General features: G+C 39.1%; 1 protein-coding gene across 1 annotated transcript; it reads right to left on the bottom strand.

Annotated features, from left to right (window-relative positions):
• Window positions 1-15,224: 15,224 nt before the first annotated feature.
• Window positions 15,225-58,481, bottom strand: ANKRD50 (ankyrin repeat domain containing 50). The gene is made up of 5 exons (XM_074867269.1): window positions 58,332-58,481; window positions 55,981-57,259; window positions 32,572-32,801; window positions 20,550-24,097; window positions 15,225-18,223 (listed from the first exon to the last, which is right to left on the bottom strand). The coding sequence occupies exons 2-4, from the start codon at window positions 56,457-56,459 to the stop codon at window positions 20,553-20,555; spliced, it is 4,254 nt and encodes a 1,417-aa protein (XP_074723370.1). The 5' UTR covers window positions 56,460-57,259; window positions 58,332-58,481; the 3' UTR covers window positions 15,225-18,223; window positions 20,550-20,552.
• Between the last annotated feature and the right edge of the window lie 85,698 nt (window positions 58,482-144,179).

Consider the following 144,179-nt stretch of genomic DNA (forward strand, 5'->3'; position numbering starts at 1 on the left):
ATGTAACTCCTTATTCATGCATCCTGAGATAATACACCAATTACTTGATCTCCGTGTGCAGTTAGCTCCAAACAGATTACTGAGATTATAAGAATGGATAATTATGTTTATTTTAGAGGAACAAAGACATTATTTTCCATTATTATAAATCAATTAAGCAGAGTTCACCATAACATTTTCCTAGAAATAGATATTACCTTTCTTTTCCTCACCACTGATTTTAAACGGTTGTTCTAATCATGCATCAACCTAAAGTTAACTTCAATGAACCTAGTCTAGACATACAGTACTGTAAAGAAAATTTGGTTATACTTGGGGATTATAACACTGATGAGCTTTCCTGGCAATCTGAGATGATCTCCCCATGTACCTTTGTCCCTGGATGAGGCATCAGCCATTATACTCTCTGCCAGTTGGACACGCCAGCTTCCAGGCTTACATATTTTTATGACCATGAATCTGACTCCCGTCAGTTTGACTAAGGATACGAAATGCTCAAGGACATATGATCTAATATATTTTGGGAAAGTACACATGCTTCAGTTTGTTTATGCTGAGCAGAAAGCTCTGAAACTTTATACCGAGCAGATAAGACACCCATGCTCAATTTTTATATCTATAGGGTCCTTGGAATTATTAAATCAAGAGAAAAATATGCAAGAGGAGGAAATGAGTTTCCTCCTCCACACTCTTTGGTCCTGTCTCACTTGCTTCTGAAACCTCACCACTGCTTTCCATAAAGCCAAGATGTATCTGTGCTTCTTTACTTCTCCATAATAGTTGCCAGCCAGATGGAAGTTAGGGAGCAGAGCAACAAGACACTGGAATACGCTTGTTCATACTTCCGAGTGATTTGGACAAAAAAGCAAGCTAAAAGGAGGCAAAAACCTACACTGTGGAAAACCTGGCACACTGGAGATTTAGGAAGTCCATATGGTGACATGACAATTAAAGTTGGGTGCAGATTAAACTTTTGGTCTTTGAAGACTTTGGGATCAACATCTGAAAGCTACACTGACTCAGAAATCTAGAGGAGGAAACTGCATCAGATCAGCTAAAAAATTCTGACTGCTCGTCTTAAGCTCTAGATTTTTATGCTTTTCTTCTACTTCTGTTTTTACTGTAAGTTTTACATTAAAAAATTCAAGTAACAAAATGACAAAAGAAAATGCTTCAATGATTTCAAACTTTGCAGAAAATTAAAATGAGAGAACTCACTGAATCTGTGCTTTCCGCTGAACAGTTTCAATTTAGATGAATTGCCACTTTCAAGAGAATCACATAAACAAACCCAATTTTCCCTGGGTTTTCCAGGAACCCCAGTGTTTTCAGCAACAAAACCTGTCTGAGGTATGCAGCTTTCCAAGACTTTCTGACTGTACTTGAATCAAGATAGAATTTGAGGAACTAATCAGTTTTATCCAGAGGCATCTTCTACTTGTCAGCGTAACACTCTGTTACCTTAACGTAGTCTGTTGCTAGTCATATTACTATAAAATAGACAAGGAGGACAATGACACTCATCTTTGCTGGTCCCAAATGCCTCCTCAGAGCAGTTAAAAAAGAAGTATTTTCTAGTTTGGAGGTAAAGATAGAGTGAAGAAAGAGCTCTGCAGTGAGATTGGTACTGCATTTTGCAGTCTGCACTGCAGAAGCGAGGATGGATTTGTGCTGAGGAGTGTGCCAGTGACTGCACTGGACACTCACAGTGCTAATGGGGAACATGTTCCACATGCTGGCGACAAATGAGACACGTGGGACGCAGCTGTCCCAGAGGGGGAAAAGGATTCTGGGGCAGGAGTTAGCAGGGCTTATTGACAGGGCTTTAAACTAGATATGAGGGGGGGACGGGGAGATGACTGGGCCTGTTAGGAATAAGCTCAAGGGAAGCATGCCAAAGCTTGAAGGATGGTGGACTGGTGAGGGCTCTCCCTCTGCCACTTCATTTGAGAGAAGGGAAAGATGTTTAGGAACCATGGAAGCACCTGAGAAGGGTCTGGTAGGGAATGGGGCCCACACTCACAAAAAGGTGTTGGATTCATTAGCTCATCTCAAGTGCAGCTATACCAATGCACACAGTATGAGCAACAAACAGGGGGAGCTTGAAGCTATGATGCAGCACAAGAACTATGACATAGTAGCTATACAGAAACGTGGTGGGACGTCTCACATGACTGGAGTGCTGCAATCGATGGCTACAAGCTCTTCAGGAGGGATAGACAGGGAAGGAGAGGTGGTGGAGTGGCCCTGTATGTAAGAGAATGTTATGACAGCTCAGAAATCAAGTATAGTGATAACGGGGTTGAGAGTGTGTGGATCAGGCTAAGGGCCAATAAAGCAGATCTTGCTGTGGGAGTCTGCTATAGACCTCCCAACCAAAGCAGTGAGGTGGATGAAGCTTTCTATAAACAGTTGGGAGAAATCTCGTGGTCACTTGCCGTTGTTCTTGTGGGGGACTTTAACCTCCCGGGTATCTGCTGGGACCACAGCACAGAAGAGAGGGAACATTCCTGGAATGTGTGGAGGATAACTTCCTCACACAGCTGGTGAGTGAGCCAACCAGGGAAGGTGCCCTCCTGGACCTGCTTCTGGTGAACAGGGAAGAGCTTGTGGGTGAGGTAAAGGTTGGAGGCCATCTGGGGTGCAGTGATCATGAGATGATTGAGTTTTCGATCCTTGGAGAAACAAAGAGGGGGGTTAGTAAAACTGCCACCTTAGACTTTCGGAGGGCAAACTTTGATCTGTTCAAAAGACTGATTAACAAAATCCTTTGGGAGGCTGCCTTGAAGGATATGAGAGTCCAGGAAGGCTGGACATACTTCAAGAGAGAAGTCTTAAAGGCACAGGAGCAGGCTGTTCCCGTCTGCTGAAAAACAAGCAGGCAGGGAAGGAGACCAGCCTGGCTAAACAGGGACCTTTGGCTGGATCTCAAGAACAAAAGGAGAATCTATTGCCTTTGGAAGAGGGGCCAGGTCTCTCATGAAGACTATAAAGATGTAGTGAAGTTATGCAGGGAGAACATTAGGAGAGCCAAAGCGCAGCTAGAGCTCAACTTGGCTACAGCTGTTAAGGATAATAAAAAATGTTTCTATAAATTCATTAACAGCAAAAGGAGGATTAGGGAAAATCTCCCTCCATTACTGGATGCAGAGGGAAACATGGTAACTAAGGATGAGGAAAAGGCTGAGGTGCTCAACGCCTACTTTGCCTCAGTCTTTAGCAGTGGAACTGGCTGTTCCCTGGACACCCAGCCTCATGAGATGGGAGATGGGGAGGGGAAGCAGACTGAGGTCAGCACAGTTGAAGAGGAGGTGGTCAGAGACCTGCTACACCACTTGGATGCACACAAGTCTGTGGGACTGGATGGGTTACACCCAGGGGTGCTGAAAGAATTGGCAGATGTGCTCGCCAAGCCTCTTTCCATGATTTACCTGAAGTAATGGCTAACTGGGGAGGTCCCATTGGACTGGAGGGTGGCAAATGTGACACCCATCTACAAGAAAGGCAGAAAGGACGATCCAGGAAACTATAGACCTGTCAGTCTGACCCCAGTGCCAGGGAAGGTCATGGAGCAGATCATCTCGAGTGCCATTAAAAGTCATATAATGGACAACCAGGGGATCAGGCCGAGTCAGCATGGGTTTATAAAAGGCAGGTCCTGCCTGACAAACCTGATCTCCTTCTATGACAAGATGACCTGACTACTGGACGAGGGAAAAGCTGTCAATATTTTCCACCTGGATTTTCGAAAAGCATTCGACACAGTTCCCCATAGGATTCTCGTAGAAAAACTGGCTGCCCATGGCCTGGATGAGCGAACGATCTGCTGGGTCAAGCACTGGCTGGATGGACAGTCCCAGAGAGTGGTGGTTAATGGAGCTAAATCCAGCTGGCGGCTGGTCACAAGTGGTGTTCCTCAGGGCTCTGTGCTGGGACCATTTCTGTTCAACATCTTTCGTCGGGGTCACCATTAGCCGGGGTCCTTATTTCTCCGTGCGGGAACAGAAACGATGCAACACCAATGTGATGATCAGGTCGTCCATCTTTTTTATTATATATATATTATCCTATTCTATTCCTTTTCTGGTTACATTTATACTCTACCAAGTTCCGTACACGCACTCATCTATCTTCTAATAGGCTACAGGTCATCTACACGCGCTGTTCACGCGCCTCTACAAGCATTTGCATTGGTTAATTGCAATTAGCACGTAAAGCCCAAAACTTGCCAAAACTCCCTTATCTCATACCCTGTTTTGCTCAGACTTGTGTGCTTTTGCTGACCACAGGTGTTTCTCACTTATCTGCTATCTTGTGTGTTTTTGCCAGCCTTATTTTGCTGGCCTTGTCTTCGTCCTTGCATTCTTCTGTCTGCACTAACTTTCTCCCAGCGCGGCCCAGACTCCTACAATCTTTATTGATGATCTTGATGAGGACATAGAGTGTATCATCAGTAAGTTCACAGGTGACACCAAGTTAAGCGGGAGTGTCGATCTGCATGAAGATAGGGAGGCTCTACAGAGAGACTTGGATAGATTGGATCAGTGGGCCAATGTTAACAGGATGAGCTTCAACAAGGCCAAGTGCCAGGTCCTGCACTTGGGCCACAACAACCCCATGCATCGCTACAGGCTTGGGGAGGTGTGGCTGGAGAGCTGTCTGGAAGAGAAGGATCTGGGGGTTCTAATTGACAAGCAGCTGAACATGAGCCGGCAGTGTGCCCAGGTGGCCAAGAAAGCCAACGGCATCCTGGCTTGTATTAGAAATAGTGTGACCAGCAGAAGTAGGGAGGTGATGGTCCCCCTGTACTCTGCACTGGTGAAGCCACACCTGGAGTATTGTGTCCAGTTTTGGGCACCTCAATATGAGAGAGATATCGAGGTGCTGGAGCGAGTGCAGAGGAGGGCAACGAAGCTGGTGAAGGGCCTGGAGAACAAATCCTATGAGGAGAGATTGAGGGACCTGGGACTGTTCAGTTTGAAGAAGAGAAGGCTGAGGGGAGACCTCATCACTCTCTACATCTACCTGAAAGGACATTGTAGAGAGGTTGGTGCTGGTCTCTTCTCACAGGTGATTAGTGACAGAACAAGAGGGAATGGCTTTAAACTCCAACAGGGGAGGTTCAGACTGGACATTAGGAAAAAATTTTCATAGAAAGAGTGGTCAGACAGTGGAATAGGCTGCCCAGAGAGGTGGTGGGGTCACCATCCCTGGATGTGTTTAAGGGTCGTTTAGATGAGATGTTGGGGGATATGGTGTAGGGGAGAACTTTGTAGAGCAGGGCTGATGTTTGGACTCGATGATCCCAAGGGTCTTTTCCAACCTGAATGATTCTGTGATTCTATGATTCTATGTTCAGAAATGAGCTTGCACCACAACAAAGAAATTAATCACAATTTGTTGGCATGAGTCTGAAAACAATTTCTCTGGGTCTGTATTGACTGTATTATATTTGGCTTTGAGTCTCATCAGCATTTATAGTTCTCAAGATACTGCAATATAAACATTGTTTCATTGGGCCAAACTTCCATTAGATTTAAGGTCTGTGAAAAGAGAGCGTATATATCTTTGAAACAGAATCTGGGCTAAAGCAGTAGCAATTTGACAGAGCATTCTCCGATGCCATGTGGTTAAGAAAGCCTGCAAAGCCAGTGGAGCAAAACCAGCGTGAAAACGGGATGGAGCAAAGACTCGGGGGTTCACTCTGTAATCATGCCTTGGGATTGGGATACACCACAAATTTAGCACAGCGCCACAGCTGGGACTAACTAATGATTACAGTTTGAATATATTTAATCTCTTAGACACAAGCATCTTTTCTTCTCCTTAAACCCAGCTTAAGTACAGGATAGGCTGAACAGTATGAAAGGATAGCAGTGAGAGAGCCTGCAATCAGTTTTTCATCTGTCCCTTAGGATGAAAGAGGAATATGTGAGTCATTTTCTTGTACAATGGAGAACCCTGAATCCCACTGCATCTGGTTAATACCAAGGACCGTCCAAACAGTATTCCACTGTAATTTGTCACAGACTGAAATGCAATCATAAATGTTTCTCAGTGTATTTTTTCATGGGTTTTGAACTCAGCAATAAGATATTGTTCCTTCAGTGGAATTTCAGTTACAGAACTCCTATACTAATGCCCAAAAATAATTTCATCAATAAGTGGTAAAAGATTGTCATTATTTTTGCACCTAGAACAACAGAATACTGAAGCACAGTGACAGAGTCATTTATGTGGGCTCAAGTTTACTGTGTTTTGTGTCTTTTCAGACTCATGTTTTGAGTCTTTTTACACTAATGTTTCATAAGCTGCTATTGCAGCAATAAAAACAAAGCTAGGGAAAACATTCAGGAGTTACGCCTGCAATTTTACAAACTATACTGCATTGTTCTTTCTGAAATGCGTGCAATCTGGTGGGAGGAAAGGGGCTTGAAGTTTGCTTCTTTTTTTTTTTTTTTTTTTAAACCAACATGGAGATCCTTGCTGTGTGAAGCAGCTTTCCTTTTTAGTCAGCCTGTTCCACGTTTGTAAAGATCCTTCCCTCCCTGACAGCCGATGACTAGTTGATATAGTAACAGTTAGCTAAGCACTATTCAATCATGCTCTGTTTGGATTGCTTTAAAGTAAACTGAATCTCACTTTACAGTAAACTTGAGTCTGAACAGATATTTGGGGATTAAAGCGGTGTGTAAAATGAGCAGATACGTTGTTCTGGTTTCTCCTAAACAACCTAATGATAGAGGGGAAGTTCTGCCAAGATGCTGATAACTACCTACCTCGAAAAGAAAGTGGAGATGGGCACCATGCTAATCACAGTACACACCTCCCACCGGAAAATAATTTTACTGGTGAACCACAAAAACATGGGTGAAACTGAGACAAAAGACTCGGTGCAGTGGATCTTCACTCTACATCAAGCCGCCAGGGTCTGAAAGGGGCTCACCAGTGATGGGGCCACTCCAGGCACCCCATGCTGCTCCACCACCCCGAGATCAGTGTAGCCAGGTCTCACTGCTTAAACTCGGTCACATAAACTGGGCTAGCAGGCACGGAGCTGGCACAGATGTGACAGGGTGTGTTGGTCCAGGCAAGGAGCTGCATCAACAGGTCTCCACCGCTTCAAAGGCCAGCTTGGGAGCATCGCCCAGCACAACCGCCATCCAATGGCAGGCAGGCTGTTTCTCCATTTTCAGGAGAGGGAGTGCAAGGCAGTAACATTTAGAGAAACACCTGAGGTCCCACAGGCCTGCTAGCCCTGGCCCAGTGCTGGCATCATGCTACTGCCTCTCTACCCTCTCTGCAGCACTTGTGGGAGCTTCTTGGCTCTGGCGCAGGGACCCACAACAGATGTCCAGGCAAGGCAGCATGAAGGCACCCAAATGCCTTTGCTTGGCAGTGATACTGAGCTGGAGCAGAGAGGCCCTGGGGATGGGTCAAGACACGTGGGGTCTCTCCACTTGGCCCTCTCTCTGAGGATGTTGTGTGAGTTCAGAGGCAGCCCTGGCCTCAGCTGCCTCCTCCTGCCTGCTTGATGCCTGCATTAATTCACCCCATAGGACCAGCACAGGTCAGGAAAAGCCAGTGTTGCCTCAGGGCTAATAAATTTGCTGGCCTATATGTGGATGTTTTTGCACTGCATTCCCATGCACATGCTGCAGTATTAACGTTTGAGGAAGTGTACCTGGAGAGTCCCAGTCTTTTATTAATCTCAACAAACAGAGAATGAAGTGTATCATAAGATGGCTGCATTTCATATTTAGAAAGAGACTTTTGCTCTTTGAATAGCCCTGAATGATGTAGCTTATTCCCAGAGAGCCACCCTCCCTGCAGCCTGCAGGATGGGAGCTGGGTTGGGAGTTTCTTGCAGACCAACCGCCTATCTGGAAGGCTGCTTTGCTCCGTTGGCTGCCAGCACTGGGTGCAGCGACCACACTGCAGTTCCAGTCGTGCCGCACACGATAAGCTATTACTGGTCTTAATTGCACAACAGACTTAGGCAAACATCCCTGAAAGAGAAGAAACCCACTTAGATAGCCTTATGTAATTTCAAACTAATGAATGAGTGGATTAAAGTCCACATCCTAAGGGAGCGGTCACAAGCTGCTAGCCTACTTTCTACCTTAATGCTATGGCAGCACCCTGATATCCAATCAATGTCCTCAGGCTACCTGCTCCCAAACAGAGGATAGCCCAGACTACATTAGTCACAAGGTGTACACTCATTCGGTCACTGACTTGGTTTTGAACTCAGACCTTCTTCTGTTGGTCTCGGCAATCTCTTGGATAAATGAGCACTTGTCTCTTCTCACAAGGTAAAACTCCCATTTCTCCCATCCTGTGCTATATCCATCCTGAGTCAATGTTCCAGGACAATTTTACTAGTACGGCTCTTGCTATGCCACCTTTCTCTGAGTTTACATCCTCTCCTCTGCCATATTAAAAATAAGCTGCTTGTGTTTGTTTTTGAAGGCTTTGATTCCCACTCTCATCTCTCATTTATTATCAGAAGGTCAGCTCGCACTCTGGCCAGCCTGTGCTGCCCACCGCTGCTGCCCACCACGGAGCTGGATGTTCCAACAAAATATTCTGCACTTCCCCCTGGACTACCCAGGACAGTAATAAACATCCACGTAAAGACCAAGCCTTTCTGTTCCACATCCATTCTTAAAAATCTTTTGTGCCTTGAAGCATTCAAAATTCAAGAAAACTTCAGCAGTTAGGAAAAAAAAATTAAATACTGTTATCACTTCTGCTGCCTCATTGTTGCCTTGTCTAGGGGCTGCCTATGTGTTGCCCTAGGTTAGTACGTACCACTGTGGCAAGAGACAGCCTGTTGTTCTGTTTGTCCAGCTCCATGCTCAGCACCACTTTGCCCACTAATTAGGACGCCTAAATGAAGAACAAAGCAGGTTTAACTGAGTCTGTGGTTTTGCCATGTGAGGAACAGTGCCTGCAACCAAGAGGTCCTGCTGGAGTGGGAAAGCTGGAGGAGCCAAGGAATACTTTGACCATGGTGTTAGCTAAGTTGTGGAAACTTATTTCTAAAGGAGTAGATTAGGAGTGTGGGGAACATCAAGTCTAAACCAGCTTGACACTACTTGGCAACTTCTAGTCGTTGTCCACGTGATCTATGAAAATCATAGAGTAAAATGCAAACAGATTGAAAAGACAGACAGTCATTATTTCTGCAGGGTAAGAGCTTGATCCTGGGAATACAGCTTGGCAAACTGGGAGTTTAGGAAATACAGGAGTGAGTAAATCTAGATCGATTTTCCTTTTCACCCAGTTACTATTGTGCTGCCTGGTGGTCCTGAGAAGTGTTGATGGTAATACTCTCTTGCACCTGTGCTCCCCTTTGTGCATGCTTTAAATTTTGAAAACATTCATTTTTGAGAGTATGTATTCCTTATTACTGATATCTGATGGCTTTGACTCATAGTTGAAGAGACAGTGAATCAATATTCAAGTTTGTTCATGTTGTTAACAGGTAATAAACAATAACTATGATGTTTTTCACTCTTGGGATTGTCCTGTCTCTATGCAAAAAGACCTACTAGCTTCTCCACAAGGATCTAGGGGTAGTGCAATGTTTGTTCTTGCTTGTTTCAAAACAGGTTTTTAGCAGATGTGAGGAAGTTCGTCTCAAGTAGTATCTTTACTTTCCACATTGTATACTGTTAATATCAAGTGCTCCACATTTATTCCATACCAAACAAGATTTCTTTGACATATACAGCTCTGGTATAAATCTATTTAGGGATTAAAAGTTGTGTTCAGTAACTGATTGCTCAGTGGTCTTACCCTTAAAGAACAAATATTAAATACTTTTTAAAAATTACAATGTGCTTTTTCCATCTTAGCCACTTGTTCCTGGCTGATTTGGTTAATATTGACCAACATATAAAATACTAGACAAAGAAACAGTCTCTGGGTTTGGAAATCCTTGAACCACAAACTGCTGGAGAGCATTCAGAGGAAAAACATTAAAAATTTACCCTGTTCTTATGCTCTTCTCTTCACTCGGATATTGGTCATTGCTAATGAGATTGTTGGGCTGGATGAATTTCTGATGTGTCCTGAAATGGCTGTTCTTAAATTCATCATCCCATCTTGTCAAAGGGGAAAGACTTTCCCTTTACAAAAGCAGGTTTCATGTAAATGAGCTGGCAGTGTGAGTCAAAAGCATGGTAGTCTCATTTAGGTGCAGATTCTGCTACCTTTCCTTCAAGTGAAGGGAACTGCACTCTTGCAGTACTGCTATGGAACTTGGTGTAACTGCTTGAGGAGGCAGTCTCAACCCCATGTAAATAAGAATGTCACTAATTTTTTTTTCATTTATTTCACATGTTAAAAAAGTAATTAGCAAAATCATTACAAAGACAATTTCATCCAGTCCTCTTGTGGGAAATCTCAACAGAAGACAAGTAGACTGAATTAACTATGGTGTTACCAGGGCAAATGATGCAGCAGAGCCAGAGCAAAGGCACGTCTGCCTTGTCCCTGGTCAGCAATGAACACCTCCTGCAGAGAAATGAGGAGTCTTGCTCTTAATTATGCACCCACTAATAATCTCAAGGTTTGTTCTAATAATAAAGTTTTTTAGATGTGGCAATTACTGAATTGCGTTGTGAAGATTATATGAACCTCCTCCCCCCCTCCCCATTTTATTTCATGTAACCAAACCTTATATGTCAATGCTTCTTGCGCTTTATGCTCCTGCCTTTCAGAAAAGTATAACTGGAAAGATACATAGACAGCTTGGTCCTATCCAGCTTCTGAAAAATATCTATGCTTTGAATATTGTGCCTGTAAAAAGCTCTTGCCTCTCAATACCATGAATACCATCAAATGACGGCTTTCAGAAACAGACAGCCCCATTAATTTGTCAAAAGACTGACAGCTAACCAAGGCACAAGGGAGACATTAAATGTTACCAGAGATAGAAACATTCACGTCGCTTTATCTTCCACTCGATTCAGAGTATTACATTAGGAGAAAACTGGCACCAGAACGTGAAGGCTGGGATGTGTGCTCAATATTGCTTCTCACAAAGTTTGAAAAACTCTGGGGTCTTTCAATACTTGTCGATCAGGTTCCTGGATAAGCCTAATTTTTTTTTCCAAGAGGGGCTTTTGAAAGATCTGATTGTAGTAGCAAAAATGCATGTATCAGCTCTATGCACAGAGCTTAACGAGCTCTCCCACGTGCCATGGCACACGCCAGATGCAGTGAGGTAGTCCTCTGCCTGACTTAATACAAGTCTATGAGCTGAGAGGCCTCCAAATCGGAGCTGACTCATCTCCAACGTAGCTCAAACGGATGGCCAAAGAGCTCGAGCTGGCGGCACCCAGCTGTGTGGAGAGCCTCCAGTGAGTTATACTGCAAATGCAGAAAAGAGCAACTAAAAAAAGCAGGATATGAGTTAATGCCAGACAACAGGTTATTCAAGGCAGCAGAATTGCCTAGTGCTGGGAGAGACCCAGGGGCTTTTCCTGACTTGTTTTTGGCCCGTTAAGTGACTGACAGGCAAATATTTCTTTATCTCAATACTCCTCTTGTATTTTCTGTAAAGTGTTTTGGGATTTACCGGTAAAAAGTAACACCTTCTAGAAGAGTGATACAGAAAAACAGCAATGTAATTATTACATTATTATTATTAAAGCAATCTTGAGCACTGTAGCATTGAAATTTGGCCAGATATACTGCTGAATAAGTCTGGATTGTTTTGTACTTGGGGAAAATACAATGGTAAACTGAATAGCCAGTATAATGGAAGAAGACAGAATAAATTGTAATAAAGGTTCATTCTGCCTTTGTCATCTATGAATAAAGCTTTGAATCTTAAAGAATCTCCCTATGAGGTTGCTTAATGTTCGCCAAGACATAGCAAGTACACAACAGCTGTGCTCACAGCCTTAACACATAGTGGAAAGAAGAGAATTTTACTACTTACCTGATATTTTTTTTTTAAATCTTTCCCTTAGGAGATGCAGACTGAAAACAAGTTACATCAAAGAAGTTAAAGGGGAAACCCCCGCACCAAAATCCCAACACCTTATTCTGTTTTGTCCCTCAAACTCTCCTCTCTGCAATCTTAGTATTTTTAGAGTATCAACCTCACCAAGAAATCTGTAATGTCATTGGGAACTGGAAGGTTCCTGTGCTGGCAAGCTTCTTTAATAAAGGCACCAAGCATCTTGCAAAGGATTCTTTAAAAACTTCCTGCCCTCTCCAGCAGTTCCAAATAAAACAGACTTTCTCAATACAGATCTGGCAATATACATTATCATCATCACTCTAGCAGTAAAAAAAATGGAAAGTCTTTAACATGGTCAAATGAAATATTATGAATACCCACTTTAACTTATGCTGGTTTGGCCTTTCCATTAACCCCTCGCCTGTCAATCTGACCAACATTTTTCTGTATACTTTCTTCTCTTTTGGAAATACGAGCTTTGCATGCAGGAAAAAAATACGTATCAGCCTATGCACAGGTTCTGTTCCCCAGCGGGAAGTGTTTATGATTTGTCCTAGGTCTGTAATGAAGAAAACTTAATTAGAAATACAACCGTATCTATAAATCAAATCATAATCTAACTGCCAGGCTTTGACTGGAGAAACTGCAATAGGTGCCTGGGACAGCTTTCAAACTTTTTGCATTTTTATTTGCTCCCACACCAACTTGTGAATCAAAAACTTCTAGCCTTAAGCCCACTAACTTATTTAGCTGAAACTTTAGAGTTGTGGTTTTCAGGCTTTTTGATTTGCAAATGCCTAAGGCCCTGTTATGAATTCAAGTCATCTGATAATAGGTTTGCTCTTTTTGTTGGTTACCTTTTTATGAAGCCATTAAAATTAATTCATGAATCACAAGGGTTTTGCAGACCACAGTTGGAAAACCACTGTTTAAGGGGCAGCAGCTTGCCCACATTATGCAAGTAAGACTTCTCATCTTAACTCTGTGAGCTATCATTGTTTAAAAAACAAAATAAGATTTAGGAATAGTAAACAGACTGAGACAAATGTTTCTGGAACCCGGGCCATTTAACACAGACCAATGGCAAGTAAAACACAACCTCTGTAGCAGAGTAACATGGAATAAGAACAATTCTGAACACAGTTATAGATGTGGAAGCTGAAGATTTTAGTCCCCCCAAATAGGTTAGTCAACTGAGTTGCATATTGCTTCTTTGTAAAAACATTTTCTTCAGAAAGTTTCTCATAAAGAATTGATTCTTCCCCCTGAAACAGCAGGTGTGTTCTGAATACAGTCCTTCAGCAAAGATCGACTCTTATTTGAATGGCACATCTACCAGATACAGTCAGTGGCACTGGGTTGCCTGCCCTCTGGCTAGAGATCCAACGCCCTTCTGCCAGTGGGCTGTTAGGGATTCAGACAGAAAGCCTGAATTAGCACTTCAACCAAAAGAAAGCGTTAAACCAGAGATAACTGCTTGAAACCTTCCAGATTTGAAGACATGGCAATTACTTTTCTGATAAACTCTATCTGGCATAGCTGTTTCCTGCATCATCCCTCCTCATCTCATGGTTTTTCAAGGATACACAAGAACAATGGTGAAAGCTCCTGTAGCTCTGGCAGTCCCCTATGCAAATGCTGGAGCAAGCCCCAAAAGGCAACTATAGAACAGACTGGGGAGTCCAAAATGAACTAATGAGGCACAGAGATGAACAAAAAGTCCCAAACCAAACCACAAAATCCTTTACTGTGTTCTTCATCCATCAGAAATGGTTACAGGATGCAAAGTAAATTCCTGACGATGCAAGATTTTATCACAGGAGTCTGTTAGACGTTATTTTTCTCTAGCTTAAAATCTACCTGCAACTGTAGTTCTGTGACTTGGCTGGTCTAATGCAAACTTACAAGAATAAAAGTGAGAACAGTAGGTCTTCCTGGGACACCAGGAAATTAGATTTTCATTCTAAAGGTCAATTTGCTTATATTACCTACATATAAATTTGGAGACTTCTTTAATAAAATGATTTACCAAATAGATTTCATAGTGCCGTAGACTATTTCTGTGACTGTTTGTAGCATAAAATGATTAGGATTTAGATCAATGCCAAATTCTCATTGCTGTTTCTCAAAGGGCCTCCAACTGAAAAGCTTTATTTCACTGTGCCAACAAGTCCCAGCTTTCTTTTGGAAAATACATGTCATACACATGCCAAATTGTTTAAAGGTCTCACAGAAGATGTGAAGCATTATTCAACATGACTGTTTATATTCCACAGAATAAGAGATTAGAAACAGGTGTTGAATAATTTTATTTAAATATTGTTACAGTGATTATCTGAAGAAAATGTGTGTCTCTGGAACGTAATATCACTTACTCAAAGCTTAATTCAGTGAAAATGATTCTTTGCCTCAATGCAAAACAGCCACTGAACTAATGCATCTCGTACTTCACTATTTCAGACATAAAGAACTTAACAAAAGAGGGTCAGTAATTATTGTGAGAAATCACAGAAATATACAGAAAACAAGTCAACTGTTACTGCCAACTTTGTCAGTGTCCTAATCTTAGAAATCAGTCAATCCATCAGCACCAACAGCTGGAAGCAGTGTGAACCAGAATACATGGAGGTAAACCTGAACCATCATTTGCAGAAGGCACAGCCATACTCTTCATTCACACTCAACAACTCTCTGCAGAGAGATCACGATGGGTATATAATCTAAAGGAGAAGTTAGACAAGATCACAGGGCAAATGGGATTATTGCAATGACTGCAAAATTTCTCTCTCCTTCTTTTTTTAATAACAAGTTCAAGAAAAATGAGTAGTCACCATCAGTAAGTGATCTTTTGCTTAAACTGAAAATACTACAGAGAAACACCAATCAAAGAGATAATAAATACCATTTGAAGTGGTAAAGAACTTACAGCAACTGAAATATTGAATTTATTGGCTCTCCTGGTATATACGGTATATAATGCTTAATTTAAATAAAAGAACATGCAGTGAATTTTTTCCTGCAAATGGTCAGGGTTGACTCAGATTAATGTAAGAAAGGGCAGTTGAATGATAAGCAGGGTCACAGGAATTAACATCGGGGTCTGAGTTTTGCTAGCCTAGACTGCCTGCTAGACACATACATCATGTTTCATTAAGCACTACACAAATGTTAATCAAATTTAATAACCTTTTCCTGAGATGTCCCAGGAAACGAGGTAGTAAAATTAAAACAGTTAGATGTCTGCTGAAAAGCAAATATATTTATTATGCACTTTCATATACACAGGGATTTTCGCTTAATATAATACAAGGAATAAAATAAAAATTTTACAATGTGAAATTCATTCAATGTACATTAAAGGCTATTTACAACCCACTCCAGGAAAAACAGTCTATCTGCAAACCAAGTTAACTGAGGAGTTCAAATGGGGAATATTAAGCATAACAGACATTTGCATAGCAGAGTAACTGATGAGGGAAAATACCTTTTTATTTTTAAATAAATGGTAATGTTTTCAATACTGATCACAGAGAAGACAAAAATGCATCAATTGTGCCTTCGTATCTCTTAATGCATTTCTCTTCTGAAGAGTTTTTCCACATGCATACAGTATTGATAACTGTCCACAAAAAAGTCTTTTTCCCTAGCTCTCCCATCAACAATTTTAGACGTCTTGTGGAGATACCGCAGAAGGACCAGTGAAATTGGATGAAGAGAAACAGGATTCATGTTTTATTTGGGTTTTTTAGGTTGTGAGAACTGTTACATTGCAAGAAGAAACGTGCTGAGTCACAGCTACGCAACTCTATTCACCTCTGCTTGACTGTACAGATGTGAAAGAGCAGAACAGAGTGAACAACAGGGGGAACAGCAACTTTTCTTTGTACGCAAAACCCTCACAAATGATGATATTAAAAATCACACACAACAGCAATGTGGAACTACACAGACCTTCTGAAAAAGTAGGTATTTTAAAGCAATTCATGATCTGTTCCAAAGTGATATTCAAAATCTGTAAGAACTGTTATTCTGAAAACATTTTCAGCATGTCTACTTCCTGCTGATTTGGATATAAGGTTTCCCCAGCAATTTTTCGAATGTAAATATTATTCACACAAAACCCATCAGGCTATCTATAAGTTGTGGCCCCTTGTGAAACTGGCCATATTTTTACGTCCTCTGTCCACAAGGTGCAATTAATAACAACACAATAAAATTAAATAAATATAATCCCAATGACAGTCAAGGTCAGTAGAAAAATGTCGGCATTCAGGGATCCCTTTCTACAGAACAAAACATACATCTAATAACTAAGAAAAGTTGCATTCTTGCACAGTATTGCAAATGTACTGTACTTGAGGTTCGGAACAAGTTTGCTGAGAACATTTTGGTACTTTCTCTTTACTGAGCCACTAACCCTCTTAAGGCCATTCTGCCAGACTCCCGTTATGTTGATTTTATAATTGTCCCACAGGGACAAGAAATTCAATACATGAAACATTCAGAATAATCACTATTGCCGTGTGTCAACTTTTAACATCTACTTTTACTATGTGCTGAATGCCTGACTATAAGATTCTTTTTACATTTAGTAACAAGCAAATAAGAATGGAGGTGCAAGATATTAAAAAAAATGTTCTGATGGTTGTTAATCATACAAGACATGGAGCCCTTTAGTGCCTCAGAATATGCACTACATATGTATCCAGGGGCCATTTATTGAAGTTTAAGGATAGCCATACATCTAATTAATCCTCTATGAAAAATACCCTCAGCTTTCTATCATCTTATTTGTGGAATGATCAGAATTAAGAGTATGAAAAAGATGAAACCCAAGCCTTTAGAAGAAATACTCACATACAAAAATAGGCTTATTTTCTAAAGAGCAAGGCTGTGTAATGGTGAATAGTAGAATATAGCTTGCATCTGTAGGAGAAAATAACCCACTTGTTTCATTTTATCACTCACAGAGCTGTGCAAGTAAGATGTGCACATTCAAAGGAAAAATTCATACTGTTCATTTTCACCACAATGGCCTTGATTTTGCTCTCTTTCATATAAGTAAAATTCTTCTGCTGTAAGAGTGGGGAACCAGTTTTCCATTATCTGTAGATGGACAATCCAGACTGCTGATTAACCATGCTGCAGGTACAGAGATACTCATGCTGGCTCTACCTAATCCATCTGAAGCAGTAACTACATTCATACAAGTTTGTGCTTTAAAGAGTTATTGTCTCTGGACAGGGCTAACTCAGTAATCTCTGTACTCCCCAGACAACAGTATTACTAACCGTTTGCTTTTCCACTGTACTCTCACTGTATATTCTCTCAGCCTCATTAACGAAGCATCTGTATTTTCCATGGTTCGTTTTACTCACATTCTCAATACAGTCCTTTACCTTGGAAAAAAGAAAGAGCTGTTTCTAATGTATAAAGGTATACATGAAAGCAGGATCAGACCTTTTACTTTAGCACCTAAAACATACCCATATTCAGTTACCTCATTACCATAACAATAACGGAGGCTATTTAAGATCAAGTGTCCAAGAGCAGATTTGCCTATTGCTTTCAGTGGTCACAGTCTACCATCCAGATTTGGTGCTATAGTAGTACCAGATAGCCAATTTTGCCTCTTAAAAATCCCAAAGATACTGCAGATGGTTGTAGTCCAACTCCTTTACTACCGCTGAACAGCTATTACACAGACAGAACACACAAGTACAGTATTTATAAAATACTGTTACAAGACTTGTATTTCTGGAGAGAATTTTTTGAAGTACACAGGGAACTGACCATACATTACAACAATGCAAATGTGACAAAATGTTTGCTTATTTTCTTTAGCCACAGGAAAATAAATACAAAAAGCACTGCCTTTCCACAGTTCACTGTGGCACATGCACCTCTATCAAGCATTCTGGAATAGGAAATCAGAATTTCTTGTTCTTACCATTTTCAGCTGTTGTCAGGGAAATACAGCGTATATCTTTCTGCAATTAAAAAAGTGCTCATTCTGTGTATTAAATACAAAGTACACAAAATAAATTTTTGAAGCACAAAGGGTTATACTGAGAAGGCAGCCTGAAAATGTAGGCACGTTACAGTAATTAAGGTAACTGTACTGTAGTAATCACATTCTTGAATTTCTAGGTGGACTAAACAAGCATTGTATGCTTTCATCCCAGCCAGCTGATACATCATTCGGAGCAGAAGCGCTTCTGTTCATAGCATCATGGATTTGGCCTAGAAGTACAAAATAAAAACATTTAAGTTTTGAAATACTCCGTAATACGAACTGTGCTGTCAGAAAGAGAGCTATATAATTTCTAATTAAAGTTCAAAGCACACAACAACATTCCGATGACGAAAAGTATTTCCTGCCTAACCCAAATCCCATGTTTGATTCCCTGTGCTCTCTGCCATCCAAAGCAGCTACAAGGTCCCCACAGCAGGAGAACTTCCTCAACAGAGTTCAGAGGCAGCAGCCCAGGAAGGAAAGCTATTCCTCAGGTGCTCCAGGACAGTATTTCTGATGTGATTCTCCACAGGTGACTAATTTATTCACTGGTCAGGGAAATTACTGTTTTTGTGCTCGAGACTTGGCAGAACAGGAGGTAAATTATAGCCTGCGCCAAAGAACTCATAATCCACACAAAATTGTTTTAAACTTCCGTATTTAAAATGAAGCTATGAAAAATTGTTGGAGAAAAAGCAAAAGGAACCATTTAGTTATCCAACGCCTCCTATGCTTAAGCCACTTGCATAACGAAGTACTTCACAGAGAAAACCTCTGAATTTTCAATAAAGCACTATTTGTTCCAGATAAAGCAAAGCCCAATTTGAGTTTTAAAATTATATGTGGAATGTTCAAATTTTTTTTACATGCTTTATGTTTTAAAATCAACAGAGATGGAAAACTCATCAAAACTAGTCTTTTGATGACAGGTCAGGTCAAATCAATACATTCTAGGTCAGAACCATACAACTTACAATAAACTGTAACATGAAAACAAGCAAAGAACATCAGGCGCAGGTACGTAAGAGTTAGGAAATACAATTCTTAATTACACATTTTAGTAAGTTTTATGGAAGCAGAAAAAAAATTACAAATTTAAATCCTGTTTGGACATGATGTAGAACTGTGGGAATCTAAAGTCCTTTTGACTTTTACAAAGATTTAGGGCCCATTCTCCCTCACCTGCTTATTCCTCTCTATGCCTGCTCCTGTTGTCCTGCCTCTTCACTTTTGCCTGCCCCACAGCTCATCTGACCCTTTGCTAATACCTGCATTTTGCCAATGTGCAGGCTCTAGTACATAGCTTTTTGAAACACTGTATTGTTTCAAATATTTTAATTTAACCAAAACGTCAACCCCAAGGAAACAGAGTCCTGCATAATATTCTAATGCTCTGCAATTCACAAGAGACCTCAGCTACATCTAGAGAGATGCATTCCATTAAAGTGAAATCCATTTCCAGGACATTTCAGGAAAAACACTGCCTATGTGTTTTTGACAGCTGAAAACATCCCATTTGTGGATTCTGCACCACCTGCAATTGTCCTAGAAACCTGCAGTCTTTGATGACTTGCAGCAGAACTGAGTCAGCTAGCAAAAACATTCTTGTTCTAAGGAGCAGCAGTCTGATCTGTCAAAAATGCAGCATTCACACAAAAAATAATGTTTTCAAAAATAAGCAAATAAGCAGTAAGAGATATGCATACATTTCATAAAGATGGTGCTTCTTTGAAATTCAAATAGAATATATATTAATTATTAACACATTCTCAATACCCTAAAAAAGATGAACCTCATCAGAAAGAGGGAGAAAAATAGTTCTATTTTAGCTGACTCACTGACAATTCAGGTCTGAAGAAGCTATATAAAAATCCTTCTTCAGCTTAAAATTCAGTATGGGAGAGAAAGTGAGAAATCTAAATGAACTCCACTGACTAAGAACTACAGAATGGTCAGAAAATTGGTACCATAACATAGATTGCAATCTTGCTCTGAGGAATGCCATCTCTTTTATAGGAGGGTTACCTTGACAGTAACAGAAATATAAAATCAAAGCTTTACTGTGGTATTTTAACTTTTTAATTTGTAGATAATTATGCTACTGAGATTTCACATTTAAAATCCAAAGTCACGAAAGTGGTTGCCTGTAACTTACAAGAATCTTTAGAAGCTTCCTGAAAAGTATTTTTGTAAGTAATGAAATAATTACTGCATCTGAAAATACCACATATTAAAATTCCCAGCTGTCCTTATGTTTGAGAAGAAAATTCCAGATCAATGCTACATGAAACTTGCCGTTTTATTCAGTCACAGTGGGGTACGATTTAAGCAATCAGAATTCAACAGAAAATATGACAGTGATCCAATTCCTCTATGGCTGATGCTTTTAAATGACAGCAAAACAAATACTTGCCAGGTTAAGATTTTAACATTCATGGTTTTCATTAAGAAAGCAATTATGACGATAAACAACAATGAAACGTAATTCTAGCATATTTAAAGTGCCCATGATGAAATACACGTATTTGCTTCCTTTGTGACCGGATAGGTTACCTTTTATAACGGCGTTTCCTTCTTGTAGTTGAAACTTGGGTCACTACCTTCAATCTGAAGTTTTAAGGCTTGCTTAAGGCTGAGTTCTGTCTCTGCGGGAGGATAGCCTTCCAGAACTTCCTGATGCCCTCTATCCTGCACTGTTCGTGGGACAGAAACCCTACCGAGAAAAACCTGATTGCTCTGAAGATGGTAATTTGGATTCGTCATAATTCCATTTCTCTTCTTCTGTTCACCACTCTGTTGGTGAATCAGGAACTGTTGCTGAGAACGACCAACTTCTTGCTGAGCTGGCGGGATCAAAATTTTGCACTGCGGCTCCACCGGCATTGATTTAAGTGGCACACTTGTCCCAGATTTGGCAATAGGTACTCGTTTATCAAACTGAGTCATTTCATACTCTAGCACTTTTGGTTGGGAGGAACTACTTTGTTTTATCTTTTTTCCAGCTGACCCCGATTTGCTGGAGTTGTCCGTTTTCCCCCCTTTGTTAGCTTTAGTTGATTTCAAACTAGGTTTTACTTGGCTCCATTCAAATTCACTACTTGGTGAATTATGATTTTGACTTAGGGAGTGAGTTGTGGAAGAAGGAGAAACAATAGACTGCCTACTTCTGCTGCGTGGCAGGGAATGCTGCTGTATTTGCTCTGTGAATGACAGGCTGTGGAAACTATCAATGGGTACTGTCTGAGCAGTCGCAGTTGACGACGTGGTGCGGAGAGAAGAATTTTTGGAACTCTTCAGGGAATTATTTGATAAAGATGACTTCTGACGGTCAACCGTAGAATCAGGTGACTCTGAAGGAGAACTGAAGGCATGAGCAGGCCCATTAGATAAGCCACGCATATTAGGTTGCATATCTCCGCCAGTACTCCCTGAACTATTTGACTTCATTGTTAATGACTGCATTTTAGAGGAGACTGACTGTAAGGGTTTTTGCTCCATTGTGTGGACTGGAGATGGAGTGCAACCATTCAGAGTAGACGCACCGTATTTTTCCAGTAATTTAATAATCTGAGAGTGTCCATTTTTAGCTGCAACACGCATAGCAGTGCGCCCAAACTGGTCGGCATGATTTGGATCAGCACCATGCTCCAGTAATATCTGGACAACATCAATGTGCCCTTCTTGGGCTGCAATGCAGAGTCCAGTAGCACCTTGATTACATGTATGGTCAACCAGAGCTCCATGCTCAATGAGAAGCTGCACTACCTTCACGTGACCTTGCCATGCAGCAGACTGCAAAGCAGATCTCTTCTCATTATCTGCAGCATTCACATCAGCATGGTATGTTATCAGCACCTGTACCATCTCCAAATGGCCCTGCCAGCAGGAAACATGGAGTGCTGTTCTTCCTTCAGCATCGCTTGCTTCTACGTTTGCACCATTTTCTAAAAAATACTCAGCCATCGTAAGCTGGTTTTCTAATGCTAAGATATAAAGTGTTGGCCGGCCATCAGCATCTTTGTAGTTTATGTCTGCTCCATGGCTGAGCAGTAGTTCAACTATATCTCTGTGACCTTCTAAAGCAGCAACCCGGAGAGCATTTCTCCCATCATAGCCTCTCTGATCAATGTTGGATTTATTTTCCAGTAATATCTGCACACAATCATAGTGACCTTCTTGTGCAGCTAATATGAAAGGTATACGTCCATCATTATCTATTTCATTTGTTCTAGCACCTTGTTCTATAAGAGCTTCACATATCAACCTGTGACCTTCAAAAGCTGCCATATGCAAAGGTGTCCAGCCTGCATCATCTCTATGATTTTCATCTAGACCCCTGTCCAGCAGAGTCCGAACTACTTCAACATTGCCTTGTGCAGAGGCTATGCTCAGAACTGTTCTCCCTTCACTGTCAATGCTGTCAACAGCTGCACCCCAAAATAAGAGAGTATTTACAACTGAAGCGTGGCCCATGGAGGCTGCTGCCAGAAGTGGTGTACGACCATTGTTGTCTGTGTGATCAACATCAGCTCCTCCTTCTAGAAGTAGATCAACAACATCTACATGCCCTTCATAAGCAGCTACCAGCAGTGGAGTCATGCCGTCTTTATCACAATGGTCAACTTCAGCACCACGGTCAATTAGAAGGCTAACCACTGAGGCATGTCCCTTACTGGCTGGTACACAAAGCGCAGCGACAGACAGTGCAGTCCTTCCATCCACATCCTCATGGTTTACCTCTGCACCATGATCCAGCAGGTGCTCCACGATCTCTTTATGCCCCATGTATGCGGCTGCAATCAAAGCTGTTCTGCCCTCATTATCAGCCTTATTAACTTCAGCACCATGTTGAAGCAGATTCAGCACAATATCTTCATGTCCTCCCCAAGCTGCTGCTCTCAGTGCCGTTCGACTATCAGCATCTGCACAGTCCACTTTGACTCCAGCATAAAGGAGCGCAGACACCACCTCTGTGTGCCCACCCCATGCTGCGGATCGCAACGCCGTCCAGCCATCGTGATCAGTGTGATTAACGTTAGCCCCGCATCCGATCAAGCAATTGACAACCTTGGTATGTCCCTGCCGAGCAGCTAAGGTAAGTGCTGTTTGTCCATGAGTATCTTCTATCTCTAAATCTGCTCCCCTTGAAACCAGTAAGTTAACGACATCGAGATTGCCGCTGTACGCTGCATTGGCCAAGAGCGTTCTCCCATTGGAATCGCACTGGTTTACTGATGCTCCGTTGTCTAACAAGGTGCGAATGGAATCTTCTCTCTCCAGAGCCTGCCGAACAATGCAAGATGTGCGGTCATCTTCACTGTTGACGTGAGCACCAGCTTTTACCAGCAGCTGTAATACTTCTTGTTCTTTAGGAATTAAGGTTGACAGGGAGTCTTTGACAGGTGTGCCATTCCATATCATCCACAAAGCCAGCTCTGAAGTCTCTAACTGTAAATTTGAATTAATTAGATGCAATGCAAACTCTTGAGCTTCTAATGGTGTTAAATCCTTCGCTCGGCAAGTGTAACTCATTGCCAGCATTCTGTGTCCCTCTGCTGCATTACACAAGTATTTCTGTGTACAGTGCTTTACATCTAGCAACCATTCTGCAAAACTGTAATGAAACAAGATTTTTGTATTTCCAAGTCCATCTATAAGGACTTTTGACAGGACGTCCAATTTGCGTTGAAAGTCTTCCATTGTCAATGTCATATTTTTGGTCCACACTGCATGATACAATTCTGTCGTGGTTAATGGCCTACAGGCTGCAAGAATTACATTAAGAATAGGCTGGACTTTTGCAAATTGTTTTCTCACAAAAAGTCTCTGACAGAGCCAAAGGTATAGGCCATTTAACGTTCCTGGAATATCACGGATTTCTCGTAACATAATAAAATTCTCCACAACTCCATCTAGGACACGTTCCAGATACAAAAAGCAACCGCTGCTTTTGATGTGAAGCTGATTCAGCATTTCTGCAGTTTCTTTTGTGAGATGTTGTCTCAGTGCTTCTTCCTTATCTAAACGATGCAGAATATATTGTTGCACATCTTTCACAATATAAGCCTTTCGTAGATCATCCAGACTTATTTTTCGGAAACCTATTGAAAGGGAAGAAAATTATTATTATTTCTGATCTAGTTTCACTTAACTCAGTGTTAAAAAAAGTGTTTAAAAAAAAGGCAGACATGTCTGGGTAGGGAACACCCACAAATTAATAACAATAGCAGAGAACTTTGATAATAGCCACATTTTTATCATCATCTACTGTAAGAAGAAATACATGCATGAAAATTTTAAAAATCACTTTGAATCAGGCATTGTGTGCCTACATTAGACCATACCAAATACCTAAGCAAAACCACTAGAACGGCAACCAAAATAATATTAAGTATATTATATTATTAAAGGAATAATCCCTTCCCCAATGTGGTTAACAATGGAATTCCAAACAATTTTCAGCTATTTAGATTAAGACAACTATTACATTAATTATAGAAGGGGTTATTCACACCTGGTGCATATGCATGATGAAATGTACATAAATCACTAATTTGATCACCTTAGTTTCTTTTAAAAGCTTTTATGATATAGGAGAGAGATATACGCTCAAAAATAGTTTTAAATATCTTTACACCTCTGTGCACTGAAAATTACCTACTTTTTTCAAGTAAGGACTGAGTTTTAGACAAACACCCTGGTTCTTTGGTAGGTGACTCACACTATAAGGAAACAGGTTTTCTCACAGCCATATGATCTCATTGTTTTTCCCATCTGTTTACTCTTTAGAGGAAAAAGGGAAATTATTTCATAAATTATTTCATACATGCATACTGTGTATATCTCCTCCCTACACACGCACACGTATACCCCCCCCGCCCAAAGCAAAGACTGCTATTCTTAGCAGCATGTGCGCAGAAGTCCCTAGGGCAAGCGCAGTGGCCATAAGGCTCTCAAGAATGAGGCCGAATGAACGTATAGTTGCATGGACTACATGGCTATCTCTGTCATTTAAAATGTTTGCTTTGGTAGTGCCAAGTTAAGCATTTGATGAAGACCTACCTTCTTTGACTAATGACACTTTACCTTGTTTGAACATTACTTTTCCGGAAGCTATGGGAAAACCGCATACAATACTGTGTTTTAGGCCAGAACTGTACCTCACTTCTCCAGGGACAGGCTGTAATCTCTTCTTCCAGTGTAGCAGATTGCACATATTTCCTTACAGTCAGCTCAGCTAGTCATAAAAAATCCACAACTTTGCTTTTCAAACCAAAGCAGTTACTAACCTCCAAATTATCCTGAAGGAAAAGCAGCCATAGAGCAATGCATTCAATGCGATTTTGGTCCCGTCTCCACAGAACAAATAATTTTAAGCGAGACTCTGAAGAATGTTACTTTCAGATCTCTTTTTATTGTATTTAAACATTCTGTGAACCAACTGCTCAGTCTGTGAGCTTGTTCTGACTGATAACAGAGCTGTGTTTTTTGTTCCCAAATCTCTTCAGCAGAGGCTCTGAACGTCACATTAAGCTCACACTGTTAATTGTTTAGTCTACATAAGCACTGGACAAACACAACAGATCAGAAACGAGAGGCAAACAGTATTACTAAAATATTTCTGCTTCCCTGATTGATTATGGTAGCATTAGAAATCTAACAGGACTAAATCAATAGAATACTCAAAACAAAATCATGCTTCTCCCCAAAATAAAATCACTGGATAGGACACTTTGCAGTCACTTCTCAGACTAAGACTACACTAATAATATTGCCTACTTGAAGATTTTTTTAATGAGAAAGCCAGGAGGCAGAAAATTATTATTTTGGGGGGATCCTTCTCCATTCCACAGAGGCATTTTTTTTCTCTCACAAGAAACACAGAACCATCTTTATTCACCATAATTTGTCACAACTACAAGTAATGTCCAAACCTGACCTGCAGAATGGCATAATTCATCAATTTACTTGTATTTGATTAAAATATTCCATATGTAACTTTGTGAAGCCCTTAATTCTTGCACATAAGCCAAATAAGAAACTTTGCTGAGTAAGAACAGACAGTGCCCTGTGATTCTGCAGCTTCCGCTTCAAGTGAAATGCTATTTCTAAGTCATGATCCCTCAGAAGATACAGAAGTGAAAACAGAAGCATTAAAAACAGAGCATTGCTTGGTGCATGCGTTCACAGTCGTATGCATATGCAGATCTGTAATCGGATACAAGTGTCCCTTTGGTTGTCTCATGTGTGCAGGGAACAGCTGTTTTGCTCAATTCAGAGCAAATGCAACCACTGCATTCACTCACCTGTTCTTTGAACCTCTCTGCTTCTCCTAGCACAGATTTGTACCTCTCACTTGGCTGAAAGAGAATAGGTACAGAGCTCTGCAAACTCCTTCTCAGTGTGTTCAGTCATAAGTGACACTGCTCACAACACCCCCGGTCTCTCACATTAATCCCATGCCCACATCTTTCCTTCCAATATGTATCTGCATATGTAAGTTATTTTTATTTTTAAATGACTCAAGTGTTTTTTCAGTTTTTACAGTCTTTGATTTCATTTCCCCCGCAATGAGAAAACCCCTGATTGACTCACATGACAGCAATCCTGAGATTTCAGCTAATGTTCAGTGTTGCTTGACTAATGACTACACTTCACCTCCGTTGACTCCCAGCCTTTGCAGGAAAACTTGCAGACTGATAACTGTTTAAGCATCTCAGTCCCTGTATGTGTGCTTCAAAAGCAAAAGGCTTTTGCTTATCTTGCAATGTTCTTCGAATATCATTTTTTTTTTTGCTTCCCAAAAAGGGGTAGAAAGTGAACAAATAAAATTTAAAAAGGAAGGGTTTGTGTGTTTAGTTTGTGTTTTTTTTCCCTTTAAATGAGGCTGTATCATTACCTTGTTCCATATTAGGGTTAAAAATAGTATCCTACTCTGTACTTACCTGAGACATACCAAATGTCTAAGCACTTCAGCCAAGCAAATAAATTTCTGAAGACTTCAGAGCAATGAATATTCCAGAAGTCAGTAATTTAAACAATTTGACTGACTGCATGTTCACAGAAGCTAAATTGTTTCTTTTCTTTTGCAATATTTCCAAATATTCCTTGTTAATGAGATCCTATATAACATATCTGAAGACAAGTTTGTAAAGCAAGGAGCAGACTACACTCATACAGATCTCTACACATTTCAGGGATGATATGCTCTCTAGGGGGCTGGAATTAACAAACTGCCATTGTAACAGACTTTCGAACAGAAACAGGTTGTTAATTTTAACCACTGCACCATGCCATAGTATAATAAGCAAATAATTCAAGAAAGGCCTTATAGATAGAACTATTTTTTTTTTTTTTTAATCTCAAATTCTTGTTGCTAGCTTGAAGGAGGGAAACAAAGCCCTGGTTTTTTTTCCCAAACATCTATCTAAATGAGGTCATTTTACATTTCCAAACAAAGATCCTGCAAACTTGCTTTTCAACCATACCAGACACAATAAGTCACTTTCATGGACAAGAAGCACCAAAACATTAAGAGAAAGCTCATTTTGTTTCAGATGCATTCCCATGAACTACTTAAGCTCAGCAAAACAGGAGTGCAGTAGACAGAACTTGCAGTCCCACGACCCTGCTTTTTGCATTGTTAAAATTTTTCTTACGATCACTTTCAACCCAATGGGAGCTCCAATATGGATTTTCCTGATTTATTAAATTCCTGGCAGTTCTGTAAACAAATCAGTTCCAAATGTATTTCTTGGCAAGATCTAGGGTCATTCAAAGGAAAAAAAAAAAGTAGTATCTTGGATATATAAATACTTTTACAGTATGTCAACCTTTTCAAACTTTAATAATAAAAAATAAGCTATTAACTAGCAGGTTCCAGTAAATACTTAAAAATATCCTTCTACTTTCACATTTTTAAATACACTTACATAAGTAAATTACAAAAGTTTTAAATACATTTTAATATATTTAACTGAATTGTTAACTTTGAAGTAATCTGAATGATTAAAAACATGGCAATGTTTTGGCATTAATAATTTAAACTGCTGATCTAAGCATATATTAAATTAGGTATTTCTATGGCCATTTATGCACACCTGCTCAAAAAGAGTAACATATCCAGCAGAGTAAAATGCACCTGAAAACTCAAGCTGCACACTAAGCTTTTTGGTGCGTTTACAGTATACTATGCATTACAAATTTCACTGCATCTACCCCAGGATGCTAAGAGACACTGAGGCTGAAATCTGCTGCTCACACTGGTCCCTGTCACTGCAGAGAAGTTTATTTAGTTAGATTTACAGGTAATGGTTCATTTAAAACAATTTAGTCTTCCCTCTTTAATTACAAAGCATGTAAGTTCAGAACTCACACATGACTTTTTACTAGGAAATACAAAATTCCCTAGTATCATGTTTTCAAAGTGGTAATCAGAAGAAAGTGGTAATGAGAAGAAAACAGTAATTAAAAGCTCCCAGTTTATTTCCCAAGCCTTCTAAAGAACTTTTTTTTCCAAAACCCAAACCAAAACAAACTTTTCCAAAGCTTTACTATTATAGAAGTAAATTTTACAACTACATAAACATATAAAAATTATCTTTTATAGTGAAAATCTGACTCCTATAAAGACTTTAAAGTAACATGAAACCACCCAAATAAATTCCAACCTATAATGAAAAATTAGAGGACAACTTAGATTTTCTTTTTCAAAGCGATCTCATACCATTTATTTTCTGAAATGGCAGCTAATGAGAAAAGGTTCAGTTCCAAATCAGGTAACTGATTCGATTTGGGGATTCAGCAATAAAAACTCCCTGAGGAGCTTCAATTATCAAACAGTGTGAGTTTTCTGGGTACAGAGAAGGTGGGTTGTGATACATTTCGCTACATTTTTCACATTTTTGCTTAATTTTTAATTTTAGGAAAGGCTACAAGAAAAACAACCCTCCACATCTATTCAGACCAGAACCAGCAAATAGCAGAAATTTGAGAAAGGTTTATGCTCCCAAGATTTCTAATCCAGAATAAATTTGGATAAATATCAGCTCTTAATAATATCTGGCTGTCTGGAACTGAATGATAGATAAAAGGATGAGTGAAAAATGAATGACAGATTGTCTGCTTTTGCCTACGGGTAACTGGGTGAATGGAGCTTAAGCTGCCTCTGAGGCTAAAGTGAAACCTTTCACATCCACTTTTGATTCTTTTTATTGTGGTTTCCAGTATCTTTCCAGTATCTAACGTTGAATTTATGGAAACTACAGCTCTCAAGAGGTGACATCTGCATGGTTTGTACCACACTGCTGCACTCATGCCTCACGCATGAGAAGGAATTCTTTGGATGAAGAATGTCAGTGTTTAATTGAGGGGTATAATCAAGCCAGATGCCAGAGATATTTGGTTTATGTGTGCAGCAAAAAAAGAAGAAATTAAGCAAATACCTATTAAAAAAACCCTCTTTAAATGAATAAATAGAGCATTTGTACATATGCACTTTTGTCCATTTACCTTTCCAATGTTAATGAGAAATTACCTGCTTTTTACTCAAACTTATCTAAATAAAAATGCCTAATTTTAAGATGCCTAAAGTTTTTAAACTAACGCGATGGATCTTTAAAAAAGGAATTTAGTTTTGTAAGAACTGCTATGCTTTCAAGATTTAGCCTCATTTTAGAAGAAGCATTTTTATTAGCTAATTAGCTGAAGCATAAAAAACCCCTCTAAGTTCTGTGCCACTTCTGGGTTAGAGGGCTTTTTCAGTTATTTAGAAATACAAGGAAACTTCCAATATTATAACACAAAGACTGGAAAGACTGTGTTTAATGTAGCTGCTTGACTGTCCATACTTGTAGCCAAATAAGAGCAAATGATGATGTGGGAGATCATGTGGATAATTATGGGCACAAGACAGAGAATTGTTATATATAGGGTCCGTAAGAAAAAATGAACAGGCATGATGTGGCAGTTGGTGACAATACACATGTAAAAGAAGGCAGGAGGACACGCATTATCTGTTCTCCTTTTTTACTCAATTGACTGGCTTTTGCTCACTGTGGAGGGTGACCGCAGACTCATGCAGGCATCATTTTACATTTGGTTCATATTTTTGAGGTTGTCTCTGCAGCCACAAGAGGCAAAACTTTTTTTTTTTTTTTTAATTAATGAAAGCTGAGAATCTGAGTAAGGGGAAAAATCTGTAGCACACTGTGCTACTACTACAGAATCTGGGAATACAGAAGGGCCCAGAACACAAGCTGAAGCAGATGCAGGCACAACTATTCAACTTTCATAAATAAGTCACTAACAAAAGTGAAGAAACAAAGAGGGTGAGGATAAACACCCCTCCTCCTTTTCTCATTCTTAAGAGTGGTAGGGATGATGTATTCACCACTGGCAGCAGCACGATGACAGTGGATGAGAAAGACTGGACTCTCTCCTCCACGTCATCACTATTTTTGGCCTGGGAGATGCTTGCAGAAGTCTCTCAGGACCAGGCTGCTGCAGCAATCTTGTTTCCACTCATTGATAACACTTTCTGACAAACAGGTTTAGTTCTCATTTCAGCAGATATCTGGAGGAAGTTTTCACTGCATGAAAATTTAAAGTGAAAACTGATATAAACTGATTGTAAACTAATTAATATTGGTAAATATATATTTCATATCGTACTCTAAAATTTTTAGCAGAAAAAACTACAGATGGGATGCGTTTTCCTAAAATAATCCTAAAAGGATTCCAATCTATTTTACTAAATTACAGTGAAACTGGTTTTTTGGGGGTCCAAATTAAAGAAACACATTTGAAGAAAATGTACAGTGATTATATTATCATTATGGTTGCAAACATTTATTTGCTGGGAAATTGGAAGTATTAGAATTTCAGTACAATAATGTCTCAGAGTGCAGTGCACGTTATACGTGATTTATTTCTTCAGTCACGAGTGCAAAAAATACTTATCATTGATCTTGAATTCTGCCTGCTCACCAATTAAATAGCTTTATAAATTGGCTTGACTAAAAGTAAACATTCAAATACCACAAAGGAGAAGAGTTTGCCCCAGTCAAAGTGATAATGACAGTCTATCCTTTTCAGGGTAGAACCAGTAAATAAATCAACATTATATTAAGTTTTACAACACAAAGTTGCAATGTATCTGAAGTTAACAGAAACTTCAGCCATGCTCCTCACATCCTCACTATAGCTTTCACAGACTTGAATATTGGCTGTAAACAGGAAAATCATTCAACAGTGTATTAAGTGGGCAGCCATCACATTGGCTGTAATGTCACAATTTTCTTTCATAGTGCATAAAACAGCACTTCCTCCAAACAGACCCTAAAATGTCCTCTCAATTTGTATCCAAGTATTTTGGGATTCATTCGTTCTTTGCTGTACCTTTTCCACAGTGAAGATGGGATTATAATATCACAAAGTAACTTCCTTTATGCTATTCATCAGGTCATTCTCTGTGGAAATGAGAAATTAACTCATTCAAATTAAATTTATTTTAAAGGCATATCCATTAGTTCTGCTGATTTTTCCTGTCAGGAATTCCATCTGGAAACATACTTAGAAGACAACAGCAATTTTTTAGGACTAGTCTGAAAGATTACATGATTCAGTGGAAAGGAAATAAAACTGCTCTGAAGAAAGTTTTGTCTGTTTTTTTGGCAATGACAATGTATCTAATCAGCCAAGCTTTGACAAAACTATTCCCATATGAATGTCCAAAGGAGCCCTGTGAAGCTACCCCAAAGTTTCCTTTAGTTCTCACATACTCCCAAACACCAATCTTCATGTCTGCCACTGATTAATACAGTACTTCATTCCAAAATGCAATTATCCCATTGACCTTTTGCTACTGTGGAAACGAGCAAGCCTATGGGTCTATGTTCTATAATCACATTTTTGTCCTAATTGTGTCCGTAATACACACAGGCTTTATACATAGGCCTGGAATCCAGTCTAGATATTGCCCTTTATTAAATTTCAGAGAACTTCCAGTAACAATGTCATTACAGTGAAGAAATGTTCTCATGACACAGTAAAGCCTGGATGAAGAAGCTGTAAAGAATTTTTTTACTGTGCAACCTTTGCCAAAAGTATGCTCCAAGAATCCCCATCTGCATTGTTCCCCTCTCAAGTTCCACCTTCAAAGATTATTCCCCACTTTCTGAAAAGAAGGGGAGAGATTTTAATGGCAGATGAAAAAAAATCTTTTGAGGTTGTAAGGAATGGGTGTATGCAGCCGACATACTTATGTACTTACACATCACCTACACCGTTTCAAAGCTTTTTAAAACTAGCAAAGCAAGAGAAAAACTCAAAGTAGCCATATTCTTTGCAGATATATTGCAAAGACATAATTTACCTCTAAAATACTTGGCCAATTTAAGCTCTCTATAGTCTTCAGTAAACAGGAATGTGTGTTTTTTAGCATTACCATTTTTGTGATTGTCATTTTTCAGAACTAAGCACGCATTGGTACTTTCAACCATCACCAAGGGTCTTGTAAATAGTATATCCTAGTTACAGGCAGAGGTAGCAAACACTTCCTATGTTCTGTACTCACCTGTAAACATTTTTGTAACAGCTTTACTCTGCTTGCGGGCAGAACACAGGAGGAGCAGCCAGGGAGGGAAGAACTCAAAGTGACCAGCTAAAAGCTCCGCTATTGTTCCAGATAAACTTGTAGAAGTCTGTTCACCCTCAGAAACATTACAGCCCTCATCAACTGAATCTACAAGGACGAAGAGGCTCTGCTGAGGGGGCTTCATTCCCAAGAGAGGGAGCAGAATGCACCTGTAAGGAACACAAAACAAAATCAGTATTTTAAATACATTTAACTTGACTATCATATAGACATTCAAGTTGAAGCTATGATCAACTTAAAATGCCTTAGACTGTTTAAATAACTTTGCATTTTAAATAGTTATGGCAGAAAATACTGAGGTAGACTGAACTAACAGAAATAGTTTGAACAGTAAGTGATGTAATTCTTGCTTAGGGAACATTACTTTTTAATGAACTTATAATTTATACCAATACTTTAAAACTATGTAATGTTGTTCAAGGCTGATTAGAAGACTTGCAAAAATATTGCTTCTCTAAGATAGAAGCTACTTGGCCTAAAGTTTAAGAACTTCATTACTGTTGTCTCTGCCAAAGCTGTTGTTATTGCTTATCAGAAACTAATAGCGAACAATAGTTGGTCGTGAAACAGAAGTCTAGAAAAAAGACACGTGAAATATCAAAGCTCAAAGAGTTCAAGTCTGAATGAATAACGGTTTTACAAAGAACAGAATTTCTGCCATATCTTCACAAATGAAATGCAAATTAATTTAGTAGCAGACTGAGGCATTTGGTAGTGATGCTGATATATCTAGTTTTTATTTATACCGAAATTGCGAAGTTCCTATTACTGGAAAAGGATTATCTGCATCCTCAGGATGCTAGCATCTCTACCAGTGCACCTGATTGTGCAGCTAAAAAAATCTCAAATTTGCATATATTATTGACACCTTTAATGGTACTCCTTAAAAATATAACTAACTCTGCACTTATACATATCTTTAAATAGCTACTATATAACTATCACGGGCCTATCCAGTATTTCCACGCTACATTTTTTGGGAAACTTCATAATGATTTAGGCCCTTAAGTTTCACTGACCAAATTATCTTTCAATACATTTGGCAAATAAACTTTTACTTTAAAGTAAAAAGATTCAGAAAAATAAACAAGGTGAGAAAAATATGTATCTAACAGTTTACTCTCTTTTGTAGATTTGTTATTTGCACATGTCCAGAAGGCATGCACATCGTAAGTATTTTTTGTTTTACTCAAGACCATAATAATCATTCTTCATTTGCTTTACTGATCAATTTTTTCTTCAGAAGGCTTTGGTCAACACATTATTACCTACCAAGCATTCAAATTGGAATATAAGCAAATCTTGTCTGTTAATGGAAGAACGCAACCCACTTCAGAAATGATTCATAAGCCCCGTTAGTGGAAGGTTTGTTATTTTCTGGTTTTCTGACTGTGAAAATTGCAAAATGGAAACAGAGTGGTGCACCTTTCATGTCTGACAGTAACAACAGAATCTAGCAGAGCAGACTAGGTGATCTATTACACTTGGAGAAATTTCCCCAAAGGTATAAAAAGGAAGTACAAAGTACTTGTGCTCTGAAAGTATTCTTTTCAGATGCATAAGACTACTGAGAATTCTCTGGTACTTCCACAGCTAGATACTCTTTCAGAAGATGCCCAAAGTACAACTAAAATCACTGTTCACTAAACTGGGATGTTAAGCAGCTACCACTTAACAGAACAGGAAATTAAAGTATCCATAAGGTTAAAATTACTCTCCTAAGTGATGCCAATCCCACAATGAAAGGACACAGTTGGAAATGACTACATTTTCCACCCCTTTCCCCACCAGAATGCTGCCTTGCCCCCTCAGCTATTTATGTCAAGGCATTTTCCCTGCAACATTTCTTTTTCTATCAAAACTAATTTTCTTTTCACATAGTTCTCTACACAAAATTAATTTTCAAGTATGAATGTTACTACAAGATAAGAAGAACTGGTAATGGTACATTAAACTAAAATCTCACTTAAAATGTGTGTGACTAACGAGATGCCTACAAAATATCTTAGGAGAATCCAACAATGTTCTTGTATTTACCTGTTGGGAATACCTCCAAGAAAATCTGTCATGTCTGGGAAAGAGTCACAAATTATTCTGCTTAATTCCTGCAATACCTAACAGTTGGCTGTAGCACGTTAAATCAAAAGGTTCACCGTGCCTCCAAACAGGGTTGAAAGTAGGTATCTAAGGAATAATGTAAGCACTGGGCAAGCACTAAACCACATTTTCCCAGAACTCTCAGGGACCACAGCAAACCATGCTTCCAGGGACTTTCTAAACCAGAGATTCAGTCTTTGCATTTAACGTCCCTTAACTGACCACAGTTCCATGAGTTTGTCCAAGTCTTCTATGAACCGATTTAAGCCTCCAGTATCCACAAGCCTCCAGCAAGGCCGCCTGCAGCTTAGTTACACACTGCATGAAAAAAAAACCCCTTCCTTTCGTAGTTTAAAATCTAAAATATCCTTGTTTCATTTGATACCCTTCAGCTTTCATACTGGGATGGTGAGTGATTATGTCATATTTACCTTCTCCATGCCATTTGTAATCTTCTGACTTGTACCACTGCCTCTCTAGGCCATTTCTTTCCAGGCAGAAGTGTCCTAGCATATTGATTGTGCTTCATAAAAAGCTATTCTGCTCACCCTTGTCTCCCCGTATTCTTCTTTTTTCCAATTCACAATACTTGTATCTCTGAATCTCAACATAACATTATTTTTCCTAGTGGAATTTTACACGCATATACATATATATATATGCATATAAAAAATGAGGCACAATGACTTCTCCCAGCTTACAGCAATATTATTAAAAGTGCGGCATTGACAAGACATTGGCAAGGCTTTCTCTTAAACTGTACTTAGAAACCATTTGATAAACTTCTGTTCTTCCTAGCCATTTTATATCTCGCGAGTTCAGACTAGATGCCAAGTAACATAATAGTGAAACTTTTCAGAGGTGGTAAGGGCTGTGCTAACTTGCCAGAAGTCATATCATGTTTACCTCCATAATGTGACTTTGTAATTCCACTCCCTATGATTTCTTGCTTGCATAGGAAAATTACATAAACCAACATGGAAGTAACAATATCTTAAAGTACTTCTGTAAACGGTGATTCATATACAGATTGTTGTACAGATTGCTTAATTTGAGGAGTGCCTCTCAAAAGATTAGAAGTTGATTTTCTTTACCTTCTGAAAGGATAACAGCTTTATTTTTATAACTTTTATATTCAATACAGATATAAAAGTGGTTATCATCACAGAAAATTTCTGAAATAGAAATTATGATTTAAAACAACAAAATTAGTAAAAATACAAAAACTCTAGAGAAAACCGCACAATTAGGTGTTTTAAATGATGGAATTAATGTAATGTAATTCAATTCAATGACTTATTTATGCAGAGCGAAGATGTTTTACATGCTCTCTAGCAAATAAGGAGTCATCAGAACAATGAACCATTCACAGAATTCTTCAGGATTGCTACTGAGTTGACTGAACCCACACAAACAGGATTTTCCACATATGGAAGGAATATATACACACTATGCTGAAGTTCTGCTTATGATTATCCTTGAGATTTTTAGATTGGATCCACAAAAATATCAAGACACAACACAACAAAGTAGAAAGATAGTGGTGTTGTCCACAAAGGCTGAAAGAAGTCACAGTGGAATGCACATACTCGCTTAAAAAAAAAAAAAAGGCAAACACACATGCCAAATAACATTTAATGAGTGGTTCTAGGAGCAAAAGAAGTTATAAATCCTAGTTTTTTCTGAGTGTGTTCCTCATATTTGATTATCTCTGGTATACAGGAAATTCAGTTATGTCCCCACTTAAATTGTTTGATGCCTGCTACATCATGAACATAGCTTATCCTTAAAAGGGCTCCTTTTTCTCTCTCCAGCTGCTAGCATTCACTACTGACAAACACATAGAACAAGCGTATAAAACTCATCTCCTAAGCAAGCCATAAGAAGTAAGGAAAAAAAGAAGGAAAAAAACCCAACCCCCTTCTCCCCACACTTGTTAGAGCCCAAGTGCTGCTACTTTTAGCAAAACACAAAATACTTCAAATTTCAATGACAGAAATGCCTGATTTGGAAATCTGCTTAACTATTACTACAGCTCTTAGATTTCTTTTTCTACATCACTATGACAATTCTTTAACAAACTGCCTTTTGAGTCACCTTACCGCCAAACGGTTGTAGTTCAGCACTTGTATTTCAGTTACAGCAGCTAATGCCAAGAACCATCCCAGAGGTCTGCGCCGGGAAATTACAAAACCTTCTCTTTTCAGATAAAGTTTGTAAAAATGCAGACAATATCATTATCCCACACATAGCCTTCTTTGCTTTCCCCTCCTGCTTTTTTGCAAATTATGCTAACATCAGATTCCTTGAGCAAATTCACCAGCTATTTGTCATATTCCTAATCCCTGCATACTAAATTAGCCTTTTCCCCCCACCTGCCTTCCTTAATTATTGAGGGGGTTAATTTTTCCTCCTCATTTTAAACTACTAAATGCCTCCAAACATTTTTATTCAGAGGAAACAATCTATGCAAGCTACAGCTAGGGAGGCCAGCTTCAGCATTCACGCTGAAAGTAGGCATGCACCCCGTGCTCTTGCAAAGGTGGCGCGCAAAACTGATTTTGCATCCACAGACCAAAACAGTAACATTTTCACCAGTGTTACAGAGTGAAGCCTACTGTTCTCTTCCAAGCTCCGCTGCTACTTTTGCCAAGCCTGCGGTAAGCCTCTGAAATGGTGTAAATGCAATCAGAGCAAACAGCCCGTGCAGCGGGCCCCCACCACAGCCCAGCAGCCCCCCAGCCCAGGGAGCAGAGTCTTTTCTACACCAGGCCAACTTCTGACCACACACAAAGTGCTTCGGGCTGGCTAGCAAGAAAGGACCCATATTACACCCAAGCCCGCAAGCCGCAATCACTTATGCTCAGACTTTGCACATGTCGTCCCCTCCTCTCCCACTCTGTCTGCTTAAGTTTTTCTTACGTACCAAGAGAACAGCACTGTGCTGTGTGCTTGTTCTAGTTTGGACCATGTGCAACGTTATCACTCTGAATGTGGCTGGATCTGCCGTTTGGGTTGTGTTTTTTACTGTTGCATTTTGTCAGGTTGGAAAGAACAATCTCTCATTGGCAGTGCTGCAAGTTAAAAACACCACTACAGTACATGAGCACAAGGAAAGTAAGGCAAACAAACCAAACTGATTTTTAAAAATGGTGCTAAATGCTCCAAATGATGTTTATTGCTGTAAGGTTGCCCTTACGCTCTACTTCAGCTCATCTGCCTCCCTCTGGTTTTGGGAGTTGTGAAATGTTAGGAAGTTGCATTCTCCTGCCCAAGTTCACCAACACCTCCCTGCTGATATCACCGCATAACATCTTTCCTAAAGACTATTTGCATTTCAAAAAGGAAGGCAATATTCATTGCCAGCAAGACTGTTCATATGTGATATTTACAATTAAGTTAGTATTAATGCCACTATTCTGAGTTACAAGAAACAGTAGTAGGCGATCACGTGGAATAACAGAAAACAGCTGTAAACTCCATGAGGATTGTAATACCGTGGAATTGAAGTAATTCCTTTTGGATTGTAAACATATTCTGAAAAATGTATTCATAACACCTTGGCTGAACAGGTTTGGTGATTACTAGCAACATCATGGATCTGATTAGCTGCTATCTACAAACGAGGTTACATTGAGTTTTACCTGAATTTATTATTCTATTGGCAAAAATTTGGCAATAGAACTTTGTAAAACATTCACCCTATAGGAGAGAGACAACGCAGTGCTGTCCTCTGCATAACATCTGAATGCCTTGTAGAGTTTACAAGGAAACTGCTCACTGGCCTATTTGATCTAAAGAATTCTTGGAAATTTAAGTAACAGAGGAATATGTCTACATATATAGGATGGATATGCGTATATACATTTGTATATAAAGAGTTTAACAATATCTAATGTATAAAAAAATAGACAATTCTTCAAACACTAGTCTCAATCTTCAGAAAAGCAAACAAGCATCCTCCTTTTTATGGGTGGTTTACAACATGATATATCACAGCAGTTTACCATGTAATTTTTAAGACACTCATTTCCATTTATGTTGTATCAGAAAATGAAGTACATAGTGAAACTGTAAATAAGCCAACTATATTTATATAATGTTGTAGTAATTTTTGCCAACAGCGTAAGTAGCAGTGGGATTTTTTGCCTAAAAATCTCACATAGAGACCTAGCAAAAACCCTAACCAGTAAGTGGAAATCCGATGCTGCCTCTGCCAGATCTGAATGATGTGCAGCAGGAGCTCCATCCTCCCCAGCCCACTGCTGGGGGACACTCAGGGAAGAAGGCGGCTCTGTAGGGCAGTTAAGAGCTGGAGCTGCTGCAAGACAGGAAAAGGGGAACGAATTATGTTATACAGGCACTACAGAGGGGAGCCCAGGCCATTGCAAGATGCCTAACGACATAGGTACCTAAGGGCAGAAATCTATACACAATAGGGTTTTCACTACTTCCACTGCTCATGGAATAAACATAAAAGCTTTAAAATGTATAAGAATAGAAAACAAAAAATGCAAACCTCCAGATTTTTTTTAATCATCTGTACTTAAAAAATTCTCACAGGTGACAGCAAATACCCCAGCTTGCTCCCCACTGCCTCATGAATTTACAGACACACGTTCATTTGTATATTATAACAAACCAGGGGTTGGTTAGCAGAGTATAATCTGTTAGGGTTGTCCCTCTGCCAGTTTCCAGTTTGCATTTAAAAGAATGAAGCCAGTGAAGATAAAGCTGTTAAAGACTGTTTGAAGCTTCAGCAAAGACAGACGTATACCAATAGCTGAATTTTTCTGTTTTCCAAACTGCATATGGGGCATAGGTCACAATAAAATATGAAAAGGTACATTTCACTTCTAATGAAATTGATAATTCCCTGCTCCTCAGCTGATGAAATATTATCCTCTTTCCAAGAAGACTTTCAGCAGCTGTATTCACACAGAAAGAAAAACCAGAGCATCTTTACAATTTACCTACAGTAGTTTGTAGATTAGTGAGTTTTACTTTGTCCTATGACAAGGCATTTATGTCTTATGAATGACTGACAGTAAACAGTTTATTTACCTGCCTCGTAATGCATTCTGGCTAATGATTAAAAGGGAAATTCTAATGGTCAAGTCCAGTAGCTGCTTTCTGTATAGTATCACCCTGATTCTTGGCACTCTATACATGTGTAATACAGGCCTTTGCTTCTTACTCATCACCCAGCTGCGCATACTAGTGATAACATCCTGAGAAACATACACACAGGACCCTTAATAGTGGAAATACTCAAGAAATACAAAGGCTGTGAAGCATTGAATACCTCTACACTTAAAGAGCTGCAAAATAGAACATATGGCTAAATATGGCAAAAATGAGTGACCCATTTTGATGTGTGCACACCTGTGCACATACCGACGGATTTGACTGGGTTATTGAGGTACCTGTTCTGTAATTTTTCAACATGATAAAGGGTACTGTAACTGATTATGATTTCCTGACAAAGTGCAACACTGGAATTATACACGCTCATGGACTATAGTATAATACATTGTTTCTAGTAAATTATTTGTTTACAGGGTGCACAGAAAGACAAAGCGGCTCTAGCAGTTTATAGTTTGTCTTATGAAGGAAGAAGCAGAAAGCGGAAAGAAAAAAAAAAAAAAACCCAAAAACCAACCCCGAGAATCACCTACTGGGAAAGCTCTAGGTACAGGATGTAAACCTAGGGTCTGCTCTTTTCAGAAGCAGTGAATTAGAAACAGCAGGCAAGTCTTGTGCAATTCAGTACCTGATTTTGCAATGTCTTGTAGCAACCTGAATTTTATCTGTAATTGCAAAGCAGACTTGCAGTCCCACAAGGAGAGTACAAAAGCTAGCTCTAGGGCATGAGGCCAGACAAAAGTAGAGTTTATCACAGAACCAGCGCCATTGGTCACACATAAACAGAGCATGCTGGACCCCTGTGTATTGATTAGAGACCTCCTACTGTCTCATACAAATATATAGGTGATTTTTGTCTATAAAACATTGCCAGTGGATTTACTGGTGGATTTACTTGAAATCTCAGAAAACAGAAACCATAAGAGCAAATATTTTTGTGTAATAGTTGGACTGCCTGGAACAGTTTGCAAACAACTCAGCTATTATAAAGGACAGACAAATGTAGCTGAAAACCATTCACACCTGCTACCATGAGCAGGTTGACTCTCTCTCTATATTTTTAAATGGAATATATTTGCCATATGTGCTAACATATACAATATGTTCTAAACTACTTGGAGTCTGACATACAAAAATCTGAGTCCCTATCAAAGGCAAAGACGACGAGAGTACAGGAAACAATGCAAACATTTTCCTGAACATGTAATATAAAATAGTAATTTATTCTACAGAAACTCTCCCAGTTGTTTTTTAGTGATGGAGAGGTCATCCAGTCCACTTCCCTGCCTACAGCCTGGTCAGCCTGAGAGATACTAGTCTAGGCATTCCTAAAGACTTCCACTGATCAATACTCTGTCTCCCCAAGCAACCTATTCCCATCCAGTGCTTCAATATTCTTGTAACTGGCAGGTTTTCCCCTTCTCGCCACACGTCTAATCTTAACCTGTTTTCCTGCAATTTAAACCTTATACTTTTGCCGTATTACTTGTGTCCCATAGATAACACAAAGGTCATTAGAAGGAAGCCAGTAGTATGCAAAATTTATAACCATTTCCATCTGCTCAGTCAGCCAGACCATTACGGAACACACTGAAAAGAGACAGGCGCAGGACAGACCTCCATGAAACCGAACGTAATGTGCTGTGTCAGTTTGAAAATGAACTACTGATAACTACTCTCTAAATACAGTTACTCAACAAGTTTTGCACGTAGTCAAATAGTTCTACCTTGCACATAACCTGCTTGCATGAGTCTCATGTAAGAATCAAAGCCTTCCTGAAATCAAAATGACATCCCTGATCCACAAGTAGTATTACTCTGTCTCTTAGAAAAATAGGTTTGGGGTTGTCAAAACCAAACCACGTCATACTATGTTAGCTGTTTTTCAAATCTTTGTTATCTTCAAGCTGCTTACAGATAGTTTGTATGATTATTTGTTCCAGCATTTTTTAATTTCAATTGACACGCTTCTAATTCCCCACCCCTTTTTGTCCCTTTTTAAAGCAAGGCAGTAAATATACATCTTCCTCTTTCAAGTCTGAATTGTCAGCCGTCCTGATAAAGGTAACCTGTCCTTTGTAGATAATTAGTAATAGTTCATAGGTTGAACAGTTTGAAAACATCTCACCTATTCTATTTTGTGGTTTGTGGTTTTCTTTCTAGCTGGGCTATGTTCTTCTGTAATCTTCTTTGTTGCTAGGTTTAATTAAGTTAGCTGACTGCAAAATGGCTGTTTTTAAGAAAGGGCATCTACCCAAGCATTGAACATTGTAGCTTTCCCAGTGCTATGAGTTTTTCTTCCCCAGTGAATAGCTGATCAACGCTCGGTGGATATTGTCTTCCTCCTGCTAACGTATGTACGGAATTATTTATTACCAAACAAAACCCCTCACAGGAAACATGAACAATGTACCTTGAACTTTCAGTTTTGCCCTCATTTTCACATTACTCTTTTACTTTCATATTCAGTAGTTGATCTACTTTTTTCAGGGAGTCTTCCTCCTAGCGTTTAACACATGAATGATGAGGAGCTCAGTTTCACTGAATTGGACATTTAATATACTGCTTTGAGACCTCGGTGTTCTTTCCAACTAATTCCCTTCTTTCATCATAGCTGTCTTCATGAGATCTTACCTACAAATTATCTGAGGTCACCAATATCTCCTTCTCCTCCTCTTCTAAACATCATCCATTTAAGATCATTTCAGAATCACCATCTCCAAAAGTTGTCTTTCATTTTCACAGCTGGTTCTTTCCAATCTGACTGAAGCAAATTTATGTTTTCCCACTAGCTATTTTCTCCTACTTGACATTAGAAATATGGTCACTGACAGAATCCTGCTTATATGAGGTTTTCCCAGCTGATGTTCAGCTCCTATTTGTTTTGTTAGTAAATTTTTCAACTATGTAGACATTATCATCTGAATTCTATGCCTTGGATAATTCCATTTGATAACTTAAAGAAGCTTAGCTTACTTGATCTTGCTGGTTTGGTAGAGTAAAACATTTGTATTTCAGGAAAGACATGATTTAGAGGTGTGGGAATCTCTCTTAGTTACTGACAACTACTATACTTTGCCAAAGCAGGTAAACTTCTAGATATACAAAATGGTCTAACAGGGTAGTTGGTAGGTAGTTTTACTTACAGTCCATAGAAGATAACACTTTTACCAACAAACCTTTAAATAGATATCACACATGTAAAACTATCACCCCATGTAGTGTGTACCTTTTATTCACAGGTTTTTCAGTGTCTTTAACTACTTTAATCTAGAACTACAAGCAAGCATATGATATATAAAGCAACTCCTAAACAAGCTACTTTTTTTAAGATACCAGTTCTACAAGTTATCCTGACAGATCTTTTAGAGCATTTAAAACAATCTTGACTGTGTGCTAATATTTCCAGTTCTGCTTGTTTACCCCATACCTTTTTTCCATTAGTATAGAGACACCCAAGGCATTTGATTATTACCTCACTTATCTTCCTTTTTGTCCGTCCCATGACCCTATATGAATAACCCCATTTCCTCTCTTCCTCCACCTCCAGTTTAGCTGTTGTCTAAATTGCTGTTATTTATATTTACCGCTGGGATTTGTCATCCACCAGGTGTTTAAAACCTCTCTTTTATTAAGGTAAAAAATCACTGCTTTTTTTTGTATTAAGCATCAATTAAATTCTCATTGTTTCCACAATTCGATCTCTTTCTTAAAAAAAAAAAAAAGGTAGGTGTCAAAGAAAGCACACTTTACATCAAATGCATGAGATGAAAGCATCAAATCAGACTTGCTGAAAACTACTATTAGTTGAGAGAATTACCTATACCTCACTTTATTTTCCATACCTGTAAAGTTAGAATAATAACTTACTTTGTAAATATTCAGAAGTCTGTGGTCAAAATGCAACATGTAGGAGTGGGGTACCACAATAAGAAAACTAACAAGTTTATATATGCAACAAAATGCATTGAAATTACAAAGTTAGTTTTAAATCATTTATGAAACCAATAGTATAGCAAAGCGAAATATAGTCTTTTCACCTTTCCTTATTAACTACCTGGTTCCTTGGCCACATAAAAACTAGTATTTATTTGTTAAACATAAAATATCTTCTTCTATGAGCAGTGTTATCTGAACAAATTAGTATACAACTGAATCAAAATTCTTGTAGCTTTACAGGCATTTTAATTTGTTGGTATCATTCTATGTTTTAGAGATAGAAGAAATCCATTCGTCCTGTCTTGATTTAGGCAGAGCATAAACACAACTGAAGAAACAGGTATTGCTTTCCATGTATACAATTGTATTTGTTGACATGAGAGAAATGCTAGCCACAAAAAAGAAACAAAAAAAAACCCAGATGAGACAGGTAGAAAACTGCACTGATGTGGCTTTTGTCAGTCTATATTCAAGTTTACTGTCCAGCCAGCCCTATATTCTATTATTCCATGACCATGTAACAAAAGACAACAGCATAATGCACGTGATACAAAATCCGTCACCTTTATTACTGCAGTTCAGTCTGACAATCCCCAAATTAATTAGATTCTTCCTATGTATTTGATTCCAAAGGAAAAAAACCCAAAACATTACTGATTGGGAAGCACAAAGAAGAGTTGCTGTAGTGGCTGTTTCTTCAGAACAGGGGGTTCTTGAGTCGCCTGCCTGAAGGAACCAGGATAAACTATATACATTTTCAAATCTTGATCATTCCCTAACCAAGTTGCTCTATACCTGCATTTCTCATTTCTTGCACATCATCATAAAGCACCCCACACTTCAACTGTTGAACTGATTGCAGGATTACACTGTCCAGCCTCATTTTCAGAAAATCCTCTGCACAAATACCAGATGAAAAGCTGTTAAGATTTTTACCTTACTAGTCAAGCACTTAAGACAGTGTTCCTCCTGTGTTTGCGTTACCACATATCTTTTTCCATCTTATTTTCTCAAGTAAAAGGGTCTATCCTAATCTTTAATTGCACTGTCTTAGTTGAAGAGGCAACAGATGGAACAGCTTTCGTGTGTCCCATTCAAAATCATTCTCCCATAGTCTCCAAAGAAGAATCCACAGCATATGTTCCTCATGCATCACTCTGGGCCCATATTAGTTACCTTGTGGTTTGGTTGGGTTTTTTTCCCTCCCCCGGCCCCAAGCAGATACTGTTTCTCTTAGTTTGACTGTAAAACTCCTATTGATCCTTTCTGTATCTTCTCTGTAATTTACTTTAAAAAACATTGTTAGGTTAGCACCATGTGAACCTGATTCTATTATCTTACTGCAGTGATGCATTTAGCTTTGGAATTGATTCTATAGCTTTATATTTAGTAAGATCTATTTTTAGCCTTAACTACAATAGAACAAGTGACAGGAACTACATCCTTCCCTTTTTTCTCCCCAGAACAATTTATACACAAGATGTTTACTGTGGATGGCAACTTTATCATAATTTGGAAAGAGGTACTAAGGAAAAAATGTATACCCAAAGTCATAAAATCGAACTTAATGTGAATGTGCGGTCCCTGCCACAAATCTTCTGGGGAGAAAAAAAAAATCTTTTTTCTTTATTTTTTTAACGAGAAAGTAAGTGGAACGAAGCTGCAGCAAAGGAAGCGGCAACATTCTTCAATACAAAATAAAGCAACTGAAACCAAACTGATGCATACAATAGTCAATGGAATGCAGTAAAAGTTTGGAAAGTTTATCAAAGTGTTTCTATACTAGTCAAAACTAACGTGTGTTAGTACCATTGCCATCACGTACACCAGTGTAACAGTGAGGCAACATGACAGAAGAGTTCCTAACATTCTTCTTCAGCTCTTTGTGTGGTTGACTACTTAAGTTTCCATCTGTTAGAGAAGGCAGAGTTGACACTCCTTTGCTAATTTAAGGCAATTTAAAATCATATAGGACACAATTTCATATTGCAGATCAGCTGCACTTTACCTACAAACTGAGCTTTTTCCCAATGTCCTGTTGAACTCTGCTTCATGAAGTGTAGAAAAAGGCTAGACAGCTTAGTGATTGTATCATGCTCACCATCAGTGCAGGAGAGCTAATGTAGTTAAACCAAGATTTGTTGATTAACTGCTTTAAGATGGAAATCATGCTGTAATTGCATTCTTAACAGTTCTTCCTCACAAGATTCATTTATATCTGCCTGTTACTGTCATCTTTGTATGGCTGCTATTTTCTTTAACCAACCTGAACAGTTTTCTGTTTCTTCCAGGACAATTCCATGATTTTTCAAAGAACCTTAAATAAGATGCTGCCATGACCCTTCCTCTTAATCTCTTTTGGCTGCTAAGATATCACAGATCCGTAGCACACAAGCTTGCATCTGTGCAGCCAGATGCTCACCTCCCCTTCTTCACACACGCACCAGCATTACCAATTCTTATTAGTATGTGACAAAGGAAAAAAACTGAGGAAAAGACGTCACTGATGAGCCAAGGACCAAAAGTCCACTCATGTATGGTCCTTTATTCCCAACCTTCCTCCCACTCCCATCAATTTAAACAACAGCATCCAAAACTGAGCCAAGAATTTTGATTATCCTCTACCAACAACAAAGACTTTTTGGTCCTTGCTGTGTGTGAAGGTATCTGCAAACATGCAACACAGAGAAGGCTTTGGTTGCAATTGTTTTGCCCCTTTTACTTTATCAGCTATGTAAATTTCCCCATTTGCCTTCTTTTCTTGATCTCATTTTCAGTTCTTCTTTCATGCTATCCCCTAACATTTTGATGTCATCAGGTGCACCAGGAACATACACACCTACATTCTTTGCAGCACCTCCTCTGCAATACCTTTGAACACCTATACAACTCAAGCCTTATTTCAACATATTTTCTTAATTTTTTTCATCACACTTTTTTCTTTTTGAGCAGTACTTCTACAATCATGAAATGTTTCTGCATTAACTATTCAAAACATTCCTGCTTCTAGACAAAGATAGAAGATTTCTCACCATTGCCAGTGTATCCTACACATCAATACGTGGAAGAAACTGAAACCTCCTCAATGTATTGCTTCACTAACACTTTCAGTAGGCGATATTTCAATACTATCTTTTCCTGGTATATTAGACACACTAAGTCCTTTCTACTTCACAATCTGGTAAATCCTTTTCATTTTTTTCATTAAAAAGGAAGAAAAGAAACTTAAACCCTTGCACAAGCTATGAACATGTGCATAGAAAACTGGAGGGAAGGGAAATAATTAACAAGTGAGAATTGCTATGAAGGTCCATCTAACTAAACAGCTTATAGGAAAACCTGTAAGATTTAAGTCTGAGCCACCTAGATTAAAGGCAAAATGTTAATGCCTATAGAAGACAAAAAGGTCTATGTAAGTTGTCATTATTAAAATGCCTTAGGGAAACTTTCTTATGGTAATTTAAACTGAAAAGGTTAAAACCTTAGATGGTATTATGTTCAGCCTGTATGCAGTGGTTCCATACAATGAAAGATGAACATACAACTTGCTCTTGCAGAAACACTAACTGTTGCTATGTGACCTGTTAACTCCACAGATTTAAGGGAAAAGCCTAAAGAGAAACATGCCACAAAGTACTTAAGCTTCAGGCAATGCTCAACTTTCTAATCGTCTAGAGAGCACCAGAACACAGTGTTCTCTATGAAATCCAGTGTCTAAAGCATCAGTTACGCATTACATGTACATACTAGGAATTAAAAGCTCCATCAGAGTCAAGATGCTCTCACAAGAGCAAGTTTATGAAATACTGATCTACCTTCTGCAACTTTACTTTCACTGAGCTGAAAATACAAGCAGAGTTGGTAGATTTTTTTTAACCTATTGTGCATGCTCTTAGAAAAATAGTTTCTCGTCTCACCCATGAATTGGTCTGATTTTCAGTTGGTGTCCCGCTTCTGTCATTTTTTAGTATAAAATAAAACATGTTACTGAATAATTAAAATGTAGACAAAGGTTGTATTTATTATAAGTGTCTATAATATACATGACAAATATGTAAATACTTATAAATTAACAGACTCATACCACACAAAAGTGAAAGTCATCACAGAAACTGTATTCATAATTACTTGAACTGTTGTAACTAGTAGGCTACGCTGAAGACAAGTAGCATTTTACCACACATTTAGCATTAATACACTGTAGTTGTTCACATCTTCACAGTACACCACCACATGGGAGACAGTATTAAGGTTCAATATGATACATTTTTTTGTATTGTTCCTTACTTTTTTCAAACAGTTTTGTTCACTATTTTTCTTCATTAGATCTCAAAACATCATTTGATCTTGAAGATATCAGCTTACATGTAGCTGCTTCCTATGAAGAGTCATAAAACGCTTTCTGCTGTTTCTGCTATTTTTATTATTTTACGTCTCTCACTACACAAAGTGTAAGCCTCCATAGTATGAAGATCAATCTACTAGGGAGCTAAAGGCTGTAAAACTGTACAGTCTTCATGATGAAATCCACAGGACTAAACTTTTTTTTAAACTAAAAAGTACCTCAGCCACTTGATGGTGAAGCTATGTATTTTTGACATGTTTTCTTCACCAGAAATGAGATAGTAAAATCAACTTGTAATTATACCATTATGATTGAGTACATTGTACTGTCAGTGATAAAGAGAGGCACATGCTCCTTATGTTTTGGCATGACTATGTTTGACAGTCTTAAGTTTTTCAAAAAGCAGATAGAATTAAATCCTTTCATGAATCTAGCCTTGTATCACACAGAATTGAGAGCTTGTCATTCAACACCTAACTTCTGTGGAGTCTCAAACTGAGACTAGAAACAGGCAGAAGACTACATGGGAGAGATCAGTGAAAACCTCCCTTGCTAGAGCACTGCTTGCACTTCTCCTTTGGCACGCTGTAGATGCTGAGATCTTGAACAACCCATCGATGCACCGCAGGAAGTCTACAAAAAGGCACCTAACACAAAACAACTTGCTTTTAACTGAAATGAGCTTGCTTTTAACTGAAAATTGTTATGGCTCCTACTAAAAAGCAGAATTCAATCTTGTACCAGATCAAGCTCCTCTGGGCTAGGATCCAACTAGCTTCAGGACTCTAGTCAAGCATAAGTGAAAGATGTAGGAATGGACAAAATTCTGGGAGAGTAGAGAGTAAGAATGTTGCATATTTACACATCTAAAATGCTGCTAAGAAAAATTCCCTTTAGATACAGAAAACTTTATTTATTTAGGGAATTTTTTAATATCACATTCTTAGGTGTGACCTTTGAGGAAAGACTAACAAGTTGGAATTCTTTAATGTAAAGATGAGATGAATGAGAATAAAGCAGTACTCAAATACGTAAAAGGCTGTCCCAAAAAGGGAAGAAAGAACCTATTCTCAGTGCCTCTGGAGAACACCATAAGTAGTAACAAGTTTAGATTATAGCAAGAAAAGAACTCAGGTTAGACATATGGAAATTTTTTTCCAGTAAGAATTGTGAAGCATAAGAGCAGATGAAGCAAGCATCTCTCAGAAACAGACTTCATTTCTTCTGCCTGGGGAAGGAGATGGTGGACTTGATTTTCTGGGGTCCCCTTCCAACCTTCTCTCTCGAGGTTGAAATCAGTCACTTGCACATTTGAACTTTACATGTGGTAAATGAATAAACACACTGGAAGTTTAACAACTTTCTTCTTTAAAGGGTCTTGTAAATTAATTCATTATGCATTCAGATCTTTCTTCACATGAAACGGGATACAGTTAGTCCTGGCTTTGTTTCTACCATTTATAGCTCTGTGAAATTAGAGAGTCTGACAAGATCTATGTTCACACCCTCCTTGTAACCATTGCAAAGCTACAGCTACCAAGACTGTACTGGAGCTTCAAAAGCAGAGGGAAAGGCTGTGTAGCAACCCTTTCCAGAAGAAAAGAGATTAGAGAAAAAGATGTAGATTACTTCCAGTCAGTCTTTGAGACCTGGGTGAGAAAAGTCAAGGCATTTCTTTTCTATAAAAAGATTAATACTGAATTACTAATTTTATAGAATAAATTGATAGAAATCCCAGCAGATTTTAAGTTTCCAGTAGCCCAAGTTCAGGCATCTGTAACTGCCTCCAATGTGCTGCCTCTCAGTGCATCTTTTATTTCAATCCCTCCTAAACTCATGGTAAAAACAGGCTTTTTCTAAATGCATTTCATTTTAAAAAAATAAATATAAAAGCAAGAGAAAAGCAGCCCAAATATTGCATGCTACCACCTCATGCCCACCACAGCAAAATCAATACTGCTTATTTTCACAGCAGTCATGGAACTCTGGGTGCTGTGAACAGCAGCAGAAGCATGTACTGTGGTTAATTCACTAGTAAGGAAAACTCGAAAGTTTGTAGGGTAAAGTATTAAAGACTAACCCCATGAAAGTCACGATACTCTAATTAATCTCTGGCCTCTAATTAATCTCTGGCCTCAGCCATTAAAGTGGATTTGAAACTTTGTTAGCTAAAGACAATGAAAAAGTAGAGTTAAAAGAGGGACCAAAAAAAAAAAAAGGAAAGAAGTGGAGCTAGCATTCACTTTATCAGATTTACTCCAAAAACCACTTAAGTTTTTGCAGTTAAGAATAAGCTACTCCAAAACAGCGAAAAGCTTGCTAATTAATTGTTCAATAAAGCCAATTTTAATTATATTACTGGCTTCAGAGATCATACATGTTTTAAAAAGAACTGATTCCTCACACTTCATCTGATATCATATACTACTGAATTTCCAAACTTGTTCCTTCTTCTATACTAAATAAATGGCAAGAAAAATGGCATTTCAGTACTGCAGATTTAAAGTCCCCAGACAACAGTCAGAGAACACTTGCTGAACAAACCTGTGTTTTTCTACATTGTCAGACAAACAATCCAGAACTTGAAATAAAACTTGTTTCCCCTTACCATTTAGGTAAGGCTAAAAGCTCTCTCAGCCACCTGCAATTTGCAACTTTCTGATGATACATCACTTTTGAAGGAAACAGGGAAGAAAAAAGAAAAAATAAATTAGTATCATGGAAAGCCAATACAGGTGAAGGGCTGGGGGGGAAGGAAATGCTTGTTAGCATGGGATGACAATCCCAGTCTTTTCACTCTGAATTCTGCTATTTATGAAATTTCCATCATGCTTCCAAACATGAAACACCAGAAGCTTGATCCTTTGGAGTTCTCCAAACACGTAACTTTACACAGATAACAGCTATTGGCAGAAGATTTGTTGTACTTTAACGCTGTCCAAACGAATGACTCATACAAGAAAGCTTTCAATTTTAATCAACATAAACCCCTGCTTCAAACTTGCAGTCAGCATAAAACCTCACATGACCCCTCACACTTTTTACAATCAAGTCTACAGATATTTGCATATTTAGAGAGCTATAAAATGGCTTTATTTTTTTTATCACTTAATATTATTGGTCACATTCCATTGCAATGCAAATCTGTTGTGAACACAGACACATAGGAACTATACCATAGATACTTAGTACAGCTTCACACCGCACTAGGGTGTGGAGAAACTGCAACATCCAACAATTCTTTATTGCCTTTATTTTAACGTTTTGGTGTGGATGCCTCTTGTCACCTGTCCAGCTTAGTTAATTCTCTGGGATTTCGCTTTTCAAATATGAGTAGCAGAGATCAGGAGTTCAAAATAGAAGAAAAGCTGTGATTGTCTGGGAACCTGCAAAAGGAACCATGATGCTGAATTTAGCACCAGTGTGCACAGAAAAGAAATAAATCTGGTGCCCTTTCTGAAAAAAGGATACTTAAGTTCTGGGGCAGAGTTTTCACTATATTTGCTTTTGTTAAAAAAGATGTAACATCAGCATGAGAAAACTTCTATAAAGTTCTTACACTGTCACAAATTCGTTCAGCAGTTGTGGGGGGGGGTTTAAAAAAATTTTTCTTTTCTTGGGTCCCTACTGATCAGGGACAGCTACTTGCATGGACCACAATTTCAGCACTGGAAATAAGTGGAAATCTGAATTCATAGCTTCATTTTCTCCCCCAATAAAAATCTCTTTCATCAGAGCATTGTACAGTAATTGTATTAGAAATACTTCAGTAATAATGTTTTAGGACACTTCATAAGTAAAAAACATCATTGAATCAAATTCAACATGTGAGAAATAAGTATGTGAAAAGTCTCACAAGATTTAAAGTTTCTTGAAAATACATGCAGAAGACAGGAAGAAACTTCATCTGTGAGTAACAGCAAAGCAGCACCATCTGCACCAGCCTGCTGGGAGATGTGGAAATTCAGCATTTTTGTTTGATTTATTAACTTCAGCAATTTATTAATTTCAAATTTTGCTTTAAGTTTGTACTAGACCAATGCACACTAAAGGTGAGTTTAGTGCAAGCTTAAAAACACCACATTATTTAACACACATGTTCTATCTCTAAATTCTCTGAAACTGACTCAGGAGCTCTGGTCACGGATGTCTTTCAGAGCAATGGCTGCAAAAGAAATCAACTCTGCAGAGTAAACTAGGCCTACACTTCTAGTAACGTCCATTTTCTGGGCTGTGAATTAACCAAGCTCGGCCTTCCACGCACTAATCCTAACTGTAGCACAAAACGTGGGAATTAGGTAGCTTCCTCTACTGTGTGAAGGTGTTTAATGTCATCTCCTTTGTCTGAAAAAGGTAAACCAGGATCATAAGATTAAAAGTATTTTTATAGCCTAGTTTGCACAAACTTCAGTATTATTCATGGTTTACATTAGAGTTCCTCTGTGTCTTCGTGGCCTTGGATAACTGATAGCTGCCTGCATTCCAAACAATCACTGGAAGTATAAACTTGCTGCAGCAAAACCAAAAATCAACCCCCATTCACAACCTTAAAGACTGTATTGCAAAATTTGGGTTATTCTGATTCCGACTTTTCTATTTAAATAGGGAAGAACAGCCTAACAGACCTTTCCAATTCTTTCAGTTTAACACATAATTTCTTCCTACTTTTGGAGTCTTTATACTTTCTGCTTCACTTTCACCTAAAATTTGAATGTGAGGCTTCAGCATTCTCCCTTAAGGCTGCTTTCTACTCCAGTACTGCATGCATGAGAAGAGTGCCTCGGCAGCAGTGCTCTAAGCAGCAGTTCTTTCTCTCAGCTGCCAGTGCAGCAACAAATGTTTGCTAAATACATTTGTATAGTTCAGCCCTTCCAGCTCTTCAAATCTGCAGGATCTGCCCCTGAAAGAACTTTTAGGGCCATGTTAAGATTATAAATACATGAGAAATTTTTAAGAGAAGACATTCAAACAGGAGGAGAAAAGTCTTAACTCTCCAGGTCATCACTTGTACACATATCTCTATGACCATCAGGGTTGCTGAAAACCTATTTAAAAAATGTTCTTCAGAAAAAGATTCACTAATGAATTTTATATTGTTTATAAACTGGTACATTACAAAGCATTAAAAAGTTTTTCTTTCTTACTATTTCTAGGACAATCAGCACAAAAATAGAATGGTGTAATCTTGTTTAGCACTTATGAAGAGAAGTCTTTCCATTTTAGGCCATGAATACATAGCTGGGTCTGGAGCAGCCGTGCAAAGCAGAGCAAAAATTTGACAGTGTCTTTAAAGAAAGACCTTTCCCCTCTTCTACTGAATAGATTAAAATAAGGTAAAAATCAATGGAGCACTGAGACGAGAGCTTTATGCTAGTTTGCTGCCTTTACTCAACACAAAAAGCAATCAGCTGACTGTTAAGTCTTCCTAGAACTCATTTCACATTACAACAAATTTCACTTAAGAGAAAGCGTATATAAACACCCCAGGCCAGAATACTGAAGTGTTCAGTAATAAGTCTTAGAAACCATGAAAAAATACTAACTTATATTTTTGTTAAACATTTCTTGCATGCTTTATATTTGTTAATCAAACTTTTGTTAATATGATTGAGGTATTTGATGGTGGGAAGGGGGTTGCCAAGTTCCTCTCATTTGTGGGCAGTGATTGTGTCATACAGGCAGCAGAACAAGCTCACGGTACTGCTGTCAACAGTCATCTCCTGGTCCCCTGCCACAGTGCTGAAAACTTATATTCCCAGTACAGCACCTTGTCTCTAACACCTCATCTCCCTTAAATCTGAAACATGAGAATGAAGACTATCCACCACAGCTGCTTTTGAGAGACGGAGATCAGAGTAGGTGGGCTGCAAGGGAATACGTGAATGGCAAAAAAAAAAACCAAAATCAAAAGAACTCCTTGACTGACGTTGTTGTACTACATAAGTATTTTTACCGTAATACTAAGAGTTCACAATCACTGCTGCAAAACTTGAGAAGGGAAAGACTAGTACCAGATGCTGGGTCATATTTTATTTTTCCAACACAAAACCAAGAGCCCCCTATATTGACCTGAATTCTCAAACAGCTCATCATTAAACGCTGAGTTCATAAAAAGAGGTCTTATCTAAAAAGCCAAGTCTGACTCACAACTATCTTTTATATTTCTATATTGCACTCTTGTCTAAAGACATTTACCTAACTCCTGTTCTTTGGAGTGAAGCAATCAAGTTTATAACAAGAGGAAGGATTTCAGCTCTTAGGGAGAACATGCCTGTGCTAAATGAGTAAGATTTCCTTGTAATAGCCTTTTAAACATAAACGGACTCTTACTCACCAGATTAATCCACTTCTGTGATTTTAAAAGACTGCCTAAAGGTAGATGGCCAGTCTGCTATTCCATTTATAGACACTTAATTTCATCCAGTTTTTAGTCATTAGAAGTTGAGAGGGTTTAATCCTTCTGAAATTAGGACCTTAATAACTGCTAGAAGTTGCATCTTCACTTAGCAACACACAAAAAAAATCCAGAATTAGTCTTCGTTTAGACTATTTGTTTTAAGACACTACTCTGAGAACAATGTAGACATGCATCCTGTTTATTCAGCGGGCAAGGACGTAACAGCCACCAGAACTGGAAGGCTCTTTTACACCACCATGACAATATGAGCAAGCACTACAGTTCAATCCCAGCACTTGTTTACCCAGTCTTGGTAGTCAGGATAAAGAAAAAAAAAAAAAAAGACAAAAAAAGACACAGGAATTTTTATACTGCAAACATCATCCAATAAACCCTTAAGCACCACAAAAAGTTACATTACTACACAGTACTAAAGAACTTCAATTTAACTAATATTCCAGGCAAGCTTTATACTGGCAACACAATCAATTGAAGCTCTGTTGCTAGAGACAAGCCTTATCCTTTCTGAATTTTCTTTCTCTGTGACCCAAAGGAATAAAGAGCAATAGACACATGCTTGTGAAGGTTGTGTTCAAGATAGCACATTGTTCTAAGTGATCTATGGATACACGCTCCTACATAGACATTAGTATCCTTATCGAAACAAAATTCCCAGCGACATACTGAAGAGACTTTGGTTTGTTAAGAAACACTAAGTAAAAAAATAAATGTTTTCATTCAGCTTAAACAACTGACAAACCTTGCAAGGGGCAGGGTGACCCATCTTGATAAATTTCTGATTTGCTCAACACTTTGGAGTACTTATTTTCTAAGTAGCAATAAAGATCTGACATAATCTGTCCATGTTGTGAGAAGTAACATAAGGAGTTAATTGACATTTTCCTACCACATATTTTTAGACAAACATAAAACTGATGTGCTGGATCAGACCCAGAGATCCATTAGTCCAGTTTCCTCTTAGACAGAGCATGATATTGGAAGCTTTTGTGAGGGTCCTATAAGGTCTGTTTCAGATCTCTGAACGACAACTGCCATTATGGCACATGGAGGCTACTGACTAGTCTTCCACTCTGAAGTCAATTACTTTAAAGTCTTTCCAAAACACTAGTTACAACTGAGGGTATTAATATACAAATGTAAATAAATGCACTATTAATAATAACTTTTGTTTAAAAAGTAAATATTTATTTATGTCTGCTATAAGGACAACCTTAGATTTTTCCAGGGTAGGTCTGCAAGCTCTGACAAAGATAACAAGGCATGAAACAAACATGCTTTAAACTGTCTGCATCGTAGACTCTTTGGCAGGAAGACCTAAACGGAAGCCAGCATTTTTTTTATTTGGGTTTTATTACTGATAGAGGGTTTTTTATTTTGTTTTTACCTTTTAAATGCTTCAGCAGGGTTCCTCTCACATTCCCCGGGTTGCAAGAGACTTTGAATAGCAGGATCTCTTAGTTTGTCCTCATATCCCTGGATCAGTCCACCACGGCAGATTTGTGTAACTAAACCTCTAATAAACCCTCCAACACACAGCGTGTCAGAGTCTTGGGCCCTGCAGAAGTGGAAGGCTAGAGCCTGACGATGTAAGCCTCTTTGTAGGTTTGCAGGTGAGCTTGGCCACAGTAACTCAGTACAGAGGGCTGTCTTCCCACTGCCGGGCCCTCCTACCAACAATACACCCCAGGCAGCTCCTTTCCCAGAGACAACACCGGTATTATTCCCAGAATTCGCTACAAGAGATGGTTTGTTGGCAGCACTGCTGCTGCAGTTAGCTTTCTCCTGGAGGCAGTGCTGAAGCTTGTGGAAAACCCACTCCCTACAGTAAAACTGCTTTCCCTGCAGCAAGCTGGTTTGAGCCATTTTACAGAGCTTCTTCTCTTGGATTTGTCATAAGCAGCAGTACACCTTCAACATCTCAGAGTAGGGAGATATGCATTCATCTTGCACAGAAAAGTCTTCTGCACAGAACTTGACAGAGGTTACGGTAATCAGTTAACCTTTCTTGTAAAACTTAACAGCCTCTTCTCAGGAAGGGTGTCACTCCATTTGTATGCTTTATTACGATTAGCATAACACTATCACAGTTCAGCTGACATCATGAAGCGGCGCCTGATAACAACGCTCAACAATACTTCTCGTATGGCTCAAAAGTTCATACAGCTCCATGGCTGCATCTGTAGTTTACGCAGTTGTGCGTGTTCCCAGTATACAGGGGAGACAATACATCTGGAAAAACTGAGGGAAAGCCAGCTTCTCAGTGTATACTAAATGCCTTTCAACTCTAGGCATTAATCTCTTTGGATATACATCCAGAAAGAGCTGTCCGTAATAAAGTGTTCCTTCTGGGAATTTTATTGAAAAAGCAATTTTTCTTCAGAGCACTATATACATACCACAAATGTGGATAAGTACCACTTGTTAAGAAACAGTCGCTTTGGACAGCGAGCTTTGCAGACTTCATGCATCTGGGCGAGTGTCTGAGAAGTGCTTCAGATTATAGTTTCTTATGCAGTATAGAGAGGAGGAAAAAAAAATGTTTACAGCTTCTTATTTCAAGGGATTTGTAAGTGTCTTCTTCAGGAACTTGGATTCTTACTGAACCTGTTCTCAGGTATCTCAATCGCAAGATGTCAGAAGAGACAACATCTTCCCCTAGAGCTCTGAAATAAAGAAGAGAGCACTTTTAACCCTACATGCAAGTCACAATTCAGTCAACTGCAAATGCAGACAACAAAGAGTAAAGTCAAGGGCTCTTATTCTTTATTTGTGCTCATACTATTAACTCAAATTAATATAAAAAGCCGCTTTAAAGAAATTTGTTGTTACAAGGTACGATTAGCCACATATAAAAAACTATCACAAAATCCAGTAAGAAAATATGACAGTGGCCTCAAAACCACAGGAGCAGTAAGTCTTGTGTTTTCTCCTGAGGAGAACCGAATATACCCTTTCATCTTAGAAACACTCTCCCTAGCAAGGCTTCATCACCGAATTCTCTCTTCACCCAATTTTCCTACTGCCGGCTACGGGTTGTTTGGGGTTTTTTTAAGTTTATTTCACACGAGAGAGCTGCCGACGGCTCTTTGCACACTTCTTTGTTCACGCTCGCCGGCAGCAGGGCGCCCGGCAGACTCCGGGGTCACGGTTTAACACCCCCGCCGCCGCCGCCCGCCCCCTCGCTGCCCTTGTCACCGCTCCGTTCCCCTCGGCCGGGCTCCGTCCCCACCGTGACACCCCCGCCCCGAACAAAACCCCTTTATCCCGGGCTGGGCTTTAACCCCACGCTCGGGTTTCTTTCAGCCGAGGCACAGACACGCACACACACGGCTCAAAAGTCACTTCGGCAGCGCCCTGGCAGCCCGACCACCTCCCTCGGAAAAACCCCACTGACTCCACTGAGCAGCTGGAAGCCCCCCCTCGCCGCTCGCCCTTCATCTGCTCCTCACACCCCCGGCGCGGAGCACACACGCCCTGGCCCCCGCTCCCCTCCCCCTGCGCGCACACACACACACACACACACACACACCCGGCTCCGCACAAAGATCCCGGGCACCGCACACCCACCCCCCGCGCCGCGGCACCCCGCTGCCAGCCCGGCGGCAGACAAACCCCCTCCGCCGCCGGTGTCAGCCCACCTCAGGCGGCAGGTACAGCCCGCCCCACCCGGGACGACCCGCCGCCGCCGCCTCCCCCGCGGCCGGGAGAGGGGCCTCCCCACCGCTGCTCGCTCACCTCCGCCGTCGCCCCAGCGGCAGCGGCTGCTGCTGCTGCTGCTCCGGTCTCTCCCCGCGGCGGCGCGCCGCGCCCCTCCTCTTCCTCCGGGCCCCCGGGCTCCCGCCCCCGGGCGCCGCCGTGCCAGGGCCGCGGCCACCCCGGTCCGCGGCTGCCTCCGCCCGTTTGTCACTCTCCTCGGCGCCTCCTTGACCCCCCTCCGCCCGCCCGGCCCGGCCCGGCCCCGCCCCGCCGCCCCGCCCTGCCCCGCCCCCTCCGGCGCCCGCCCCGCCTCCTTCCTCCCCAGCGCGTGCGGCGGCGGGGCGGGGGCAGAGGCCGCCCGACAGCTGGGGCGAAGTAGTCCCAGGCGGAGGGAGACGGGCCCCGCCGCCTCTTCGCGGCCGCCCCTCCCGCCGTCCCCGGGCTTTGTCCCGGCCCGGCGGGGCCGTCCCGGCGCGGCCCTGCAGGGGGCGGCCGCGGGCGCGGCAACAGCGGCGGCTACCCCGGGCGGTGCCGAGCGCGGTGCCCGCGGCCCGGGCCGGCCCGAGAGCAGGAGAACTTGGAAAATAAAGGTTTTGGATGGAGAAAAAAAAAAAAAAAAGCGGCCGTTAAATGAGCCCCGGGACGCCTCACTTCGGAGCTCAACTCTGGGGCGGAAACAGTGTGCGCGGGCCCTCTAACGCAAGACGTTATTGTCTTCTAACCAAGCACAGGCCTAATAGCTTTTTTTTTCCCTTATGCCACACCATTGCCTTTTCTCATTTCGCCCACAACTGGCCCATTTCGGACAGAATTTCATGACACGACAGAGGAAGCACAGCCTCATAAACTACGTGCAGCAATTTTCAACGTTTCACCCCCCTCCCCCTGCTTCTGGTGATGGCACACAAGCAAAAATCATTTTTCCGAGGCTTCTGAGAGCACTGGGGCTTTGCTACAGCCCCCCCATGCTTTCACACCACATCAGTATGGTGACCCTCAAGCTTCACAGTTTGTGGATCCCTACAAACCGTTGGAAACGTGGACCTTAAGAGGGAAAGAATTAGGGTAGAACTTGCCCCTGGACACCTTTAGGAGGTCCCTGCGAAGCCCCCTCCACCCATGACAAGAAAGGGAGAGCTTTCCTTTATTTTGGCTACACAATAGCAAGCAAGGGAAGGATTTTCATTAAAATTTTCTCCCCTTGGAGCCAACCGCATTATTTATGATAAGGCACTTTTCCATTAACTGTTGGATCAAGGTCTTTATGATTACTAAATAGCGCCTTCATTTTAGCACGGCTCTGTATGGTTTCATATACCAGGTAATTAAAGTATTGTGGAGTACACACTGAATATATCCACATGATACAACAGAGTGATTTAGGGCCCTTCAAGGAGCGTCCCAAGATTCTTTGTAGGAGCGAAATGAAAAATTAAATAAATTCAGCTGGTATACTGAAGAGCTTAGAAAAACAAGTCTGCCTGCTTCTGAAAACCAGTAGAACAAGTTTGAAGAACCTTTGGAAGCAGTGAATTACAAATTTGCAAAGCAATTGGGAGTGGGGGAGAAACAGAAATAAGTAGTAAGAAAAAGTTGTGTAGCTGTTCTGTGTTTTTTGGATTATTTTTTTTTTTTAAGCTTTCTTACTCGGTCGGGTTTTTTTAACCATGCACCTTAGTCAAGTAGTCTTCTCTAGGCTTTTTTTTTTGTTCTTCCCCAGCTGCACCACCCTTCCATTTTGAAATGTTGTGGAAACTCAAGACTCCCAAAACTGATGCTAATACAAGTTCCAAGAAACTCTGAACTGTAAATTTTTTTTTTTTTTTTTTCTTTTAACAGTAAAGGAATAGAGGTAGATAACATTTGGAGTGATGGAATTGCAGGTCTGGTCAACTGAGTTGGCTAGAGACAAAACAGAGGTTGACAGAGGGGAAAAAGTGTAAAAAACCTGCAAGAAATAATTGCGGATTCAACACTTTAAGAGACAGATCTTAGGCACAAACATCAGACTAGTGGATGAGCCAGGAAAAAAAAAAAAAAAGGATGAAATTGGACAATAGCGAGACCCAGAAGAAAGCGCAGCTTCTGCTTTTCTGATGACCAAGACACAAATGGAAACACAATTTACATGAAAAGATACTGTCAGATTTTACAATATCCGATATGAATATACCGCAACAGGAGGAATAATAGCATGGTTTGCTAAAATCAGAGATATTTAAGTGATGGAGTTCTAGATAATAATTGTAAAAATACTAACCTTTCCACACTAATACAGAAATCCTACCACTGAACAGATGACATTCATTTGATTTTTAGCATGGGACAAAGGACACGAAATAACTACCCCTACAAAACTAAGTTGTGGTACTGCATTAGAGCAAAGCTTCCCTTCAGGATATCACTTCTACAGCTGATCTGAGGAGTATTAAGTACTTGTGGGAATGACAAGGGGGAGAAGAAGAAGGGGAGGGAGGGGAATAGAAGTAGGAAAAAAATGCAGCAGGCCTACAATATAATTATACCCTTATCACTGGTAGGATTTTTAGTCTTTTGTTCAAAAGAAGGTAAAATATTGCAAGATCCAAAGTATGACCTGCACACTTCTTTCCACAAGGATGTATGTACAACCTAAAGGTAAAGGTTGGTAGTGGCCTTAAATTGACCCCCCTGAATTACTATTAGGAAGCAAAAGCATATAGACACTTTCGATGATAAATCTTTTTTTTTTTTTTTAAATCCTTAAAAAGGTCAAAGGGTTAAAAAAAATGAGGTTGTCATGAAATAAGAGGCACAGCCGCTTCGGCTGGGATCTTTCATCTGTACACAAAAAACTAAGACCCTGAAGTCAACCTTCAAAAGCAAGGAGGGCATTTTGTTATCAAGTTTATTTGCATAGTACCTCCTATATATAACATGACGGCTTAGATGACATCATCCTAGTGAATTATTATAGCTAAGGGTCAGATATTACTGATACAATTGTGCAATGTTGTAGTTAATGAGACAGTATCAGGATAAGAACCAAACCTTATTTTGTGGTTTTGTATAACTTAGTTGGACACAGATAGCAAACCAACCATGATATAATTGGATGCAACCTTGCAGGCTACAAGACTGACAGATAAGACCTAAAAGAGACACAAAGATGATGAAACAGATCAAAATTTCCTACCTGAAAAAAACCTCTCTGTCCTTTTAACTTCAGTGGTCTGAAGCTGTAGTAACCTTCCTGCTTAACCTGAGCCATGTTGCAGCACCTGGTTTTAAAATACAATGAGACGTTTATGTCATGCATGGTTTTAGGTACAGTTTTATACTACTTAAATACTAGTTAAGGCTAAGAAAATGAGAGTAAACTTTTACTGAAAAGCTTGCACAAAAAGTTGTCATGTTACAAAGTCTGCACTGACACTGAAAAACCTGAGGGGGTGGGTTAAACAAAAATCTGTTATGCTTTCTAAATGATTTGCTGCATCTTTTTCAGAGTTTTGGAAAAGACTATTATGTGTTTTTCAATTAACAGTTTCAATATGATATTTGGGTATGTAAGTAGTCAACCCTGATGGGCAAGAGAATGTAATTGATTACAATGAGAAAGGCAGCAGGAAGCTGATACTTAGTCATCAAAATCTGAGGTGTCATATGCATGCATGCATTTTTGTTTGCTTTCTGTGGAGTTTGGAGCACTATCATCAGTTTGTCTCCTTGCTGTTTCATGCATGACTTGGACCCGCTGCAGGTCCCACAATCCGGGTGCACAGGCATTCCAGACGGTTTAGAGCCAGCTCTGCACGCAAAGGGAGCAGAGCTGCAAATCCTTGCAAGCTTGTAATGTCTTTGGTAAAGCTTTTGGTAGGTAGTGATTCACATCCAAAAAATAAATGTTTTGCAAGGGTGGGCCTGAGATGTGATTATCTACTTAAACATGTAGTAGGCATTTTTCTAACATTTAAGTTACCGATTTTCATGCATAATTATGTATTAATTCAGATACTTTCATTCTCTGAGAGGTAAAATTAGTGAAGTTGATGGTAAGTAAAGGTAGTGTAGACTTAGTATAACATAAGAACATTAACATAAAAATTTTATAATTTCCCAAGCAAATAGTGGAAGTCTTATCACATGAAATATTTAGGCAAAGGCATTTCTCTGATACTGATGTTTCAGGTCTTAGTCCCAAAATCTGTCTAGGGAGAGATGCACTTTCATCTTGGGCCTCTCAGTATCGTGTAGTATGCCTCCACAAAGTCATCTGGAAGTCCTGGACGTGGGCAGCCTGTGTTCATCCTGGCATCCACTGCAATGTTTGTGGGTCCCTTTCGGCAGGGCTGCCACTCCACAGGTTGCTTCTCAGCCTGGGGAGATGCCTGGGGTTGCTCTGTCCCACGCACAGAGCTCTGCACCTCTCCTTACTGAACTTCACCAGGTTGCTGCAGGTCTGGTTTTGAAATTCAGCAAGCTCCCTCTGGACTGAAGCTTGCTGTTTGCTATGCCAGCTGCTTCTCCTGTGTAGCACAATGCCTTCCACAAATTGCATTCTGACAATTGCATCGTCCAGGCCAGCAATAAATGTGCTGGAAAACGTCAGTCCCCGGTATTGACCTTGGAGCCCCGCCACCAGTCACTGGCTGCCACATGGATGTTGCGCCACTAGTCTCTGAACGAAGCCGTGCAGCCAGTCTCCAACCCACCTGATCATCCATTCCTCCAGGCCATAATTCCTCAGCTCCTAAATGAGAATGCTACAGGGGATGTCAGAAGCCTTGCTAGGGTCTGGTTAGATCACATTCACCATTTGCTGATCACCTGCAGCCGTAGTCGGTTGTGCTGGTAAAGCACAGTTTGCCTGATGACTGTGTCACATACTTGGGAATGGACTCAGGAGGATATGCTTCACGAGCTCCTCAAACTGAGGTGAGGCTGACCATCTAGTTCCTTGCATCATCCTCCTTGCCTTTTTTAAAGAGGAACATAATGCCTGGTTTTTTGGTTTTTCTTCCTAGTTATCAGGCACTTCCCCTCATCATTGTGATTTTCAATAGATGAAGGCAATAGTGTTCTTTTACATAAGAATATAGCTAGGAAGTATAATAGTTCCTTTCAGCTCCTTCCTCAAGCCTTCGTCATTACCCAGTAATTTGGGTAGGAGTACTATCTATCCCATCTATTGAAACTGGATCTCTGTGCACAAAGGATGCAAGAATGATTGAGCTGAAGCAAAATTAAACAAAAGATCCTGGATAGGATAATGTGGTGGCTGGAACACTTGGCCAGGAGAGGAGGAAGCTGTATTCTCATTCCCCCTGAAAAGGAAATTGTTCCCATTTCCAGGCTGACAGCATTAATTTCTAGGTCATTACAGAACTGCCACAACAACATATTCTAGTTGCACTTTGGTAGAAAAATGGCTACTGTGCTTTGGGTTAAAAAAAGCGATTATCTGCTCCTTGATAAAGAAGGGCCAGGAGCTGTGCCTTCTTTCAAATAACAGCATCTCTCCTGTAGCCACAGAAAAGGGAAAGGAGGAGGTTTGCATCCACGTAGCCTCATCCTTTGTGCAAATACGTATGTGCATCGAATACCCCAGCAGTGGTGGATGGTCGTTTTGTAGCTTAAAAATGAACTAGAGACAAACTCAGAAGATCTGCTCCCCATGCCTGGAAGAGATCATGGATGGGAAGAAGCACCCATACTGCCTGACATAAGACACTTACCAGCTGGCAGCTCACCCTCCTCCACAGCACAGGAGCAAAGAGGCAGGGCAGGTAGGCCTACCCAAGCTGGAGTTCCAGCAAGAAGTAATACATCAAAGTGCGGCCAAGCCGAGCTGCCAAAACCAGAGCAACACACAGCACCAGTACCATAATTATATGAACGCCTGGTAGCCTGGGTATCTTTTGTATCACGTGTAGTTATGATTGTATCTACTACTATGTCATACTATCATCCTAGTAGTACAATTGCTCATCACTGCTACGCTGTCAAGAAAAACAGTTCTCCAGGTGGCTATTCAAAATAGGAGCCTGGTTTAAATTCTCTGAATTGCTTCTGGAGTAGCCTTTTTCTTCCTCTTGACATGAGAGCACCATCCTCCCAATGTGGGCACCAGGACTGCACACTAAATTTAGCCAATAGGCTAGGAGACACTTTTATGTCTTTTGGGCAAAAGCCCAGGCATTGGCTTTCAAGATTTGCTGCAGCATCTTTTTTTTTTTTTTAATGTATATATATGCACAAATATGCATCTGCACAGAACTAGGAAGAGATGAATCTTCTATTTAATAATTGATACTCAATCACTAATACTTATTGGGCATGGGTTTAGCTGGGCATCTGGAAAATGCATTGTGATTTTTAGGCAGCTAAACAAAAAAATGCAAAATGACTGCTTTTAACGTCTAAGAAATACATGTTGATGTGGCGCTCTGGAGTGCTATAGTCTGTCCAGCCTGTGTCATTCTAACCTTGAATATTGCTGCATATACAAGAATATACTTTAGCTTCCTCCTATCTTGAAGTAACATGTTACCCACTATTTGTGCAATACGAATTATGGTATAACATTACCATTCCGTTTAATAATAGTTGACAAGGCAGAAGGCCAGTCAAAATTAATACTAAAGTATAATAGTCTGGAAAACAGGTGCTGCAGTTGATAATAGTTCTGTTGGATGAAAATGTATGAGGAACTGGGGAGAATTTAAATGTTCTTAAATGATGGCACGAAAATGTCTATGGAGTGGAAAGAAAAAATCCACAGCAGTAAGCCATAAGAGAAAACTAAATCAAGAAACTGACTTTTTCTGTGAGTTGGACCAGAAATATATTCAGTATCATTCTCAATCTGGGTATGAAAAAGATAATCAGTTGCCTAAGAATATAATACTTATATGAGTAATCAGAATTACTACAATAACAGAAGACTTTATGCTGGCACAAGATTTTGTATAAACTTAGTGAAATCTAACAGAATATGTGGGAAATGAATAAGCTGTAAACTTTGGGAAATTCTGTGTACAAGTATCTTAAGTATATACTATATATTCCTCATGTAATATCACTGTTTTCATCAGTTTGTGTTACAAGCAGTGTCTGAATGCTTGCCCTGACCTGCTCTGTGATCTTGAGCAACTCGTCTCAGCTTACCTGCTTCTATTTCCCCATCAGTACAATAAAAATAGTAAATCTTTCCTATCTCCTTTATTATGCCTGGTCAAACGGCAAGCTAAAGCAAGATTTGCCAAAATATTTTGTACCCCTTCAGTAACACAAGATAGCCATAAACTTGCTCTAACTGGCTAAATTTGACTGATTTGTCATTGAATCAGCATAAACTATCCAGGCTAACCGTAATAAGTGACCAAAATACTTTTTGCTGTAAATGCTCTTCCAAACTTCTGCCCTAAGCATATAGTATCTCATAAGCTTTTATGTGAGAAGTCATGCTGATATACTATAAAGAGTCAATTTAACTCATTTTCTCTCCATGTAGTTTACCCTGTCTCAAGACAGTTTCTTGTTATTTGTGAATTCATGCATTTTAAACACTATGCTGCAGTCCTTAACGCAGGCAGGCTGCCCATCTGACAGAATCCCCAGGTCAGTAAGTGCTTGCTGTGGCAATTCTGTTGTTCTTCTGAATTTTTGGATGCTCCATAAGTCATCATTTTAGAAGTGAGAAGATGGCAGAATTTAATTTTGCCTGTCCTTTTAAGCAAACTTCACCCAAACAGGGAGCAGCTTGCTCCATCTGAAGCTGGGTAGACATTCTACCATTCATTGCATTTGCTGCAAGACTGCTACATCTATCAAATGCAAATTTTATCTATAAGCTAAGCTTCTAAGGTATCAGCATTTTGGAAAATAATATGGAATGCAATTATGTCCATCTTTATTCCTTAACATAAGGCATGCTTAAAATAGCAAATACAGATCCTCCTTTCTTAAGAGGAGACTCAAGTAGCACAAAGCACATACAGCAGCTCAGCGAGAGCACTGGAGGAGGCAGGAGCAGAAGAGAGCAAGCTCAGGGCCGGCTTGGTGGCCCCTGCTGGCAACATTGCTCAAAGGGTCACAGGGCAGCTCTGTCCTTTACTCTGCCCAGGCTAAGGCAGGGAAGGAGAGGGTAAAACACTGCTTCAGCTTCTTCCATGGCTACACTGAGGTCTATTTGAAGAGTCATACCCATTGTTTGTAGAATTATTTTTATGCTTACAAAGTTAGTAAATGCAAATAATCAGCATAATCCTAAAAAATGTAATATAAACTGTACTTTTTATATGGGCTGGGACCACTAAAATGTTATAGACTCAGAAAATAAAATTATTTATGACAAATTGTAGTTAACAGGTATAAAGATACAAGAGGTTTTTTTAATCTGTTTCACTGCATCTATGAAATCACTTGATTAGTTCTTTTCTAACACCTTTCTAAACACAGAGAAAATACATAGATGATGAATTTTTAGGGCATATTTTGGATAAGTTTGCTTAGATTAATTGCAGATCGTCTGGATCTACAAGAGGAAGCTAAAATATATTCATAGAAAAGTCCTATTAGACTTTGAAAATAAAATGAGAAAGACAAATTAGTGTTGAATGAAAAACGGCATTTGCATTTTGTGTGGAAGTGAGTTTAGTTTGATCATTAATGTGCTTTGATAAGCAGAATTTCATTCACTTCCCCTAAATAAGAAACTCACTCTATTTTTCCATCTTCCAGACTATCTATTCTAATGGATTTTAAAAATCAAAAATAAATCCTTTCATAAAGGGAATAAAAAGGAAAGAATCAAATTATGTTTCTTCATGCAACACAGTAAAATAACTCAAAACTTTAGATGCATATTCAAAGAGAAGACTTGTATCAAAGCAACTAACTTTGCCACTTGCTATTTTCTAACATGACAAAATTTGTGGTTTACAGGCTAAAATTTATCTTGGCACATCACAGTAGTAAAATTTATTTTACCAGTCAGTGCACTGGGAACCTGGAAAACAAACATGATGATGGCTTTGAAACAGTTCAGCAGCATTGAGTGTGATGATAAATTACTGAATATCTTACTGTTCACTATTAACCATCTCCTACTGTTCAACTTGCAATGCCAAATACCCTGGCTTTTCTGCTTTGCGTTAGTACACTGTATGAATGCAAACTGAAGTATAAATCCAGGCCACATCTTTAAAGCTTGAAGGGTTTGGGTACAGGTTGTTTCCATGAGTGCCTCATCTTCATAAAATCCTGTTAACGCTTTTATGAAGCAGACAGTGAAATTGAAACCTGTGAGAAGAGGTGAAGATCTGGCTTATGCAGCAGATGGTTTATGACTATGGAATACACTGCCCAAAAGGATTAAAGGATATTTAGATGTAGAGCAAGACCAATCTTATTATTTTAGCTTTCACTTGAAAGCAAGTCACATTAAAAACATCTTAAAAAAACCCCAAACAAATGGAGTTGAGGTTAAGAGAAAAAAAAACATTAATTTGATGATACAGTTCCTCTGAAAAAATACTAGCCTGTGTTGAAAACGACATATTAAACTAAACATATTACCAGTCTGAAGACTGGAAAACAGCACAAAGTCCATTTTGTGACAGTCACCAGCAGCAGACAGAGGGCAAAAGAGAAATTGTCTTTGCTGGCTCAGTTGAGTGTTAGGAAGAACACTCCAGTACCTTAGTGCTGGATATTCTTAGAAACATTAAGAGGTGGCACATAGGACCTTGAAGCTGAGGATTTAGCAGAAGAAAAAATAATAGAAGGATTTAAATGGATTAAGTGGGTGATGGGACTCAGGCAGAAGGAGGTGGAGATAACTTTAGCTATCTAGTAAATGAGAAGAGGGAGGGATGATAAATGGAGTCCTGAAGCTTCCACAGATTAAATTATCTGGGTGGGAGGCAGGTGTGAATTACTGGGGAAGCGCAGGGACTAAAAGAATTTTTGTATTTGCTGGTAGAAGGTAAATTCCCCTTCATATGACAGTCAACGGTGGAAACGCTTGGAGCTGCATCTACCCGTATACATATTATCTAAGGACTGGGGAATAATTCTCAGTGCAAGAAGAGAGGGAACCTTTAGTGTCTCACTGGAGACTCAGTGAAGTGAAACAGAAGGGCAGCAGAAAGATCAACATTGACATACATAGGAAAAAGTCATTAGTCACCATGGCAAAGACAACCTTACTGTAATGGAGAGGACTGAAAGTAGTCTGAAGACGAGTGAGGGAGCTACCTATACAGCAGATAGACATGCTGCAAATGTTGCTAGAAATCAATTACATATTCATGACATCAACAGCTTTTCAGTCTTATTGCCAAGCATCTTGTTTTAAAATACTTCTGCGACTATTTTCAGATCAATCCGTATTTCTCAAGTGGTAAGAATCTGTTTGGTGGCTGTGACTCCGTTATCTTATCTGCCATGTTTTGCTAGTTTTTTAGCATGTATTTATTTTCTTCCCCTTTGACTGCTAATCAAGAGGGTAATCACTATTACCCTTACAGTAAATCAAAATTAACAGATTAAAGCCGGGTTTATCAGAAGTTCTGTCAAGCTTTGTCAGAAAAATAGAAAATAAATTCAATGACTTTCTAATTAAGAATGATAAATTATGTCCCTATGTTAAACCACTATATTAACTCCCCATGTTAAGACACTAATTAGTGTCATTGCCATAATAGAAAACCAGTAATTGTTTCCCTCCTTTGACAAGTGTTCCAGATTTCAGAAATCACTGAAAGTCAAGTAGACACTTTCTACTTTGCAACAGCTTTTAAGGAAAGTGAATAGTCAAGTGGCTGTTTTCAAGGAGTTTTAGACTCATCCATGTTTTCTCTTGCACTATATTCACAGCATTAAATTCAGTGGAAGAGGATTAAGCGTTTTACTACTAATTCAGAGTCCTATTACTAGGGGTAATAGCACTCTTGCCTATCAACTGCTTTATAATCCTGTTGACATAAACCAAAGTCAGATGTGAGAAGTGTGCAGTGGTGACCACAGCAGTGGTCCCGGCTTTATCGCTCAGCAAGACTCTATGCTCTCATTTAGTAGAAATATTTTTTCAGTCATTTCATACTTACATTTTCTTAAGTCATCCATTTTAACTGTGTGCATGGGCTGGTTATGTTCTTTAGCGTTTTGACTGCATTCTTAACAGAGGGTTACAACCACTAAATCCCCTACTAGCTTGTTAAGTAGCTAGCTTGATTATTCTAAACACTCTTTGAGATCCACCCACACCATGAAGAGTAATTCCCTCCAAATGAAATCAAATTATATTTAATCGGGAAATTTAATTATGCTGTGGCAATAGGTATTTTTTGAATGCCATGGATTAATCAGACACTCAGAAGGTAGGCGGTTGATATTGAAAAGGCAGAATTTGTTTGCACTGTATGTACAGACAATTCTGAAACTGCCAGCCAAATCAGAAAGGAAGGATTTGCATTGGTACTTTTAACAACAAGTAGATTAGTAGAAGCTGTGCAGTTAAAGAAAACCAAAACAAAACTACAACAATCACCATTTTAAGCCAAGCAGAAAAGTGCAAAACCAGTGTAACTTTAATAAATATAGCATCACTGGATGCTGACTGACAGCTTCAATATTATCTCACCGTAAATGTATAATAATGAGTCGGGCAATTCAGCTTTCTGAGGAGCATTGTTAACTGTATTAGAATTACAGTCAACTCAGGAAATCATATTGATAAATACACTGAAGCCAATGCCTGTTTTTATACACAGCATCTGGGAGGGAGGAAGGGATAACGAACATGAGTGGAGTTACGACAATGCAACACAAGTATTTTAGGAACCTAGACACATATTTTCCTTAGCTTATGTCTGAACTGGAACCACTTCCAGCTCCATATCAGGGCAAGACCCCAGTATAAAAGCAGCCCCTGCCCTGGAAACAACGTGCAGCTGGGGTGAGGACATGGCCCGCAATGCCGCAGGGAGGGTGCAGCAGCAGCAGCCTCCACCCTTGTGGGTATGGAGTCAGATGAGTGTGTGCATGTATGCAATTATATTCATGTTCTGATTACATAGCCAGATGACTCAAACACATGTTGCTGCTGTTCCTAGGAGCGTAGAAAATTTGGACCACACCAGTCACCACAAAAAATATAATGGCTGTCATCACTCTGGTTTGTAAGCAAAGCACGTTGTCACCTTTATGAAAACCTACTTCTTCAAGAATAACATCAATGTGACATTTCCATTTAATCCTAATGACTGCATAATATTAATTACAGTAGCTACAGAAGCAAAATCCCAGGGAAACTAGAATCTCAATCATATAATTTTTCACAGTTGCCAGGTACTTTCAGACTACTTTACCTAGAAAAAAATAATTTTGAGAAACATTATTTTTGAGAAACAGTTGTCATGAATATAGAAATTCTGCCACGGTCACTGAAGATTCTTCTATGTCAGGCTTAAAGATGAGAATTATAAACAGAAATCCTTTTTAAAAAATGTTACGTTATGACAATTCAGTTTATTCAAATAACATCCTGAAGTTGTCAATATATTGAACATACACATCAAATACTACTGTTCAGCATTGGACTAAATCCTGTTGAGTTAGTAAGTAAGCATGATTCTTATTGTCAGTGAGTTACAAAATTATATTCTATTACTAATAGCATCTATGCTAATTTAAATCTGCTTTCTCCTATTTAGGCTTTTGGTACTTCCAATATTTCATTTAAATTAGTGAAATAAAACTAATTTTTTTGTTTTAATCAGTTTCAGATCATTTGAGCTGTGCTCACTGCAATTAGGAAAGCCCCTTTTAGCAAGTTGAGGGTGAAAAATTGAAATTGTCAACCACATAGTATAATTTTTTAATAGTTTTTCAAAATTATACGATATTTTGAGAGGAAGAAGGGTTTTTGATGCATTTCAAATTTGTCAATATTTACATCCATTATTGGTTTTGTTCTTTTTGCTGCATTAAACAGATATATTTACAGTAGAAGTTGAAGCAGGAGGGTATGTTGTAACTCCAGGTATTTTTCCCCACGCTGAAGTAATGAGCCAGATTACAGAAGACAAAGATGAAAGTGGATGAAAAGTGGATTAAGCTACACTAATCATGCTCAGTGTGGTGGTCTGAAAATATATAAAGAAAGAACATAAATGCCATTTTTTATAAAGGTTTCACATTAAAATTGGCATTTTAAGACCTCTTTGTGGAGCTAATTTTGAAGAATGGCAGTGTTAGCCTGAAGTAACCTTCAGCTAACTTTCATATTTCCACTTATGTGTTTTAGAGCTATGTTTCAGTAGCCTCTCTGCTTTAATTCTTACTCACATGTCTAACTGTATGAGTGAGTAGTCTCAGAATCCTATTGGACTACCAGTGTCTTTAAAGCTGAGCATGAGGTTCACACAGAAGGTTTTGGATCTGGCTATGTACCCTAAATAACTCCGTGCATATTTGCCTGTGGAGTTAGATCTGACATTTGTGAGTATATATGTCTATTTGTGCCAGAGGAAACTATGCAGACAGAAATTTAATGCATGCTTATCTACCACACAAAAATGTCTGTCTGCCTATGAGAACCCAGGTTATTTGTGAAATGCTACCTGTATTGACGATACCATGGATGACTTAGACACCTATTAAAAATTAGATCCTTAAAATGCAACTGTTTTTCTTTTGGTATTTAGTATATGTATCTATTTGGATTAAATATATTCATACATAAAATGCTATGAATCTTCATTGAAATTTGGAGCCCTTTAAATCTTTACTTAATATCAGATTTGTTCTGTCATGCTCTATTAACAATACAAATAGGAAAACTTTACAAACTGCTTGGTAAAGAAAAAAGATTATTAACCAGCAAATCTTTGCTTAAGAATGAGTGTCCCTTAACATACCTATATCAGCATAGCAAAATTCAAAAATGTTTGTGAACCAGCACTCAGTGAACACCAACACTCATTTGTTAAATAGATGCTGGTAAGCACAAGTATATCCCAGCAGAAAATGCTAAGGGTATGCACTTCAATATAAAGCATGATACAGCAGTGCAGCATCAAGAGCAAGGATATCTTTAAACAACATGGGTCTAGAAAGGCTGTGATTGCTGTTAGTGATCTCAGCAAGCATTTTGATGAGTTAGAGAAGCCAAATGCAGGAATATCTAGAAAGGTGGTTTTTATAGTCATAAAATGACAAGCAGGTCTGCTACAAGTGTGTCTGAGCAAGGGCAGTGTGCCAAGGCCATTGATAGACTGAAGGTCTTTCTGGTCAGAAAATTGAGGGGAGAAAAAATAGGAAACCTTGATAGGGAAATGTGAAGTCTGTACTAAAGGATGTGAATGAATTTGCAAAGCTTTGTTCTAAAGGTGAAAAACATGGTTAATAGTAAGAAACAAGATCCTGGAATGGGGGAATTCAGTTACAACACCAATTATACAGTCTGTAAAGAGTTCTGGGACATGGAAGACAGTATAGTGAAAAAGAGGCCAGTGTAGGCTTTAATTAAACACAGAACATAGAACTGGCCCTCTAAATCAATCATTATTACTAGGACGCAAGGACAAGTGCAGAGCTGTGTAAATGTGTGAAGAGAATTTTGGGTAACAGCCCTGCAGATTTCTCTGAGGGAAATACTTTGACAGATGCCGAGTGGGACTACTTCTCCTTATGTTGAACCCAAAGGCAACAAAAAAATTAAAATTACTTCATGGTATCCAAGAAAAATCTAAAAGAAATCTTGACATGTAAGGCTCGGAGTTTATTTTTTCCTCAGGTCTGCAGTGAGGTGTTGGAAAGAAAACGGAGACTAATGGTCTGATTCAGATAAAACTCAGGCACTACTTTTGGCAATTCAGGACAGTTTTCTTCCCATGCAAAGACTAATTCTCTTGCTCTTGTTACATACTTAACCGCAATTAAAGCATTGATACAACTCTTCATGCAGTTTAAATGTGTCTACAGCCATAAACATGAGCAGAAACATGCTTACTTGACTTCAGCCAAGGGTCTTAGTCCACTACCTTTAGTGGTAAGCAGTCTGAAATGGCAGTCTGCCAGAAGATCAGAAAGTATACTCACTATCTTTATGCAAAAATCATATCTGAACAGATTTCTCAGTGACAAACCATCACAGTCTTTTCCAGGTGAGTTGACAAAAGCATTTATTTTTAAACTATGAAACAACAGGTTCTTGGAAATGACATTTGGAAATGCCTATCATTTAAATGGCAGGAAAGGGAGCATAGTGAAGGTTTGTTATTTGCTAGTCAATGCTTTGTCTCTCACTATTTCTTGGAGTAATATTTTTATTCAATATTTTTCATGAACCTTGTCCTAATATAGTGTAATAACACCACAGTCAGAAGTAGCCAGTGTTCCATGACTCGAGGACATCAACCATGACAGGAACAGACTTTGGACGGGGAAACAGACGAGGCCAAGACAAGACAAAGTAGTTCTGGTGATGACAGCAGAAAACTAGACAGATCCCATGATACACACACCCTAAATCTATCAGAGTTGCATGGTTAAGGCTGTAGTAATGAGAAAGACACTGACCATCAGTGAATGCAACAGAACTAGGACAAGAATATGTGCAATATTTCCTCAAGTCCCCTGTGACTGGAACACAATAATATTTATACCTCTTTTAGGTCTGCTCTGGAGCAAAACCACCCTTGCATGGTGTCAGTGGTACAGCCAGTTGCAACAAAAATGCTTGTGAAAGAACAGTTCCACTTCTGAACACACATTCAGCATCAGTTTTCTCAGACAGTTGTCTTTGCGCGTCTAGGATGAAAGTTGTTTGGCACTTTCTGAATAGATTGCAGGGGGGTCAGAGGAATAAAACTTATTTACACCCCACTCCCCCATTTCAGTCTGGAAAGGTTATAAAAATGTGTACATTTAACCTTGCTAGCCCTGCACAAATTTACGGTCATTCATGAATATGAAGTGTTTTAAGCATATGAAGAGCTTAGCTGAATTTTTAAGAATGTGATTATCTGTAGTAAAATGAACCTTCTGTTTCTCACTGATGTGAGTCCTATCCCATGCAAATAGCTGTGTCCAGGAAAAAAAAAATCACCATTTGTATACCTGTAGGTAAGAAGGTAACCTCTATAAGGTTTTATGTGTAGTATCTAACATGAGATAGTGGTATGGCAATATTTGCTCACAATTTCTTTGTTGACTCATATGTCTGGTTGGCTGCTCAGTGTTGACATGTACATTTAAATCTTGGAAAGAAGGAATTATTTGACTGGACAGATTTAGGGTTAGAAGTCTCCATGTTTTCCAAGAAAGCATTCTATAACCCATTTAATTGTAGAAAAAAATTATCATGAAACCAGTCAAGTACTTCTAGGACATGCCTAGTCTTCTTTTAAACCTTGTTTGGTATTGCAAGTTACTGGGAGAAAAGGCTTTGAATCAAACATCTGGAAGCAAATCAGTCACAGCATTCCTGCAGCCTTTGAAACAAAATGCATAGTCAGAGTGGAAGGCGGGAGAGAAAAAAGAAACTTCAGAGAATGAGTTACCCTCTTCCACTCATCAAAAAACCATACATTTAATTCTTCCCAGTTGTGATGGTCTGCACAGAGTAAACCACATTGAGGAATTCCCCACAACTGACCCCTGCAGATAACCATAGATATTGTGTCACATCTCAATTATAACAATATGTCTTTCAGATCTTTATATCTACTCATCTGATGGCACAGATGTTCTTGTACCTGCTATCTTCCACAAACATTTCCCATTCTCTTTGAAAAAGTACTTTCTAACCTTTTTTCACCATAGGGGACAGAGCTGGAATGCAAAGCTATCACCTCCGGTCAGAGCAATAGCTGCTATGCTCTGAATCACTCTGAAGTGGCAGACACATACATGCTTTAGCAAATAAGGAGTTTAATCAAGTAGCTAACTGCATATATGTTAAAGCAACAGAAAGAGAAAACATGATTTCCTATGGTTTTGCTTCCTAATAAAATGCAATAATCAAAGGTTTCCCCATCAGCTAGATATTCATGTTTCTCCCGTGTGAACTCTCTGGGGTTCAGTTCACACTATAGCCCTTCCTTCAGCACAGACACATATACTTTATTTTGCCATTTCCACAGAACCTGCAAGAACTCTGCTTTCTAGGGCTATTACTCTTCCATCAGATCTGATACAAAGGGCACATGGCTTCACAAGCAATGAATTGTGGACAGGCAGACATATGTACGTGAATATTGCCTGAATGCATGAAACATGCTTGTCTTAGGAAACCTCAGTAGGAATGAAGTACATACTTTCAGAACTAGAGGTCCTCTTTTCAAGGCAAGCAGCAAAACATACTCCCCAGTTCCAATGTAAATAAAATATCTGAAGATAAGGATGAAGAAACATGTAATTACATAGTATCAAACAACCATCCAGAGATAGCTAATCTACAGCCATGGATAGAAGACTGATAGAAGCATTTAAAAGAACATTAGTTTAAGAATTGTTTCATTTTCTCCAGTTTAAAATGTAAGAGAACTCATTTACTCCAAAATAATTTTTTAATGTGACTTACTGGCTTGTCAAGGGTTCCTAAGATAAATATCTTCAGATATTTACATTTATCAGGATTTGAAGATCATGCTTAAATCTGTTGATTACTTTTTCCCTGCAGAGCTGAATCCACCCATTATTGTGTAGCATGTGAATTAAGCCCCTATTTTAACTATTAGATTTCTAACACCATCATTAGAGATGCCAGCTTTTTTTGAAATAGTAATCAAACTTTAATTCTAGTAAGTGTATCATATAATATTATGTGAAATGCAATAGTGAAATGAGCTTGCTAAATCATTTTAAATGTTAGCTGTCACAAGTCAGGCTTTACTAGTACAGTTTACCTAGGGGTTTTTAAGGAGTAAAAAAAAATCTTTCTGCCAAGGAAAAGCCCTTTCTTCCTAAGGAAAAGCCCTGTACAGCTAAACAAGTAGGAATTCATAGAAATAATTACACTTTTCTGCCTTGGCCCTTTGCATAACATGGGACAAAGTGTTTCAGACAGAATATTTTACAGCAATTTTGTTACGTTTAACTGAATAATTTAAAAAGAAATATTTTCTTTCCATTTATTTTAATTTCTACAATCTACATTGCTAATAGCCTGGGTTTTATGAGTTTACTTGCAGGAACAGGTGATTTAATGCTATTATATGGTGCAAATCCCTTTTCCAGGATGAAAAGAATCCCCAGGGAATAACGTAAACTTCCCTTCCTTCTTTCCATTTGTCCTGTCTTATTCCTGCAGCAATATAAAGTTTCACTTTTCAAAAGTATGTCTGAAAATACCTATGATCACATAAGAAATGAATTAAGATTACAGGCTCATATATGCTTTAGGAATTATGTATTTCCAGTACTTGAGCTCTTTTGTATCTTCCTGGGGCATACTGGAAAGTCCACTTGGAAAAATAATCTAGAAAAAGTGTTTTGAGATTCTAGAAAAACTCATATCAGAGAATGGATTTTCTTCTCTGTCTACAGAAGCAAGTCTTGAACATGACTAAGGCACTTGAAATTTGATTTTAATAATCTTTCTGGCAATAAATTTTATTATATTCTACAGGTGGTTCCACTGAAGTATTACATACAGTTGTAAGAACAGGCTGTTAGGCCTTACCCCTACCTCAAATTTAGAGTAACTTAAGAAAGAGGATATTAAACATGAGAATTTGAAGAGTCATAACAGAATGCAAGTTAATCACTTTGGCTTTTTCATTAACAGCATAGGTAATTCATATAACAGTTTTTCAGATGTACACTTCTGAATGGTTTCCAACTTCAGAGATTATCCTGAGTGACTCATGTGAAAGGACCAAATTAAACTTCTATTACAATATACTTCTCATCTTTGGTCAGTCAGTATGTCAAACAAAATATTATTCAAGTCTTCTAAATCTGGAATTTAAAAAAAGTACTCATAGTACAAGTTGGAATTTTGCCATGGGTAATAAATCAAGAGCCACAGACTGTATCAAGGAGCGTTATGGTAATTTACAGGAGCACATTAAAAGCAATGAAGACACTTGAATGTTTCTTTTTAAACAACAGTAAAAAGGGAAGTTACAAAATGTAAATTAAAAGTTTCCTAGAAAAATCTAAATGGTTTGCATTTCTGCATCCTACTGAAAAACTGAATGACAAATCACATTCTCAGTCCATTTTCAAATAATCACTAGAAGGGTTAACTCATGAAAGTTGTATCCTGTACATAACGTAAACCAGATGCAGATGTATTACTGACTTATGTCAAAAGAAGAATTGGGTTTTTCATATTATCTAAACTTTTCTAAAAATTGTGTAGAATTTAAAAGATATGAGTGAATCCAAAGCAGGACTGGTAAAATTACTTTTGCTTGTTAGTTACCTGCTTGCTCTGGAGTTTATGAATCCCATTAGACACTTGTTTGAACTTCTAGGTTCCCAAGTGCTCTTGCAAATGTAGTCTTTCATTTTCAGAAATGCCTCACTGAAATATCAATGATTAGGCTCTTTTTAAGTGAACATTTGCTCTTTAACAAAAGTACTTTATTCAGAAAAGAGGAAGTATTCCTCACTGTGAAATTACTACCTATTGATTCAAAAAATTGCTGATGTATCTCAAAAAAAACCACCACATGAAGAATAGTCACATTACTTTTTCAGAACTCCTATCTGGCAGGTTGAAGACGATGGATTATAGGTCATATGGCATTATTTCCGATTCTTTCTCTGCCTGAATCTATGCTGTGAAATCAGAAAATTAGCAAGAATTATTTTAATTGCATCTCAGTGGACAGCAGGAGGCATGATGTGGTGTTTCTCTGACCCTACTTGCAGGACTGTGGCAGAAGCGAAGGGAGCATGCAAACAGGAGGCAAAGCACTCCTTTGTACCTCTTGCATGCACTATCAGATCTTGGGAGGGATGAGCCCTTGGGTTGCTGTAGCCCTGTATGCATAAAGGAGAGTCAGCCCTTCCCTGACAGTCACCAAAAGCATCAGGTCATCTCTTTTGTAATAGAAATATTCTAGGCAGGGAGAGATGCAATTAGCTGAAGACAAGCTGGTTTGGTAGGTCCTCCAGGTTCAGACAGCAGAGATAAGCATCTCAGTGCTCATTCCCCACTCTGCTGCTGTAGCCTCCCCCAGCCCATGGTTTTCCCCCTGCATTGGCTGCCTTGCAGCATTTTTTTGGTAATGGCACAGCTGGTGCGTTCCCAGGCCTGTTGCAGAGGGTTGCCACTCAGCACCATTTGAATGGCTGGGTGCTGGTGGGAGGCACAGCAGGAGTATCTGTAGTATCTACAGTATCTCTGTATCTGCACCTACACTGCAGGAGTCACCAGCCACTACCCTGTTGTCTTCCAGCTTCCTTTGATTTGGTTACCTCAAATTCAAATTAGAAGCAGCTTTCCATATGTTGACATACCATGCAGGGAGAGAGATATTCCAGGGGAAGGACTGGTGGCAAAGGCGAAGTGCAATCATACTATTCAAAACATGTGAGGAATGATATGGGCTATTCCTCCCACTCCCCACAGGCTTTCATCAGAACTTCAGCCAGCTGAAGGCATTGATCTCAGGCTGCAGTCTTTTTGGAAAGTAGTCCAAAGAGCAGGGAATTCATTTACAGGAGAATTAAAGCCTGTTTCAAACCTCAGCACTCTCCAGGCCAAGCACTTTTTACTTTTTTTGGCAGCCTTTGCTTCCTAGAGCCACACAACCAAAATAAGCTCAGATATTTTCCTCTGAGAAATGCAGAGAGAGACACTCATTGAAGATGTTATCATGTAGTTTTACCATTGTCCTGGTTTAACCAGGATAGGGTTAAGTTTCCCCAGCAGTGGGGGGGAGCTCTAGCCGGGTTATTCAGATACCATGCGGACGTCACATCCTGGCAGGTCACATTTTCCTGGCGCGGAGCGCGGTGCACTCGTGGTTTTGTACATCGTGCTTCAAACTGCTGTATTTGGTAGCTATTTTGCTCTGTTCATTGCTATCACTATTACTGTTATTGTTATTGTTGTTGTTGGTTGTGTTGCTATTGCATTGTTGTATTAAACCTTTCCTTATTTCAGTCTTGGGGCTTTGTACTTCACTCCCTTTGTGGGGGAGGGGCAGCGGCCGCGTGGTCTCAGACCCCGGCAGGGGCTAAACCACCACAACCATCTATTGAAATACAATAATTTACCATAGGTATGGCTATACAAGAAAGTGAATAAAACTGATGTCCACTGGTTAGCCTCCTAATGAATGAGGAAAGAGCGAAGCCATGACTGAAGTGTTATGGTACAAATGCACTGTTTTGCCCTTCCACTTACTAGAAAATTCAGGTCAATGACAACCACTCATTTGCCACCATGCTTTACCATTTACAGCAATGGTAATACAGTAGCTTTCAAAATCCTATTGTAAGTATCAAGTATCCCCTGCATGCCCTTTAAGTCCATCTGACAGTTACAGAATCCAAGAATGGTTTGGGTTGGAAGGGACCTTAAAGATCATCCAGTCCCAACCCCCCTGCCACAGGCAGGAACACCTTCCACTAGACCAGGTTGCCCAAAGCCCCGTCCAACCTGGCCTGGAACACTGCCAGGGAGGGGGCAGCCACAGCTTCTCTGGGAAACCTGTGCCAGTGTCTCACCACCCTCACAGGGGAGAATTTCTCCGTTGTAGCTAACCTAGATCTCCCCTCTTCCAGTTTAAAACTGTTACCCCTTGTCCTATCCCTACACCCCCTGATAAAGAGTCCCTCCCCAGCTTTCCTGTAGCCCCTTTAAGTACTGGAAGGCCGCTATAAGGTCTCCCTAGAGCCTTCCCTTCTCCAGGCTGAATAACCCCAACTCTCTCAGCCTGTCCTCATAAAGGAGGTGCTCCAGCATCCTGATCATCTTTGTGGCCTCCTCTGGACCCTCTCCAACAGGTCCATGATTTCTGACAACTACTTTTGATTTATCTACTTTCAACAGGACCAACATTCCAAAGATCATTAAATAGGTACATTCACATGAATAAGTGTAACATCTCAAAAAAATGCAATTATACAGCAACAAGACTGAAGCAGCAGTAAATATGCAGAATAGCTATCAAGATCCCAGAGCTTTTTCTGATTGCACACCTCCCTTTTACTCATATACAACACTGAGTCAGCTCCACTGCATGAAAGATTTCATCCAGTATTTACAGCAGCAACATCTCAAAATTTTATGAGTTCCAGGTTTAATACCATGTTTTACAAACCACAAAATATTTTAATTTCTAAATCTCCATGGCTCCTTTTCAGAAAACATTCCTGATGATGTCCCATTGATAATGTTTTGCATTAGGAACATCTTGAAAGAAAACAATATTTGCAATACACTTTCTGCATATTTTTGTCTTTGTACTGATCAACCATCTACATTCATGATCTAGATATTTTCTCTCTCAAATTCTTTTATCATATCTTACAGTTTATTCAGATGAGCAAATGATGACGTTCACCTCTGAATCTTGGTTCTTTTCTGTGACATCTAGCAAAGCATTATACCTACATAAGATTTTAAATAATTCTTAGTATGATTCACCAGTTCATGACATCCATAGATCATTACTTCTTAAAGAAATTTATGGCAATAAGGTGATTGTGTTCTACATTAGCAAATGGAAGTCAAAGGAAAACAAAACAAAACCCACACAGAATGAAAAAGATCTTAAAGCTACATATTTTCCAGACAGAAGATTGGAAGATCTCCAGTGGAATCTTGATTTAATTCAAGTACTGGAGACTGCACAACTTGGGTTGCTATTCCTCTCTTTCATACAAAGTAAAGCCTTCAGCCTGACCTTGGAAAAAACATCTAAAGAGGCTTTTGTCCTTTAGAATACAAATAAACAAGATTTTGTAAGTTGTGATTATTTTTCTCATTAGTCAGTCTTGCATTTAAAAATAATCAACAAAGCCATAACTTTTCCTTTGATGCTTTGAGTGAGAAGAGTAATGATATCAACAATAATTTGATCTTGTACTTGTCAACATTTGTCTTTATGCGGTTTGAATTTGCCTTCAGCACACTCCAAGGTGAGATCCAAAGAGTCACTACTAGGAGCTGCAGAATTCAAACAGTGTATGGATTCCAGAAAGCTCTTCCTCATGCCAATAAATAAGTAATTTCTCCAAAGAAGCACATGGCTATTTACTTAGAAGATATGTCAGGTTTCAAGTGGAAAAATTGGACTGGAGGATTTATCACCTTAAACATCAGGAAGACTTTACCCTGATGGAAGCTTGTTTAGAAGGTCTTTTTTAAGGAGCCACCCTAATTGAGGAAGTCAGACATTAGTTTCTCAAAAACCTTCACAAAATAAGTTGCAATGGTACTTTTCAAGCTGGAATTGTCTATGGCATAAACAAAGCCATATTAAAAACATTCAAAGACACATGCTGACAGCATGTATGGTTCCTCCACTATCTAATGGGCATTTAATTTTACTACATCTTCAACCTTCCTGAAATCCTTAACTAGTGAAGTCTTGCAAGCCAATCTTATGCAAAGAGAAGAAATTTAAAGAAATACTGGGTGCTTCAGATGTGTTGCACCTCTAAGCCTGAAAGACCTCTCAATATCACACTGGGATTGCATCAGGACCTAAAGTTTGCCTCTTGCTTTGAAAGAATAGCAGCTCTCAGATCCAAATGTGAAATACTACCAGCTACCCTACCAATTTCAATTGCCGGGTCTTACCACGTAAGGGACAGCAACGGCAGCAAGTTCCATGTTTCCTGAAGGAGCTGAGAAGAAACAGTGCACCACTCTCACATCCAAAGGGCAAACCCAGGAGCTTCCAAAGACAAGATATTCAGCATGCTGATTCAGAAGTACCAAACAATAACTTGGGAAGAGCAGTAGGAACAGGCACCCCTAGGACACTGCTCAAACCAGGGCTAGAGCCAGGGCTTGACTGAAATACACCCAGGGACAGGAGGTGGGTGGGGGTCCCAGGTGGGGCTACTTGGGCAATTAAGACCTGTTAGTGACCTCAGGGCACTGGCACATGGTGACAAAGCTTCATAGGGTGAGGAATGTCGTCTTTTAATTATATGAACTTTATAAACTTGATGAAGTGATCTGTTCTGGTTTTATTTTTTTTTAAAGTTTTGGACCATTCTTCATAGTGCTGTGGTCTTTGCTGTGTCCTGTGGGTCTGCTCTGGCCCACCCAGGAGGCAATCACAAGAAATAAACCATATTCCCACTGAGTTGCTCATCAGCCCTAAGATTGTAGAAACAGTGGAAAGGAGAGTAAAACACAAACTGCGCCTGTAACATGAATTTGGTGTCCCAGCCCTTGTGCTGCCAGACAAGCAGTGGCTTACCAAGGCTCCAACGCAATCCCATGCATTTGTTTTTGCCCCTTCAAAATATTATGCACTTTTCTGTCTGTTCTCTTCTGGAGAGTGGTCTGACCCATAGCAAAGCTGCTATATGGTCTTAAGAGGTGTAGGGCAGCTCAAAATGGAAGATATTACTTTATTTATTGTTATCTATTTACTTATCATTAGTCTTCAGGAAAACCTCTTCGTGCTCCTATGGATTACGTAGAGGCATTCCTTGCTTTTGGCAAAATGTGTAAGGAAATTCCCTTCCAAACTTTCCACAGGTTTAAATATCCCTCTTAAAACTGTCAGTAATTTAATTTTATTGCACAACAGAAATGCTCTTAATGTCCCTCTATTTACTGCATTGTAATTAAACTTTGTGAAGGACCCCCAAAATGGTGAATATGCACAGCTTAAATTTAAGTGGAATAAATGATGAATGTATTCACACAAAAACTCTAAAACTTCTAAATTTTCTTAAACAAGATGCTCACTGTCTCTGTAATCTGTGGGGGGTTTTGCTTCTTGTTTTGGTAGTGGCTGTTTATGTAGCTATGTTAACTGAGGCTTGATCATTCTTCTGATTTTAATTACTCTTGACATATTTTCTTTAAAATTCCACACTGCTGTTGTAAGACAGTTTTACTGTAGACACTGCTTAGTGATATTTTTCCCTGATGAAAACATCACAGTTAGGGGTCTATTAAGGTCAAATATTTCCTGCTGCAGTTCTGGAAGTTCAGGAACTTCCCATCACATTTGTTAGTATTTTGTTTTCAGATAGACTTCCCACAGAAAAAAATATACAGACCTTGAAAATTAACTCATGATATGTCATCAAACAAATCTTAAGGGATAATTTAATGAGGAAAATTGGCAGTTTCATGTGACTTTTCTTACTTGTTAGCAGAATGTGTAATCTTTTTTAGGTTAATTTATTTTCATACTCCAGTTTCCTCTCCAGTTTCAGAGGACCATAGAATAAAATAGCATGCAGCTGGAAAAGGTAATGCGAGTTATTGAATCTTGGTATTACAAAAAAATCCCATTATATATCTTCCATCCACTTGAACATGGTGAGGTGTATTTCCATTCACAAGCAAGAGTGCGCAGAGGGACAGTTTTGTGTAGGCTCTGCAATATGAAATCTTTCAAGTTTCTCAGTATTTTCAACAGTCTTAAGGGCACCTGGGACTATTCATTTCATCTCAAGGTCCTATGAGGGTACTTTACTGTATTTATAATACAGAAAGAACTTTTACTTTTGTTAAAGGAGCTCATTGCTTCTGCTTTCCAACGCAAATCTATTTTCATTTCACTGGACATTCTGCATTATATGTCTCTCACAACAGCCATGAAAGGCATTACCATAGCACCTTGACAATGTTCCTAGCGATTTGTTTCAGTTTAGTTTTCCCGTACAAAATTTAAAAAGTAGAGTCGAAAGAAATACAGTAGCTTTTAAGTGTTGAGTGTCTACAGTATTCTGTTTTATCCATTCAGATGCATATCTGTCCTACTAATTGATGGTAAGGATGTCAAATGAACAATGGAAAAGACTGAAGACGGCTGATGACTATTAAAAACATAGAAAAACAAAGAAAAAAGCTTGGGGTTTTTTTACAAATTTTATCTTTTTTTACATATCACTTACCTAATTTATGTAAATATGTTTGATGTGGTCATGTTGGATTGACTATATTCATGTCTAATTTTCTTAGTATTTTCTTTGTTCTTACGATTAGTGAATAGTCTCTCATTCTCAGTGAATAGTCTCACTAGCATACCACTCCAATTCTATGTGCATACAATTTTTTTCATGAACTTTTCTCTGGACAAAATATCAGTTAAGTTATGATTACCATAAAAGTATTTCTTATTACTAATAAATGGTGTCAATAAATTCTTTATAATTGACCAAGTATTCTTGAACAGCTTTTGAGTGTTTTGTAATGTTTTCCAAAGAAACATTCATGGTCTTCATACGTAAGAAATTTAACAAGCCTTAGTTTTGGCTGGATAAATACATCTACTCTTATTCAGGTCAAAAAGTAAGTTCATAGTGCTTTTCCTTCTGTTTAGTTTTGGGAAGCAGAAATAGCGCCCCAGCAGAAATAACTTAAAACTTTGGCTTTTACATTATGTCTTCTCTGAAGACAGCCCGTAATATGTGCTAGTTAAAATCATGATTCACTGAAAATATGTATGCTAGTGAGCTCCCATCAGTGTTGCTTCCTGAGGAGTTTATAGACTGAATGGAAGAATTCTTGTTTTAATCCTCTCTGTCTTCCTTCGTTAGGCACATTGTAAAATAGTTTAGTGATGTAAACAGATTTTCTACTATCATGTCCTAAAGCCTAGTTAAGTCAGTAGGAGTCTTTCCATGGATTTCAATGGGTTTAGGATCAGACTATGGTAGAGAAACCTCTGATTGATTGAGGATTATTTCTTCCATGTTTATTTTGTATACCGTATGGCATAATCCTCTGGGATACACTACAAGAGAAAATAGGAGGAATAATAAATGTTTGCATCTACCATCCAAACTAGTTTTGTAACTTAAAATTTGTTTACGGTGAAATTCTGTAGAATGGAAGTAGCTTTCCTTCCTCAAACTGTAATGGCAGTGTCTTTTATCCTACTGCTGCATCATAAATTTGGTTTGTATATTCATTTATTGAAACAAAGGGTGTTCAGAATCAAGTGTTATTTTACACTGTGTTAATTTTGGGCACAGGACAATTCAGAGCCAAGTGCGGGATAAAAGCATCTACATTTCAAGTTCACTTGTTTTGGAAATGGAAAAGACCTATCTTTCTCATCCTCATTCCTTAACAAATACTGCAGTATCTGAATTGAGGATTGAAGGATGTAAAGTCCCAGCTCTTCACTGTAAATGTTAACTGAAAAAAGTAAATGTTATTTAAAGACTTATATATGCTATTGTACTATGTTTTAGGATTAAACAAGTTTACCTTTAAAAAATCATATACGTACTATACGTATATGTTTTGATTCTTATCAAAAGAATAAAGAATTCTTTTGTCAAAGAAAATTGACATATTCTTATGACTATTCTTATGTCAAAGAATAAAGAAAAACAACTAACCACATTATTTTTAGATATTATTTTCACTTTTCCTTTGTTTTTTCCTTAAACGTGCACACAAGTGTGTCTGGAATGTTATATTGCTTTCACAGGTAGTTTTACAAGTAGCTAACTGGGTATGCTTTTCAATACTGTTTGATATTTATATACTGTCTGCCGTCCCAAAAGATCCCAGACCTGTTTTGAAAACAGCAAAAGTGAACTGCAGCTGCCCTGGTATAAAGTTGGCAGACAAAAAGCACAAAGTGTAGTGCACAGCTGAGAAGGGAAATAGCAATTAATGCCATTTAGAAAAATGCTGAGTCTTATAAAATGTTCTGCTGGACTGGAGACATTCTGCTGGTGGCCAAAAGACAGAAAACCCCGTTGCCAGCTCCAGTCTTGGGTTATTTGATAAAATACTTGACTAATCTTAAAAGCAGGTGTGAAGATCCGCTGGGGTACTTGGGAATGGCGATGGGGAGCCTTGCTGCAGGGGGGTGTTGTGTTACTGGGTCCTGGATTCAGAACTCAGAGTGAGATGCCAAATTCTCTGTATAACAACATATGGCAAGTCCTGCAAAGCAGTCTCTGAGCAGTGCAGAGAGAAGCTTCAGTTGATTTGATGTAAAATACTGGACCGGAGGATAGCTAAAACCTCTCCTCTCTCCTCATCTTGGGTATTTACCCATAGTTCTTAGTTATGTGCCTTTTGGAATTTGAGTTAAAAGTCTCAAACAGCTTCACACCTCTCTGGGCTCTGTGAACTTACTCACTGTTTTCTTTGGAAATGCTATGGTGAGGTGGGATCCACCTCCCACCCCACAGGAGAGGGCCATAGTCACTGACATACAGCTTAGACTGTCCTACAGGAGGTGGGGAACATTGTTTATTCTCCAGCTTGGAGGAAGAAGAAAATAACTTGAAATTTGTGGAGTAGAAGACAAGGGGAGCCATGGCTGAAGGCACACATCTGGAGGAGGAAAAGGCTGGAGTCTGGTCTCTGCTTCCAATATGTTTTTATGCCTTTTGCATTAGACAAAAAGAAAGCTCCCAACTATAGGGATTCATATTTCTGGATAGATAGACAGATCGATCCTGTCTCATAGATTTTTCATTCTTATAGTCTGTCACTGAGAATAATATTCTTTTCCCTGTATCTTCATCCAGTTGAATGACAAGTCCCTCGGCCAAGCCAGTCATTTAGGACCTGTCTAAAGCTGTTTGAGCTCCCTCAGTAAAGAGAAATGTCCAGGAGAAATGCATTTCACTTAACTTAGGCACTTATCTTTGGATGGGAAAAAAATCCTTTGGAGGCACTTCTCTGCATGCCCTTTTGTTAGCCCTGAGAAGGAGCCTGGAAAGCCAGATGTCTGTCAGGACCCCTGTGCCAGCTGATGGGTTCCCTCTCCAGAGACCAGAGGAATCTCAGCTATTTCTCTGCACTTTCTTTTTACAAGTTGCTTTTTTATTTTTCTACCTTTTGGAACATATTTCAAAGCAATTTCCTAGCAGTATGACATCTTCGTGGAATGTACGGTGAATTTCAGCAGTTTCCGTCTATGTTCAGAAAAGGCTGACACACCTATCTCAGCTGGATTTGAAACTAGACTTAGATAATGATATTCTGTATAAAAATCTGTTTTCTTGTGGCTCATTTGTATGTTCACATTTGGGTAAGCAAGTTTCATTTTCAGCTGAGGTTATGCAAAACTATTGTGATGAGAAATGCAATTTAGGAACAAAATCTTCACACTGGTGGCATTATCCATTAGAAGTCCACTTTGAATCTCATTTTTCCTAAGTATACTCAGGTGATTTGAATAATTAAAAAGCTTAGCATAACCTAAACTTCTACGTAGAAAAAGTCTTGAGGAAATTCGATCTATCCAATTGGTAAACAGAAACAACATTTTTTAAGTGACTGCACCCATCTTAGAGTGAAAATTATAATTTTGAATATAGTAACCCATGATTTAGAAAGTTAAAAGGCATTGATCAGTGTTAGGAACATAGCTTTTTGCAGAAACAAAAAGTTTAATTTTGTCAGACACTTTTGATTGGATAATATGATCAGCTTTGGAAAGCTACATCTATGTGCTCTATTAGATATGTTGTTATGTGTAAGCTATTTACTGACTGCAACATTTGGCTACACCTCTAAACATAACACTACATAGCTGATATGTTTCTGCTGCCTTGGAAAATCTTCTAAAATGAGGCAGTTGTTAAAACTGAAAAAAAAAAAATCAATTCTTTGACCGGCAAATCGATTATACTATAACTGGAAGTGTTAACAATGAAAAGATCCCTCAGTTACAAAAGAGAGATTAATATAATAATAATATGAACTGCAGTACTAAGAGATTCCCATTTGCTTATGTAATTGCAATACATATGCTTGCATACAATAATTTAAGAATGCAAAATTCTCAGAGACAAGATCAGAGGACAATTTAGTGATGATTTAACTAGTTCCTAGAAAAATATACTGGATACACAGTTATCAGTAGATAATTGTAAAGGCCTAACTAGTATACATTTAAACAGAAGTCACAAGAGTGTCCTCAGTTACAGTATCTTATGACTTCTGAAATCATAATAACAATTCAGAAAACCCAGAATTTTGATTCACTATGAATCAAGAAATAATGGGCTGAAACAGGAATAAGAATGAGTCACAGCAGTCAGTAAGAAAAGGTTACCAATAGTAAAGTTTTGGAAGCACTGAAATAGGTCACCTGAGCAGGGTTATAGTCCTCATCACTGAATGGCTTGAAGAAGAGGTTGGATAAACATCTAATGGAATGGATATGAACCTAATTGTCTTTCCTCAGATGGACAAGGTGCCCTCTGAAATGCCTTTCACTCCTAAGGTGGTGTTGTGCAGGAATTACACATAGCTACTTGATACCCGTAATGTTTAGCTCCAGATCTGGATTCAGACTTGCTCAGTGATTTAAAGATGTTCAGATGTCATGCTAGGCAAGGTATCATCTCTGATAAAGACAGGATTTGCCATGTTACAGACTGAATTTAAGTAGCCCTGACTTGGCCTGCTCATCAGTTGACTTAGTTTCAGTATTAAAGAGTGTATTAAGTTGGTTAAAATTGGCTTGAATTAGTTTGAATTTGAGGCTCTCTGTTCTGCTTTCTATAATGAACTGATCAAAGGTACATATTGCTTTGAATTGTATTTGTGAAATATGAGTCCCCATCTGGAAAGTTTAGAAAGAGCCAAAATATGTGTGGTTGCATGCACCTTTGACTTCAGTTCAAAGCAAAAAGGCAAGGAAAGGCCAGGTGATTTCTGACATGAATTGGTAAGCTCCAGCTACAAAATGTACTGTAAGGAAATCTAGGTCTCAAACCCATCATTCAATGAGTGTTCCCACTGAATTGAACAAGAGTACTTGTGTAGAGAGTGCCTGCAGGGAGTAAGGGTGACAGAATCATGCTCCCTAACCTCTTTGTATATTCATTTCTTGGAGAGAAAAACCACACACAGTACATTCATATGATTAATGAGTTGGAACTAATTAATAAGTGCCTAAATTTTCATCCAGGCATTGTGTCCATGTATCTATTCCAGAGAGACCAGTAATCCAACTAGCTAACTTCAAGCTTGCTAAAACTTGTTAGAAAGTAAGATTTGGGATATTTTTAAAATTAATAAACTATGAAGGCTACAGCAGAAGTAACTATTAACATAAGCCATTGCTTAATTATTTTTCAAAGGAGAGTGGTAACATTTGAAGTAAAATGAGCAGAATAGTAGACTGTTGTGGAAGCAGCAACCATCCATCGGTTGCATGGACTTTCGATAACAACTATGATTTGAGCGCAGGTGCCCAAGAGTTAACTGCAGGCATTTAGCCAGCCTGGCACAATTACTAACGGAGAACCATGACCTTTTGGCACCTTGCCTAATTATGTTTTTGATAACAAGCTGTAGATATAATTAGAAGTGTAAGTGTAATATAAAGAGATAGTACGTTTGTTTCACACCCTCTTATAAATGGGAAAATAATTAGATTCAGGTTACTGTCACATACCATGCTGTGTGGCTGATTTCAAAAGCACTGCATTATAGGAAAGTAGGATTGTCTGATTGACTCTAGAAAATTGTGTTCAATCCCCAGGCTCTTGGAGACATAATTTCTTTTTTTATATGAGAAATTTTAGCAATAACTGTGGGGAATTTTTACCCATTTGGGGAATTATGCCATTTTTACTTGGTGGAAAAATATGAGTGCTTTGGTGTCTTAGAGGAAAAAATAGTGAGATACAAAGAATGTGAGTAGCTTTAATCATTCAGATGTTATGAAAAGGAAAGTCTAATCAATGAATATTTATTGATTCTTCAAATGTTAAGTGTCACACCAAATATCTGTCTGCATGAAACAATCTTGAATATCAGTCCTTATGGACTCATCCTTGTTTTGCTATTGCACGTGACCAGTTGTTCATTACTAAGCTGGGCAGCTTTGTGGTTCAAACAAATCTGCAGTTTAGAGACTTAGATACTGAAATGTGTAGAGTGGGTTTAAGCTGCCATGTCTTCGGAGGGAAGGAGAGTGGCAAGAGATATTACACTTTTTTTTACAAAGCTAACAGGTGTAGTGCTGCTCATGATAGCTTTTGAGATCATTTTGTCTCCTTGGTCAGAACAAGGCTGACTCTGAAAATACCTGTGAAATTACTCCCCGAAATGTGGAGGTAGTGATTGTTTGTGGAGTAGGGCCTGGGATGGGTCCTGTAATGGGAAAAAAAAAAAAAAAAAAAGGAAAATAATGTGCTCTGATTAAAAAAAAGAAAGGAAGGAAAAATTTACTAAAAACAAATATCTGTAGCTACTAACACCCTGCTCTAAAGTCAGAGTGACTTATCCAGGGACTATAACAATTTGTGGACTTAGAGTATCCAGTCCTTGAGCAGCTGAATTATACTGACAAAAACTGCCTAGATACTGATATGTAATAATCCTTTTCAGCATGGAGATTTAACCAGAAATGACAGCTTTCAAATGCTTATAGAATCATTATCTGTGCCTAGAAATAATGTCAGGGAAAAAAACCCATCCCTACCAAAGGCATTTGGAAGCAAAAGAATCGAAAAGCAATTTTGCATTGCTAAATTCTGCAGAAAAATGCTTTACCATATATTCTGCAACTATGCGTAACCTGCACACGTTGCATATGCAGTATATACATTGGTCACAAGCAAATCTCCACGCTATCGTGTTTCCTGCTATATCAGTAAAAAAGATGTGAAGAACAGACAGGCTACTGTAAACAAGCATTGTCCCAGGGATTGTAAGAGTGAGTTCTTTGATGGAAAATTACCACAGGATCTCTCCTGTAATATAAATTATGACCCAAATATGTTTGTTTCTCTTGTGTAGGTCATATAGTACTAATCCATTTTTAAATATCTGACTAGTCTCTGAGTGTCTCTAGCAGAATGTGGTTGTATGGCATGATAAAATTAAGGACAGCAAATCTGCTGTGCCTCATAGCATTTTACGTATGATATTAAGGAATTCATCTGGCCTCGGAAATGAATAATTTATGATTGTTCATACTTCCTGTCTTTGTCACAATATTCAAAAGGATTCATGAACCAGACAGACATGTCAGGATGCCTTCATTGCTCTTGGTGCTGAACAGGACTAGAGCCCAGCCATCAGAAAACCTTCACACAGTACTAGTCCTCTCTTTGCTCCCTGCAGTACTCAGCAAGCCATAGCACACATTGGCAGCTCTTCATGTCATTTTTGTCTCATAAATTAGTTTATCGGGCCCTGCTGCCTCTTACACCTTCAGAAACTGTGGTTTTATACGTGAAGTTGCTAACTGAGATGATTCTCTGTGTGCCAGAAGGGATTTCTGATGTAGCCTGGAAGTGGTTAGGTGATACAGTGGGGAGACGGTCAGAAAGGGAAAAAAGCATTCCCTAGGGAAAAAGGTACAAACGGTAAAACTATTGACCCTTGAGCTTCGTACCTTCTTCTTGAGCTGTCCCACTGCACTAGGAGTTTACTACAGTGTCCATTTATCATGATAACGTAGCCTAGGTGTTTCATTTGCCAGACCTCGGTGTCAGGGCAAGACTCAATGGCTTGGGATGGCAGTCCAGCACCAAGGCATGTGGCAGGGAACGATCCTCTGTATGCACACGCCAGTCACATTTCTCGGTCTGTAAGGAGGAGCTTTCGCTGGTTTTAATTGGGATGAGGTCATGATGTGGCGAGTTGAGGGATGAAACAGGGGAGCTGTGCATGGGGTAACATGGGCAGGGTGCAGCCCTGGCAGTGTATGTGGGACCTGCCATGGGCACAGGGGGTTCTGTAATTGGCCCCAGGTCTCCTTAATATTCAGCGAGACTTCGTCTGGACCCTACAAGAGAGCGTTTGCTTTCTGGCGCAGCACTGTAGGCACAGCCATACCAGCGTGAGCATCCAAATTTTTGCACATGCAAAATTGCTCATACATCCATTGGAGCCCTTTCTGTGACCATGCAGGGACGGATCCTGTGGTGGTGGCAGTATTGATGGCAGTGGGACAATGGGAACCTGCAATAGCAGAGAATCTGTAAAACACTCCAAAATCAATAATCATGCATTAGCTCTTCTAGTTATGTTTTCAGCTTGCATGGTCTTGCAATTTCTTATTTTCATAGGACATCTGCATTATTACTATATATCCAGAGAGGGGATTAACTAGCAAACTTATACAATATAAACCTTATACTCAGCAATTCTTTAAGATCATTTTTATAGTGAAATATGAGCATAGGTTCCCTTTTACTTTTGTGTGGCTGGCTTCTGTGGGAATGCATAGCATTTTATTAAGGAGATTAATGCCTCGGGACACTGTGTATAAGAACTCAGGCTGGCAGATATTTAAATAAGTTAACAGAAAAATAGGTTCAAAAATACTGCCAGGCATAGACTTTGTGCTGTAATACCCCTGCATTGCATTTAATTTTATTATGTTGGACTTTTCTGGCTTGAATTCCAGAAGAATCCTGCTCTTCAAGTTACATCAGCCCTACAAAGTTGCACACTGTGGACCTCCATCTATACCTTTCTGTCCATAGGTCTTTGTGATGGTGATACAAAGAGCAATCAAGAAGCCAGTGATTTGATGAGATCACCCATCACAGTTCTAAAAATCCTAACAGAGCTAAATATAGAACCAGCTTTCATACAGGAAAACCGAACCAGCAATAATTCCTGTTCTCCCTATCAATTATGCTATGCATTTCTGGATGCCTCCCACAAACATTTTGTATTGGCTCCTGATTTCCAGTCTTATTTTTACCTGGCAGAACCAAAAAATAAATGCCTATAAGTAAATAATACATACTTATAAAAGTGTCTTTATTAAGATTAAGGAGCTGGTTGAGTGTATTAGAAGATGCCTCACCATATCCCTTGAGTAAAGCTGATGTCATTTTATTCTAATAGTCAGGCTGAAATTTGGCACTTAGTGTCTTGGAAGAGAAGATTTTTGTTTGTTTCCATTCACTGATGGCAATAGGTAATTTAGAAACAGAAAGACTGTCATGCAGAATCAGCATATCAAACTACAGCCAGATACATGAGAACATGTAGAAAACATCTCAGAGGGATTATGAGTGTCTGGGAAACTCTCATCAGTCATTCTGCTATTTGGAGATTGCCATAAACTTTGAAGTACTTGTATTTTTTCCAATGCTTTAAAAAAAAAAATCTCTGCTATCAAAATTTCCTATATTTGTTTAACCTATGTCACTATCAATCCACCTTGCCAGATTAAACTTTCCAATATACTCATTTATGCAATTTGAATTCTCTGCTTGCCATTTTCATAAATTGTCATAGCTTTGAATAATCACAGAAAAAAGTAGAAGTTTCTCATATACTTCTTTACCTATGACCCCTTATTTCAAATATTTTTATTATTGTGTCCAGTGTTGTTAAGCTTCCTTAAGGGAACAGTCCCGAAAGTTTTAAAGTCTTTCTAAACAAGAGGTTTTTCCCTGACATTGACCATTCTTATTGCACTTCTCTCAACATTTTACATGTTTAATCTTCAATATCTTTTTTAAAATGACCTGATGAATATTCTACTCAGCTTTTCTAGCTGAAGCCTTACTCTGAATTCTGATATCATTATTTCCCTGTGTACTTCATCATCTGACCCACTTTTAAATTATTTCACTTTTGGATGGGTATGTCCATATATAGGAAGAAAAGGATACTTATGTGTCATTAATCACAGCTGCATAGTGATTATCAGGTCCCTTTCTTAAACTGAAGCTTTGGACTTAAGCAAGTAAACATCTCCCTCCAGCATTGAACTTAGTTGCTTCTCATGTAATAACTTTCTGTCATCAGCAAGTAGTCTTACTTTGCAGTTCACCTTCCATTCAGATGATTAGTAAATATATTAAGCATTTAATCTAACACAGACCCTTGTAGTACTTTTAAGAAGTAAACCTAAACCACTATCAATTTCCTACCAGGCTTCTAATTCATCACAGTGCTTTGCCTTTAATGTGATAGATACTTCAGGACAGGAGTTTTTGGTAAACCTGAGCAGGGTTTGTCAACCAGTTCTTCTTTTATGAATTACTTGATTTTTCCAGTTTGGAGCTTCTGATAAAAAATGAGATGCTTTTTTCCTTGTAAGACCATTGGTTTAACTCACTTCTGCTACAATACAACAATTTGTCATTCTCTTTATAAGTAACATTTCAACCAGATTTTCAAAGGTACAGATGCAAGGGTTTACCCATGCTAATGCTCTTGACTACCTCTGTATTCTTTTTTTAAACATTCTCTCTCCAGTCCTCCAAAACAGTAGTTGTTTTTAATGAGAGATTGCATATCTTTGCAAGCAGCTCATGTTCTTTATTTCTGAACTCCTTCAGAACTCATAAATGTATGACATCTGGGTATCCAGAGTGATAGCAGAAGACAGCTTGAAAAAATAAAAATGAGCCTTGTCTGTAAATCAGTCTGGCAAAATGCCACCATATCAGTAGTTCTGGAAAGCCAGGCTTTTAGAAAACTTGCAGTTCCAATTTTTCTTACCCCAGCATGTGCCAGGCAGTCATAGCTGCTAACCCATAAGTTGATAATATGTATATTATTTTAATATAATTTTTTTATATATTCATTATCAGTTAGATCTATGTAGAGGTATATATATCAAGAAAAAGAGAAAACAGGGGGAGGAACATATTCTATACATTTTTACATCTCCATTTCTCTAATAGTGGTCATCTTCTGAGAGGAAATGTAAGTATTTTTATCCCTGAAATGGAAATGACATTTTAGTTTGCGTGTTTCTGGGAGGAAGCTTTTATTCTTCAAGATAAAAAAATCTAAAAATCCCTGGTCAAATGTATTTCCTGATTTTAATAATGCTAGGTCTCAGGTTGAGAAAGTCTCTCTGTACAGAGACATAGATTTTTTAAATAGAAGGTTGATATAAGATCACAATACAAGCACCCCTATGCCCTGTGCATTGTTTTGCACATTAGGAAAAATGTAAGATTTTTCCCATTAATTAAAGATGTGTTGTTTATTTTCTTTCTCTAAGTTTTCTGATGTTCACATATATAGTTTCAAGAAGCTGAAGGTGGGTTTTATCCCTTTTCTCCTCCTGTTTTATTACAAGATGGGGGGTGGCTGTGCACCTTCCCCCGGGAGAGGGGTGGCAGTTCCCACACTAGTGGGAAAGGTGGCTGAGGACAGAATCACTGCACTCTCCAGTGAGGAGGAATGGTGCTGTTTCTGCAGTGAGTTCCTGATTATACTTTTACCCTTGAAGTATTGTAATTTCACTGCTCTCTGTATAGCTCAGGATTTTCTGGGTGGGTTTTGAAGCTCCCAGGGGACTTTGAATGATATTGGGAGCCCAGAAGACCTGAGAGAGAATATTCAGAGGGCAAGCCTATGAAGAGTCTATGTACTGGCAGCACTTATTTAAAAATAAATAAAAAATAAACAAGTATAGCATATGCATGGCAAAAATGGTGAAAAATAATTCAAGAATGCAGAAGTGTGCCTCTGTGCATGGCACTTCAAAAATTAAAAGCAGCACCTGAATTAGTGGATGACAATTTTCCTTCAGAATATTTTTTTCTAGCGGAAAAAGATATCTCCACTAGAAATTTCCATTATTTCGATTAAACTACCATTTTTTTTTTCTCAAAAATACTGCCTGGGAGAGTCTAGATACTCACTCTGAGTGGGATCAGCATTACACTGAGAGGAGAGGAGAGATCATTGTTCCAGCTGCCTCCCATTTTGGAATCAACAAAATGTCAAAATATTAAAATTTCCTGAGGCTCACAAGTTTTAATTCCATTCTTTCTTACAGGAGGCAGCTATATGCAGTCAACCAGATGTCTGCAGGCATGCATGGTATGATCACGTGGTGATTAGAAGGTCACATTTTTCTCATGTTTCCAAGGCAGAACTTCCAAGTCTTTCATGCGTCCACACAGCTCCATGAGCTCCCAGTTTAACCTGTAGATTATTTTGTGGTTGTTACTCTGTTTGGAAGAAGGGATAATTCATTGCAGTGCTTACTTGAGAATGAACTTTTAGCCAACCATCTGCACTTGAGCAGGAAACGGTCTTTTGCTGAGAATATCGAGGGGATGTATTCAGGGGATGCATTTGGAAGGATACAGTACAGCACGCAACAAGGAGCAGACTGCAGCCTGAGGCTTTGGTGCCAAAAAAATTACAGTTTGTACAACAAGGTCAGTTCAAGGCTGAATTTAAGTGCTCTCTAAACTCAGACAATTTAAACAAAGCTGCTGTAAAGCCCTGCATTTCAGAACAGAAATCAAAAGTTAGTAGATGAACACCATTAGGTTTTTAATGCTTTGCAGTAAAGCTTGTGGACTGTTTAGACAGAGTATTTTACCAAAGTTTAAGAGACTGGATCATGCATAACAAGTTAAATTGAAATGGACAGGAGAATCTGCTGCCTTTACCTCCTCTGAATTAGAACTATTATTAATGATTGCAATAAATCACCCCTAAGTAAATAGCTTCATTTCTGCTGAAGTTTGAACTGTTTAAGTAATAAGAAACTCCCCCCATCCAAGATGCCAGACTCTTTTCTTGAGTGGCCACAGAGCTTGTTTATGCCTTTGCAGTGGGAATGGCAGGTCACAGGGCAAAGCGATGCGTGAGCTATTTCCAATCTAGCCCTGAAGCCTGTGATGGAAAAGTTAAAAATCTTCAAAGAAATACCATTTATTTTAGGTAGCGGTTTACGAGGCCAAGGCTTATCTAGAAGCTGTTAACCGTAGCCACCAGCAGCTACCCATGCGTCTCGCGATAGTGCACTTCTTCCTAGTGCCAGCAATGCTGCGTGACACTAACTGGGAGAGGCAGGAGCCGATTCCCATCCCAGGAAAACTCTGCGGTGAGCAGAGTTTTGAGAATACCTTCTTGTAAGGTTTGGCTTCCTCACCAGAGCTTCCTGTGGGGTGTGCTACAGGGAACAAGCTATGAGGACCATGCTTCACTGGGGTCAGTGCTAATGCCCTGCAGGGCTGCTTTTCCTTTTTGCAAACCTGAACTAGTAAAGAACTAGTTGAGAACTAAAGGTTGAGATAATGTTTTATTTTCCTCAAGTCCTTTCTTTTTTGTTAAAATGTATCGTATTTCAGCTTACTGGATTTCTGTTTTAATGGGTAGGGAAGGGAATCTGAAAAAAGCCACAGTGTCACAGAAAGAAAAATCTTCTAAGGTGTTCCAGTTGTTTTCCTTATGCCAACTATCCTATACCCAAATTGGATGCAGGTGTACAGTATTTATCAACATAAGCGCTGAAAAAGACATATCAAAATGGATGCTTTTGATACTGAGGTACTTGTACTATAGTAACATTGCAAATCCCTCAGATGGGATTTGAGAGCTCAATCCCAAGCACTATACACAGGCATTAAATGGGATTTGGAGCTAAGGAGACAAAAATAAAAATGAAAAAAGATAAAAGATGGGAAAAGAATATGAGTTTTCTCTCAATATAAATAGGCAATTGAGCCCCAGTGAGACTGGGCTAGATCTTCAGAAAGCATGTAGGAATGAGGAGGAAATCTGGACTGCCCAAACTGGAGACAAAGGGACCTTATTTTGGGGGATACTGGTTCTCAGTGTTTCCCAGAAAATCAAGGTCCGTTAAGTTGTCTCCAATTGGGCAACCTCAGCTGGAGGAAGCTGAAATCATTCATTACTTCTGACAGCCTTGCCCTAAGTAATTTGCTCATGGAAATACAAAACCTCTTGCAATATTCAGGAACCAAACTTTCATCCTCTAAGTGTGCAGCCAGTTTCTTAACCACAGACTGTCCTTCATCCCTGCCATAAAGCAGTCCACTGCAGGAAATCAAAGTCTAGTTAATTTTTACCCTTTAATTCCAAAGTGCCCAAAGTGTTGCTGTACAGCTGCATAAAACTAAAATTTGATCCTTGGCTGCCTTTTTCCTGTAACCACAGAGCCACAAGATTGAAGACTTGCTCCTGAACTCAGCCACAACATAGCTAGCTACCAAAGGAAACTAAAGAGTGAGCAAATATAACAATGCTTAAAATAGACTGTGCTTGTATTTTTAGGTATGGTGCTCCATAACTCTCCTGGTGAGAACTAATACAATCTTGGAGCACCATTGCTTTCTGTTTGCCTTGTCTATGATGCCCTGAAGCTACCTACAAAGTTTCAGTTTTAAAATTAAATGGTGCTTAGAGTGAATTGAAAAGAGATGAGTCATGAAAGATGGATGAGTTCGTACGAAAAAGAGTCTTTCCAGGTTACTTAACCATTTCTGTCATGTGATTCCCCAGTATCCAATGGACTGAAAAGTTCTGCTAGGGGAAGCTGACAAAATTCTGTTTATGACTTTTGCAACAGAGATGTGGCACTAACTTGTAAAAACAAGTCACAGGGAGCAAGATGAGAACCCCCATGTAGCAAAGTGATGGTGTTACTCCACATTTCACATCTCCTTTTTTTTTATCACCTGTTTAAGAACATGTTAGGAAACACAAGAAAGGTCCTGGCTGTAGGATCTTGTCCCTTGAGTTTACCCTAGAAAATTTTATTTAAATTTTTTTTTTTTCAACATAATCTTTAATTTTTGCTGAGCTATGGATACAAGCCTGGTTCATGGTTGTATGTTATTGTTGTGAGGGCTGTTTGCTTTTTGTTTCTATGCTTGTTCAGTATAGGTTGCAGTCTTTAGCAGTTAACAAGTCTGTTCCAGGTGCTTTGGAGAAACCAGTCACCAGACATTTCTATGGGGCTATGAATGCGCTCAGTGTCTGAACATGCTCCTTGGCTTCTACATAATAAACCTAAAGAAAAATAAAAGCTCTGTGTTACTATAGTAACATATATTGATATATACCGGGTAGATAGTTTCCTTTATGAATGACAGATGCAGGACACTGGTAGCTTAGCTTTTGTCACACTGCCTGATTGTGCATATGCCATACTGTACATTTCTGTCAGCAGTACTTCACATTTAAAAAATAAATATTTTAGTGCAACATGGATGGTTTTTGCTTTATTTTTTTTGAGTTCACATAACTCAAAGCACTGTTTAGAAAAAAAGAAAACCAAATACATTTTAGACTTACCCATGGCAACTAAAGCCACCATAAATATATGTCTATTTTTAAACCGTAATACTAAGCAGCTTCATGACATATACTCATCTGGTTAGACTCAGTAATAACCATCCATGCCTTGCAACTGTCCTTTCACTCCTCCCTAGCCAAATAGTATATGAGGTGTTGTAAAGTTTGCCTGTATGGTTGTGTAAATGAGAGGGACCACAGGAGTGGGAGCTGGACCAACCCCAGGGATGCTCAGGCCCTCCAGTGTTCAGTGAAGCAGAATGGGGGGGCTGAGCAGCTTCCCTGCCCTCCACTTTGGCTGCACTTTTGGACTGTGGGTCTGAGTGCTGAGTTGCTGCGTCTCACTCGGGAGCTCACAGAGGGGCTGTGACCTGCTGCTTGTCAGCATCAGACTTGTGCTACGATTGACACGGCTGCAGTGTTTCAGGGTGTCCATCTCTCTATGTGTCTGTCTGTCCATATCAGGTGTGGATTCAATGAAACACGTGCTGACTTAAGTGCAGCTAACATCAAAATGTTAAGGAAAAGTACTGAAAAGGGCAGTTTAGAGATGAACAAGAGAGAGAAAAGATGCTTTGAGTACAAGCCCTTCAGTATATTAACTGCTTTGAGTATGTCCTCAAAACCAGTGCTTCATTTCTTTACTGTTTTTAGGCTGACATGCTCCATCCAATGCCTAGGACACCACTGAGCTCTTGCAAAAATAACCATTTGAAACTACACCAATATCTGGGTTTGGGGTTTTTTTTTCATGGTGTGGAGGAGTGAAGAAAAGAGTGTGGTCAAACTTGTTCCTCTGGAGGGTTTATCTTCCTGGAATTTGTTGGTTCACCTTTCATGAGAAACAATGAGAAATTTGCATGCAATGCTAAAAATTGCCTTGAAACTAGCCACCAGTCACTGTGACAAGTACCAACTGACACTGCATTGTGCAAAATACATGTTTAACTACAAGAGCATCCTACTGTGAAAGGAGTCAAGGATGAAGTGAAGATAGGCCTCTAGAAATGTTGAAACATGTGTGGGAGGAAGCCCAGTAATTTAACTACTATAATTTAGTGTCACAAATTGTGTCAAAATAGCCAGGTGGAATTAGTGGAGGTTACAATATTCAGCAGTGTTAGGTATGACTTATTTGTTGCTTCCAGTTAATTGCCAGCTCATGGCATTTCTTCCTACTGTCACAGCATCCTTTTTCCATGTAAGAATGCTGAAAAGAGAGTAAATACCTTTACGGATATGAAGCAGACAACAGAGGTGCTTGGCTTTTTCAAATTAAGCTCATGGATAAGCTGTGCTTAATTTGTGTTCTTGGTGGCCTTTTTTTAAAAGTTGAAACTTGAGAAGAAAAAAATGAAAGGGAGTTTGGGGAGAAAACCACAACAGAAAGAAAAGGTAAATAAATAAGAGCCCTGCTTAATTTAAGGCCCTGACTTTGTAATATCATGACATAGCATACCGCAGTATCCCACATCAGAGAACTTTCTTACGTATCTTTTTGGGGTAGCTGTTCTAAGGGATATAACATGGAGCCAAGGTAAGGTTTAAAACAGGAATTATTTCTTTTTTGTGGTTCTATTGTGAAATTTTGTTTTATTTTAACATAGTTTTCCTATTTAGATTTTTTCTGGTTTGTTTTGCCAGCAACTAGCATGAGACACCTTCTTGTCACAGTAAAGACATTGCAGGTATTTGCTTTTCTAAGCATCAGAAAGAAAGAAACATGTAGCATTGAATTATAATCAAACAACATCCCCTTTAACTAGTATGTTAGGTCATAATACAGATATTATTTTAAGTAATTAAAATTCCTGCCATTTACAATGTCAGATTCAATTAAACTCACAGGAACACACAAAGCACAAGTTTGTTATGCTATAGCATAGACATTTTCATTACAAATTTTGCTTTTTAGTTAAGCATACATGATGGAAATTATTACTGTTGTTTATGTATGCTATGAAAAACAGTAATCCTCTTTTTCAAACACTTTTGAATTGTTTCTCCCCTTAAAGGAACACAATGAAGTCTTAGTGCTCTGTATTTAAGAAAGCTCAGGCAAAATAAGACCTTGTTCTTATAAACACATGAATGTTTAACTTCATGCACATGAGCATACCCATAGAGTCTTAAGTAACTACTCATGAGTGTAAAACTAAACATGGATAGATGAGTTTATAGGACAGATCCTTGCCATTAAGATAAATTAAGTAATAAAAAAGATTAGTCAAAGAAGTTCTTGTTAAAATCTCCTCAATTTGAACCAGAAAAGCGATAATTAAATTAAAAATAGATAAATATATAAAAATATATATAAAATTCTAGCCTATGTCAAGTAAATGGCTAGACAGTAAATAGCATAATCTTAAAAATGTTCAGAATTAATATTGACTGCATATCTGCTACCAAAACTATAAACCTAGGCAGAATTAATTCTTTCTCCACAGCTAATAGTTAAAGAGGAAAAATGTAGTTTGTCTATCTAGGTGCTGAAACAGCAGTCTGTTTTATATACCAATACAAAGAAAATTGATAGGAGGAGGGGGAAGCACATTGCTTTTATATCACAATAATTTTCAATAATTGCTGTAATTTTCTGGCTGCCTTGCAAATGCCAAATGAAATCTGTACAGCACATGAAACATAATGGAAGATAATTTAAAATGCAATGCATATCATAATCATTGTTCAAGTACACAGTTAAAAAATTACATGCACAAGTATATATTTCATTGTAGCATGTAATCTATCCAATGGAAGACAAGCTGTATAATATAGGTGACTGCAATTCTTTTCGAGTAATTTTTAAATACCCAAATGTTTTTATATGGCAGCAATACCCAATGTCTGAAGGGCTATATGCAATACAGAAAACTCATTAAGTAGTTTAAATTCCAGAGAACACAAGGTAGCCCTGAATGTCCCTGATGAACAGGTTAAGATGTGTCTTATATCCAACTGCTACATGGACATAAGCCCTTACTTGAGCAAACTTTCAAAACAGTCTGACTTCTTTTACTGAACCAGGCAATGTACTATAGTTACTCATCACTTTAGTGTAGCCTGTGGCATTTTCCCTTTGCTTAAATGCCTTGCTGGCCTGAATACATGAAACTGTTTCCCATCAAATCCTCTATAGAATACAGGTGTCAAATAATCCTTTATTGTTAAGTACTGTGAAATGGGGTACAGTAAAGGCAATCACCTGCACGTGACATGGAAAGACAGGCTATGGATGTCCAACATAAGACTACTATTTTTGGCAATGACATTTTTGATGCTTGTATCAAAATTAAGGTGACAAATAAGACAAAATTCCCATAATCACATGCAAAAATTTTCAGCTATGTCACACAAACTGTCATTCATCAAGCCGTTCCCAAACACCGAGCTTGTCAAAAATTCTTGTCAGGTAGTTTAAAGTTACTGTGCAGTAGTGGCTCCTGAAAAATGAGGATTTTTAATACTCAAAAGAGCAGAATTTGCAAAGTGATTTTCTCTAAAAGGGGCAGTTTTACCAACTGTCATTTTTGGCAGTCTGTTTTTGCTACAGACATAGTAATTGCCTGAAATGGAGTGCAAGAAAGACTGATGAGAGAGTGTCAAGACAGAAATAATCAGTTCAGAACAAGGCAAGAGTTCCCGCACCAATAAAAATTGCTGATTGTGTTTGAATTACTGAAAAGCGTATCAATTTTTCTGTTGGTGAATCAATGGTGCTATTATTTGTTGTACTGTTAATTGAACGATTGCAATTGTACAGTGATTACTGCAGTTTCTTCCCATACAAAATAGTTTTAAACCAGTTTGCCTTGGGGTACATACACTGGTACCACTGTGCTTATTTTTTTCAATTGGACATAGAAAGCATACTTTTGGTTGTGTATCTGATGAAGTTTGAAGCCTCTGTAACTTTGTTAGTTTCTCAAACAGATAAAACTAATGACAAGTACATCCCTAGCACTCTAAACTGCATAAGAAATCAGCAGAGGAAAAATATTATTGTGGGTCTTTGTCTTTTCATATTTTAGAAGTTAAAAATACCCTTGACTGTAAAACCAAATAGGTGTTGTTATTGTATGAGCCTATGGAGCAGAGGTCTGAAGTCACAAAAGCTTTAAGTAGTCAGTTGTATTAAACTTTATTTATTGTGTTTTGAATTGGAATTTAAAAACTAGATGACAATTCCTCACATTCACTGCATGAAGTATGTGACATCTATTGCTCAGGGTCAAGAGATAATCTGTTAGCTGGTATGTTTGACTCTGATCTTTCAGCAGCAACAAAAATTAACTTCAGAAAATACTCTCAGAAAGAAGAATTTCCAGTCCGATCCACCTAACCAGAGCAGAATAGAGAATGTGTGTTATTTGTTAAGAATTGTGCCTCTCCGTTTGCACACAGACATTTGCTGAATACTGGGAATTGTGTAAAATGCTGTCTCACAGTGAAACAATTAACTTTGTAGTATTAATTCTCTCCCCGTCTGACTGCTGACTGTAGAGCACTGCCTAAACATAAAAATAAAATGTTCTGTATTCCTGATGTGTTTACACTTTAAAAATAGCAAAATTTGTCTCTCACACAGCACAAGAACTAGAAATCTTAATGGGCATTGCACTAATATAACATCCTAGAGCAAAATTTCTTTTCTGCTGCACCCATGTGGGATTAATTATGGCTCTGTCTGTCTGCAGACTATTTCAACTTCTTTGAAACTGCAAGAACATAACAAACGTACAGGTAGTCTAACTGAAGGGGAGAACAAACCCATTATATGTTATTTTGTTCAGGCACTGCTAACATCCAATGTCATTTTGATGCCACTTTTTTAGGCACAGTTGTAAGAGAATGGCTAAAGAGTAGAGATATCAAATCATAGGTAGTTGAAAGCAGATGCTCTTTATGGATATACTGTAAGTGAGTGCAACATACGGTGGTACGATGTCTTCTCAGTATGGGAAAAGGACTGGTAAAATCAGTCACCGTTTTTGGCTGCTGATATTAATTGCTAGTTGAATTTTGTGGTGCATTTCAACCTCTTCTCATCCCTACTGAAATAATAAAATATAATCTCTGCCTCCTCTTTCCTCCTGCCTTCAAATCTGTTAGCTCTATTTCTGCATCATCTAAGCCTTTACTGCCCACACGGGCTGCTCCCTGCTCACCCATCAGCTGCCTCTTCCACCCTCATCCTTTGTTTTTATGGATAGTTTCATAGGCTGTTATTGACCAGAAAGTACAACCAGCAGGTAAAAAAAGTAGAAAAAGAGGGAGAGTCAAATTGATGGTCAATATAGGCTGCAAAATGGAGAGAAATTGGTGAAAGTGTAATTGATTGGTCTAGGAAAAAGAGGTTGCCATATGGGTCTGAATGAAAGAGGCAAGAAAAGAGCTGATATTTGTGAAATGAAGTTAAGTGTTGTCATGTCCAAGTACAGCCCGGGGTCCTTTTCACAGTTCATTGCATGATTCCTGGGTTATTTTAGGTCACTTAGAGAGAAATTCGTGAGCTTAAATGTAGATCCTAGGTATCCAAGACATCTGCATGAGACTGGCAAATATAACTGTGAAGCCAGAATATAACCCTGGGAAACCCAGGGGTCCTGGAGCATCACTGTGAAATTTCTAAAATAATACTGGGCGCCTGTGTTTAGACACCCTTGCTGCCTCTGTCATACCACATATAAACCAAGGGTAATGTTTCTTCTCCATCACAAAAGAATATTACGAGGTCACTCAACTATTTTATGTGGGGTATCCAAATGAGTTTACCCATAAATATTCTGGTCTTTCTTCAGTGAAGCTGTCCAAAAAATATCTGTTCATTTCTCTGCAGTCCATTATAACAAAATCTGTGTCATAACTTCTTTTAGCTTCTAATGGGCATTTTGTCATCAGTGCTGTGCAGGGGCTGTTGTTGACTAGAAATAAGGTGTCTCTAGATCATGTCTCTCATTTTCCATGTGAGTCATTGCATCAGCAAATCTCTGTTTTCAACCATGGTTTCTGCAAGCAGAAGGGGAAGGATTTTGGTCTGACCTCACAGAGTAACCCATGTTCAAGGCATGACTGAAACCTAGGTGAGAGGCACTGGGCTGGATTGCTGGGCTCCTGCTTATGTCTCTTCCACTAAAAAGCTGTGAAATCTTTAATGAGGCAATCTACTTCTCTGTGCTAGTGTTTCTTCATGAGAAGTTAATGTTTTGTTTAATTAGGTGGTGAATACTTCGTGAAAGGAACTGCCTCTTACTTTGCTTTGATTCATCTCAGCGCAATGAGACCCTAATACCATTTGTTGAGATATCCCATCACTGCTGTATACCATAAATGCAATGGTCATCAGAAATAGCCTCAGTGTTTGGTTCAGTTAAAGAACAGTAACTGCTGCCTACTGTACCAAATTTTGGTCCTATGAAAACCAATGGCCAACAGCACAACCCAGACAAACTCTGACACTTAGCATGCTTTATAGTGTCATAGACTTAAAGTACTCATGATCCTGATTTACTATCCTTCAGTAAGTCTGAAGCTGAGATCATGCAGTGCCTAAAAGATATCTAAATTCTTGATATACAACCCCAGAAATATTAGCTCATTATTGGCATTAAGATATAAATTAACACTTCAGATTAAAGAGTCAAATAAAGTGTCAATGCCCCTTGAAATGGAACTTACAGGCATCCAATCTGTAGTAAAATAGCTCTTGTAACACAGATTTTTATCAGGTTTCTAAACAGTTGTATTGGAGAACTGCAAGTGAGCAAAAAATTTCCAAGTGGAAATTTCAAAATTTCCTAGTGGTGCTGCCACTGAGCTAACAGTTGTCTTTTTAAAGCCTGCTTTGAAATAACTTGCCTGCCCATCAGCTTATAGGACCCTAATTCGACAATGCAGATGGTGCACAGTCCTTTGGCTCCCCACTCATGTACACTCCGGTGTTCGGGAAGTGATAGAAAATTAATTTTGAGTAGCATGAGTGGCAATTGAGTAGCTGTCTACTTTCACCAGACTTTCAGCCTTTAAGATCTCATAACTGAATCAAACAGAAACAAAAAGTATCTAAAAGAATGGGTTTAGATTGTCTTGTCTGTAATTTCTTGGCCAAACAGAACGGTAGCCTGAAGTGAAGATATCCCTCACCAATGTGCTGTATCCTGTTTATATCAAGCAATTACAAGAGGGTAAGTGCCCCTGTAGCAGTTTCCCCACATGTACTGGATCGATGTTCGATTGTTGCTCTGCTGCCAGACATCCTGAAATGTCTTCTGAAATAAAACAGTACAAGGCAATTCCCAAACTATTGGGGTGGAGAAATTAATTTGGCCTCATTGAACCATCTCTTGCTTGAACATTGTCTATCCAGGATAACTGTGAAATGCTGGATCTTGCCTCTTCCAAATGAAGAGGGACGAGGTCACACGAGTGACTGCCATGGTCCTTAGTTACCCCCAGGGGAGTTTATAACAATTTCTTTGGTTGCTACAGTGACTGTGCAGCACCATCTCTAATGACAAAACACAAGCTGTCTATTCATTTCGGCTAGGGACAAAAGACATGTTAATTTTAAATATCCCCATTTAATACAAGGACTGTGGCTGGCATCAAATCAGAGTGAGCGGTGTCTATAAACAGCTTTCTCCCATTGACCAGCAATGGATAAACCTTCCTAAACCAATCGTTAAGTATGATCTTACTCAGCATGATGCTCTGAGGAATTCTTAATGCAGCAGCCAGCAATTCATTCTACTTACAAAGAAGCAGACATTTAGAAAAATAATTCATGATAAGGCTTGTTTAATCGTAAGCTTCTTTAAAGACCCAAAGGCAAAGGTCTTTGGTAGGAGAGCTATTGCTCTTTCAGTATATTGGGATAGTATCTTTAAAACCACTGGTGTATGTAGTCTTTGTGAAAGGTGTCAGGCTGATAAAATTTAGTCTCTATGACTTTATAAATAAATTAGTGCAGACTGAGCAATTGCTTCAGCAGTGTGCCTCATCCCTGAACCAAACAGTCATCTTCAGGGTTAGAAGACAGGCTAGTGCCTGCCCTTTGTTTCTCCTCTGGAAAAGTTAATTACCAACTTTTTCCAATTTCTGGGTGGATTTTTGTTTTTTTCTTATGCTGTTGTGGATATATAAGGACACATTTTCTGGATGCATAGCAACAGTCAGCTAAGCCAAATGGAATATATGAGAGCAGAATGTCATTACACATGATAAAGCAGTGGCACATAACCATTTTGCAGACATCATTAAAATTTCAGTCAGGTCCTGTGACTGAAAAAAGAAGAATTTTAAACAGATACAGCATGATTAAAGACACAGGGGTCTTCTGTGTTAGAAGTAACTTAAAACATTAATATTAATTACTTTTGGAGAGGAGGAGAAATATAAACTAAAGAATTATATCAAAAAAGTGAGTCATGAACTCCTATTTTGCTTAATAGGAAACTATTAAATTTAAGCAATTAATTTAGAAGAGATACAGGAAATATTTCTTTATATAGCATATCACACTACAATGTATCACTCTAATGTATATAAACTGGGCAAATATCTTAACAGAGCTAAATGAATTATCATTAATTTGATTAAGAATGAATGTTGCTTTTACATTAGCCAGGTTAAAACAGTATTACTCAAGCCACCAATCACCACATTTTACACAGAGATTGTTTTCCAAAGTAAAAAAAAACCCCAACAAACCCCCAAAAGCCACAAATCAAACACATTAAAAAAAGTCCCTACTTCCCTGCCCCCCCCCCCCCCCCCCTCCCCCCGTTCTATTTCTATAGCTTCGGATAACACTGAGGAATTGATATCCTACATACCTTCACACTGCAGACAGATGAGAAAAGGTAGTGTATTCCTATTAGTATCTTATCCTTGCAGTGAAACCTATATCCTAGGGCACCAATTCTGGCCAGGCTGATATGAATGTGAGTTTTACCTTTCCATAACGGATAAGAAGTAGGATCCAGTTGGGAACTTGGTAGAGACTGTAAAATAATCACCATATATTCCCTCTTGTTGGAAGCTGCCAGCTAGGGTCAGGGGGAAAGTAAGAGAAGGTGAATGGGTGACTCTGATAGGTAGTTTCTATTTTAGTCAGTTGGACAGTTGAGTTAGAAAAGACACTGGCCTATCATTTGTAGCAGTCTAGTTCAATAATATGTGCCCAAGAGTTTATTTCTGGATTTAAAATCAAATGCAGAAACTATAATTTGCCAGAATGTCTCTAAGGAATGTCTTCATAACTGCATATAGGCCATGCAAAACTTAAGAGTGTGGAGTACTCTGGATAATGCAACGGAATATATTTATGTCTAGCAAACTGAATATTACCAAAATCGACTATGCAGAAATGAGTATTTCCTATTGGGAAACTTTAATAGATCATAGGTAGACTTGCAAGAGAATTGTTGGAAGTGATTGTGCCTAGGGGTCACTTAAATTGGGCACAAACTGAAAAATGGCACTAACAAAACAAGACACATCCCTCCACTGCTGGGACATGGAGTAGATGAACTAACAGTTCTGTTCTGCCTCTCATTGATGTGATTTATTCTCTGCAGTTGGCAACGATTGTGCTTAGATTCGTTTTCATCATCTGTCTTCACTGACAGTAATTTTTAACTACATACTACAATGACCTGATTTTGAGCTGAAAGACTACTGTTTTTTTTTTTTTTTTTTAGGGTTGCTTTTTTTTTAGGGGGCTATTAGTGTCTATCCCAGCTTCATGGCATTTTGAAGTTACCAACTTGCAACCAGTCTGAATCCTCTCATATGTTTCTTTCTTTGACTCTCATTCATTTCAGCATCTTTTATGACCTCATTACTATTTATATTTCAAAGTGTATTAAATCTAGCTTCCACATAAGAGAAAAAAATAGAAAAGACAAGCCACCCTTCTATCTATCTATATGAAGAAATTCACAGAAATTAATACTACATGAAGACAGTTTGTTACTTAGATATTAGTGCTCTATCCTTATTGATTTCTTTGATGTATTTATAGCCTTGTTATGAATCAGGGTTTTAAATAAAAATATAGCTATGGTTTATTTTCACTTTAGTATCTCCTGTCTACATGATCATTACTTCAGAACTTAGCATAATTACATAGGAATAATTAATTTCCAGCTGAGATTTGTTAAGCATGAGTGAAAAGAAAAAGGTGTCTGCTGCCTTTTTGCTTTTCTCATTTTAGGAGTGTCTGGAGTCTAGAGTGGCCTCTGGAGTAATTATACACTGCCTTGGGGCTGTTGTAAATTGGGCTTACCTGCCTGCATCTTCAGGGACTGTGCACACAGTGAGAAGCCATGAAGGATAGATAGAGGTTGAGCTATAACTCCTTCTGTGTGTCTGCCACCCTCTGCTAGAGCCAAGCTGAGATGATGTAGGTAGATCTCATCTGTCCAGGGAATTCCCCCATGCTGGGCAGATCCTTAGAAAATTGGAGAATACTGGAGTTTCAGGCCTACAGAGCTGTGGAAAGGCTATTGCTACAAGGCTAAAAGCTTGAGGTCTTAGCAAGAAAGTGATTTCATTAGACCTTGGATATAATTTGTTGAGTAAGCTCTGATACACTGTAGTGCTTAACAATAGCTAAAATGAGAAGAGATGACCACAAAGTCAGAGGTGGAAGAGCTCAGTTAGTCCCTGTCTTGCCCATGCAGTGTTGTTCATTCACCAGAAGTTATCTGAGCCACTGGGTTTCTAGCGCTCTTATACCACCTGGCAGACTTCACATTTAGAAGATACCATAATATTCAGGTTCATAAGGTTACAAAGAACAAATGTGCATAGGGATCTCTGTGCATCCTGAAAGACACAAAGTTATGTCTGTCAAATTTTCTTCATGTTGTGCTGGAACAGGAGTAGTGGGGAAATCTATGGTGGGTTTAAGCTAAAGCTGCTGGAAAAATTTCCATCTAGGAGTTTTAGGGATGGAAAACAAGGTTTTCTGCTGGTGTTGTTTTCATAATGCCTCTTTTTCTTTAACGACTTTTCCCTGTGAAGAAAAAAATCAGCTTTTGAAATCTGAACATATTTTAGCTGAAAGATAATAACTCTCCTCTGCAATAATAGATTTAGGAAGTTTTGTTTGATTTCAGAATCAAAATTAGAAAGTTCCTTCAAAGTAGGTAGGATGGTGCTTTTCAGGAGACTGAAGTGGGATGCCATCACCCAGGACAAATGAAGATAACCCTTAAAATCCATGTTGAAAGCAACTACTGTTTGCTTGTCTTGTCAAGTTAATTTTAATCTAGATCAGTTTCCTGATGCAATGGAGTGGCCACCACAAATGTTTATGCTAATAAATAATAATTCATCTCAAAAATGAGAGCCTAGGAGAGGGACTACTTCATTCAAAAGCAGTTGTTTGCCTCTTGTTTTAAAAGTGCTGTATTTATTATGTATTACCAATTTTCATGCAGTGCGAGTACATCATCAGTGGATATTCTTACAATAGAATTGCCTGAAATTACCAAGTTGTCTGTAACACTGTTTTTTTAGATGGTAAGAATACAGATTACTAGAGATGAGCAAGTCATCTAAGAGATAAACATATTTAATTAGTCTTGTCTGTTGGTTCACAGGTAGCCTGTAAATTAATATTCACAGTTGACTATCATGATCTTTTAATCAATAGATTGTTCATGAACAAATCCACTGTGAATATTTGGTTCTTTATAGCCAAATTAATACTTGAGTTATGTAATTGAGATTATTGGATAGGATACTGTATTTTTCCTGTACTCTAGTGATATTAATTAAATTTATTGTCACGAGAGATTGGAAAAAAAAACATTGGGAGTATAATCTCTCAGGAAAGGTAGCAGGAAAGAAAGGAATGTCAGATGCTTCTGTTATCAAAAGTTGTTTTATGATGGATAGAAAGATAGATTAATAGATTCATCAGTCAATCTCGGAGTAATACACAGCTTCTAGCAGAGGTCCAGGTCTTTTTAGAAAATGCTTACACCACCAGTAAAGCCAGTTACCTTGTGGAGTCTGCTTTATTTTAGTCACTTCAACAAGAAGTTGTTAAATTATATCATAGAAAGTACACAAAGCAGAGAAGGGGACACCATTTACTTGTTAACTGTTCTGGGTAAAATGTTTACCAGACTCCACTTGGTAGAATTTCCAGGGACATCTTGGGCTTTTAAAGTACTTTCAGATTACATGATCCTAGTCACATTTTTCATCTCTCCACATTCACAGAAAGTTAACAAGTGCAGGTGGTTTTAATACCATTTATTCAAATTAGCATCTGAAATTTTGAATAACCTCTTTAGCAGAGCTCAGGCAAGAGTTTATGGGAATCATGTTCTCTTTCTATTCTTTGCAGTCAAACATTTCATAAGGCGTCTTTGATACTGCAAGTTATCCCAATCCCAACCATTGGCATAAAGTAAATGAGCGTGCTTTTGTGATCCAAGCTGAGAAATACATGCTCACCTGCTTGTCTTGCTGTCTTAGTAAAACACCTCTTCTTCTTGTAAATGTTTATACTCTTGTATAACTAAGAGACTGAAACATGCAGTAAAGGGGATATCTGTTATTTGTATCAAGTCAAGATTTTGTTCAGAATCTCTTTTTTTTTTTTTTTAATAATTGGTGTTGTGGTTGTCTTATTAAGATGTCTGTTCTTGCCTTCATTTTGTGTTATTCTTGATATGACATATCTCATTAGGTACTATTTTACTAGCATTAATGAGAACACTACATTGAATTTTGAGGCTGCTCCCTTTGTCACAGTTTCTCTTGCAATATTAATGGCAGTTAAAAATACCTAGTTCTGTTTTATCTGTTTCCTCTGCATTGCCTCCTGTGTGTGCTGGCTGCATTTTTATTTGTGTCTGTGGTAGACTGTATAGGTCTCCTATAGCGATGAATTCACCGACTGAATATTCTGCTCTTTCAAATAAAAACTTCAGTTGTTCACTGCTGAGTATGTGATGGAGATTTTTCTTTCATTATTTATGAAAACAATCACGCTGGTGTTTTCCACTCTCTTCTCTCTGGTAAAATAATTGTTTTGTTCTTACAGGCCCAGAATAAGCTTTAGTAAATTGAGGTGTGGTTTAAGTAGAACTAAGTCTCATTTGCTTTGTTGGGAAGTCTGGGCAGCGGAGCTTTTCTAGTGCCAAGGTCACCAGAGAATGATGTGCCAGGCTATCCACACAAATGTTTCTAGGACTCAAACTGGACATGGGATGTGTCAGAAATGCTTGTGTGCCTGTCCAGCCTGGGATCAGGATCAGCTGTCATCTCCTGTTTGTTGTGGGTCGGGAACCACATAAAGTCTCACAGCCAGGGGCATCTCCTGAGCAGTCAGAGTTCAGGTGAGATTGTTGGAGACAAGCATTTCTCTGTATTACCTCCAGAAACACTTCCATAAGTGTCAGGGTGCCATTTAGTGACAGATAAATAAACTGACAGCAAGACTCAGTCTCCCAAATCTTGCAGTTCACAGAAAAAACAGCAGTCACCAGAAAGGCTGCATGAAATACGTGCAAATGAGTGATTTTGAAGAAGTCATTTTGATAATGTATTTCTGCATGCAGAATTGAAATGATAAAATAAATGTTGCAAGCCTAGCTATAATATGACTCTAATCATTTTTGGGAGGGAGGACACGCACCATCTGTGAACAGGGGTATGTTGTGGCAGGACTCATGCCATTTATCAGCTTTCTTCATGTTAGGGCTGCTTTAATGCCAAAGCAGCTCAAATAATAGCCAGAGGATATACTATTCTGTATTGCACAATACCCTTAAAGTCTTTCTGCAGTTCTTATTTCAAAAGCCTCATGATTATTTTGTGGATATGCATTACTGTTGAAAGATAATATATTTAGAAACAATGTCTACTTTATTTTGCTACATCAGCCAGGAGCATACCGGATGGCCTCAGTGCACATCCCTAATATACAGCTGTAGATGTCTGCAAAATAATTTGAATATTTCATTTTGCTTTTTCAGACTAAAGCCTGAAGTCATATATTCCCCTATTATAGCTTCTTTTCCTCCCTCAAAATACCCTTCCTATAATTTTTCTAGAACAGAAATTTTTTAATTGATCTGCTAGAGTTTTTGCTCCATGCTGCAGCAAAGGAAGCCCTTAGCAGCATACGCAGTTCATTAAGCCCTTTAATTCTGTCTGCTATCATGCTGCACACAGCTTCACATTGCCATTTGTGGAATAATCAGCACTGAAGCAAACTAAAAGAGGAGGGGGAAGGGCGAGCTAATGTCTGACACCAGTGACAGAAGACAAGATCAAATATAAATAGATGTGAATCACCACTGTGGTATCACTATCGGAGAAGCATGTCATTTTTTTGTGGCAGAAGACACCACAGCTGCACACAGGGGGTGAATTCATGGCAAACACAAATCCCTTCTTGGACAAAAAAAAAAACAGAAAAAAGATTGTTTCTCCATTGTCCAGGTGTGGTCTTCATATTATTTATAAATAATATGAACATTACATACATACAGACATACATATATATGTGTGTATATACATGCAATTATATATAAACTCATATAATACATGCACACACACACATATATATATATATAAACTCCTTAATATATATAAACTCCTTAATTCCATGCACTACAGAAAATTTATATCAGTTGGAGATGGAAACACCAAAACCATTTTGGTGACATAGATTAAAGCTGAAAAAGAACATACTGCGATTACAATGGGGGTGGTCTCAGAAAAGAAAATTGTATTAGTCTTCCACAGAGACTGAATGTATAAACATTAGACAGAGACAGGAAAAATGCTCTGCATGCTGAAGTCGCTCAAGTTTATATGAGAAATTTTAATTAGAGAGCAAATTCAATGTTTCAGTAGGCTGCAATTGCAATTTTAGAATTTTCTTGCTTCAGCAATTCCAAATATAGCCCTCAAGACATCCAGTTTCTCTATAATAAGCCTATGTTGAAAGTTAACAACGAATACATATAGCAAAGCCACAGAGCATCTAGGAATGGAGCCTAATTGTGTTTCACCAAGTCACTCCAAATCCCTCTCTCCTTCCCTTCAGCTTTCTCTGTCTCCATGGGATAGCTGGGAGGGTCAGGGCAGAGGGAAGAGCCTCAGAGCCATCGTTTGGGCAATTCCCAAATAAATGATGTTGCATAAGGGGGAAGTGGTCTGGTGGTGGAGGATGGGGTGATAGCTGAACAGTGCTGCCTGAACACCAAGTCAAGGTAAGGGAGTGCCCATAGCTGGTTTTACTCTAACGAGGAAGTGGGCAAACAGTTACCTTGATGGTGATGTTACTGAGCTGCTGAAAACTTCCCTTGCATTGTGTATTACAGAGCTGAGAGTCCTTTAGTAAGGGCAATTAAACTCTGAGTGTTTTAACATATATGTTTTAATGCACTGTGTTATAAATTCTTATGTGCCTAGAACTTCAGAACAGTCCTTGTTACCATGCACTTAAAATAAAACTCAAGCATTCGCATAGTCACAAAATGATTTTTCTATTAAAAGCAAATGTTCAGGTCTGCGTGAACACATATCCAGCCTGATCTGCAGGTCCATTAACCCTGCTCTGCACACTTCAACAGTACTGAGCCCCCATGGGAGCTCTCACGGGGCCAGCTGAGGCTCTGTCTTTGACAAGGGGAAGAATCCATAGGAGGCTTTGAGCCAGCATCCGCGTCAGTCCTCTCTTCTGCGTGGAAAGGTACAGAAAGTAAAAGAGATGTAGATGAAACTTCTGTGCAGCCCCATAAACCTCAGCCTTATTTTTTATCTCTGGGGACTGGTGTTTTTGGCATAATTTAAGGCAGTTCAGCTATAGTTTGAAGGCCAACAAAGTGCAAAGCCAGTTTACAGCCTGCTCCTGTCTCTGTATCTTGCACTGGCACTGAGATATTGGTGCTGGGGGGCGGGGGGAGGGTGGGGTGGTGGGCAGATGATGGGCCAGAGGGAAATGTTCTCATTCCCAGTTTTCCCAAAAGATCTGTTCAAAAAACCCAGCGTGTTTACCATAAGATGCTTTGTGAAAAAATGGCAATATGTTTTTCACTTTGCATAGCGAAATTGCTATTAGGAAAGCTAATGTAATTAATGGCTCGTTTTCATAAGAGGTAATTTGCAACAAAGAGACAATGTTATTTCAAAATTCTTGAAGATTTCACTTCTGTGCATTTCTAAAAAAGTGCACTTGTATGTGATGAACCCCCTTTTCAAAAGCAGGTGAGAAATGAGCATTTGATTTTGCAGCAAAGCTTATGTTTAAATGCTTTTTTTTGGTCATAGTAAACATTACTCCTTCAGTCTGGGTTTCCTGTGGATGGGAACCCACAGCCTGACTCCTTGGTTATACTGGGGAAAGTCACTGGTCCCTCCTGAATGTTTAGTGGCAGACTGGGCACCAGTGCGGTGATTGGCATGGCGAGCTGGGCTAGACTTGATAAAGGGTGAGAGGAAAATAATAAGAAAAAGGAGATAATCCATTATCTCAGGTCTGCTAGAAGCTGGTATGATCTGTCTAGAATAGTGTTGTAAGCTGTGCCTGGGGTCTGATCCCAGATTTCACTAATGGGCACACCTTCCCAATCAGATGTTGTGGAGCAACCATATGGGAAGGGGACGGGGGTTAGTTCAGCCCAGAGGCAAAAAAGGCTATAGGGGAAATTTAATTACTGTCTTCAGCTTCCTAATGGGGAGGTTACAGAAAAAATGAGCCAGTCTTTTCTCAAGTGTGCACTGCAAAATGAGAGGAATCAACGGTGGGTCATGGTGCAGCAAGGGCAATTCCAACTGGAAGTCAGGAGGACCATTTTCATAGTGATGGTGATCAAGCACTGGAAGGGGTCACCCGGAGAGTATGTGGGATGTCCATCCTTGGAGACTTTCAAAACCCCTCTGAACAGATCTTGTGTGACCTGACCTATCTTCAAAGTTGGCCCTTTGCAGGAGGTTGGACCAATTGAGCTACAGAAGTCCCTGCTGACCTGAATTATTTAATAATTTTGGTATTTTAACCACTGTGAGGCCACATGTCCCTTACTTCTGCCTGGGTCATGCCCTTGTCTGCATTAGAGGAAATAACATCGCTACACATCCGCATCTATTAGGTAGTGGAGAAGAAAGAACAGTGTACCAAAGAGACAATATCTTTCATGCAGCTATCACACTTGTATGCTATAGCACCTTTCTGCCTCATTTCAACAGCAATAAATGTTGTTACAAAAGTAGTCTGCCTTTTTCCTTATCCACAACCAGCATGTCAACATCATATTTAATTTACATTGCTCTGAATGTAGCATTTCATCTTAATGAGTTCTTTTCGCTCATATCTTCTCTTTATACTTTATGGGAGAAATGATTTTGAACTATTCCCATTTTCTCTCCATGACTGCTGGCTGTCAGTGTCTGTTGTAGCTTAAATGGTGTGGGACAAAGTAAATTTAAATCCAACTCAGCAAATGGCTGTCATCAACACATTACAGCCTCCAAGTAATTTAGAGGATTCAGAGCAGCATAACAACAAGCAATGTTTAGAATAGGAATCAAGAAGAAACCAAGTTAAAACCAGCACATTTTGTGAAGCCACTAAATGTGACGATACGTAGGTCACCCCATTTTTAAGTGCACCGGCTTCACTAACAGAAGAGAGGGATTTTAAATATGCTATCGACCAGTATGCTGTGTAGCCATTGCAACACACTGGCTGTCACTTTATAAACTGTATACCCATATTGCGTATTGATTGCATTTTGCATGTAATGTTCTAAGTTCTGTGGGGTTATTTCTTATTTAAACATGCAGGAGAAGACCCAGAGAACTCAGCAATTTACTGACTTGTACATTTTTTTTGGAAGAGGGCCACTACTTTTGTGATTCATCTGCTTGGCCCAGACACAATGTTAGGTGCTATTGTTCTACTGCACTGGGCAGGACTAGGAAAGGCTAATACAGAAGTGTAAATGTATGACAAGGAAATAATTTTAACACTTTAGTTGCATAGACTGAGAAAGATGAGAGGGTTCTTGTTAAACAAGATTGCTTTTTAATCTGGAATGGTACATGTAGTATCCAACATAGTTTGAAACAATTTAATTGTGGGTCTTTTCCCTCCGACTCAAAGCACATCCAAAATAAAAAAATTGCTGAATGACGTTTAAAAGCCTATTTAATGCAGACAATTCATGTCAAAGGATTCTTGAGTCTTCATCTTCTCTCATGTGTATGAGTTAGAGTACTAACATTTTTGTAATCTTGCTTCTGGTTACTGAACCTCTGGTGCAGCTTTTCACCATTGCTTTGAATTCACTATAGTGAGATGAATGTGCTTACATGAAATGTAAAAAACAATTAATACCCACCCAGGTCAGTAGGGCACTGATACATTACATTCAGTTTTACTTTGGGGACCCTTCAGGAGAGATTTTGGACTGAAGCAATATATATCTGGGTAAGGAACTGCCAGTGCAGAGAAACAGGGCATGGCTCTGCCTCTGGATAATGCTGCAATTCAGCTCTGCAGAGCTAATTGTAAGCATGCTATTTGGGCATGCATTTCCTATCCCGTTGTGGTGCACATATACAAGATGTACAGGCATGGACACGCTCTGGGACTCTCCTAAATTTAGAGTTTGGCAGACTTTGAAGTTCTCTTCTGCACGCTCCACTATATTTAGAAGCTGTGCCTCCAATAGCAACTTCTTTCCCCTCTATTCCCCGCTTTTATACCTTTTGAGACATATTTATACTTTGGTCTATACTACCTATTGACTAAACACGTGGAGGTATACTGCTTTCATGGTATTTTTTTATGGCAAACTAAATCTTCAGATATGAAACTACAACTGCTGTTATAACCACTAGCATAAATATATCACCGAGATCTTGTCTTGGTGTTTGGTCCATTAATCCATTGCAAAGACCAAGAGGTCTTAGAAACAACAACTTTTGACTTCAAATTTCCAGTTAATGTAGCTTAGGTAGGACACTTTTGTATGTTCAGGTTGTTTTTCTTGATATTGTTCCTCATGTACTAATGGCAGAAAAGGTTTCACAGCCAGCTGGAGTCCATCCCTGATCCGTGCTTTCCCTGAGTGCCACACCTATTTACTTCACCCAGTTACAGTAGGAAGTGTTTTGGCCGCTGAGAGTGGGGGGAGCATCTTCAAGCCATTTCCCAGGACAGATTCTGGTGCTTCTGGTTGTAAGTCCTCTCCTCTCACATCACACTTTTCCCTTCCCTGTGACTTGAGCTGTTTCCTGTGCTCAAATGTGAAAGTACTGATGCTTTGATAGGTTTTGCCTAGAAATATTGGGGTTTACAGATATATTAAAATAGAGTTTTGTTTAGTTTAATTCTTTTAACTGAGTTGCAGGGCCACCTTTACATCTTTAACCTCATTTAAAGGCTGTCAGGGAAACTTGGCTCACATACTCCTAGAGCGCCCTGGAGCTCCTTACGGCATCTGTTTTTCCTAGGAAGACAGGTAACAACTGCTGGGAAAGTCTGTGCATGCCAGAGGAGAGTGCCGGGCATGTTACTGAGCAGCCCCTACCCCACACGCTGGGAAGGACGTGCGCTGTGTCCCCAGGTCCCCTTTGAAAACTAATGTGCCAGAGGGCCTGGCACAGCCAAACTCTGGTTCTTCTTTTAAGACTGAGCTGGGGTGGTTCTGCAGGGAGGCTTCTGACTGGTGTGGCCAAGAAATTCTCCTCTGGCCCTCACTTCTTCTCTCTGGGATTATCTCATTAGGGAATAATAAAGTGAAGGGTGCCAACAGGCTGTAGTTACATGGTTTGGGCACGTTGTGTAGCCATGTGCCTCGGGTACCTGCAAAGGGTGCCAAACCCTTACTAATGTTTATCTCAGATTAGGTACTGTTAGCATGAAATAGCTGATTAAAGTTATACCTCATTCCTTTCTCATTCAACATTTCCTTCCCTGAGGAAAAGAGTCTGTATTGATATACGACTCAATGGGAAAAGCTGCTATTCTTTTCCTTAGATATCTTAAAATATTTAGTTCATTTTTCTTCTCTCATTTTTCTTCTCCTTCAATCTCCCATGGCTGTATGGAGCCCCACAACACGTGTAACTCTTATCTGCTTCCATGGAGATCCAGATACCCTTTAAACAGCAGCTGGAGCATTAACAACTCACAGCTGAGCAGAGGAGGGCAATTTAACACATCAAACAGATCAGGCTGGAAATCTGTGAAAAGCTACCTTGTCTTTTTTTTTTTTTTCTGCTGCCACTGGTCGGTCTTTCTGCCTTCCTTTCTCTCACTCACAAAAAGATGGCCATGTGCAAGGTGCCCATTTTGGAGGATGATATGGAAAAATTCTGGAGGATAAATACCAAGTAGAGATGTCATCTTAAAGCAAGTTTTTTTGAACATTAAGCAAAGCCTTTGTCCTTCACACAGGAGAAACAGCATTCATAGGCTTTGTCAGAGCAGCTTTCACTGGAGTCAGGGGACACCACTGCAGAATTGGGCACTACTGCTTTCAGATTGGCATTTCCTCCTACCCAGAAGTGCCCAGGGGTCCCAAGTGGTCCTGGTCAGAGTCTCTCATGCACCACCTAATAAACCCATGCACACAAATAAACCCAGGCTGGGTCACAGTGAGAAGTTCCCTTGATTACAGCTGATATGGAAAATGGAGCTTCTGCTTTTCTCAAGCAATACATGTCCTTGTACAAGGAGGAAAGGCTTGGGAGGAAGACTGTTAGCAGAAACGGTGTCTGAGCTTGCTTTGAGAAGCTCTTGCCCTGTGCCATGGCTCTCCCACCAGCACTGCCAAGGCGGGTAGTAGTGAAGTAGGTGACTCAGTGTCTAGTAGGCTTCTCAGCTCTCCCCAGTTCAACCAGTACCAGAAAATTACTTCAGCTGCCACCCTCCTTGCTTTTGAGGAGATGACCTTGATGAGACAGAGGAAGCGCAGGCTCCGTACTTGCTACTGAAAAGCTGTGGCTGAGGGTGGTCCAGAGGGCACACTGCACGTGTTCCAGGGAGAGAATGAAAGATTTATTTTCTTCTGTCTCTAGCCCAGAAGTTTCACAACTAATAAATTAAATGAATACTTCCAAAAATGAAAAATAAAAATCTCTGGCCAACAGAGCTCTGAAAAAGAATCACATAATCTTTCAAAAGATTTTTTTCATAGTCTTTTATTCAGATAGCACCCAATAAAAATGCAAAGCTGGATTGTTTTGAGTGGTGGGAAAAGTTTTAGCTTAAAATAACATTAAACAATCAAAACACAGTAAAAGATAAATACCTGGAGTGCAATTATATTTTGCCAAATGCAGACATGGTCATATATATATCTGACACCTATAGCAGTTTGGAGTTGTATGATCCTGTAATATTTCCCAGATAATTAAATACAGCTAAGATTTGCACACTACACAGCAACCTGAGCCCAATTGCTGCTCAGGTACTCCTGGATTCTAGGGGGGGGGGGGGGGTGTTTTCACAATGAATGTGACTGAATAATCATAGTGGTCAATGAAAATCTGAAGATAGAAAAAGTCAACAGAATGCCAGTTTAAGTTGGCACTTAAATGGTCATCTTAAAAGTTTTTTCTCCTTAAAATAAAGAAGATAAGGGAAAAAAAAAGATAGGTAGGATAGTTTATACCTTTCAGATTTACTTTTTCAGCTGTCTTGAAATTCAGAGGGAAAAAACCCCAAACCCTACATGGGTCTTTCAGTTCTTCAAAGACCTAAGTCCTGATACCACAAAACACATGAAACAAAATAAAATTAAGGTCTCTGCATTCTGCCTAGGTCCAGAACCACTGTTGGCATATTTGGTCCTGCCCCAGGGTGGGCCATGAGAAGATGTGCAGAAGGGTAGCTTGATAAATCAATAGAAGTTGTCTCAAAGAAAAGTAAAGTTTGTTGTGTGCCTTTTCTCTGTTGTTTTAGAGTATTTTGCAGTCTTCGCATATCTAAGGTTCGAAGAACATTGCTTGAAACAATGGATTGTACTTTCAGATTCTGTTATAAAATTGTTCCTCCACTCTTAAATATTAGTGTTATATATTGAGAAATTGCACCTGTAAATACACTCAGATGTTACTCCTGAAATATACATTCATTTCCCCAGAAAGTGGTTGTCATCAAAGGTGCAATTTTTGACAATGATTTCCACAAAGTGGCTATTTTCCATACAGAAGCTTGGTGCAAGCTGCTAACTTGGTTGACACAGGCTGTCAAATTACTACCAAATGTTTAGTTACTACGGAGCTGTGCTGCATTACATGTTGTGAACTAGAGGTAAAAGCTCTCTTTCCAGTCATCACTCTGTCTTCCAGAAGGCAAGCAAAAAGCACAGAGTGCTTCAGAGTGGGCCAGGAAATTTTTCTCTTAAAAAGATTTCTCAGGAAATGTGGAGATGACACTGTCATTTTTATAAGAGCACATCTTATCCTGTGAGGACACATCTTATCCTGACATTTCCTAAAACTTTTCCATAAAGCTCCTATTAGGAAAGTGGAGATGAGTGAAAGTGAGGATTAGGTAAAGAACCTGTTGACAGATGAAAGCATTAACTACATAGCAAAGCTACACAGGCTTTGCTGTGTTGGCCCATGGAAAGAGAAGGGATATGTCTCTCTTTCTTTTTATCCTGTAGACATTTACCACCCTTCGGTCAGATTTCAGTACTCTACCTTACAAGGGTGGAACTTCATTGGCTTCAGTTAAATTATTACTGGTTTAGATATTGTTATGCTTTTGGTGACCCTCCAAATTCAGTTTAAACCACTGAGTTTTACATGGCTTCTACTCAAAACCATTAATTGGCATCTATTCAGTTGAAACTTGGTCAAAGCTTGACATCACCTTAACATACATTTGTGAATTTACAAAATATAAGTGTTGGGTGATACATGTCCTCATCATTTCCATTACTTCCTAATGGTAAGTGTATAACAAGCCAAATTTTCTGTATATGTCAAAACAAATGTATTAAATCAATTTATATTTGATGCTATACCCATACGTTTTTTCAGACTATGCTATTGGTCTGCATGCATTTTAAGGCACAGGAGCATGGTACCTATGTCCTGAGAGTGCTTATTGACAAAATACAGGTCAACAGACAAAAAGCAAGCAGCTTTTCTCTTTTGTAATTTTTCTCCAATGAACAATGTTCAGTTATCTAGAGTTTTCCAGAAATAATGACACTAAAGTTTATGTATTTGAGACTTGATAGCTCTATAGGAGAGAACATTTGACAGAAAGAAAGAGAAAAGCTCTTCTTTTAAATGTATCCATTTAAAAAATGGAAGTGAGGCAGCTGAAATGTACTTGAGGAGTTTGCCTTCTTGATTTCTCTTTGAGTATTGGTGCTAACATCAAAGATCACACCCATCATGAAATGCATAACGTAAAAAAACGCAGTAACAGAACAACAGCCCTGGATATTTGGAGGATTACACCCTACTGTTTATTCAGTATGTTGCAACCCTTTTTTCCAGAATGACTTGGGAATCTTTATGGAAAGTTCAGTAATTTAATGGATTTAATGGATTAATAACCCTTCTCGGAGATTCCTTGATATGTGTAGGAATATAGGAAGGACAAAATTAAAATCCCAGAGGCATAGATGTTTATATTTTCAGTCATTACGGTACAAGAGAATTTCTACTATGTCATATGAAAAACATAATATTGCAGATTAAGAAAAATGGCCTTTATCAGCTCCACTTCTGCTATGATTGAGTATGGTCAACAACCCGCGTCAATTTGGGTGAAAAGCAAGAATTATACCTCCATGAATATTTTAGGCTTATTTCTGTGCAAAATATCTTGTCTGCATGCCAGTGAGCTCCCTGCCTAATATCTGTTGAACATACAGACCATTCCCTTTCTTGTGACACAGTACCTGCAGTGGATCTCAAGGCATAAATTGCCCCTGAAGACTTCAGATAAGAATGATGATGCTTGCTTGTCTGGTGGCTTCTTTCCCCCAGTACCACCAGGCAAGCAAACTGAAGGCTGTGCTGGGTTTAGCACTCCCACCTTCTCCATGGAGGCAGCACTGCTGGGAGTACTGGGACTGAAGGGCGGATCTTTCTTGTTGCTGAGAGCTCACCAGCGCTTCCCCAGCAAAGGTCTGAGAGCCAGCTATATGCAAGCAGGTAGGTGGTGGAGGAGAAGGACAGTGAGGCTGTAAACAAGGAATAGATGCTAATAAGGTCCAGAAATATGACTCAAGGGAAGCAGATGTGTGGGAGAGGTTCTATTAAAGAGAAAAAAATGTAGATAGGAAAAGGCTGATGGGGAGTCCAGAATGAGAGCACAGGGTCTTGAATGGCTGTCTGACAGGGCTGCCTGACAGCTTTTGCGGGTAAATTCAGGACCTTCTATCACTGCAAACTGTAGCAGTTTTTCTTATTTAGTTCCTGCCTACTTGCTTATTTGTCCTGCTGCATGATTGTTAATTTAGATAATTTCTCTCTGTAGTCTGGTTTGAAAAGCTACGGAAAACATCAGGCTTGTTTGAAGATGACGATTATTACAAGGATTTCCCTAAAGCACTCCAGTTCTCCATGTGGTGCTAATAATCCTTCCACAACATGCAACCTTGCAAAGTATTTCAGAAGTGCATATCATTAATATAGCAAAGTTAGCAAATATACAAAGCAAACAAATATATTTTCCTTTCCCGTCTTCCTTTTCTTCCAACTCTAGCTTTAAAGATGGGTCAAGAATTTTGCAGGTGGGGTTATAAACTTAATGTGAAGCTTTAATCTAAAATATAACGTATGGAAATATGCTTTTAATATGTGAGTGCTGAGATTTTTTTTATCACAGGAAGTATTCTTCTGCCCTGGGGTTTTTGTTTGTTGCTTCAACTGAAGAAAATGAATCTGTTAATTTTGAAAGCTTTAAATGATGGCCTAAGCCTAACTTGATGAGGAAGAACTTTGTGCTGCTGCTAACCATTCTCCCACAGAATTTAATAATAAAAACAATTACAGGAATAATACAAAATACAAGCAGGCAGCAGAATCTTTGTCAGCTGTTTTTATAAAGAAACCAGAAAGCTTTGAAAGGAGAACAGCAGAGGCTGTTTTAGCTTAGTTTTATGTTAAACTAAATAAAGATGATCTGTTTCAAGACTCACTTTCCTTCTGCTTAGTGGTTTGCACCCAGTATTAGAAAATGTTAGTTTATATGACTGCGTTTCCCTGGGCTCATGAAGGATCACATGGCTTTTGCACACTCTGTTTTACTAACAAGAGCTACGGCTGTAGGTGATCTGGACATTTTACTCAGTATATACTAAGTTAAAATCCATTGCTTTTTTTCCCATGCTTAGGCAAATTTTTGGCTGTGTCAAAGCTTGGCTTGTGGGTTGAAGAGTATGTGCTTGCATGCTGGGGAGTGCTGGGGGAAGGGGGGACAGCTGAGGAACATATGGCTTCAAACCACCTTTTTGCTTTCCTTATCCTCAAGAATCACAGGGGCTGTAAGTTTAGAGCACCCCCCCAGGGCTTCTTTAAATTGCATCCAGCTGCAGTGGCCTCTAATGGGAATAGTCCATCATAGCGGTCAGCAACATCAACACCGCTCCCAGCCGCAGTTCCAAAATATGTGGACTGTTGGCTGGATTATAGCCATCCCCAGTGGCTGTAGGTATTACTATTTCTCCAAAGATATTCTTGAATGTTGTGCTGTTGTAAAAATGTAGAGAGAGTACTATGAGCACCCCATATTAGTGAACCCTGCAAGGTGACACAAAATGACAAACTATACCACAATCACAATGCTGCAAAGAGACCTCACTTTGTAAAGGGACTTTAACAGTGTTTACAGTGCACTTCAGATAATCCCATATATTCTTAATGGGATTGAGGTCACGCAAGTGATATGTGTATGACAGAAAGCAGCAAGCAAATCTATTGCACAGTGTGTCAATAACAAGTAAATAACATGGGGATTATTCAATCATTTTCAAGAACAAGTTAACAATCAGGGAGCAGTCACTCATTTAACCACTTAGAGACTCAAAATAACAGCTTCTTAGCCTACTGTAAACATGGAGGGTTTTTTTTGCTAAACTGTTGTAAAACATGAACGGTAACATACACATTATATGATAACTCAGGAAAGACATAATAAATGCTGATTTAAACTGAAAAGGAGCAAATTGAAAAGGCTTGGCTTGTTGAAGCGCCATCATCTAAATCTAGCACAGGATATGAATTAAAGACGTTACAGCATGAAAGGTCAAAATCATCCAACAGCTTCTCAAAAGACTTGTTCTTTATGGAATATGAATTCTCTTATGGGAGCTTGGAACCTCTTTCCCTCTGTCACCTCCTCCCCCGAATTCTAGGAATATTAAGAAATGTACAAACGAAATGATCTATGTAGAAAGATGAATGAAGCTATTATAAAGAGATGGTGGTCTGCAGATGGGGCACAGTCATCCTTATTGTTGCTTCCCCCTCACTGTAAAATTTAGGAATGAAATCATAATCCCATTAAAGTCAAAGTGAATGTAGCAAAAGAAATGATGGATCAGGATTTTCACCACTGACCTCTATAGGTCAAAACTGGAGAATCTCTCTTCACGAACCCAAATAGGTCTATATACTGTCATTATTCCTGAGCTTGCAAAGGTTCCCATAACTCATGTATTTCTCTTCACTGTCCACATCTTTGAAGGCATCTATCCACAATAGACCCTGGGCCTGGCCCTGTAATCCTGTTCCCTGCTTGTGTGACTGGTCCACACAGTACCTGTTGAAGGGCACAGAGGGCATACCCTGAAGTAACAAGGGTTGGTTAAATCCCCCACCTTTTCCCACCTCACTTCCCTCAAAACCAGTCTAATTTTAAACTCTTCCTCCCCCAGAATTCATTACTCATCACACCAGACCTCTGGCTCACAAGACATTTTCTGCCTCCCAATTCCTGACTAGAGGATATATCAGAAAGCATATGGACTAGGAAAAGGACAATTAAGAACTCATCTCTGTAATAAATTATTTCACATTGGTAGGCTTGACAGATACACTTTTCCTGACTACTGCTGAGTTGAAATTAATTTGAAAAGTACTTTTGATCATCAGAATTTGCAAGTGATTAAAAGAAAATAACCTAACAACACACTGATTTATATACAGAACAACTGAAACGGAAATACAGTCATGTAATCAACGGTCCCTGAGGTAACACAAGCTAATTCTGAACAAGTGTTGCCTATAAATGTCACACATGGCCCTTTCACAGGCTTCAGGACACAGGGAGAAACTCTGAGCCTGCAGTATAGGCAGACTCCATGAGATTTCTTCTGCAGAAAATAGCTGATTTTGTACTGCAACCTCAACAACTGTGAGCAGGTTTTACCTGTGGTCTCATGTCTGTCTCATTAGCTGTGGGACGGATCTACCAGGCATTGGTCCTTCACTGCTTCATGAGAAGTCACAGGGATTTCTGCATACTCAGTGTGTTTCATGTGGACTATCCTGAGGCCTGTGCTGCTGTTGAAGGTTTCCAGGATTGTTCAGTAATTCACCTGTGTTAAAAAAAGGCCCTTTTTAAGCTCCAGCCTGACCTTATGCCTCATGTTTGCCAGGGGGAGATAACTGCATCAGATATAGTGGAGAGAATGGGCACTGCTGTTGCTTGTACGTAAACAATACTATTGTATCATGTATAAAAAAGCTATGTTTCTGACATTAAACACTCACTGCCATTTCTGAGGAAAAATCACCAGTCCCTGTGAAGAGTTAAGTCTCTTTTTCCTTAATCCAGTAGGACTCTGCTGAAATACAGTATCACAAGGTTTTGATAGCAGTGGAAGAAGAGGCACAGAAATAATCATCATGTTGGAAAGAAAGTCTGACAAGCAACCTTTGGGAGTCATCCCTGACCCCCCCAGACATCTTCCCATCTATATTGTGCCAGATTTGGAAGGTGGACTTCAAATTGGGCCTCCTGTATCTTAGATAAGTGCCTGCCTTAATCATCAGGGGACTTGCTTACTGGCTTTCCAGCTCTCTTTATGCCTCTCTCATATTTTTTCACAAGATGCTTATGGAAGGTAAAGTAAAACAATATGTGAAATTATGAAAAAAAAATGTTTCCTGCCCAGTACTCAGGGATGAGAGCATGCAGCTGATGGGAAATAGCTGAATAAATGTATCTTCTTTGATCTGCATATTTCTGTGCCCTTTCTGTGTTTGTGCTTCTTCAGCAAATGGGGTTGGAAACACTCTGAATGTTTTATTTTTTTTAATATTTACACTGCAAACACAACATGAAAGCATTTCATTTGAGACTACAGTAATTCCAGGAATACCAAATTCAGCCTGGTTCACCTAAATTGTAGGCTTTAAGCCCAATGGGTGAGATCAGCTCAGATTTGAATCTCCGGCGTATTCTTCAATGATAAATTGAAGTGAGAGCAGACTTCAGCCCTGTTTTTTGAAATTGCTTGTAATTTCAAAACCTCATCAAGAAGTAGTGTGAAGTCTTACCTTTGCTGATGAGCCTCATTTTGTGGAGTTTTCCATAAAATGAGATGAAATTAAACAAAATATATTCAGTGGTTCAGCTCACAGTATGAGAAGAGTCAGCCATAGTCTGATTAAAAGTTAGTTATGTGGTTTTCTTTTCCTTACCTTGGTTTCTAAGTTACCTTGTTTTAAACTTTGTTCTAGACAATGCATAGCTTTATGAGACATGGTTTCCTGTATCTCTTCTGACAGCATTGCAGGGCTCAGGAGGTCTGACCAGTCTTTCCACCTCTTTGAGTTGCTTTGGCATCACGCTCAGTGCCATTGCACCCTTAGTTTTTGTCTGTGCCTGGCAAATCACTCAGACTTCTGACTTTTGATTTACCTCCTTGTGAGAAAGCAAAGGACTTCCAAATTTATGGAAAATCCAGAATTTTAGCTCAAGTTAAAATTGCTGAGGAGCAGTCTCCCTAAACTTGAACTGCTGTCAGAACTCAGGTCGGGACTTGCACGCATTTGTATATTTTCACCCAGTTAGGTGATTTCATAATTGAAATACTGAAGAGTAGGAAGTCACAGTGATGCTGCGGGTGAAAGAACCAAGGCAGGCTGATAAATGAGGGTGGTTACTGAAGTGAGCTGAGGGAGACATACAGTCTACCCACATTGATGCAATGTTCCTGTTTAAAACCCAGAGTAAAGTTACTCTGGAGGACAAAACAAGAAGAGCCAAGAATGAGACTCTGAGGACCTCTGTAGTTGGTATGAAGGGTGCCGTATGTGGAGGGAATTGCAGAAACAAAAAAATTGCAGAAGGACCAGGGTTTGGATTCAGCCCAGAGAAGAGATACTACTCTCAGAAAAGAGGCTTCGAAAATGAAAGTTATTAAACACGCTCAGAGATCGGAGTAAGGGAAAAGGAAAGTTGTGTGTTCCCTGAAATTAAGCAAGTCACTGGCTGCCTTGAAGAGACTTCACAGGGAGCAGAAAGTGGAGGAAATCAAAGAGGAAATGCTATTTTAATATCCCCAGTTCATTTTTATATACAGTACAAGAATGAGTCACTTGCATTATTAAATGCACTAAAAGTTAAAGTTTCAACTTCTTTTTCTTCGAAAAGGTGATTCATGGAGTTCTGCAGTGCCAAGACAAACTCTTCTCTTCTCCTCCATTGAGCATTTCACTTTTCCTGCAGTGTACACTGCAGGAAACCAAAGAGCTATTGGGACTGCCAGGATTTCTGTTAGGGTCAATCTATTTCTATCACTTCTTTCTGTAAACTTTAATTGTTATTCCCTTTTCTGTGTTACTTAAATAACACAAGCTATAGAAAAGAGAGCACAGCACTCTGATTGGAAAGGGAAAACCAATATATTTCCCACATACCCTGTAGGAAATACAAGCCACTACAGCTCTGTCATTGAGAGGCACATAGTGTTCTGACTGCAGCATCTGCCTGTGTCAAGAGCTCCACATAAAGAAGAAAACATGTCTTCTTGGTCATAGGCAATCAAATGGAAGTAATCCGTCCCAAATTATTTACTGCTGTGCATAAGGAAATACACATGCAGCGAAACAAGAAAAATACATAGTGTCAAAATATAAAATGCTGTAAATTGAGTTTTAAAATCAATTAAATATTTGTACAGGATGTTGAATTTCACATTTGACTGTCAGCTAAGTTTTCTGAATCAACAGAAATTTTTTCTTTATCACGTTAGAGATATAACAAAGAAAAGATGAAGTGGTATAAGGCATAACGATAAACAGGCTACTTCACATAGTAATGTGACGTGCCAGGATCATCATCCATAACTGCATAACTAGCTATTTCCTGAGGATTATAAACCCAGACTACTGTTTAACTGATGTCCTTGTTTCCATGAAAAAAAAAGCAACAGAAGTAATAAAATTTATCTCTGCTAGTTAAGACAAATGTTGTCTAGAGAAAGACTGAGCTTTCTGAAGGCATACATGCTTGTGGGTGTATGTATATCTATGTGTGTGTATATGATGCCATGGTTAGCTGCTAGATTACCTCCTACAGAACCAGTCATGCAAGAGGATAAAAAGACTGATATGAAATAAAGCTGAAGTTATACATTACTTCAATATCAGAAATAAGAACATTTTATATAATGGATTATGAATCCTCACATCCAGATCATTGACTCTTACAGTCCAAGCTAGGATTAATGCTCTGTTTTATAAACGATTAGATATTGCCTGGGTTGAAAGAACGAGCTCCTTTCTGCCATACCAGATGAGTGCTCTAATTGCCAGCCCTCGGGGCCAGTCACTTGCTTTCTATCTCTGACTCTTGTTGGAGCTTTGCAAGAATGGTTAAATATTCAACAGGTGAAAAAGAGACAGCCCGTAGCCTGACCAGCAAGGTAGTTGTCGGAGAGCTGGGGAAGAGATCAGGTCAAGCAGGGTAAGGAAGTGAGTATGGGTTTTCCACTGGATTTTGTAGAAACATAAATTTTGACAGATGACTGAGTCCAGCCCTGGATGGAATTCTTCTCAAATCATAAGAGAGAGTCACCCCAGAAAAGCCCCCTATTTCATTACCAATCAAGTGAGTGCCCATGGCACCTCTCTGCCTGATTTAGGACAGCCTGCAGGTCTTAGTAGCTACCTGGCTTGTTTTGCTGTTTTCTTTGTACAGAAATTCCCTGCTGGACCTAAGAAATCTGTCAGAAAATGCCTGTTTCTGCAAAATTAATTGAAATTGCGGTTGGTTAATTTCTCTGAAGAGGTACAGAACATCTTCAATTAACCTTTATAAATTCTTTACTACTATTTTGTTATTATATAAATATATGGGGTGTGGCACTGAACTTCTGTTGTTTTATGAAGAATAGATTATTCTAATACACCTGTGTATAAGATGATGCATTGAGCTGCATTTTTTCAGGCTTATATCTATATATTGGCATACAGCTAATTGCAGCATTTTTGCATTCTTCTCCACATTATGTTTTGTTCCAGATTACAGATCACTATCTAGTGTCTCTAAGCAAATCATTTGCAGTAACATTCTGCCATCTATTTATAATAGATGCTAGGAACAAGTTGGCTTGCTAATAGCCTGAGTTATTTTGCTCAGGATTTCACCCTCAGCAGTGGCTCTCACAATTTCTGCTCATATCTTAGCTGCTCTCTGACTGCAGCTAATATTTTGTTTATCCTAAATAGACTAATATGTATTTAAATTTTTTCAACAGACTTTTCTATGCTTAAGTTGTGTACAAATACCATTCTCAGGTTTGTATTACATTGAAAAAAAGAAGACTTTCTACCTGAAAACAGCCCCATGTATGTATTTTCCCACATGGGAGGTTGTTAAAGCAAGGTGTTAAAAGACAGGTTTGTTCAACACAGATCTCCTCTACATCCATGGTCTACGTCTAAAGTCTTTGTGAACTGTATTGGCCGGTTGTGAATTCTGGGAGTCACAGAGCCTGAAATTAGACCACAGACCAGTGTTTGGAGGGAAGCTGCAGTGTCTTTCAGCTGGGGCACCAAGACTCCAAGGTGTCACTAGTTTGTGGTGTAAGCAGCTAGATCAGTCACAGATTTCTCACAGTTCACCACTATAATGAAGTTTAATTCCCTTTTCTTGTTTCTGGAAACAGCCCTGCTGTGGATGTCAGCTGTTTTACTGGACTCTACCTGTCCCACCTCTCATTTCTGATTGTATCAGTTTAGTTAGCGTAAACTCAATTATTTAGAAAATTACTCTGCATTTTCTCACATTCTTCTATTTGTGGTGATGTTTTTCCCTCACAAACCAAAGAATCACTTATGGTGGCTGTGATTATACACTAAAAATCATGCCTGACTTTTCCCGAAAGGTATTTTAGGTACCAAACTCAACTCATTTGGCAGCCTTCTCTCTTTAGGGATGCTGACTGTGCACAAATGGCTGCTCTCTTCCTACGGGCTTCAGGCAGAACTTTACTGGTGCATCAAAAGAAGAAAAATACTTGACAAGAAACACCTACCTGTAGATAAGTATAAAATCATAGAAAAATGTAAGTTGGAAGGAAACTATGGAGGTCATCTAGCCCAGCCACACATTCAAAGCAGGACCAAGTTCAAAGTTACATCACATATAAAAGTTTCCATTTCTAAATGTTCATCAAATGAGATGTAAATTAAAAGGTGCAGCCTTTGAGGGGATGTATTCTGTTTCCTCTTTCAGCAAAGCTTTATCCACATCCTCTCCTAGTCTCCTGTCAGAGGGCAAGCAGAGTTTTCCTCTCAGCATGAATCAGCTGTGTTCTGCACACACACACACACACCCCCTTTCTCCCAGGGCTGTTACCACTTTCTGTGGAACCACACTGGCATTTGCACCTGTGTTCAATTTAAAAGTAATAAATGTTCTGTTTCCTTTCAGGATGACAGTCAATTCATCGTCTGAAACAACACTGTTTTGTGCACCTACAAGAAATTCCCATGATGGTGCTGCTATGTCCTCCTTGTCTAGAGTGCCTTTGCTGGTGGTTGCAAACTGTTGAAAAGTGCTGTTAGTCTTGGTTCTCACATCTTAGCTTCAACTAGATTTCACAACTGATGAGGATTGTTGTCCTGCTTCTGGGAGGCTCCAGACTGAGCTCCATGGGACCTAGATCTCCTGATCTGAGAAAGATCTCTGGATTTTCCCTGCAGGTCCAGGAATCTGCAGCTGTAAAGTGAATTTTTAAAAGTGATTTATTTCAAATCACCTGATCAATAATTCTCACACCCATAGCAAACTACTGGAGATGTATATACCATATAGATCTGGTTTGTACAACAGTGTCAGGTCAGCCAAGGAACTGCTACTGTGTTTCAGCCTCTTTCCTGGCCAGAAAAGGAAGACTGCTGCTGCCACTAATGTCTAGGTGATTTTACCTCTGGCAACTATCTTGAGAGCTGTCTGCAGAAGCAATAGTGGAGGAAAACCACGATATTGTCATTCCTGGGTCTGGGTTTCTGTTTTCAGATTAGCAAGTATTTAAACTAGCAGCGTTCCACAGATAATGAAGGATAGCATTTATAATTAGCATTTTGCTCTGTAAGAAGTGATGAGCTGTGCACTCAATATTCCTTGAGTTCAGAGGAACTTTACATTTCAGCCTGGCAAGTCAATATCTCCAACAGATTAAGAAAAGTATGCCAGCTGGCAATTAGGGCTTTGAGCCCTGGTCACAGCAACATCTGCTCTCCTTATCGCGTGCTTCAGTTCTCATGTAATCGTGCATGGCTTTCTCTCGGTTCAGAAATCATTTGAGCATATGATAAATAGAAATCAGTGTATTGAAACCTCCTGCGTAGGCTGATGTCTGCTCAAGAAGTTGTTGCGTTACTTCAAGTCACTGAAGATTTCTTTCATGACAATGGTCCTGACAATGACTCAAGTACACATAACATCTTTTCACTTGTGTATCATTAGTAATGATAAGTGAAACAACAGAAAGTGAGCCACAGTGAGGAAAGCATGTGCTCTGCTGTTTGCTAGTTTATGCGTCTTGTTGCTATTTTTGTTGTTGGTATGAGTGAACTGTTGTTATTGTTGGATTTGTTTTTTTCTTTTGTCTTGTTTTTAAATCTGTTCAGCACTGCACTTTGCTCTTCTTGTAATAGGTGTAAGATTTAGGAGAAAACAGTACTTTAGGTGCTGTAGGGGTGGATAAAATTATAGCTGATCAAAGCACCAATACTCTTCCTCATTTAAAATATTACCCAAATAGGCAAAGGTGATAAATCTAAGAAAATATCCATGCATTTTTTTCAGTGAAAAATAGAAAATAAGAAATTGTTGCCAAGTTCTAGAGTAAAACTGCAATGCAGCACTTCTGACTCTGTCCAGACTCGCAACCAAGTGCTGTTTTCCTCCTATTGAGGACATTTGTTTTGTATGGAAAAGACCCTCAGAAACACAAGCTGTAAAGGGGACAAGCGCATTTAACCAGGTTCTTGATCAGGATGTTTGAAAACCCAGACCATGGAAGCACCTGATGTAACTAGTGACTATCTTATCCTTTGTAGCCTATATATACATGGCTGATAATACAATGCAACATATTTCCCATGAATGTCCTTATATGCACCTTATAAGAACTGTCTGAAGAACCTGTTCTATGGACAAAATGAAAAATGTTTTTTTAAACAGTAGCTCAGATGGATTAAAAAATATTTTTCAGGTTTCCTTTGGGCCTGAAAAGAAGTAATTTGCTTTACTTCTAAAAATTAAATTACATTATTATCTTAAGTTTATACTAATGCAATTAGGAAGAAATGTATCCATATGAAAAGTGATGGGTATAATATATCAATGGATATAAAATAACATTGTACTTCACATATGTCAGAGTTAAATCCCTTGATTTTGCTGCTTAAATAATGTCACATGACTTATCAGGAAAGGAAAGAGTATTCATTTCCTCACTCAGGGAAACTCAGGACTTTGCAGCTCAGATATTAGCACTGCAGAAAACAGCGTCACTTTTGTAGCAACTTTCTAGGCAAGTCTTAAAGAACTGGTTCAACCCTATTTTTGACCACATTGATCTCCCACTGGTTGTCCCATCTCTTCCACTACAGATATTCCAGAATTACTTTTATTCTTTCAGAATTTTTTTTCAGCAGTTTCATTATTAGTGTGGGAATAATCTAAAATGAGCAAGACTGTGGAAACAGGCTACTCTTATCATTTTGCCACATATCATGCAGCCCTCCCTCTTCTAGAAAGTAATGAGCAGGCTTGTCGTGAGAAACTTGTTAAATGGAGAGTTAGCAAATCTGACCTAAAGCATTTAAATAAAATTTTTGATTTATTATTATCATTCATATGGGCAGTAATTACAATTGTTCATCATTTACACAGCACTTGTGAAATCACTTCTAATAGTTTTGGGGTAACACTTAGACCAAGCATAAGCCATGGGATAAAGATATGGATAAAAAGGGAATTTCAGGGAAGATTTAAACAAATCCTCCAAGTCGGCTTACAGTTGTATGGCCTTTGAGGACTTTACCTTCTGCTGACCTTAAACTCATCATCCCTAAAGGGATAACGTCAGAGATAACAGGGCACTAGCAAATCTGGTGGTCTCAGACATTTGTAGGTGGAGTCATTACTAGTCACTGAGGAATTAAGTAATTCAGTCAATTCACTCAACCTTGTCCTTGATTTCCATTTGTAATGAATTGGGGCTTTATGATAATAAATTAAAAAGCTTAAGTTTGTATTAAGGTTTTAGGTCAACACAGAGAAAATAAGAAGAAAATAAAATCCTTGAAACTGCAATGGTTTAGTATATCTCTAAAAAGAAACCACATTGAAATAAATGTTAAATAATCCTAGATGGAGGATGCATCTGGAGAAGCATTTTAGATTTTAGCATGTTTCTTAAAAAAAAAAATACAGAAGCAAAACTAGAGACAGGCAATATATTTCTATGTATGTGACTGCTGTGGTCAGCACTGAGGGAAGCCAGTCTGAACAATATTTCAGTGGAAGACAGCTGGAAACAAGTGCTTCCCTTGCACATTTCCACTTGTGCTTATCTGTAGGCAGTAACCGAGACCAGAGAACTTGTACTACTTTGTCCTGGGCTAATGCAGTTGCCCATGCAACCTCACTAGCATCATTTGAGGTAAGCAGCAACCTAGCCTAAGCTGCTCAGCACATACATGAAGATGCATATACAGAATCAGCATATTATCTGCTCTTTCACCATGAAACAGCCTTGAGTGCATGCTGCAAGGAAAATGGTGCTCACCCAAAACAGGGATGTATGTGATATGGATGAAAGACTGGATTAAGATAGAGAAAATATTCATTGTTGGCAGGCTAGGCAACAAAGGGAATTAGAAACACCTATATGTCACATACATACTTACATCTGTCCCCAGATTGTTGTTCCACAGATAGAAACTGCTTGTATTTGAGACTGGGTGTGGATAAAGCTAAAACAATGTTCAAAAAAACATCCCAAAAGGCCCTTCCTCAGGAAAGGGAAAATATGTCTTCTCCAGAGGCATTACATCAGTGGTGCTAAATGTGATATGCTAATGAGTCACGTATGGCAACCTTTCTCTGGGCAGCCACCTAGATATTAAACAGACACCTCTTGCATCCATTAGATTTGGTTCCCTGATTAGCCTAGGGTGCATGAAAGTATCAGAGATTTGAGTCATAGCCAAAACATGTTAGTCAACAAGTGTCCAGTTTTTAAAGTGCTCCTCCAAAACCATGCTGGTATGCTACGTGGAAATAGTGCATACAGATTCTGTACTGTAAATGCTTCTCCTCTTATCAAAGTAGAGAAGCTGCAGAAGCACAGGAAATGTAAATACATTCTCGCTTTTCTGTGGTCAGCATTTCTTCATGAGGGCAAAACTTACAGAGCAAATGGTACAAGGATGGTTTCTGTTTTCAGATGATGTTATCTGATTGCACGAACCACCATGTCCATCTATGCTGATCATCAGAGTAACACCTGTATTAGGATCCCGTTCTAGGATTCCTGCTACCGAGCATGCCATATAAAGAGATATTCAGCTTTACTTTTCATCTGCCCACTTGATGTTAAGAGATTAAGAAAGATATTTAAGGAAGTGTCTAAGATTTCTGACAGTGCTGTGAAAGTCAGGTACCAGACTTAAAGTTCAAAGTGTATGTGTTATGATCCTTGACGTCTTTCATATGTCTTCACTTTCCAAGATACAAAGACACTGTATAGACATTTTAGCAAAACTGTTGAAAAATATGAGTGATTAAAGAAATGAATATGGGTTATATTTTTCCTTTTTCCTGAATTTCTCCTTTTTTGAAAATCATTAACACATACTTTTTCCTCATACTGTAGATAGAAATTGTTTCACATTTATCATTACAGAATCTGGAAGTTGTGCTGTAAGCAGTATTTTTACAGATTTTTTTTCAGTAGGGAGGGATCACCTTGAGCCATAGACTGAAGATACTGAACAAAGTGCCTGACTGAAAAATGCACAACCTTCACTTTTTGAAATGAAGGCAGAAACAACCAGTGATGCAACTATTCGATATGAAATCCATCTTCTAGAACAGATCTGGAAGCACAAGATCTCATCACCAGAAGAAGGAAAAAGTGATTTCTCTGTGTGTGTGTGTGTGTGTGTGTGTTCCATATGTGTATCCCACAATTAAGTTAATAAGTTGAATAAAAATAACATCAAACAAGTAAAAAAATGTTAAGAATGTCTTTAGTGCTATACTGCATTCTTGACTGTCTTCAAAATGGTATAATACTCATTAATTCTCATTATGTGAGATGAGTTAATGTAATTAATAGTAATATTGTTGTGTCGGGATACCCTAAGAATATATCAAGGCAGTATGAAAGGAGAGGTAAGAGAGTGTTTTAAGTGAAGAGATACAGCTGCAAAAAACAGACAAGCTCTTTGACACACAAACCCTTCCTCAGGCCTGTAGAGAAGCATCAACAAAATTGGGCCATTTTTTTCTAACCTCCAGAAAGGCTCCTGTGCCCAGAAGTTCATCTGTTTTTTCAACTACTTTGACTGGCCTAATGAACATTACCTCTCCCTACAAGCTTTACCAGGTTTACTATACCTAGGCGTGTAGATATTGGTGATACCAATCACAAGAAGAAAAAAATATTTCCTACTATGAAATCCCCATTCTTATATCTTCACTGTCAGGTATGAACTGCATCATAACTCCCACCTTATTAAAGAGAAGGAATTGAAGAAAAGAGATAATAGACTCAGGTTTCTATCTGCAAAGGCCCACTCATTCAGATGATACTGTAGCAGAGGTAGCAAATACTTCACAGTAAAAGTATTTCCAAACAGCAGATTATCTTTTCTGGCTGACCATCCTTATGGATATGCATTCATCAGCTGAGAGAGCCTGCTGTGAAAATCAGTTTATACATTATTCAGGCTTAGACGACTGATAGAGTAGGTTGACCTTGTCTCCTGTGAAAAGAAGCAACTTTTTCTTTCTGGTAGCTTGCAGAAGAATAATGGCTGTGATGATAATGAATAGCTTATTCATATTTCAGATGTGAAATACCAACAGCATGCTAATTAGAGAAGGTCAGAGCACATGGGAATACAACGTGAACCTCTTAACCTTGAAGAATGATTAAGGAACTTTTATCTTTTGTTAAGAAATTCTAATCAGTCTTGGAATGGGCTTCTTGATGTTCTCCTCTGCACACCATCCCCCAAATCCTTTCCTAGGTCACAGCTACTTCCTCATCTTGCTGGAGTGTGGCAGGACCAAGGGCCACATGTGCTCTCAGGTGGCCTGAGAGCCCCTTAGACAGCTTAAATATTTGTGAAAATGAACAAGATCAAAGAAGGAACATCTCTGTGCCCCTGGGAAGAGAGAGAATAGGAAGACTGAAGCAAGGAGTTACAGTTCTGGTGCACTGGACACCATCTCTGCCATTCCCAGCACCTCTTTCGTCCCCGTATGGGGCAGAGCTCTTTTGCATGGGGAAGCCCAGCCCAGAGCTGGAGCCCCTTCCTGGCCTGGGGAGAACAAGATAATGCATTGTCACTGACAATAAACTCTCCCCTCCTGAGGGTGATGGAGCAGGGTTGAACTGGCACCCTCCAGGATATGACTCTGTTTTGCAACCATCAGGGCAGAAATTTTGAGATCCATTCAGAGAGAAGCCCAAAAGCCATCCAGCTCATGACAGAGAAGACCAATGATAATTTTTAATTACCAGTGTCACCTACTTTGACTTATTAGCTATGCCAAAATAAAAGGTTATTTTCCCTGCAATGCTCCAGCAGATATTATACTTAGTGGCTTATTTAGCTATTTTCATTGAAAGGTATGCAAAGGTTTGAAGAGGTCTTTTTTTCAAGTGTCATTATTCAAGTGTTAGAGTCCTATATCTGACTATCTACATAATAATTTCATATTTTCAGTCTAGCACTGTCTCATTTTCAAAAGCTGAAGCGAATCTGCTATTTTGGAATCATCTGAGCATGAAAATTGTAATTTCTACACTCCAGGAGGTCTGATCAAACCACCACTAAAATTGACTGGAAAAGTCCCATGGATTTTAGTGTGAGCTGGACTGGGTCCCCACAAAATGTCTGATACGTTTTTATATTTCGATGGCTCAAAATTGGCATGAATTTAAGTTTCAAAGATGGAAAATGGTATATAGCACTCAGTAATGTGAAGAGGCCAGTCTGGAAATGATTAGCATGCACAGTCAGGAGCTACAAGCTTGTGAGGGAGGAGTGACTGAGGTTTTTTTTTCATTATTCCTAGGATATTAAAGAGACTGAAGCAGGGAACCGACCATTAAATAGTCCCAGACATGGGAGATGGCAGTACAAGGAGGCATCCCATCCCCAGAGGAGTGGGTGGAAGGAGGGAGATAACACATTTCCTACCCTCTTTATGTCTCTTGCCTCTCAATCAGGTGGGGGTGGGGGGGGATTGGTGGTGGGCAGGTTATGGTGGGAGTGAGAACTGGTTAATTCTGTCAATAAGTGAAATAAGTCACCTGTTGGTTGCAGAAAGTGCAGAGGTTAATTAAATTTGTAATTGCTGTAGTCTTAGCAAACAGGTCACAGCTTTCAATCCAGTGTGTGGCTGCAGACTGGTTGTTTATGTCCCTGCTATTGGCTTGTGTGAACAGTGTACAGAAACGCCTGAGCAGTGGGTCCCACCAGGTAGTCTCGCATACAGAGACAAGTTGATTGCTTAAAGAAAGAATTGAAGAAAATTGGTTTCCAACCCACTGTAAAAGGGTCATCACAAAAAGAATAGAGGGGATCTGGGTCAGCTGGAAAATGAGGTCTTTGCAGCAGGCTGTTCGCTCTAGTCTGTACAAAACTGTTTCTCTGAAGATTGGTCCCAGCCAGAGGGAAGAGGAGCGGGGCAAGAGGCAAAGATGGGGATGCCAGAAGCAGCACTCTCAGGCTGTTTCTCCCTCAACTGGGAGATCCCTGGGACCTATAGGTATGAATAAGTTAATGTTGCCTTAAAAAGACTTAATTTTCACAGGATCTATTGCTTCCCTCTCCCCCCCACTTACAACACTGCAACCAAAAATCTGGGCTCATGATTGCACATCCATGTGAGCCCACTCCCCGTCTCAGCCTTGAGCTTGATTTTAATGGCTGTGAAAGCCATCAGTGTCAAGGCACTATCACTTGGAGATGTGGGAGATGTGATGGGAAAGATGTTGAGAAATATCAGGTCACTCCTGAGAAATATGTAAGGAATATTTCACTGCATAAAAGCATGAGCTTTTCTTCTCTCTCATCTGCTAGATGATGTGCTGTCCCTTACCACCTGGATCATGACTTGATTAGCCTGGTCTTAGGTCTGACCTTCTCAGAAATGAAAATGGTTATGGAAAGTAAACAAACTTCACTGCCACTGAAGTTATTTATCCATATCAGAAGTATTTTTGGCAGAGATAAGTGAAGAAGTTCAGGTTTTTCCTTTCAGTAGAAAGATTAAAAAAAAGTTAAAATGTTGAGAACCATTCAGAAAGAACAAAAGGGTATTAAAGGAAAACAGGAAGATTTTGAACTGCATTTTCAAGGTGGCATGAGCCAGGCATAGAGGCTGTTGAGTTTTGTTAATGGCGGACAGAAAAAAACAAGACAATCCACATACACAGCACTGATTTTCACTTGGAGGGTACAAGGTAGTGCACAAAGGTTTGATCAAAAATAATTTAGGTGCACAAAGAATAGTAGCAAACCACTGCATTTGAACGTGAGTGTGTAGGTACAGAAAAGTGAAAGAAACATTTTGTAAATTTGAAGTTTGGAAGCAAGTGGGAAAACACATATTAACTTGTGGGATGAGTATAAGCTGGAGTGCGGTTTTGATTAAATTCTAGTTTATGTTAAAAAATAAATTACTCCACTACTGCTAAAAACAAAAGACATCCAGTAAAACAGTACTTATTATTTATTGCACCTCCATAAAAATGATTATTCTTAAGTGGTGAAATTTGATAACAGCTTCAACCTTTGTTACTGGCATAATATAATGATATTTTTGTTATAATTCATTTACTGACCAGCTGGCAATGAAAGATGTTATTTCTAGCAAAATGAAAAGCTCCTTGATTGAACAGAATGGTTTGGAATAAAACGACCCTCCCACAATAAGTCATGAACCTTCCTGAGGGTCAAGGTCTAATTGCAGCAAACAGTTGCTTAGACACCCAAGGGCATAAACTGTAATCATGGGACCCAGTTTCTCCTTGTGAAAGATCCTTGGTCTCTACAGCATCCTAAGGAGGGGGAAAAAAAAAAAAAGGTACACGCAGCCTATGTTTGCCATTCAGAAGTTACGGTATTAACAACAGGTCATTTACAGCCCCCAAGTGAATGTCAAAGCTTTTGTTTGCATGCAGTGAGCAATCGACATCAGCAGAGCTGCCAAAAGCAATCTGTAAGGAGCTAGGAACGTCACTGACACCCAGTGCAATGCCAGCGCCACGATCAATACCCACGCGGTGGCTTTCATGGCTCCTCACTTGCTTTAGAGACTCCTTCTGTGACCTTCCTTTGCTGTAAACAGAAGTATAGAAAAGCATATTGTTTTTGTAAGTCATATCACAAAACCTTTCTCCGTGGAGCAACAAAATGAGTCAATCAATATGTTGCTTTCCCCCTGCCTGCTGAATGCTCACTTTTCAATATTTAATAGGCTTCTGGCAGTTGTGCATCTGGTGTCCTCAGCCAGGAAACCGTGACCACCAGGCTCCTTTCCCCTCCCGGCGTCTCTCATGTCACAGGATGGCATCCACCAGCAATTCCTTTGTGACAAACCTCTCTTCCTGCTTGCTTTGGGTTCACCCATCCCTCTTGTTTCCCTCAAACCCTGGCTGCGGCCAGATGAAGGGAACCAGGCTGTTCAGATGCAACCTTCCCTCACCACCTTGTACAGAGGTTTCAGTAACTGTTTCACAAGGCTGAAACTCCAGCTGTGTTCCCCTATGCCAGCTTCAGCAGCCAAACCCCCTTCAGATGTAATTGCTCCCAAGCCACAGATATTTGTCTGTAGCTGATGGGGTCATGAGTTGAAGTGTGAAGATGGGAACAAATATAAAGAAAAAGAGATTTGGACAGAGAGGAGGTTCTTGAGCCAGTTTTGCTGATGAAGCCAATGTCTCATGCAACTTCTGTACCGATACGATCAATGGAAAAAATCCTGTTGTCATAACTGGCTATGGATCAGGTCTTACGTGTTTGAAGGAAACAAAATACATTTTATGTGATCTTAGTAAATTCCTGAAGTACCTGGGCTGAGTTGTTCCTGTAATATTTTACTAATAAAACCTCTGTACACATTTCTCAGAAAAAATTAATATCAATGCTGGCACATATACCAATTAGCTGTGAAGTTTGTTCGCCATATATACATGTTTATGAGAAAGATTTATGACATGCTCAAGAATTCTCTTAAAGAAATTATGTGCCAAAACTCCATGTTACTCTCAAGTGAAAAGCATAAAAGCTACAGACTATGTATATGTGCTCCAGACATGTTTAATTTTACTGAAATCAATGAAGTAACTGTAGATTTGAGCATTGTAACTTAAAAATATTCAATGCATGTTATACAGTCTGTGAAATTTTCTGGAATACTTCAGAACCAAATATGTTGAATTATCTGCACTACATGGAAAATGTGTTCTTGAAAGCTGTTTTTCTAGTAAGCCACAGATGTGACAGAGAAAACAAACTACCTGTCCACTTGGAACTAGATGCTAACCTGAGACTCATCAGTTATCATAATCCTCTACTCAGCAACAAAATTGGATGTGTATGAGGATGGATTTATTGCTGCTGATGAGATCTCAGCCACAGCATCATCAGCGTTCAGGCAACAGATGGTTCTCAAGGGAGCTTTCCCTAAGAAAGCAGTATATATAAGTAAACAGTGTCTATGTGTGTATATATGTTTATTCACATACACATATATATGCATACACACACATATATATACATATATCTCATTTAGTGTTGCTCTTTTTTATGCCTTATGAGTCTCTGAATTTTAAATAAACTGTGGACTAACAGTTTGATGGATAAAACATACCTATGCAATCGCAATAAAATTTTACCTTTTTCTTGTACCTGAGGTGGCCTGATACAGCAACATTTTTCAATCACTTTTCCCTTTCTGGTAGAAAAGAGAAACTGCTTGACCTGTATAACTTTGCATGTCTTTTCTGACCCATTGATCACATGTGGTTCCTTCAACCCAGTACCTAGCTGATAGCTACACCACACTCCCACACTGATACGCTTAGGTTTCTCCATGTCTGTTTTTCTTTAACCTCAATGACAACAGCCTCTGTTGGTCTCTGCCACTTCCGTTTGGAATAATTTTCCCAGAAATTCTCCAAATCTAAAGCGCTGACACCAGACCACTTTAAGAACATCTACTCCTGCCTCTATTCTAATACTACCGGTAACTCCATTCATCATGAATTACTGCTGCCTTAAGTCTTATGCAACTGCTTAGGATATTAGGCGATGACATTAGCAGGAGAAGTCCTAAAGAAATGAAGAGAGATTTCAGGGCCTTGGGGAAACTGATCAAGGGGTCGGGGGCACAGGTTGTGTTCTCCTCCATCCCTCCAGCTGGGGGGATGGATGAGGATGAACACCGAAGAACACAGCAGATGAATTCGTGGCTTCAAGACTGGTGTCACCGTCAGGGCTTTGGTTTTTTCGATCATGGGTTGGTATACAGGGCACCAGAACTCTGGGCGTTAGATGGGATGCACTTGTCCCAGAAGGGGAAGAGGATCTTGGGGCAGGAGTTAGCTGGGCTCATTGACAGAGCTTTAAACTAGATTTGAAGGGGGAAGGGGGCAAAACACCAGCCCATGTGAAGTGCATGTATACCAATGCACACAGCATGGGTAACAAACAGGAGGAGCTTGAAGCCGTGATGATACAGGAAAATTATGATGTTGTGGCTATCACAGAAACATGGTGGGATGCCTCCCATGACTGGAGCACGCCAGTTGATGGCTACAAGCTCTTTAGAAGGGATAGACAAGGTAGGAGAGGCGGTGGGGTAGCACTGTATGTTAGGGACTGTTATGACTGCCTTGAATACAAGTGCAGTGAAGACAGGGTGGAGTGTCTTTGTGTTAGAATCAGGGGGAAGGCCAACAGGGCACATGTTGTAGTAGGAGTCTACTATAGGCCACCCACCCAGGACAGAGAGGTGG

Source organism: Strix uralensis, chromosome 4 (assembly GCF_047716275.1).
Source record: "Strix uralensis isolate ZFMK-TIS-50842 chromosome 4, bStrUra1, whole genome shotgun sequence".
In the NCBI taxonomy this organism is placed as follows: domain Eukaryota; kingdom Metazoa; phylum Chordata; class Aves; order Strigiformes; family Strigidae; genus Strix; species Strix uralensis.

What these genes read in the sequence shown, in the direction of transcription:
- ANKRD50 (XM_074867269.1), bottom strand. Translation starts at nt 56,459, where the DNA reads ATGGCTCAAACCAGCTTGCTGCAGGGAAAGCAGTTTTACTGTAGGGAG. An exon ending in CCTGCTGAAGCATTTAAAAG is followed by an intron (nt 32,802 to 55,980) that starts GTAAAAACAAAA and finishes TGTTCCTTACAG; the next exon opens with GTGCATTCTGCTCCCTCTCT. An exon ending in TGTTACAAAAATGTTTACAG is followed by an intron (nt 24,098 to 32,571) that starts GTGAGTACAGAA and finishes CCCTTTCAATAG; the next exon opens with GTTTCCGAAAAATAAGTCTG.